The sequence below is a fragment of the Sylvia atricapilla genome, chromosome 10, assembly GCF_009819655.1.
Source record: "Sylvia atricapilla isolate bSylAtr1 chromosome 10, bSylAtr1.pri, whole genome shotgun sequence".
Classification (NCBI taxonomy): Eukaryota; Metazoa; Chordata; class Aves; order Passeriformes; family Sylviidae; genus Sylvia; species Sylvia atricapilla.
Window position 1 is genome coordinate 17008067 of NC_089149.1, and position 105419 is coordinate 17113485.

General features: G+C 48.9%; 6 protein-coding genes across 8 annotated transcripts; 4 read left to right on the forward strand and 2 right to left on the reverse strand.

Moving 5' to 3' along the window:
- The first annotated feature begins 7971 nt into the window (after nucleotides 1–7971).
- On the forward strand, nucleotides 7972–10981 carry NRROS (negative regulator of reactive oxygen species). The gene is made up of 3 exons (XM_066326138.1): nucleotides 7972–8097; nucleotides 8530–8653; nucleotides 8888–10981. Exons 2-3 carry the CDS (start codon nucleotides 8546–8548, stop codon nucleotides 10844–10846), a joined length of 2067 nt encoding a protein of 688 aa, XP_066182235.1. The 5' UTR covers nucleotides 7972–8097; nucleotides 8530–8545; the 3' UTR covers nucleotides 10847–10981.
- A 3702-nt stretch (nucleotides 10982–14683) lies between these two features.
- Nucleotides 14684–17230, reverse strand: CEP19 (centrosomal protein 19). Its single transcript, XM_066326142.1, has 3 exons — nucleotides 17063–17230; nucleotides 15554–15718; nucleotides 14684–15272 (listed from the first exon to the last, which is right to left on the reverse strand). The coding sequence occupies exons 1-3, from the start codon at nucleotides 17199–17201 to the stop codon at nucleotides 14911–14913; spliced, it is 666 nt and encodes a 221-aa protein (XP_066182239.1). The 5' UTR covers nucleotides 17202–17230; the 3' UTR covers nucleotides 14684–14910.
- Nucleotides 17231–17334: 104 nt separating this feature from the next.
- Nucleotides 17335–22629, forward strand: PIGX (phosphatidylinositol glycan anchor biosynthesis class X). 3 transcript variants are annotated; one of them, XM_066326141.1, is made up of 6 exons: nucleotides 17335–17444; nucleotides 18037–18100; nucleotides 18528–18660; nucleotides 19442–19633; nucleotides 20918–21018; nucleotides 22045–22197. In XM_066326141.1, the coding sequence occupies exons 1-6, from the start codon at nucleotides 17378–17380 to the stop codon at nucleotides 22064–22066; spliced, it is 579 nt and encodes a 192-aa protein (XP_066182238.1). In that variant the 5' UTR covers nucleotides 17335–17377; the 3' UTR covers nucleotides 22067–22197. The 3 variants fall into 3 exon arrangements, with proteins under 3 accessions (XP_066182238.1, XP_066182236.1, XP_066182237.1); XM_066326139.1 differs by having other exon boundaries at nucleotides 17336–17444; nucleotides 19442–19655; nucleotides 22045–22629; XM_066326140.1 differs by having other exon boundaries at nucleotides 17350–17706; nucleotides 19442–19655; nucleotides 22045–22629.
- Nucleotides 22630–26361: 3732 nt separating this feature from the next.
- PAK2 (p21 (RAC1) activated kinase 2) lies at nucleotides 26362–68777 on the forward strand. Its single transcript, XM_066326150.1, has 15 exons — nucleotides 26362–26548; nucleotides 47028–47238; nucleotides 52355–52455; nucleotides 52936–53086; nucleotides 53655–53686; nucleotides 54060–54167; nucleotides 55383–55515; nucleotides 55954–56017; nucleotides 56459–56507; nucleotides 58389–58501; nucleotides 58650–58767; nucleotides 60739–60838; nucleotides 63342–63538; nucleotides 64206–64343; nucleotides 65271–68777. The coding sequence occupies exons 2-15, from the start codon at nucleotides 47052–47054 to the stop codon at nucleotides 65355–65357; spliced, it is 1578 nt and encodes a 525-aa protein (XP_066182247.1). The 5' UTR covers nucleotides 26362–26548; nucleotides 47028–47051; the 3' UTR covers nucleotides 65358–68777.
- Nucleotides 68778–73631: 4854 nt separating this feature from the next.
- Nucleotides 73632–76576, forward strand: LOC136365577 (aquaporin-12B-like). Its single transcript, XM_066326152.1, has 3 exons — nucleotides 73632–74256; nucleotides 74688–74804; nucleotides 75656–76576. The coding sequence occupies exons 1-3, from the start codon at nucleotides 73815–73817 to the stop codon at nucleotides 75835–75837; spliced, it is 741 nt and encodes a 246-aa protein (XP_066182249.1). The 5' UTR covers nucleotides 73632–73814; the 3' UTR covers nucleotides 75838–76576.
- A 1990-nt stretch (nucleotides 76577–78566) lies between these two features.
- Nucleotides 78567–80963, reverse strand: LOC136365753 (galactose-3-O-sulfotransferase 2-like). Its single transcript, XM_066326455.1, has 3 exons — nucleotides 80532–80963; nucleotides 80064–80432; nucleotides 78567–79435 (listed from the first exon to the last, which is right to left on the reverse strand). The coding sequence occupies exons 1-3, from the start codon at nucleotides 80961–80963 to the stop codon at nucleotides 78578–78580; spliced, it is 1659 nt and encodes a 552-aa protein (XP_066182552.1). The 3' UTR covers nucleotides 78567–78577.
- Between the last annotated feature and the right edge of the window lie 24456 nt (nucleotides 80964–105419).

Here is a 105419-nt window from a genome sequence, read left to right on the forward strand (position 1 = left end):
TGCTTTTCTTCCCCTCAGGCATTTATGATGAGGAAATAGTGATATCAGCAAAAGATTATTTTAAAAAAATCAAAGTAATTGAAAAGGGATTTTGAAATAAAATTCACTGTACGTTACAAGTGTTGTTCATTGTTCTGCAATTTTACCAAGTCAGCAATTGAATGGATTTTCCCTTCATGCTTGCACTGGCAGGTGTGGTGTGAGCTACCTGCAGTGGTTTCATGTCTGCTTTATTTATTTTGTCTTTTTAATCTGGAGCTTCCCTTGCTTAGGAGAACTCATCCATATCCCATCACTTTTAAATAGCAATCTAAGAGAGTAAACTCTGCCAGCTCCAATATGTGGCTTTATAAAGTCCTGGACAAACCTGCTAGTAGCGAAATGGATGTTGGCCAAAATGCTTTTTTATCATATTCAAATCCTGCAGGGGTAAACATTTTTCATGGAATCCCAGATTGGTTTCGTCCGGAAAGGACTCATCCAGTTCCACTCCCTGTCATGGACGGGGATACCTTCCACTAGACCAGCTTGTACAGCCTTTGCCAGGCCCAAATCACCTTTTGGGTTTTTTGATGGCTTTTTGTTTGTTTTTTCTGTGCTCAGGTGACAGAGGCCACTTTCCTCACACCAGATCCCATCTGACATTGGGCACCTGAGCCCTTCCACAGGGCCTTGTGCAAGAGCAGAGCTGGAGGCTGGGATTTTGCTTTGGAAGCAGCCAAGAGGTTTTATCTCAGCTTCAGCATAAGGTTCTATCTATACCTGGGAAAATCATTGACATGAGCAGAGTTGGATCAGAGTTGGAACATTAGTGGGCCTCAGGAGAGTGTGCAGGATGGAAACCAGCTGGTTTTATGTGCCCTTCTCACCCCACATTGCTGTGCAGCTCTGGGACATGACTGTACTGGCAGTGTGAGCTGTGCTTCCTGGCAGGAAGGTGGAGAGAAGGAGGGGAGATCTGAGTATTGATCTGTGTGTGTGGCTGAACCTCCCTCCCCCCTCCTGCACTCCTGTGCTGATTCAGGCTCCAGGCTGAGAGGTGGAACTGCTTTCAGTCTCTCCCAGGTACAGCTGTAGGGATGGCATTTCAGATACAGCAGTAATGTCACCTGTGTCACAGCGGTGTCATGTGTTAGAGTTTGTTTTAAAGCCCCACAGAATCATATGCTGCCAGCTCTCCTGTTTTCTTACCCAAGACCAAGAGATACGTCGTAAGTGCATGAGTGTGCTCCAACTCCAAACTCAAAACCCCACAGAGAGGCTTTGTCCCTCAGGGACCATGCTAGAAAGCAGAGATGCTGTGCCTCATGGCTGAAAACCTGGCAAAAGAAGACTTTGTAGTGTGGATTTGCTTCCAGAAGATGTGCCTGCCAGACCAGGCTGTGGTGCAGAGAGGAAGATGGGTGGGACACGCTGAGCTCTGCAAGGAGTTGTGAGTTTCACTTCCCTTTGCATTTCTGACTGAATTACTCACTTCTCTGAAACAGAACAGCAGCAGGGAGGGCGTTTGTGGGGCTGCAGATGGGAGTATTTTTTTTTTTTTTTTTGTCACAATTTGCATTCCCGAATGATGTCACAGCAGTGACTTGTCCAAACCTCCTCCTTCTGGTGACTTACAGCCTCCAGCCTTGAGCGTTTTAGGCTAAAAATTGACAGGGAGGAGGTTTAGATTTGATTTTAGGAAGAAATTCTTCCCTCCTGGCACAAGTTGCCCAAAGAAGCTGTGGCTGCCCCATCCCTGGATATGCTCCATGCCAGGTTGGACAGAGCTTGGAGCAACCCAGGATAGTGGAAGGTGTCCCTACCCATGGCAGGGGTGGAACAAGATGGGTTTTAATATCCCTTCCCACCCAAACCATTCCTGATTCTATGATAAAAACTTTGGTTAATGTGCTGGAGTAGCTGGGTCAGGGGTTTATTGCTTTCAATGGTTTATTTTATTGTACAGTACAAAAAAGGTCAATTTATCCATGTTTGTCAATCCTGTGGGAAAAGCTTGGGCAGCTCCTTCAGGTCTAACTGCAATCAAAGCCTAAACTAGATGAAAGCGATCTGGTTGTGGGGCTTTCCAGCCCTTGAGGAGAAGCACAGCATGGTTTGGGTTGGAAGGAAGGTTAAAGCCCATCCAGTCCTACCGCCTGCCATGGGTAGGGACAACACCTTCCACTAGCCCAAGCTGCTCCAAGCCTCATCCAGCCTGGTCTGGAACACTTCCAGGGATGGGGCAGCCACAACCACGCTTGGCAAAACATCAGAGATCTTTCCTTACTTCGGACACTGGCTTCTCATGCAGATGCCATTCTCTAGAGCATCTGGACTGTCTCGGATCATGAGGGGAGTGGATGCACTTGCTTTCCAGCTGCTCAGAAATATGAGGTTCTGCTGCTTCAGCGTTCAATGCCTCCTGCTGCACACTGTGCTTCGGAGACCAAGTGATCCAGATGTTCTCCCAGGAGAAGGTCTGCTCTGGCCCATGGTGCTGGATCCCGAGGAACCCTCAATCCCCGGCCTGGGAACGGCAGGATGGCTGCCAGCGGTGCCAGAGCCCGGCTGCGGGGTGGAAGCGGTGGGGAAATGAGATCCCTCCTGCAGCTTTCCCTCTGCACTCGCTTCCTCCTCATTCACAGGCCGAGGAGGAAGAGCAGCAACCGCGGGTGGAGCTGCCCGGGCTGGCCCTGCCTGCGGGAGGGACACTGGAGGAGCCTCACCCCAGCATGGGGTCTGGGAAGGGGCTGTGGCTGAGCCGCTGACCGGCCCTTCCCTTCCCTTCCCTTCCCTTCCCTTCCCTTCCCTTCCCTTCCCTTCCCTTCCCTTCCCTTCCCTTCCCTTCCCTTCCCTTCCCTTCCCTTCCCTTCCCTTCCCTTCCCTTCCCTTCCCTTCCCTTCCCTTCCCTTCCCTTCCCTTCCCTTCCCTTCCCTTCCCTTCCCTTCCCTTCCCTGCCCTGCCCTGCCCTGCCCTGCCCTGCCCTGCCCTGCCCTGCCCTGCCCTGCCCTGCCCTGCCCTGCCCTGCCCTGCCCTGCCCTGCCCTGCCCTGCCCTGCCCTGCCCTGCCCTGCCCTGCCCTGCCCTGCCCTGCCCTGCCCTTCCCTGCCCTGCCCTGCCCTGCCCTGCCTTGCCCTGCCCTGCCCTGCCCTGCCCTGCCCTGCCCTTCCCTTCCCTTCCCTTCCCTTCCCTGCCCTGCCCTGCCCTGCCCTGCCCTGCCCTGCCCTGCCCTGCCCTGCCCTGCCCTGCCCTTCCCTGCCCTTCCCTGCCCTTCCCTTCCCTTCCCTGCCCTGCCCTGCCCTGCCCTGCCCTGCCCACCCTGTGCTCTCAGAAACGTGGGTTTGCTTCCCACTTAACCCTGTTCCTGCCTTTCTTCTGAGTCCCATAGAGGAAATGGGCATCTTTTGGTGACGGAGGGGTCAAAGGTGAGATCCTCTATGAAGCTCTTGCTGTGGTGCTCCTGATTGGTGTTTAGATCCTCGATCAAATGTCCTCCAAGCCCAAAGACATAATTTTCCCAATTGTTTTTGCTGCAGTTCCTCTGGATCCCTGTAGGCTTGTTGCATGTTGTCAGTCTGGGGATTATTGCCTCCCTCCTCCTCCCTGACCTCCCCCAGTCCCAGCTCGTCTGGTGTTGGCAGCCAGCGCGATGCTCCAAGGGTAGGTGAGCAAACCCAGGGCTCTGCTCAGAACGATCCAGAACTAATCCTGGCTTCAAAGAAGTCTTCTTTGAATCCTGCTTTCCATCAGAAAACTTGGCAAGAGCTAGGAGATTCCTGACAGTTGGAAATATATTGAAGAAATTCTTCCCTGGAAGGGTGGTGAGGCCCTGGCACAAGTTGCCCAGAGAAGTTGGCGGCTGCCCCAGCCCTGGAAGTGTCCAAGACCAGATTGGATGAGGCTTGGAGCAACCTGGGCTAGTGGAAGGTGTCCCTGCCCATGCCAGGGGGTGGAACAGAGTTGTCCCAGAGGAGAGTGCTGGGGCTCCAGGGGCTCCCAGACACACAAGTCCCTGCAAAACCAGCGCCTGGAGCTTTACTGACAGATGCGAGAGCTGGCACATGCCTTTCCTTGGACCCAGGTAAAGCAGCAGGGAAGTGGTTTGGCCACAGCTTGGGGGGGGAAATATGGTTTTGAGGCTGATTATAAATCCTTGGGGTTTGTGCCTTGGTTTCCCCTGCAGGAACTGCCCTGAGGGGAGCTTTGCTTCCTGTAGAGCTCCAGCCCTGCTGCAGCGCTGGGGCCCTCTGAGCCCATGCTCTGTACAGCAGGGCACCATCCTGGGATGGGACACATCCCTAGCAACCCCGTGGGGTTAAACTGGGTGAGTTCCCATTGGGAAATTCAGCCTGATGAAACTCCAGAGCTCAAGTTTAAACTTCAGGCATTGAGCAGTCCATTTTAGCTTTACCTTCTTGCCCATGGAACAAATTCTTTTTTCTTTTTTGCATTCATAGTTCCTCTTAAATTAAAGGCAACTACTGCTGCTGGCAGCTCCTGAGATACAGGAGACCTCAGGCTTCTCTTGTTTTATCCAGAGCAGGTGATTAAATAAAATAAATTACATTAATGACGCTTTGCACCATCATCCCTTGCAGAACCATTTCTTTAATTCTCACCAGTTTTCCATTCCAGTGGGAGTCAAGGAAGCCCATGGAGAAATATTTCTCTTTCTCTTTTCCCCCACTCACCAGGTCCTGCTGCTGTGTGAACTGTGAGTGACCCTTCTGATGCTTCCACTTGGGAATAAATCACATTTCCTGCAGGAAAACACACGTTCAGTGATGGGGGTGCTTTTTCCTGTTGCAGTTTCCCCTTTCCCAAGGGTCCTGTGCTGGGTGCCTTCCAGGAGAAACTGGGAACCTGCCCTCTCACCACAACTTTGCTCTTGGGTTATGTTTGACAACTTGTAAATTGTTAAGGGAAAAAGATTGTTTGGATGGAGGAGGAGGAGGTGGGAGAGCAAAGAAGCTCACTGGGTGTAAAACCATTAGGGGATTCCCAGTCCTCTCCTACAGATGCAGGAATTGCAGCTGCATGTTTGGACATGGCTCCAAGCAGCTGAATCTCCTTCAGTTTAGCCCACCTGTGCCATTGAGCTGCACTGGAGTTTCCCGAAGAGCTGATCAGAGGAGCAGCTCCTGGCTCCTGCTCTGATACTAAAAATTAAATTACCCCCTCTTAAAGCACACATCAAATCTTTATTGAGAGGACTGGGTGGGGGTGTGAGGGGAGAAAAAGGAAGGGACCAAGCAGCAGCTTCAGGACTTCTTCAGAGCCGTACAGCTGCAGGATGTGGGGAAAGTGTGAAGAGCAGCAGCACTGTTGCGGATGCCCCGGTTTGGAGCTGCAGGGTCAGCCCTGGGGTGGGGCTGCTTTCCAGGGACAGTGGGGTGGGGGAAACCTGGATGGGCCCTGCAGGGGCTCTGCCGGCCCAGAGTGCTGCTGGGGTGAGGAGCTACACTGCCCTGTCTTTGGGGATGGGTTGGGGGACAAAGCAGGGAATGAAGCAGGTTGTTTCCTCTCCCAGTTCCTGCTGGTTTGACCCCTAAGGCATCACCCTGATGGTGGCACCACAAAGGGAATCTCATCAGAAGGTCTCCCAGGAGCCTCCCAATCCAGAGAGTGGAGTGTGGTCATAGCTGAGGATGCCCAAGTTTTAGAGCTTTGCCAGCTGCCATGTCTCCAAGCACTAGGTGAGGGGTTTGAGAGTGGGCTCAGGGAGGGGTTTGGGATGAGGATTTTGTGGTCATCAGTTGATAGCCTTTTGTATGCCCTTGAACAATGCCATGGGAATTTTGCCCCTTTGTGAGCTTCTGCCACTCCTGTTCACTTCTCTCTTCTCCTTCTTGATTTTTATACATCAAACTTCCTTGAAAATGGAGGAAATGAAACAGGGCTTTTGTGTGAGTGACATGGGAGAGATCAGCCTCCTCCCAAAGAAGAAATTAAGTTTAGGGGGAAGGCAAGAAAAATATTTCCCTGGGCATTTTTGCTGATTTCAGGAGTTTGGGGGCCACGTGGTCTGGCAGGGAGGAGAGACCCTGGCCAGGATGTCCCTTGGATGGGGTCTTGGTGTGCTGCAGTGGCACATTTCATCTCCTGACTCTGCAAATATCCCATTGGCACCATGGAACTCATGGCATGTGGAGTATGGACCTGCTGATCCCAGACAGAGTCCTGCTGCAGGGCTGGATCCTCTCTCCACAGTTTTGAACCCTTACCCAGCTAGGTAGATCCAGGCAAATCCTCCCCTGAGGCTGGATTTGCTGGGGACTTGGGGGTGTGTGAGGACTCTGGGAAGGGGGAGACATCGGGTGGGGAAATGGAGAGCGGAGGTAGATGGGAGTGAGGAGGAAGGGGACCTCCTTGCACATATTGCCTTAGAAATGTGAATTTTAGTTTCCTGGCAGCTGCAGGAAAAGCCATTTCTGCTGACTTTCACACAGGGACTAACACTCAGGAGGTCCCTGTATCCAGCCGGTTCTGACCTGTGCCTGGGTGCTGGGTTTGCTGCGATGCTGAGCAGCTCCAGGACACCCAGAGGTCAGGGAGCAGGGGGATAGGAGCATCCTGAATCTCACTTAGACAATATGAGGGACAGGCACTGGCATCCCAGAGTTGCTGGGGGCTTAATACCTGGGACATGTCCAGCCTTGGCTTGGGATGCAACAGGAAATAACAGCACCTTCTTCCCCCACGGGATGCACATCCCTTGGCTCCTGTTGAACCCCTGAGCTGGGCATTGGAGGCAAGAGGGGTCTGGAGGGACAAAAAGGGAATAGGTACCATGCAGGGGTGGCATTTCCCTGTCCTGCAGGAGTGGTGGCATGGCTGTGCAGGGCAGAACCACCCCCAGTCACCATCTCTGTGGCCTGAAACCCCGAGCAGGGGTTCTGCTGCTGGAGCTGTGTAGAGGAGTCACCATGCAAGGCTTGTCCCCAGTGCTGGCTTGTCCCCAGGAGCTGCATGACCCCCTATAGCCCTCGCTGCCTGCCTGGGCCCTGTGGTTCCTCCTTGCCGGGGAGCTGTGTGTGAGTGCATGACCCGGGCTGGGAGTGCTGAGATCAGTAAGCGAGAGCTGGGCCGCTCCATGTGACTGCAGTTTCCGTTGGCTCCTTCCGCAAAGGCTATATCGGTGCTCTGAGAGAGGGCGGGTGGCACACGGACCCGTGGGTGGCACACAGACCCCGTGGGTGGCACACAGACCCCGCAGATCACCCCCACCCCTGGCCCCAGGAGCCCCCTGAGCGCGGCTGAGGGGCCGCAGGATGGACTGTGCCAAAGCCCACGCGCTGCTCCATGCGGTGAGTAACTGCCCCCCGATACCTGTGCTGGGGGAAAAACACCAGGGGGGTTCCCTGTGCCGACCTGGGCACCTGTGGAGGCTGTGTGTTACTAATGCCCGTGCTCGGAGAGCTGTGGCTGTGTGGGCCCATGCCGGGGCTGGTGTGAAGTGTGGGGAGCTCTCAGAGCTCTTGGATGTGGGCTCTGGTGTAGGGCTGCAGGCAAGGGTTTCCTGCTGTGGCTGCTGCCTCCTCTCCTGGCTGGGCAGGTGTCATCCCTGCAGCTCCAGGGAGCACTGGGAGGATGGAGGTGCTTCTGGTGTTGGAAGAAGCCAAGAAAGACTGAGCTGGGTGAAGGAAAGTGAGAGTTTCTGCAGAGGGGTTCAAGAGCCAGAACCAAAACTGGTGTTCTTTGGGTGCAGCAGGACCAAGGTCCAGGACAGCAGGATCCCTCTCCTGCCACCGTGCCTGGGTATGAGTTGCTGCTGGACTCCAAGGACTTGAGAGGGCAAAAGGTGCTGCGTGTCAGTTGCAGCCTGGGGAAAGCGGACTACCTCTCATATCCCCTAGAGTGATAAATCCTGCTTTGATAAGGCACCAGCTCAACACTTCGGCTATCCTAAAGAAGGAAACAGCCCAGGACATGCCCTGCTCCCTCTGTGCTGCGAGGCTCTGGCTACCTGGGCTGCCAAAAATAACCCCGTTTCTCCTTCATGCAGTGGCAGCTGTGAAAGTGCCGTGTGGCAAACACTCACCGAGCCCTTGCTGCTCATTTGCCTGAGTTTCAGCTTTTCCCCAGATGCAAATGCCGTCAGCTCCGGTCCCACCAGGTCAGTAATGGGGCAGCTCATGCTGGAGAACATCCACTTCCCTGGAAGGGCCCCCAGCAGGGATGGGCACTGGGGGCATCCCTTGGTGGCGGATGGGTTGGTGTCCCCTGGGGGAGTGTTTGGTGCCAAGAGGGGGCACACAAGCCCTGCTGGGAGACACCCTGATGGAAGGATGCAGCTCAGTGGCCTTCACGAGCAGCTGTGCAGCACAGACCGTGCCTTCCCCCTTGCTCTGCCCTGGGTGGGACTGAGCTGCCACCCCCGCCCCTGCTCCTCCCTTGCCTTCCAGGCTCAAATTGGGGAAGCCCCATGAGGGCTTCTGCTGGGGTGGGTGCTCAGTGCTCCTTCTTCCATGGTGGCCAGGGTCACCTGGGCCTTCTGGGATGACGTTTGCAGCTTCTGACCTCCTCACCTCTGCTTCCCTCTCCACAGGAGTGCCGCCACTGAGATGCAGGCCCCGCTCCCTGGTCTCTCTCTGCTTCTTCTCCTCCTGGCAGTGGTACGGGGAAGAGGGATGGACACAGCCCAGGCAACATCTCCTGGGGGCTGTGAGCTTGTAAGTCCTCTATTGTGAACCCTCACCCCTCTGAGTGCTTGGTCCTGCCTGGCAAAGCTCAGCCAACGCAGTATTTCCAGACCTTTTCCATCCCAACTACTGGCTTGAAGCAGACTGCTGTGCCAAGGCTGTAACCAAAGAGCTGCCTTCTCCCCCCTTACTCTGCTCCTCAGACTTCTCCCTCTTCATTTCCTGCCTCCTATGGTGGTGTTGCATATTCTCCTCTTTCTTCAGGTGCAGAGCATCATGGACTGCACAGGGAGATGGCTGAGTTCCATCCCAGGAAACCTTCGAGGAGATACCGAGGAGCTGTTTCTTGATGACAACACTATCCGGGTACTGAGCAATGTATCTCTGCTCCTGTATCCCCAGCTCTGGCATCTCAGCTTGACCAGGAACTCGCTGGAGCTCATTGAGCCCGGTGCCTTCCTCAGCAGTCAAGGCCTTGAGGTGCTTTCCTTGACAGACAACCTGCTCTTCACCAACTACTCGCTGACAGCCACTGCTCTTTCTGCTCTGCCAGCCCTGAGGATGCTGGATCTGGCTGGAAACCAGCTCAGGGAGGACATGGTATCAGTTTTAGTCTCGAACCTCTCTTCTCTGGAGTTCCTGTCTGTGGCCAGGAACATCATCATGAGGTTGGACTCATCCATCTTCACAAACCTGACACAGCTGCTGGAGCTGAACCTGGAGAAGAATTACATTTTCGAAATTGACAATGCTTTCGAAGGACTGCAGAGGCTGCAGAGGCTCAACATAGCTTACAACTACCTCCCATGTCTGGTGGGGTTTGACCTGACTCAGCTCAGGGTGCTCAATGTCAGCAACAACATCATTGAGTGGTTTCTGACCCTGCAAAATGATGACCTCTTTGAGCTGGAGGTGCTGGACCTGTCCCACAACCACCTTCTCTTCTTCCCTGTGCTGCCCCGGCAGAGCAAGCTGCACTCCTTGCTGCTGCAGGACAACAGGATGAGTTTCTACCAGCAGCTCCCCAACGGCACCTCCCTGGCCAACATTACCATGCAGTTCCTGATCATTGATGGCAACTCCACCAACATTACCACGGTCAGGCTCTGGGACGAGCTCTGCAACAGCAACCTCTCCTCCCTGCGCCTCCTGGACATGAGCCAGAACGAGGTCTGGGGCCTGCCAGACGATTTCCTAGCCCAGATGCCCTCCCTCACCCACCTAAAGCTCAACCAGAACTGCCTGGAAGCATTTCACCTGTCGGAGGAGGACCCCTTGGCCATGCTAACAGAGCTGGACCTCAGCCAGAACCAGCTGGTGGAGTTGGGGGTGAAGGTGGGCCGTGGGGACATCCTGCCCAACCTGCGGCTCTTCAACCTCAGCACCAACAGGCTGCAGGCTCTTCCTCCCGGAGTTTTCACCCACACCAGGAAGATCACTACCTTGGACCTCAGCCGCAACCGGGTTGACCTCTGTCCCCAGCCAGATGAGGCTAAGAGTCTGCCCTGTGTGGACATCAGGGGTGTGGAGACCTTGACCCATCTCTCCTTGGCCGGCTGCGGTCTGCAGGGGCTGAGCAGCCGCCCCTTCCAGGGGACATCACTGAGGCACCTGGACCTCTCTGACAACCGCCAAGTGCTGTCCGGGGACCTGGGGTGGCTGCAGGACCTCGTCCTGACACTGCAGGTGCTGTCCCTGAGGAACACCAGCCTCTCTTCCACCGCCGTGGACTTCTCTGCCCTGAGCAGCCTCGTGCGCTTGGACCTTTCCGGGAACTCCTTGGCTGCGTTCCCCCCGTCGCTGGGCACCCTGAGGCTGCGCAGCCTGGACCTGCGGGACAACTGCCTCCCGGCGCTGCCGCTGGACGTAGTGCAGGTGCCGCTGGGGAGGAGCCTGCGGGAGCTCTACCTCAGCCGAAACCCCTACAACTGCTGCACGCTGGGCTGGTGGGACGCCCTGCAGCTGGCGGAGGGGCTGCGCGTCCCCGACGGGCGGGAGGTGACCTGCAGCCACGGCTCCCGCGCGCTGAGCCCCGGCGCGCTGCCCGAGCCCGTCCTGCAGAGCTGCAGATGGCAGACGGCCGACCTGGCACTGCTCTACCTGGTGCTGGCTCTGCCCACCTGCCTGACGCTCCTGGTGGCCTTCGTTGTCGTCTTCCTCATGCTCAAGGAGAAGCTGCTGAAAATGGTGAAAACCCGGTGTGGGGTGTCCAGCCCTTACTAATGGCTGAGGAAGGGCTCAGGAATAGTCAATAATAGTGGGTGATCAGGAGTACAGGCGATAACCCCTCCGAGGTGGTCAGGATGGAAACCTGATGGATGCAGGACAGGAGGTGCTGGGAGAGCTGCCATTTCTGCCGTCGTGGTACCCAAAGGGTGCAAGCTGTGTCTGGTGGTGCAGCACTGGGAATCCTCAAGGAATATGTATGTCTTCAGCAGAAACCTTCAGCTGGTGTTGGTGAGAGCTGAGTGGATATGACATCAAACATTCCTTGGCTGAAAGGACAGGTTGCCCAGAAAATCTGTGGATGCTCCATCTCTGGAAGTGTTCAAGGCCAGGTTGGAGTGGGCTAGGAGCAGTCTGATCTAGAGGAAGATATCCCTGCCCATGGCAAGGTTGTTGTAACCACATGGATTTTTAAGGTCCCTTCCAACCCAGACCATTCTGGGATTCTGTGACCTTTTTCTCCAGCACTGCTTTCCCCCCACTCCCTTCTGGCAGCTCCTTTTATTTATTCCCACCTGTAGCAAATTCAAAATGTTCTCCAGATCTGCAACCAGCCTCCACAAAGTGCCCCAGGCTGGAGCAAACATCAGTCTAGGTGCTGTGGAGAAGGGTCTCTGTAGCCACAACTTTCCACACTGCTTGATGGCACTGCCAATCTCACAGGCAACCCTGATCATGCACCATGTGCGTGTGCTGATAAAGACAGGCATTGTCAGCAGGGCTGAAAGACACATTTTGGGGTGTCGTTTCTTCACTAAATTGCAGTCTGGGTTAGAAAATTCCATTAAAAACAGCCCAAGTTGCAACAATGGGAAATACTGATTGAAAAGCAGGAGAGTAAATTATATCCCTCAGTGATATTTTATCATGGATTTATATTTCTCCAGTGACTGGTGGATTAAACATACAAAGGAAACAAGAGAAATCCTTCCTCCTTGTTGTGCAAGCCCTGCTCCCGAGTGCAGTCACTCCAGCAGGGCCGGGGGATTTCCTCCACCCAGCTCCACTCACAGCATACTCTGGCTCTGCCACAGCAGCAAGCACTACCTGGGGAAGTGCTGCTCTGCTCCTCGGGGGTCACTGTGGGGAAAGGAGAAGTGATGGTGGTTAGTGCTAACCCAAGAGCCCTTCTGAGAACCGGAGTGGCTTTGTTCCTGTGCCGCTGTTGGGATTTTTCTAGTGAAACATGTTTAATGGGAACAGGGCATAGGGAAGTGTAGAGCAGTGTTAGAGTGGAAATTCTGGGGGCTTGTCCCTGCCTGGGTGTGGGCGGGCTCAGTCGGTGGTGTGGGGTGTGCCAGGGGCTCAAGCCCAGTGGAGCTGTCCTGGGAGGTGATGGAGGGAGATGCCCGAGGCTGGCCTGTAGCTGGGAGGATGCTGGGGTAGTGCAGGGAGGGGGAGCCAAGGCTGGCAGCAGGGCAAACCCCTCCCAGGCACAGGCATGGCACTGGGGTCATGGGGGAGACTGGTGTGGTTGGTGGCTGTGCAGGGCTGGAAAATGGATGGGTCAGACCCTGCTAGACCAGCCAGCAGCTCCACTGGGGCTGAGTGCTCTGGAAACCCAGCTGTCAGATCTGGCACGGAAATGACCGCTTTCTCTCCCAGTTTTAGACTGAAATAGCCAAAACCAAAGCAGGCCCAACCAGGGGAATCCCTCAGCCTCTTTTAACCCTTCTTTTGCCCGTAAGCTGCACCCCGGGGGACAGCAGTGACCTATAAATATGTTCTGGTGCCTCCCCACTGGCAGGGTGAGTGGGTGCCCCTGTGAGCTGCCCTCTCCCTGGGGCTTGGCTCAGAGGGGGATGTGTGTCCTCCCCCACCTCCACAGCTAATGCTGCTGCTCCATCTGGCATGGGGTGCTGGCTGCAGCCATGGGAGAAAACATAGGGAGGAACCTGGGCACCTGGCACTGCCCAGGGCACGCATAAAAAGGAGAGGGATTTAATTGTACAGAGCTGATGGGGATACTCAACATTGCCTCATCACGGTGCCTGGAAAGCTGTGGCTCACCTGGAGCTGTGATATGAGTGGGCTGTTGGGGCAGCAAGAGGAGATTCCACTTTCTGAGTGGTGGGTGTCCTTACAAAGCTGCTCTCAGTGTCTTTGCAAGGCCATGGTGGTCAGGGAAGGTCCTTGGTGACAGGAGAACCCAAGGGTCCCACCCAGTTTCAGTAACAGCCAAAAGGCCATCCCAGACAGCAAAAGAGCAGTCACCTTCATGTTGGGAAAACCATGGAATGAATGTTCTTTGTTCGCAGCACAACTCTAGAAAAAGAGGGTGGCTGGAAGAAGTCAGCATGGACTGCCAAGGCTGTTATGCCTGCTCAACCTGCTTTCCTCTCAGGATGGATCTCTAGGCAAGGGGAGAGTGGTGGATTCTGTCTGCCTGGACACAGTGTCCCACAACGTTCTTCACACATGTGCAGATGTCACGGTCTGGATGGTGGGAGTCAGGCAGGTCAGGATCAGTGGAGTGAAGCGCAGAAGGCTGTGGTTGGTAGCATGTGCTCTACCAGGAGGCTGCTGAGGGGACTGTTTTGGGATCTGTCTCATTCCATGTCTATATGCACGATCTAAAGCTGGCTGTGAAATGCCCTGTCAAGTTCACAGAGGATCCCAAACTGGGAAGATCAGCACAGCTCCAGGCTGAAGGTCTGGGGTGGGCTGGAGGAACGGGCCAGCAGGAACCTCAAGATCCAGGCACTCAATTGGCCTCATGCAGCCATCACTGGAGAGGAGGCCATGCCCAGGGCTGGCCATGTCCTCTGAGCTCAGCCAGGGTGAAGCTGGGGGCAGGCTGGGAGTGGAGGAGAGTTTCCCTGGGGCCCTCTGCTTCCCAAGCAGGAGATTCTTCTGTGTTGTTATGTTGCAATTCTTGAGGCAAGGCCTGTGCCAGACCCCTCCACAACCTTTCTGGTCCTGGGAGAGCTGAGTCAGCCTTTATATTTTTTTAAATTTGGCAAGTGAGGCCTCAGCTTTCATTTCTCTCCTGACTGAAGACCCCCCTGGCCAAGCGTGAGCTCCCTCATCCTCTCTAGTGAAGGCAAAGCACTGTGGTTTAACTGACACTTGATGCATGTTTTTCACAGCAGTGATTCTCATTTTGGGGTGTAGGAGGAGAGCTCTTCCAGCAGCTCCTCCAGCCACTCCTCTTAGTTATGTCAGGCAGCAGTTTGTTGAGGCCCCTCAATTTGGGATGAAGACCCATCTCACCCACAGCCCTCACAGCTGCCAGGGTTCAGGAAGCCAAAATGCAGGAAGTTTTTGGAGTTGTAAACTTCCCCAAAGAATCCTAATCTTAGTCCTCCAGTTCTTACACAAGAGCAGGACTGATCTAGTGGAGACCAGCCAAGGTAGACAGCTGGATTAAAACCTTCAGTGAGATGAGTCTGTCTTACTCCAGAACCACCCCCAGCCTTTGACCTTCTACCATTCTGGTTTTTTGGATACTTTAAGCACATCTCCCAGAACTGAGCACTTATGAAGAAGCATCATCCAGGAGTGTAAGGATCCAACCATCCCATTTGAAACCACTGTATTTGCAAAAGTACTTTCAAGACTAATTAATTTTCAAGATATTCCTTCTCTTACATTTAAGGACTTATTTTTGTGTAAGCTAAACCTGGAGATTTAAGCATTGCTAGGGAAATGTGAGAGAAATATTCTTAATGCAGAGTAGATTTATCCAGAATGACTAATACATATTTAACTTCCCAGCGGGCAATAATAATCACCCTATTTGTACAGTCCAGCTATAACAGTGTCTTCAGGACATGAATTTAATGCTTCATTTTCAGCCAAAGCTGACTGAAATGTAAAAAATGGAAAGATTAATTAATTTAAAATTCTTTTATGTAGGAAAAGACTAAAACCAGCCAACAATTTCAGCTACCCAGTTTCCATTTAAACAAGTCTGGTTTCTTATACAAAGCTCACTTAAGCCTGAGATTGCTGTGGCACCTTGGGCTCTCCTGGGCCAACGCGGGGCAGAACATGTGTGATGACATTGTTCTCTCTTGCTGGCTTGCTGAGATTTGTCTCTGAACTGCCCATCTTTGGAATCAGACTTCTTCATCCGACTCTATGTCCCAAGTACAGGACTCCAGCTGCTCATCTAGTGGGAACTCCACCTCAATGTTGTAAATGAAGTCAGGGTCATCCTTCTTCTTCCTGTTCTTTTCAAAGAGCTCATCCATAATGCTCTTCCTTTTGGCCAGCTCCTTGTCATCCAGTTTGTTCATGTCCTCCTCTGGGTCAATGGTCTCTTCCTGCCGAAACTTTTCCAAGCTTTCAGCCAGGCTCTGTCCTTCCAAATGACCTCTCAGCAAACTGTAGAGCTTCTGGAGCTGGCGCTGTGAGACCCCTTCCAGGTAGGCCTTGTGCCGAGGGTTGTTCTTCAGCTGCTCGGCAGCCCTGCTGCAGTCTGGGGAGAGGCAACACAGGGGTGCAACACCTGCAGCTGCAACAAGCCTCTTCCCACAGACACATCTCCTCCCAAACCCTCCCCAGGGCTCTCTCCAGATGCTCCAGGCTCAGAGAACCACTGCTCATGTTGAGATGTAGCCTTGGGCTCCTCGGAGAGACAGCCTTAGCCCAGCACAGCCCCTCCCTGCATGCTGCTAGGATGGTTACCAACAATGCTGCTACCAGTGGGTTCCTCTCCATGTGTCTGGAGGGGACCAGACTGGAATGAGTGTCCCTCACCTGAGAACTTGGAGAAATTCCTGACAGGCATGATGCGCTGGCGAGTCTTGTCTTGGCTGTTGTCTCTGTAGATGAGGATGATGGAGGGGGGCTGGAAGCAGATCCCGCACTTCTGTGCAATCAAAGTCATCATGGGGCTGTCTGCAGCTCCATCAGCAAAGCTCCCTGAAAAACAGGGAAAAAGGAAAGTAAGTGGGAGAGTCTCCCAGTGCTGATCTTTTTGTCAGGAGTAGAGTTCAGCAAAATCACAGAATCCCAGAGTGCTTTGGGTCAGAAAGGGCCTTAAAGCCCAAGGAAATGATTTATGAAATTAAATTAGAGGGGACTTAAAAATCCCAGCCTGCTGCATCTCTTGTTTCCCAGCTCAGTGGACAGCACTGAGTGCAGGTGGTACTTTTATTTTGGTTTTAAATGAATGAAAATATGTCAAACGTGAAGGTGATCTCCAACTGCCCTACAGACTGCAGTAAGGCAAAGTAACATATTTTGTCCCCCCAAAAAATCAATGTATTTCTCCACATCAAGAAAAATCACATTAATGTTGAAAAGCTACTTTGAGGCAGAATTGGAAACACTTCCTCCATTGTAAAAAATCACATAGGAAAGAGCTCAAACATGCAGTAATGTCCTTAATAATGAAAATTTTCAATGCCAGGTTGGATGGGATATGGAGGAACGTGGTGTAGTGGCAGATGTCCCTGCCCATGGCAGAGGATGGAACAAGAGCAACTTTAAGGTCCCTCCAACCCAAACCATTCTGGGATTCTGTGAAGATGAGGAACACAAACGGGAGCAGATCTTTGGATCTGCAGGAAAGAGCGTTTGGATCTTTTGGTAACCCGGGCTGAGCCCTTCGCTGCCGGCGTGACTCGCGGCTTCCAGCGCTTCGGCAGCACAGCCGGGTGTGGTTTAGGGCCGTGACAGCACCCGGTGCCGTTCAGAGCCGCTTTTCTACCGCAGGAGTGGCCCAGGGGGTGCGGCCGAGGCCCGAACTCTGAGCACGAAGGGCAGCGAGGGAGGGCCGGGTTGGTTCCTCCTGCCTCTCCTAGAATGGGCCAGGCTGGAAGGGACCGCAGTGGGCAGCTGGTGCCAGCTCCCTGCTCCAGCAGGGCCATCCCAGGGCACATGGCTCAGATTGTGTCCAGATGGCTCTGCAATATCCCCACTGAGGGAGACTCCACAGCCTCTCTGGGATCTGTTCAGGGCTCGGTCATTGCCCAGGAAAGCTCTTCCTCATGTCCAGGTGGAACTTGCTGGGGTCAGTTCCTGCCCATGGCTCTGGGGCCATTGCTGGGCCCCCGGGCAGAGCCTGGGCCCTGCTCAGAGCCCTCCCTGCACACAGGGACACCAGGGCTGAGCCCCTCTCAGCTGGGGCTCCTCTGGAGGCTGAACAGCCCCAGCTCCCTCAGCCTTTCCTGGGCAGGGAAATGCTCCAGGCCCTTCAGCATCTCCGCAGCCTCGTTCCAGGAGCTCCCTTGTCTCCCTTACACTCTCGGCCTGTCCCCTCACCTCGGGCGGCGCAGCAAGCCGCCTCCTCTTCCTGTTTTTCCTCTTCTTCTTCCTCTTCTTCCTCTTCTTCCGCTTCGTCCTCCTCCTCCTCCTGTTGCTCCTCCCCCGGGCCGGTCCCGCCTCCCTGGGCGGTTGCCATGGCTCCGCCGGCGCAGCCGAGTTCCAGCGGTAAAGGCCCCCTCCGCCGAAGGCCCCCTCAGGCTGCCCTCATTAATGCCTGAGGGACACCGGGCCGCGGAGAATGGCGAGGGCGGGCCCCGCGCGGTCAGGCGGCGCTGAGGGCAGCCCGCACGGGGCCGCACGGAGCGGGCCGCCATGGCGGGGGGGCGGCCAGAGCCGGTGTGGATCGGGGCCGGGCTGGGCGCGCTGCTCTGCGCCCTCCGTGAGTGCCTGCGGGGAACCGCGCCGGGAAAGGATTACGGCCCCTCTACTCCGGAGCCAGGCTGGGAGAGCTGGCGGTGTTCTACCTGGAGAAGGATTCAGGGAGACCCTAGAGCCTCTCCCAGTTACTAAAGGGGCTCCAAGAGGGCTGGACAGGGACGTTGTACAAGGGATGGAGAGACAGGACAAGGGGAAATGGCTGCACACTGCCAGAGAGCAGGATTAGATGGCATATTGGCACGGAATTCTTCCCTATGAGGATGGTGAGACTCTGGCACAGGTTGCCCAGAGAAGCTGTGTCTCTAGAATTGGAGCACCTTGGTCTTGGGGAAGATGTCCCTGCCCAAAGCAGAGGGTTGGAACAAGATGGGCTTTAAGGTCTTTTTCAACCCAAAACATCTTATCACTTTACATTTGGGAAGTATGGCTCAGCCAATGAAAGAAACCTCTTCTGTTCTTTGATCACAGTCAAATACTACTTCCTTTCTGGGAGAGGATTTGCAGATGAGGCGTCCATGGGTTGTAAAACTTCACTTGTTGAAGTTGCCGGCCCCTGTGATCACTGTTACACTGTTGGCTCTGTGTCACCTTAGATGTGCAGGCAGCCTGTCGGGACACCACTGTCACACAGGAGCTCCTGAAAGAGGGGTTTCACAGGTGAGTCCTCACCCTGCCCTCCATCAGCATAATGTGCCATGGGATTTTCTGTTGGAAGAAGCTTCTCTTCTTTTCACGTGCAGTTGTATCAACTCCCTGGGCCCTGATTCCTGGCCATATGTCAGGAATCTATTAACAGGATCAAAGGATTAACAAGCTGTAGTGGAGGGAAAATAGGAGGCCCCTTTCTAAAGCTTTTGTGGAGACTATTGATGATTCTGAGACATTAACAAAGAAGTGAAACTTCTTTGTTTTCGCCATGGATGTGGAGTTTACATAAAGAAGGCTGAGCAGGGAAGTGTGATCAGAATTAATTGCACACAGTGTGAGAGCTGCCTCTTGTCTCATCTGAGAAATGTCTCTCGGGGGTCTTGTGATGATTTTTGAAGTGTGGGTGTAAATGTTTTGCTCCTGTTGCTGTGTGAAGGGATCTGCTGGTGAAGGTAGAGCTCGGGGAGGATGCAGGAGGATGTGCAGTTGCAGCTCAAGTGCGTTTGCCGCCGGGAATCTACGTGGATCCATACGAGCTGGCAACGCTGCAGCAGCACAATCTAACAAAGGTAATGGCCCCAGTGCCAGGAGAGCTGGCAGTGGGTCAGGTAAGGACTCAGGGCATTGTAATGTCTGGTCATTATCTGGCTCGTGGAACCAAGGTGATTAATCCTTGGAAGGAGTGCCAAACAATATAATCTTCCTGGTGTCTCCTTGTAACTCGGCTCACTCAGCAATCCTCGGCCCTGTGCTGCTGATGTTCTCACACACAGGTGATGTACCAAGAGGCTGCTGCTCCTCTCTTAGCCCCTGCTGAGCAGCTGTGGTAAAAGGGCCTTGGGTTCAGAAGGTGGAAGGGAGACCCCCAAAGAGGTGCTGGTGAGCTCTAAGTCATGTGCTGTGTGTTTGGACTGAGCAGCTTCCCAGTTTTGTTCTCATCCCAGCTTTCTGTGCTGCTTTTCAGTCTTTGTTTCATGTTTTGCTTCACGTTGGAGAGATGTGCAAAGGCTGAGGCTGTTACCTGCTTAGGTGCTTGATTTGTCTAGAAATGAATGCAAAGGCTGTGGGCAGCTCCTGCCTTTGGCATGCCTGGGGTGCAGGTCTGGCCTTGCTGGCACACATCATTGAGCTGACACCTCACAAGTTTGGCTCTAGGCACAGTGACAGTGTGAGCTTTTCACACGTAGGAGTCACTGATTGAACACAGTCTTGAAAAGGTATTTTGGAACAGCTTAAGGCTGAAATTCCCAGCTTGATCATCCTGACCACAAAATCAAGCTCAGTGTTAGAGTGAGGGAAATGGCTTTCAATTTGCATCCCAACCACACCTGTATCTCTCCCTCCTTGCAGGCAGTGTTATTTCCTGATGTCATTGATGTGGAGGCTCCCGAGTACTTGGCCAGGGATCTCCTCCTGCTGCTGTTCCTGGAGCCGGATGCGCGCTGTTCCCGCTGTTTCCGCGCCGCCGTGCCCGTGCACGCGCGGTACCACCGGCCGGCCCAGGGGACAGAGGAAGCCTTGGTTGTGCTGGAGAGCCCAGAGGTGCTGCTCTGCTGCTGCCACAGTGAGATTCTCATTGATGCTCTTGGGCGATTCCCAGCTTGGAATCTGGTTGTGTCTGGGATGGAGCTCTCGGTAGCTGCGTGAACATAAGCAGCAGCTGTGGCCCTGATAAAGACCTCGTTGTCTTCCTCACTGAGTGCTGCTGCCTGGCCAAAGGCAGGGGGGTTGTCAGAGACTGCTCTGTGTTGTGCTGCTGCCATTGTAGCATCCCTGTGCTGCTTGGGCTCTTCCAGATGGAAGACGTGGCAGTTGTCATGATCTGTGTTTGTCACGATCCCAGCAGGGCCTGGCAGTTGTCACAGTCTGTGTTTCTCACAATTCCAGCAGGGCCTGGTTTGCCAAAGGCCCCCTGCTCTGACTGCTTTTCCCTTGGCAGTTGGAGCTGTGCAGGGTGTGTTTAGTAGCCACTCTCACCTATTTAGAGTAATCAGAGTATTCAGATGGCTTCTAACACGCTGTTGCTGCAGTCCCTTTATATAAAGGAAGAATGTAGAAAACTATGCCTGAAGTTTGGAATGGTTGGAGTCTCAAACTGATGAAACAAGAACCTGTTATCCACTACAATTAATATTTCAAGTTATGTGAATAATGAAATCCTGTGTTTTTGTTACAAATATTGTGTTCCTTTACAAAATCATTCCTGCCAAGTCAAGCACAGTAATGATTTTCAGTTCCTTTTTCTTTCCTTGTGCATCATTTGAGCAGTGATTTTCTGGGATAAGCATAGGGATATGCAGGACTACCTGGTCACTTAAAAAGGGGTGTTAAATCTTCCTGGGTTCCTGCCACATTTACTAGTTTTGAGCAGGAAAACATTTATTATTAGTGATTAATGGGAAAGGATTTAAAGTATTGAGAGATCTTTTATGTGTTGAGAGGAGGCTAAGAAGAGAAATTGTTTTCTCTTACTTGTTTTGGGGACTTAGTTATTTTGGGGAAAATTCTAACTACATGGCTAGAGTTGAGGGGTCTGCAGGTTAACCAGGAATTCTTTGCCCTGTAAAGAACAGAAGGGCCAAGATACCACACAGGTGAGATGCTTTCTTGGTATCTGCTGTATCAGAAGGGGAAGAGTTGTAAAGTTCACAGCAAGGACTGCCCAGTGTCATGTTGACCATGCAGAGGTGTTTCACTACTTATCTCCCAGGGAATGGATTCTGATGAGCTCTTGTGGGGGAAAGGATCCCTTATTTGGAAAAAAAACTTGCAGGCCAGATTGCTTGTCCTGCCTGGCTCCTGGTGATGCAGGAATGCCTTCCCTAGGTCACCTGTCTGCAGAGTGCTGGAAACCTGCTGAAGTGGATGCTCCCTGCTCATCTGACAACACCAGTCCCTGTCAGTGGCACAGCACAAAACACAGTCCTGTGAGTTCTCTCTCTGTTTCTTTTTAACAACTGCTGTGTTTTTTCTGGTTAACACCTTTCATAGCACAGGAATTAAACATTAAAAAACTACCTGAGTGGTTCCCCCTTTGTCAGGCTCCTTTCTTCATTTCTAACTGGCTTTTAGTGGGAGTCGTCCTGCCCTTCTGGTGTGTTTACAGTGACTCTGTGCTCTTCTGGCCCTTTAGCATGGCTGCTCTCCTGACCTTTTTTTCCCCTTACTAGTTTACTTGGAATCATAGGATATAATTGGCACTAGTCAAATTAAGAAAAGTCTTTATAATGTTGGTGCTTCAGAAGAGTAACAAGGTGGATGATGATTTAACTAAAGTAATGGTAAAACTGTAAAGATTTAAGGAGTAGCATCCTAAAAAAAGGTCACTTTTATTTGCTTAGTTGTTGCCTGGTTGAGTAAGTGTTTAGGAAAAGGTGAAGTTTCTTATTGTGTTCAAAACCAAGGAATGTTGGATCTTTAGTGTGGCCAACAACTATTCTTGATATTCAAAATTGCCACAGTAGTGTAGAGATTCAAAAATTAGACTAATTTCTATAATAAAATAATCTGTTGTTGTAACCCATGTGCCTTCCTATATTTAAGGTACCTGCAGACTGCTGGGATATTTGTAGCTCTTGTCCATAAACATTTTGCAGCTTCTTTATCCATGAAAAACCAAATGGTTGTTCACTTTGGAGAAATCTGTCTCATTAGTGATCTGAGCTCACCTTGGGAGCTGCTTTCCCTGCAGCATTCCATACATTCCTTCAGTGGCTGGGTAGGAGCAGAGATACAGGGATACAGATGGCAGCAGATCCATTTCCTGAGCTGTGCAGTGTGGCAGTGGCTGTGAATTAAAGAGGATGTCCCATCCTGGTTCCAATACTGAATCTCAGAAGAAGCTTTAGCCATGGGCTATTTAAATCAGGGTCTGGTTCCTAATCCTCTTGGTTGCAGTAAAAAAGAACCAGCTGGTCAAATGCATGTTATGTGTTTTTTTTTTTCCTTTGTAGGCATACAAGGAATCGATGCTGAGGGTTCCTGTGGGGCTCAGGGAGCACAATTCCCTGGTGTGTGCCCTAACCCTGCTCACCACAGTGCTCTGCTCTGGTGTGATCCTTGCTGCTGCCTGCAAGTACGGACACTTCCCACAGTGACCTGAGGAAACATGGAATGTCTGACCTCCATCCAGCAAAACTAACTGGATATTACACTGGATTCCTGAATGGATCCTACTCTACTGCTATTTATACCTTAGGGGGTGCAAGGGTTCCATAATGGATTATAGTTCCTTTGGCTCATAATGCCTGCAAATGCCTTCCACAGCCCAGAAGACTTTTGGGGTGTGTTGTCAATAGCCAAAGCAGATGGAGAATAGGAAAAAAAACCTCAAAAAGCTGAAAGCACTGCTGTGGGCAATAAGGCAACAGTCAGGAATGGATTTGGGGCTCCTATTCCCTCCTCCTGGCCCAGAGCCTGCTTCCTATACAGTGCTGCCTCTTGCAGAGGTGTTTGTGTTTCTTGACTCAGGGATTGGTTATTAAGGGTATGAAAAACATTATTAAGTCATTAAAATTTCTGAATTTTGAGCTTGTCACGGAGGTAGGTTATGTATGAATTTGTGAAGAGATTCTGTGCCTGCCTGGGACACGTCAGTGATCTCTCCCATCCTAATAACTGTGAGGGATTGGCTGCTCTTGGCCAAATTAGAATCACAGAGTCATTAAGGTTGGAAAAGCCCTCTAAGATCATTGAGTCCAACCATTCCCCCAGTGCTGCCAAAGCCACTCCTAATCCATGTCCCCAAGTGCCTCATCCATATGTCTGTGAAATCCCTCCAGGGATGGGAACTCCACTACTGCCCTGGGCAGCTGTGCCAGGGCTGGACAACCTTCCCAAGAGGAACCTTTCCCAATATCCAGCCTGAACCTCCTCTGACACAGTTCGAGGCGGTTTCCTCTTGTCCTGTCCCTTGTCTCCTGCGAGAAGACCCCATCCCTCACCTGGCTCCACCTCCTGTCAAGGAGTTGTGGAGAAGAGAGAAAGTTCCTCTCGGCCTCCTTTTCTCCAGGCTGAACAATTGGTCAGAATTGAAAGAGCCTAGAAAATTTGAAGAAATTTCACCTTATTTCATGAGTGGAAAGAGACCCTTGGAAGATGAAAGTGAGGGACAGGATAGTGACTAGAAGCAAATATTTAGAAGATCTACATTCAGTCTCCAGGACAGTTGATAAATAGAAGGAAATGGAGAGGAAATTACCTAATGGAAAAGCCGAGAGCCTCTGGAGTAGTAGAGCTCGGGTGCTGCCTCTAAATGTCAGTAGGTGGCACTGGGAGCCCACGGCAACCACCGTGTGGCAAAACCAGATTTTATTCCCGATAAACCTCGAGTAAATTAGTCAAAGCAAGTAATCTGGGTGAGTGTGTGTGTGAGGGAGTGAATGAAGTTCTTTTGAAGGGCTCGGTGTGCAGCCTTTCATCGATGTCTGGCTGTAGCCTCAGGGTCCCTTGGGCATCTTTCTGCTGGAATTCAACAAAGGAAATTCCTTGTGACTACTTCCGCAGCAGGTTGGAAACAACCAGAGAGACATTTGGGATGTTCAACCCTGTCAGCACTGGGACCAGCACTGTTATCACTTGTCTCCAAGTGGGATGTTTAATTCCCAGAGCTGAGTTTGTTCCTGTGCTCAGCCTTACGTAGGTAACTCCATGTTGTAGCCTGACCCTTGGAATGGCAACATTCCAGATTGCCAGAGCTGAGGGACAGGACTTCATTGCCTGTTTTTTAACACCAGCTGAAAATCACAAGTTGAATCCCTCAGCTAAATCCATCTCCCTGACAAAACCTAGGGAAAGGGAATGGGAATGTCCTCTGGGCGAACGAGAAAAAAATGTTGCAGGTGGAAAAAATATAGAAGTGAAGTATATATATCGATTTTGCCATCAATCACCTTTTCAACTGAACCTAAGTAATTGATTCTGATTAATGTAAAATATGAGAGGAATGGCAGAGCTTCACAAGGGGTGGTTTTTGTTGTGGAAAATATCTGCTGTTTTTAAATCCACGGCACTTGTATTATAAATATAGCAGACACATTTTTCCTTGCTAGCTGTAAATAAGTCTGATAACCATAGCAGTGTTAATTACAGAGGAATTTGCCAGTTAATCTCTCTCTGAGAGCAGAAACTGCTGTCACTATGCCAGCACACAATTTAGCAGGTGTGCCATGCAGGAGGATTCAAGTGCTAGCCCCAGAGGGATCGCAGTTATCAGAGGAAGAGCTGTAAGGCCTGTGCAAAAATTCTGGCAGTTTTGGAGGCAGGAACGAGGTATTCAGGAGTACTTGGCAAGAAAACACTGCCATAAGGGTTGGACAGAAACATCCCCATCCTTAATATATGTAAGGACTGAATCAGAGCAAGGAAAGAAAAGGGGATGGGGTGTTAAAGGCTGTGTTGGGAATTTAGGCTTTCTGAATCACAGAGAAATGGGTATAACAAAAAAAACCACCCCACCCCCAAAAAACCCCGAAAAAACAACAAAAAAAACCCCCAAAACAACCCAAGAAACCCTTCCTAGTTTAATTAAAAAGCTGTTCCTTGGAGGGAGACAGAAGGGTGTGAGGGGAGTCAGGATTCTGCAAATGGAGCTGGAGCTGAAAGGGTTGGGAATATGAGGCTGAGACAGCACAGAGTATGGAGAGTAAAGCCGAGGGAAGGATGAAGCCACAGACCTGCTGTGGCTTCTGCAGGGGTGCTGCAGAGGTGAATTAGCAGTGGCTGAGCTGGTCCAGAAAGGTAAAGTAGCAAACATGGAAAGAGACGTGAAAGGATGGCTGTGCCTGCAGGGGATTGGAGTGGAGCCACCTCAGCAGCACGGCAGGGTCACTTGGGAATGCTGTTCCTGGAAAATATCTGCAAGGACGAGTGTTGTGTGGCTCTGCAGAGGTTCTATGGAGAGTGAGGGAGCAGACAGCCAATAGGTATTGGCTGGAACCCACAAGCTGGAAATTCAGATGTGCCTGGACCTGCATGGAGGATTGAGGTGCCAGTGGATTCGTTCACCCAAGAGCTGGGCAAGAGGAGCTGCCTGGTGTGTGTCCTGCTCCTTCCTAAAGGAAAACTGGATGTTGATTCAAACCTGGATGGACAGAGGAGCTGAGATCCAGCCCCCAGGCCAAGTGGAAGCTCGGAGAAATCCCAGGAGATACAAAACGAGCCTCTTGCAGTGCGAAAGGAAGAGAGAGCCGAGCACAGAGGAGGAACACAAACAGGATGCCCAGAGAAGCTGTGGCTGCTCCATCCCTGGAAATGTCCAAAGCCAGGTTGGATGGGGCTTGGAGCAACCTGGGCTGGTGGAAGCTGTCTCTGCCCATGGCAGGGAATGGGATGAGCTTTAAGGTCCTTTCCAACCCAGGACATCCTGTGATTCCATGAAGCCCCATGGTGTTCTAATACCTCCACACTCCGGGGGAAGGGTGGGGTTCACCTCCTTGAGCCAGGACAGACCTAGAGGAGACACTCAGACACAGCAAGAAACCCTGTGTGGGGCCAGACTGGCTTTCCTCACAAAACAAAGCACTGAGGAAATAAATTCTAATTTAAGCACTACAAGACAGAAGCAAGGGTGGAGGAGAGACAGTTTAAATGGATGCTTGATTTGATGCTGGATTTTTTGGAGTGGTGGACTTTGGCTCCTGCAGCTGGTTGTTGTCCACGGCCAGAGAAAGATAAGAGAACCAGCCTAGAAAAAGAGAAATGTTATACATATAATATATATTTTTATATATAACATATATAATAAAACGACATAAATGCATATTATATAATAAATGCTATTTATAATATATTTTATGTATTCTATAATAAATGCTACAACATTTATTATATGTCATATATTATGCATAGCATCCATTATCCAAAAATATATATTATGTTATATATAATATTGTTATTATATACAATGTATACATTAGATGTATTTTATATACCATATATATTATTATACCACACATAATATATATAACGTTTATTGTAAAACATGTATTATAAATATTATTTTTGTATATAATATACATATAATTAATTTTTAATGCTGTCAGGCTCTTTTATTTTTCTCTGACTCTGGTCCAGATAAACAGAATATATTTGATACATTAAAATTTATAATTAAGAAAATAACCATACATACTACATGTAGTTTATATGCATAAAAGACATTCCCCATCAGCAAGGAGCGGACTACAACTCCCGTCAGGCCCCGCGGTGACGCGGTTTCCGGCGCACGGCGGGCGGTGCCCCCGCGGCAATGCTCCGCCCCGCCCCCGCCCCCGCGGGCTGTGGCCACGCGCGGCGGTTCCGCTTCCCCTCCGGCCCCGCCGCCGCCCCGCCGGCTCCCGGTCGCGCCGCCGCCGCCGCCCCGCTCAGCCCCGCTCAGCCCCGCTCCGCCCCGCTCCGCCCCGCTCCGCTCCGTCCGGCCCTCGTCCGTCCGCCGAGGCGGCGGCGCCGCCCCACCCGGTGAGTCCGCTCGCACCTGCCGGCCGCGCTCCCCGCTCTTTGTGCGGCCCCGACCGTGCCGGGCCTGCGGCGGGGGCGCCCGGGGCGCGGATCGCCCGTCGCTCCTTCCCTCGCTCTCAGCCCGCTCACTCCGGCCCGGCCCCGCGTCCTGCGGGCCCCGCCGCTCGGCCCCGCTTCCTGCGGGCCCCGCCTCGGCCCCCGGCCTCCACAGCGCCGCGCCGGGCGCTGCGGGCCCCGGGCAGCGGGGCCAGCGCCGGGCACATCGCGGGGCGCGGCCGGGATGGCCGCTCTTGGGAGGTACTGCGGGGAGCTCCGGGCCCAGGGCTGTCAGAGCCCCGCTGGCCCCGGGTGTGCGAGGGCCCGCGCCTTTCCTTCCCCGTGAAAAGGGCTGCTCCATGGTCCCCGCACCGTCTGCCCTCACAGCTCTCTGGGATTCTGTCCCGTTTCCGTGGCTGGTTTTGGTGTTTGTCCCGTCAATGCCAAGCAGGATGGGTTAGAATCACAGAAATGCGGGATGGTTGATGTTGGAAGGGACCTTAAAGTCCACCCAGTCCCACCCCCTGCCGTGGGCAGGGACAACTTCCACTATCCCAGATTTCTCCAAGCCCCATCCAACCTGGCCTGGGACACTTCAGGGATGGAGCAGCCACAGCTTCTCTGGGCAAACTGTGCCATGGCCTCACCACCCTCACAGAGAGCAATTTCTTGCTAATATCTGATGTAAATATATTCTTAGTAGGTTAATGACAGTGGGGAGTGAGGAGAGAAAAGTTGGATCCAGCCTGGTTCATGTGGCAAGTGCCCAAAGGCTGATTTAGGAGCAGAGAGTTCATCAGCTGCTTTCGAGGAGCGAGGCTGTGCTTTGCTGTAGCCAAAATAAACCAGTTCACGAGCGTCCCTATGGCCAGTGATGTCTGGATATGTAACATAAACACCGCTTTGGGAGTTGTGCAGTAATAGCAGTGTTAGGTGCAATTCAAACATGGTATACTGAGAAGTTTTTTATTACTTCTGTCTTTCTCTGGTTTTGCCTATTTTTTGGTGTTGGGTTGTTTTTGGTTTTTTTTTTTTCTCTTAATACTTCAAAAAGCACTGGCCACTCTAGAGGGTCTGGGATTTTTCTTTGAATTAGGGTGTCCTCATTACAAGAGTCCTGGGGTGGTATATCTCCCTAAAAAAACAGAGATTAGCTACTTTGTGCTTCAGTTTGTTCATTTTAGAGACAGAAGTAATTAAACTTACAGGGATATTGTGGAAGGAGGTTAAAACATATGTTACCAGGGAACTGCTGGTCACTACATATTGAAATAGAAGGAAAGTAGAAATACAAAAATGCAAAGTCGTTGTTTTATGAGTTTTTGAGCAGAATCTTTGAGATAGTATGAGCACTTTAAACAAAATGCTCTGGGTAATGTATTTTAGAGGCAGGAAAAACCTCACTGTAGAGTTCACTGGTTGGATATTGCAGTTCTGGAGGCCAGGACAGAAATGCTTGAGGGAGAATAGCTTGGATTTTCTGTTGCATATGCAATTTGGCTCAAATTTGTACAGAGGTGGTGGTTAAAACAAAAATCTCAGACTGTTAACTGTGGAATATTGGCTCTGTCTGTGTATTTTGCACTTTTTATCACCATGCAGCATCTGAGTGCATCTGAGGCTTGTGCTCTGCTGGGCAGCTGCTTGTCAGAGGCTGATTTACTGGGATGAAATTTGCACTGGGATACAGCTTGGACCTTTGGCCAGCAGTGGGATTTTATTCCCGGAGGCACCTGCTCGTGCTCCCTCTCTGGGCTGGATGCTGGGGTAGGTGGGTGGATGCTTCAACCACATTGGGCACCTTTTAAAATTAATGCAGTTTTAAAATCCCAGGTGTGCTTGCATTGTTGTTGGTCAGCGTTTGGGTTGTGTTAAAAGGGGGAAATTATTCAAGTACGTGTGGTTTCAAGATAACTTCAGAATTAAGAGCATTGGTTGATGCTGCAGGTTTTGTTCTTGTGACAAGAAAAGCTGTAGGGACCCCAGACTACGTGTGTGTGTTATTAGTAAGATACTTCTGCTTCAGAGCCCTCACATCTGTCTTGGTTTGGTTTTGTTTGGGTTTTCCCCCCTTTTATCTGTTTCGTGCACGGGGAGGTTTCTGGGCTCTGAGGTTTGTGTGCCAGTATTTTCTCGTTCCTCACAGCACACACAGTTACTGACATGTCTGTGAAGCAGCTCTTTGTTCTGCGAACAACCCCGAGTCACAGAGGCTGCTCCGGACGGCCCGGGAGCAGCAGCAGCACAGCTCCCAGTCCTGGCTCCCAGCACCGGGACACAGCTTTGGGAGGGAGCTGAGCCTCCAGGGCAGCCATGGGGAGATGGAAGCGGGGACATGAGCCAGGCACCACGGATTACATTCATTCTGATTGCTCCTGGCAGCCGGAAAAAGGCAGAAGCAAGGGGTTTGTGGAGCTTTCTCTTCTTCTGGAAACGTGATCAAAGCAAAGGCGCTCCTTCAGTCTCGGATTGATTCAGAAGGCTGTACCATGCTCCATTTTCAGTTTCCATGCAGGCAGCTCCTAAACCAGAACGAAATGGTTGTGTCTGGCCCCTTGGAGGGCAGGGTGTCCTCTCGGGGAGGTTTCTGTGGCAGTGCCAGGGGCTGAACCTTTGCAGGTACCTTGGACGTTGCCACTGCCCGGGTTGCCGCTTGCCTTGCCGGAGATAAGCAGTCAGCTGGGTGCCAGGCCGAGCTGCCAAGCTGGCTCCAAGGAGGAATAAAGTCCAGTTAATGCCGGGCTGGATTGGTTCTGCCTCTTGGCAGGGGTAGTTTCACCAGGACGGCGTCATGGAGGAGGCAGCATCTTCTGCCAGCTCTCAGCAGTAGGTGGGGAAGAGTCCAGAGCTCTCACCTGGGGGCAAAGGACAAGAAGTCCTTGGGCAGGGCACTGGTTCATTTTAGCAAGGAAACGCTGCAGCGTTCCCTGGAGGCCTCAGGATTCTTATCGTGCTGTGCTTTCCTGTGTCTTGAGCTTGATAAGCTCTTTTTGAAAGCTCTTATTTGCATTTAAATGCAGGTGGTAAGAGGTAGTAGGTCTTCTCTGGTGGAAGAAATCTCCTAGTGACCCACCAGGTATGAAGTGCAAATGGAGCGCAATGGTTTAGTTCAAGCCTTACTTCACTGTTCAAGATTCGTGAGAGCTCAGAGCATCGTTTAACTTAAAGCTGTTAAAGTGGTTTCCTTTCAAGGGAAAATACACACTTTAGTGTTTGTATTTTGTCTGATGTAGTGGGCAGTGTCTGTCACTGAGAGCTGGAAATGCTGGTTTTGGTCCTAGTTCTCTACCTGACTTGCCGGTTTTTTAAGGGGATCATTCTTAATGTTTTCTCAGCTTCTTTCTATTTTCTCAGCTGGAAATGGGGATTAAGCAGGCTTTGAAAATGTCTCACCTGGCAGGCAGGGATGTAAGTGCTAAGAAGATGACTTAAAACTGAGTTTCAGGTTTTCTGTTGAGATTAATTTAGATTAGACACACCGTGAATTCATAGTAGGAATTCCTCATGCTCTCTAAAGGTTACTGTACATTGAAATGCTCCAAAAATTGGTGAGGCAATTCTTTGCCTTCGGGGAAAACAAGTGGATTTTGAAATTCTCAGATGGATATATCTAATTTCTGTTTGTGAATTTAAAAATGCTTTTAAAAATCTTCGCTTCAGCTGCTAATGATGTATTGATGCTTAAAATTTTTAGAATGAATACATTTTACCAGAGAAATAGAGTATTTTGAATACTCAGGGAAATACAGAGGGCTTTGTATAATGGATAGGTCATTGTTTCCCAAAAGATCTGAGCCCAGCACTGGAGTTGGTGTAGCCCAAACCTGAGTGATATTTGACTCTTAGGTCAAGGCTGTTCTCTCAGCTAATTAGCAGAAGTTGTTTTATATCTTGAAAGGAGTAACTTTGATAAGACAGGTTTAATTATTTTTAGTTCTGTAGTTTGATTTAACAGCAGAGCATCTGTAGGAAGGAGCATATTGGGGCAGTTGTGTGTGTGATTTAAGTGCTGTTCAGTGTAAAGTGAGGGATTTAACATCATGTGAATCAGAGCCAGGGCAGCTGGCAGGTGTAGTAAGGAATGGAAATACACTGAAAAGTTTTTCCAGTTCAACTTCTACTTTTTTTTCCCCCTGAAGTTTTCTGCTTCCTGTTTAGGTGCTGGATGTTTGACTCGGTGTGTACCCACTGTCACCTTTCCCACAGCTTCTTTAATGAGTAAAATTAGAGTTATCGGTAGTGTGGGGTTTCTTTTATAAAGGGGGTGTTTTCTGCTCTACGTTGCATTAGTTTTTCATTTATAGTCATTTAAGAGCTGCTTTAGTTAGCAGAGGTGTCTCCTGGACAAGAGCAAGAAAAAGCTGCTTCTGGAGGGTGCTTTTTAAAGTCATCTTTGAGTATTTAACCCATTTCCTTTTGAAAAGGTCTTCAGTAAAGTGAGAACCTGGAAGAATGACAGTATCTTTCCCCTAAGCCTGTCTACAGCAAAAAGCTGTTTAAAGGGATCTGGGGATCTGGGCTCCAGGCAGGACCTGGCTGGGCAGATTCTTGTGGAAATAGCTCATTGGCAGAGGCTTCAGCTTGTGAATGATCTGCTTTACAGTGAAAAATAACCAGTTATTTAGTAAGTGATGTTCACGTTTGAAAGTGAATAGCTTTTACAACTCAAAACCATTACTCAAAAGGTGAACTTGGTATTTTATGCTTATGTTAAATAAGCTGACTGCTTGAGATTTTACCAGGACATTAAATCCACCTGCTGGCATTAATTTTGACAAAAATACGTGACGGTGAAGTTGTTAGTTGAGGCCACCTGGGCAAGTGGCACCAGCCACAGTTTGGTTTTTGCCCTCCCCCGACCCCAAACCAGTTATTCCAGTCATCCCAAAGTCCCTCTGTGCATCAGTGCATGTGGGGATTCACATCAGGGAATTGACTGCTGGAAAAGGAATCCCTGATGTTAAACTTGGCTTGGGAATGTTGCTGAGTGATCTGACACTAATGGTTTGTAACAACCTTGGAGCGTGTCTGGCTTTCTGCTCCTCCTGCCTTTTTCCCATGTTTGCTGAGCTTTTGGGAATGCTGCTTCAGATCATGCACAGAAATGAACAAGATCTCACAAAATACTGCCATCGTTTTCTGTGGCGTAGCAAATAGGTCTCTAATGTCGTTAAATGGTTTTTTTGGCTTTGTAACAGCCTTTTATTTTCGATGTGTGAAATGCTAGCTGTCACTACTATAACAATAAATTATGTGAAATCTTTGATTTGTCAGAGCTGGGGCATTACCACCAAGTCTGAAATATTTTCTGCTTTTACGCCAGAGTGGAAAAACCAAAGAGAAGAGTGAAGTCTGGGATTTTCAAAGCTGTTTAGCAACAAGAACAGTTAATTTTAATCTGATGCCAACGTGCTAAGGCTCTTTGATACTAGTGCCCAAGCTCAGGAAGTAATTCTTTGTGGCAAAGAGAGCCTTGACTGCTGCAGCCAGGAAGTTCAGGCAAGTACCTCCTCCAGATTTTTGGGATGAGGCTATTTCGCAGTAACCCAAGTATGTGTTGGCTGAGAACTCATTGCTTTTGTGATTGCTGCTTTTTCTTTTCAGCCCTTTTGGGCCTATTTACAGGGATTTTATATATATATATATATATATATATATATATATATATATATATATATATATATATTTAGAGGAAATAGGTGTCGAGATTTTGATTATTTTCCCAGGTAGCTGCTGGAAATGAAAAACAAAAATTCTAGATAGTTCAGCAGACCTGGTTTGGGTGGTTTCTTTGCAAGCACGACCGTGTGTTTTAATGTGTGGTTGTGATGTATTTTATTTCCTTGTTCATTAGTAATTATTCCATTGTAAAATATTTTACTTCTGAGAGGCATAATTCTCATTCTCCTTGGCTTGTTGTGTGCATGCTGGAAAGTCTTTTTGCAGCACGAGGAAATGTACTCAGTCTTGCTAAACCTGGATGGAGTTTCACTGTGGAAGAAGTTAAGACTTCTGCTGAACCTATACACTCACATCAATCTGACTAGAGCTTGGAGCATCTCATATAATAAAATTCTAGTGTCTTAAAAAAATCAGAAGAGTTAGGGAATAAACTGAAAGAATGAAGGATAAATGAAAATACTGAGAGTAAATGATTTTTAATTTGGTTTAATTTATGGTAGTGATGACAGTTACATCTGCAAAACGAAATTTTTACAAACATCATCAAGATTTAAAGGACTTTTTTTAAAATTCCCTCATTGCTGTGAAGAGATACCTGTCATACACATGAATAGCATTGAATTTTATCTTGTTACTCTTTGGGCAGAGCTCCTTGGAGATCTTTCTTGCTCTGGGATTGAAGATCTTTGGCTGTAAGTCTTTGGCAGTACCTTTTTGCCCTCTCGTGCTTGGCTGAGAGAGTGATGGTGGATGCACTTTACTTCCTCAGCACTTCCAAAGCCCCGGGACCAGAGCATGACGCCAGCTTTCTAAATTCAAACACATCTGGACTGGGGAAGTCTTTGTTTCGAGGATCTTGGTCAAGATTTGAAGTAGATGTGACTTTCATTCCACTCTGCTCTGCTTAGCAAGACTGATCACGTATCCTGTGCTATCCTGTAGCAGCTTTTGCTGCCCAACCCTGAAAGGTTTTGTCAAATAACTCATCAATCCCTTTATTGTGGGTCTTTATTGTGGGTCTTTATTGTCCCTTTCTCTTGGTCACGTTTTTAATTTCCTAGATGAGATGAGGATGCCATCAGTGCCTTATTTTGGTTTCTCACTCGCTGTTTCTGCTCTCACACATATCTGGTTGTAGAATCTCAGGATGGTTTGGGTTGGAAGGGACCTTAAAGCCCATCCAGTCCCACCCTCTGCCAGGTGCAGGGACACCTCCCGCTGTCCCAGGTTACTCCCAGCCCTGTCCAGCCTGGCCTTAGACACTTCCAGGGATGAGGCAGCTGCTCAACAGTGGATGATGGGCCCCTGGTGGCAAGGGGCTGCTCAGACTGATAATTCTGTGGGTTCTGTCTTTGCTGCCAAATTTATTAGAGATCTTTATTTCTGTTTTACTCTATTGAAACGGCTTACTGAAATTTGCTTCCTGTTCTCTTAACAATTGAAAGGACCTGAGAAAATTTTCCTTTAGATGACAAACTCTTGGAAAGCTGACCACTTCTAAAGGTATGCCCTTCTTCCATAGTTACAATAAAATTTATGAAGAGAATAATTGCTTTTTTTTTAAATTAAAAAATATATGCCCTTGGATTTTCATAAACACAAAAAGTGTAAGCCTTCTGTGCTCACTTGTTGCAGCAAAAATGCTTTATGCTCTTGTTTCTATGTTCACTCTTGCTGGTAGCAGCTACTGGTGTTGTGAATTAAAAGACGAAGATTTGGAAGGCATCAAATTGTTGTGCTGGGTGATGTGGATTGCCCAGTGTGGTGACTGCAGTGTCATTGAGATGGATACCAGCTTAGTGGGAGAACTCTGTTAAATGGGTTTTGGAGCTGGGATGTGGCCCAGGATTTGCTTGGGCTGCTGTTTGTATTCTTCTAGCTGAAGGAATGGATTATTAATGCTGGCTCCCCTCACCCTTCTGTGATGAGGGCTCCGTGAGGCTGGAGGCCAAAGCAGCACTGTAATTTGTCTTCAGTTCTTGTGCTGATGGCAAACAGTCTGATGTTTTTCCATAAGGTACATCATACATCCCTTGCAGTGGAATTCAGACCCCTCAGATAAGTGCTGTCTCTCTTATTTCTATTAAAAGAAATAGTTTTAATTTTAAGTTGGGGTGGTGTCTGTGTGTGAGGATATCATGGGCAGACACCTCCATGTGTCATTGAGGTTGTGTCTGACATCCAGAGGGATGTCAGACTTTGGTCCTAGAGGTCTGTTTTATGTGAGTTCAGTCTCACCCTCACAGACATCTTCATCTGCTTTATAATTGCACCGCTATTACTGGGGCAAGATAATAAGGTAGAACAAGAGAGAACTGCATCCTTTTGGTGTGTAAATGCCTGAACCTCCTGAACATGCGTTTTCTGGAGCTTTACTCCTGTCCTATTTCACTGAAATCTTTTAATTCTGCCTATAGGAATGCCATTCCTTGTTTAATGAGCAGGCACAGTTATGTCTGCTTATGTGTTAAACTCAGGATTTGTACAATATAAGTAGATTTTTTTCAAGTGTTTTGCAGCTTTCTAAGTGCAATATTATGTTTTGTCAGCTGCTTCAATATTATTTTAACTTGACAGCTTCCTTTGGAAGCTCTTCAGATTCCCAGGGTGCTGGTTATCCTGTCTGGTTGTAGTTTTCACAGGCCTTCTGTCTATTCAATTGGTAACTGTGTTCTTCATTTTTTATATTTATTTTTTAAAAAATATTTCGTTCTTGAGCTGTAAAATCAATTTTTGTGGCTGTGGTGCTGCTGCATTCTATATAAACAGCCATGGATAGTAACTCCCTGAAAGTGTACTAATATGGGTGGGATGTATTAAATCACTTTGAAAATTCAATTAATTTAACCACTCAAAACTGGCATTTAAAGCATTGTACATTTATTTAAATATCTATGTTTAGGGCATTTTTATGATACATTAGATTTGCAAATTGTAAGCAGTGTATGGGGTAGTCATATTAACACAAACGTTCAGTCTTTTCATGTTTTTTCCCTACTTACTGGCTCCTATACTTGTCCTGTAGGCTTGGCAAAAATCAGTTTCCACATCAGTACAAGAATTATTTATATATTTTGTATTATGATACAGTTTCCTGCTTTTTTTGCTGTTTAATATATTTTGATTTGTATCCTGTGTACCAGTTCTAGTTGGTTTGGATTAATTTTCTTTGTCACTTTAGATAAAAACCTGTTTATGGGCAAGAAGAGTGAGAGAGGTAGTTTTACTAGGAACGACTCAAAAAAGAAAAATTGGAAAGTTAGTTTTTAAAAACTCATTCTGGCAGCCAGTATTTTACGTGGAAATTGTTATTTCCACGTGTCCAAATGAGTGCTCTGACTCCCTGAAAGGCATACAAGATCATTACTCCAATTTTCAGGGAATTTGCTGCATTAAGCTGTAAGTGAATGTGTTAGTTGTATGTATGCAAGTAATTTTAAATCAGAAAATCTGTGAGAGCACACAAGGAAAACTCTGGCAGTGTCACAACAGGAGTACTGGAGTATGAACTGCAGCAAGTGATTTCCAGAGCACCTCTGCCTTGCTCATTTTTCCCCTTTTTAAAGGAAAACATTATTACAGTATTTTGTCTTTCTGTTGAGGAATCCAGGTCTAATGTTCAGCATTGTGTCTGAGTATTCAGGATAATTTGAGTTTGTGGCAGCTGAGCTTTGTGCTCTTGGTACTGTTTATTTTGGCTTGCAATAATGGGGAAGGGGTTGCCTGGGGTGCTCTGCCCTGGCTGCAGAATTGGTTGTATACCTCATCTAGGTACTTCACCTCTCTTAACCGACCTAAATATGCCAGGAAAAAAAAACAAAACAAGGGTTGTGTCCTTGTATAAAATCTGTAAAACTTCAAACCTCATCAGTGTAAGGAAGATGTGACTGTCTTGAAACACTTGTGTAGATGCTGTGGCAGAAGTGTGAGCGAGGTTTCACCGCTGAGCTCTGCAAGTATTTTACTAAGATCTGGTTTCATCCTGAGCTGCTGTTGGCAGGGAAATATTGGAGTGACCCTTCCTGAATGTGTTGCATTTTCATTTAATTAGAAGATCCCACTGGGGAGGAATTTTGCATCCTGCTCTGGAGTCCTCAGCAGAAGAAACATGGACCTGCTAAAGTAAGTCCAGAGGAGACTGTGGAGATGCTCCGAGAGCTGGAGTTTCTCTGCCATGAACGCAGGCTGATAGAGCTGGGGGTCTCCAGCCTGGAGAAGAGAAGGCTCCAGGGAATACCTTCCAGTGTCTAAAGGGGGATTAATAAAAACAGGGAGAGACTTTTTTTTTTTACACAGGCAGATTGCAGTAATACAGCGGGAAATAGTTTTAGAATGAAAGGGGGGAGATTTAGATGCGATGTTGGGAAGAAACTCTTCCCTCTGAGGGTGGTGAGGCCCTGGCACAGCTGCCCAGAGAAGCTGTGGCTGCCCCATCCCTGGAAGTGTCCAAGGCCAGGTTGGACAGGACTGGGAGCATCCTGAGGTGGTGGAAGGTGTCCATGCCCATGGTGTGGGGGTGGAATGAGGCGGGCTTTATGGTCCCTTCCACAAACAGCTTTCCCAGCTATCAGCAGTGAACCTCCTGGTGCAGAAGCAGGATGCTGCAGGGAGCCCGATTCCTGGAGAAGTTTCCATGTGTGAAGAAGTCAGTGTAGTCTGTTGTGACACAAATGCAATAGAGCTCTCCCAGGAGAAATGATCTCTAGTTTCTGTGTAGTGTGGCTGGAATATGCTTGGGAAATAAGCTGTGTCCACCAAAGCCATCTCTTGGGCGTGGGGGGTTGTTATTTCCGTGCTCAAGTGGTTTTGGTATTTACAGCTCCTGCATTTAATTCTTGAAGCCTTTGCTCTCTGCTGGATTTGTGTCCAGTGTGGGTATGAGAAAGGAGGCATCTTGAGCTTGTGTCCTGTAGGGGTTTCAGTAAGCTGGTGAACCTTTTCCAGGGGCTCTGACTATCCAGTCAGCTGCTTGTGTCCTCTGGGACTTTCCCCCTGGGGCGTTTTGTGGCAGGTTGGCACTCCTGTAGGAAGAAATGAAGGGTTTGGCCCCAGGATTGCTCAGCTGAGCTGAAATTCCCACTATCCAATGGTTACTGCGGCTGGAGCAAGCCCTGGGCAGCCACTAGAGAGAAACAAAGAGCTCTATTCTGAGTGCCTGTGTAAAAGAGCTTATCTGGAGGGAGACATTTCATCTTTCCTCTTTGTCTTCTCCCTTATTATTCCTTTTTCCCTTAGCTGACACTTACCAGCTCTACCAGTGTGATGAGGGAGTGCCAGATCCCTTAACCTTGGATTCTTTCTGGTTTTGCCATCCTCATACATACTTTGTGTTACCTCTTCTTTTTCCAGTTACCTCTAAATCTGGATGGGGAAGCCATAGCCTTGTCTTACCATTGCCAAATAATATTTCTGGCAGTTAAAAAAAAAGTTTTAAAAAGCACTTTCATTCTATGTTGGAGTTACTGGTGACCCTTCTGCACTTTGCCAGCAGCCTGAGGTTTTTAGAGCTCTGTTGCATGGTGAATCTCCAGGTTAGAGAGCTGGGAATGCTGTTATTAACACAGAAATGCACCAAGCTGTACAGGTGCCTCATGCAGGGCAGCCTTTAGTCAAATAGCTTTTGCTCTGGAATGTGTGGTTCCTCCCTGGCCATAAATGTCAGCTTTAATTAAGAGAGAATCTCAACAATGAGATGCAGACCTTTTTTTTTTTTTTTCTTTTTTTTTTTTTTTTTAAGTTTTCTTGTAAACTTTCCATACTTGCCCTTTTCCCTATTCTCCTTTGATCTTTAGAAAACCTCAGCTATAAAAATAAAGGCTGAAAAGTGTCTGCTAGGTGGTGAAATATGAGTAAGCACGAACACCCCGACTCATGGATTTGCATGTGCTGTTCCTGCTGCCGGGGCTGCCTTGTCTGCCTTTAGTTGACTCAGGATTTTCAGTAGGCAGAAGAAAGATAATTTCCTTGTTCAGCTCTGAACAGGCTGGTTCAGACACCTTGGAGCACGTATTATCATTATGCATCTTTACACAATGGTTCCTTGAAGGAAAACTCTGGCTGCAGGCTGGATAAAATGGAGCATGCCCTGAATTTGGTGGATAGGTGGCAACTCCTCAGCCCTGCGGCAGAGGGTGGGAATGGATCCCTTGGATGCCTCTGGATTTCATTCCTCCTCTACCACGCTCCTTAGACCTCTGTGTTCCTGCAAGGGCTGCCTCGGAGAAAGGTGGGAATGGACATTTCTGTCCATCAGCTCATCCCTCTGGCTTGTTTCTGTGTGCTGCTGTCATCAGCTGCCTTCCAAAATGAGTTTTCTTGCCGCATTCAGGGGAAATGGGAAATCAAGGCAGTTGGGAAGTCACTTCTGCAGCCCATCTGGTACTGTCACCTGTGGTGGTTGAGGTCTTTCAGAGGCAAAAAAAGGTTCCTGGTTTGCTGGTGGTAAAATGCCATCACAGTTCAGCAGAGCCACATTTATTTCACGAAGCAGAAGTGATGACTTGGGTGGGTGTTGAGTGCTCTGCAGGGTTCAAGGGACAATGTGAAGATGAATCACAGCTTACAGGTGGCCCCAGTATTCAGTGAGCCAAATATTGTTAATTTGCTTAAATCTGCTATTACTAATGGGCTTTTATCAGGACTCTTGGCAGTAGTCTGGGCCTACTCAGATTTTTGATGTTTATTTTTTTCAGTCATGATTCTCCTCAAAAGACTGAGATCTCTTTTGATTTCAAAAATGACATTTTGCAGCCTGCTTGCTCATTTTCAATGCAAGACTTTGCACATCTGCTCAGAGCCTTATGGAGTCAATCATTGCTCCAGGTTGTAATGGATTTTGGCAATGGGTTTGAAGAATATTTTCCCCTAGGAAGCCTTAGGAATCCTTTGAAATACCCCTCAGTAGGGTATTTGTCTTGCGTAACTTAGTTCGTGGTAAGCACATCTATTACAGTTTTGGCTATTCCTTCCTTTGTGCTGAAGATAATTTCCTCTCTGCTTTTTAAATTTCTTCCACTCAACCGTGATTTTATCTTCTTTTTTTCTCTCAAATCTCTTTATCACTTGGCCATTAAACAGCAGTTATGTGTGCTATGTTTCTCTTCTATTTGTGTGACACAGCAAAAATCGTAAGGAAATTAATGGGTTGGAAAAAGACAAATTGGAAAGAATTTAGCTGGGTATGTTCTGTGTGTCATCCAGTCGGATTTTGCCAAATCAGGCAGAGATTTTCCTACACCCTTGTTAAGAGTAGGAATATTATGTGTTTCCTGTGCCACCTGTAGCAGTAAAGGAAAGGTGGCAAGGAGGGACCTGACCTGTTTATAAACTTCATGGCAATTGGTTTGGTTACTGTGTCCCTTTGTAAACCTTAATGACAAATTGGTTTGTCTCAGGTATTTTTTATTTCTCTTTTTTTTTGGGGGGGGAGTGTTTGTCAGCTGTTCTCTCAACTGCATCATCTGAAGGGTGAGTGTCTTGCCTGTTTGTGGTTGTGTATCAGAGGATCTGAGCTTGTTCGGGGTATTTTAGGATAGCGTAGGTTCCTCTGCGCTCCCTGTAAAGAAAAGCTAAATAAAAATAACTTGTTTTTCCTCGGTGTGTGGTTTGGCATTGACCAAATCGTCTTTTCTGAGACCCCCTAAATCTGGAAGGAGAGGTTCCAGCATGTCCCTGGTACCTGCTTTTCCAGAGGAGGGGTGACTCTGAGCGCTGTGTTGCTTTGGAGCATCTGCAAGTATTTCCACTAACTGTAGGTGAACAGATGATCCCACTGGCTCTTCCTGGCCACTATCAGAATTTCTCTTGTCCATGCTTTTGTATGAGTCCTCTCTTGGCAGGCAGAAGATCTGGGACTACGTTTGCCAAGTCTGCAAGAAAGCAATTCTTTGTCTGCCTCTGCTGGGTTTTTTTTGCACAGTTTTCTCAGTTGAAATGATAAGTATTTTCAGTCTCTGAAGGTAGTCTCATTCTGTTCCAGGAAACTCCTTTTTGGATCTGATTAAATAAATCTCGTGGATCCAAATGCTTCAAGTTGGAAAGCTAGACATCCCAAAAGGCTTGTTTTGTTTTTCATGGAGAAGACAGTCTGAGATGTGCTGGCTTTGTGAATTTTTCTGCTGCAGTGAAATAATTTCAAGCTGTTGAGCTGCTGAACTAAGAGGCTGTTAGTGATGGGGCAGGAAGCTGTGGCTAGGTAGCACCATCTGAATAAAAACTTGTCAGAAAGCTGCTTTCTGCTAATCCCTGAGAGGAAGTGAGCTATAATCAGCACTAAGTGAGCTAATCACAGGAAATCTATTGCTCAACAGGAGCCTTTGAAAAAAAGGAGGGGGGCAGGGAGAAAAGAAGAATACCCTTGGAGGCTTTTCGTTCTGTTTTTGGACTCAAAAGTCTGTTTGATCTAAGAAAATTGAATATCTGATGAAGTCAGCAGCCCTCCAATCTCCACTTTGAAACAGCACCTCTTTTCCAGAGTAATGAAGCATCAAGTCTCATCTCTTCCAGTATGGTGATTTTTCAGGTATTGATCGGCTGTGTTTAAGCAAACTACCAAAACCACTGTAGGCCTGGGGCAGTGGGAATGTGTCACCCGGTATTTTCAGCAAAGATTTTTATAATACAGAGTAAGAGTGGGACATGACTATCTTAAATCTGCCTTGTCACACCAGTCTTTCCTTGGAGAATCACACACTAACTCTTGTATTGTTCTTGCTGGCTCTGTGCCCTTTTCACGTGACACCATCTGCCTTGGAGATTTGTTTCCCGGACTCTCCGTTGCTCTTTTCCTCTGCTCTGTTTGTGGTTGTCTCACATGCAGTGACAAGTGTTGCCAGTGGCCCCATAAGGCCCTCCTGGAAGTGGTGAAGCTGCTGCCTGGAGATGCTGCAGTGGTAACTCACTCTTCTCAAACCTAGTGTACTCTGCAGGGACACTCACCAGCAGCCCTTCCTTTTTTTTTGGCCCATTCTCTTTTCTTCAGTTCCTTCTGTCAGACCACAGACAATTTCGCTGTGTTGCCTTCAAGCTGTGTGCATGGCCTGAGTGTTTTGTAATTCAGGTGTTGTCCCAAAAGTGTCCTGCAGCTGTAGTGGCACATCAAAAGCAAAGTGGTTGTTTCTGAATGCTTTGGTAGCCCCAAATTTGTTATTCCTCCTTTTTGGTCAGCTCTGTCAAATGTACTTAAATGTGATATTTGTGCTGCTCCTTCTGTGTTATGCTGCTGATAGTATAAATGAGCTGAGGAATATTTACCCGCAGTGAAGAGCTGAGTTCAGCTGGCAGCTCTCTGAGGCTCCTGTGACAGATTTATTTGATGTATTTCACTGATTCAGCACTGGCTCCTCAGATATCAGTGTAAAGCACTGTATTGTGTGCCAGGAGCAGGAATTTAGGGACATTTTATCAAGCAGCTCTAACCTGGATGTGTTTTATTTTGGTTTCTTTTTCCAAGCAGTAGCCAATGTAGTTTTGCATTGCATCCCAGGCAGTGAAATACAGGTGCAGCCTAGACTGCTCAAATACATGAATTTGAACATCTTAAGAAGACAAATTCAGATCATCATGATGTGAGAACTTGGTACTCCAGCTGTTTGGTTTGGCACATGGTACCATCTTCCTACCCCTGCTCAGGGCTTTGTAAGGCTCATGTGTGTGTGGACTGTAATCTGGATTTAAAACTGAATCTGCTCAAATCCAAGTGCTCCAGGGAAAATGTGAGTGTGCACTATAGCAGAATGATTGGCTTCTATTTTATTTCCTTTCATCCTTTTATTCCTTTTTTTTTTTCTTTTTATTTCCTTTCCTTGTCTGCAGGCGAATTTGAGAAGAAAAATGTTTGTCCTTTTGTAGAATCAGGGGAGCAGAGCAGCAGCACAGAGCCTCGGCTGCGATGGGAGTGCGTGTCAGGCTCCATCCCTGTCACGAGGGAGCTGGGGCCGGCACAAGAGCCGTGCTTAGGAAGTCCTTCAGGAAGCAGCCCAGCTTTATGCTCACACGAGGGGAACTGGGGAGGACAAACAACAAAAAAGGGCAAGTCAAAGCCAGAGCATTCTGACTGATGTGCTGCAGCGGTGTGCATTTGTCAGCTTTCTGAAAGCACTGCCCAATCCTCACTTCAGCTATTACTCGCTGGCAGGGTTACGTTTCTCTGGGTATTTTCCCACCAGGGGCAGACACAGGAACGGCTGTCTCTCCTGTGATCTGGCCATGACTGTGGGTTTTTGGGCCCTTCCCATCCCCAAAAGAGGAAAGATAGTGAGCAGCAGGATGTAGATTGTAAAAATGAAACTTGGCGCATGTGAAAGTGGTGGGCAGGTCCCTTCAGGGCCTGGGAGGGACAGGAGGTGGGTTAAACTACACGAGGAGCTCACTGTGTGTGTCTGGGCCAAGGTGGAAAGGTTCATGGTGCTGAGTGAACTGTTGGACTCAGTGATCTGACAGATCATTTCGAAGCCAAATGATTTGATGGAAGAGGGGAGTTGCAGGTGTGAGGAACCTGGTTCCAGGTCTCCAAGCATTGGTGGTGGACATTTAGGACACCCAGACCCTTCTCGACACTTGCTGCTGCCTCTGCTACTTAGGTTGTTTTTTGGCTACTTAGGATGGAAAGAGAGCACTTAATTTTCACTGCCCCAGTGCAGGGCAAGAAACCTTTGTCAAAAGGAAGAAGGAGTGTCCTGTACTGGGGATGAGGACTGAGAATCAGAGCCCTGTGGTCGCCAGCACTGGCACCTGTGAGTATGTTTTGTGGGTTACGCAGCAGAACTGTGGGGAGAAAAGCTTTTAGCTCTTTTTGTGTCTTTTTGGGAGTGTAATGGGCTGCAGTTGTGTCCTGTGGTGGGACTGAACCGTGTGAAGGCAAATGTTATTTGCAGCTTCTCAGCTGTCTCTGTGGTTCAATCCATTGCTTTGTTGTTCTTGTATTAAATGTAGTGTGAGCAGTGATTGTGAATACATTATTATTATTGCTATTTCCTTCACTGGCAAAGGTGAAAGTGAATCCCTTTTCCATGTACTACCTTTAGCATACTTTGTGAGGCTGCTCAAACTCAGGTTAACTACTTTAATAAACGTCTTTCAGCGAAGCTAAGAAACCCACCATCACTTGTGTTGTCTGTGTCAGAGAAAGATGAACATGACATCCCCTTTGCTGGGTTACAGGCTTCTGGCAGACACTGGAAAAAAGTTCCCCATGTCTTTGCAATTACCTGCACAAGGAATGAATCAGCAGGGCAGGCACGTGGGTGACGGTTCTGGAGTGATTCCGTCTGGTTGCTGGGATCTGAACAGGCTCCTTTTCCTCTTTAAGAGCTGAGAGAGCAGAGACAGAGCTTTGGGGGGGTATTTGAACTCTTCTTTTAATTTTTTTTTCCCCCTTCTTTTAAATCCCTGCTCCAGTCATTGTCTATAATGTCAAACCTCTGTAGTCGTTTCCAAATACTTCCTGATGCTGTGGAAACTTTCCTTGCATGATGAAGGCAGGGTAGGGATAAAGGAGAAAGGAACTGCTTTCTTCTTCAGCTGAGTGCAGGATAGAGAGATCTATTTGGATTTGAACCTGGAGAGAATGACTGATTTTTCACTTCCATTGATGACTGAAGATTCGAAACTGTGCTTCGTGACGTACTTGGCATGAGTGGGTCTGTTGTCATTTATTTAAATGATGAATTCAAAGCTGCTGTGCTTTGAAATGGGCCTTTGTGCAAACTAGGTTTGAATTCAGCACTTCATTTTATCAATGATCTTTGAAACAGCCACTCAGAAATTCTACCATGTCTTGTTAAATAAATCACAGTTTAAATTTTTCCTTAAAGCTGAGGTTTTCCTAGACCACAAATTTAATGAGCTGGGAGGATTTTCATGCTGATGTCAGTCTTCGAGGTGAAAAGCTGATGCCTGAGCTCCTCTGTCACTCCTTTTTGCTCCACCAGGGCCACAGGTTGTTTTCCTGCTGTGGAGCTTCTGGGTTGTATTTGGAATGAGGTCAAGGATCTCTGTGAACACGTGGAACAGTCAACAGCTGATCAGAGCTGCAGCTCTGGGGGTTCTGCTCAGATGCCCTACACCAGCATCTCTTGTACACCAGTTCCCTGAAACGTTCATTTTCTCCTGAAATAGATTTGGATTTCCATATCCTTCCTTCCATCTTGGTACTTCAGAGTCTCTTCTCTTGAGCACACGAGATACTAAGGAATAACTTGTTTTGGATCAAGACTGAGTACGTGATGAGTTGCTTATGTCACTGAAAAGGATTTTTACACTGAAAAGAGTTTTTACTAGAGTGAGAAATTTATTTTAAAATTACATCAGCAGAAGTGCAGTTGGTTGGTGGTTTTGTTGTTGTTGTTTTGGGTGGTTTTTTGGGTGGTTTTTTGGTCTTTTTTTAAGTGTAGCCTGAGTACCACATGACAATGTTGTTAATTTAGTGACTGACCTCTCCAAGGGAGTGTGTGGGGAATTACTGTGTGTTTGCAGGGCCAAGTATGTTCTTGCCCAGTTTCAGATGCAGGTGAGTTGTTTATCCTTTCATCCTGCTCTTATCAGACAGCTCAGAAAAACTGCACAGATGGAGGAAGTAATAGGGTTTGCTTTAAAAAAATATAAAAGGCCACTCATGTTATTTTCTATGCCCAGTGTACCATTTTGCCATTCATGATGCACTTATTTACCTGCTATGGTTTATTTGGCTGATTGCATTTGTTGCAAAGAAGATATTTTTTGTTTTAACTGCCCCCATTTGGGTACCTAAAGATCATATATCCATCTCTTTTCTGAGGTTTGATTAATAGAAGGGACATAGATTATGGTCCCCTGCACTCCAAACCTGACTTCAAATATATATTATAGTGTATATATAAATATATACATATAGGAATATATACATATATACACAATTTTGATTTGGTGGATCTATTGTATATATATATGTTCATAAAGCAAATACCTTATTTGATTTTTACATCTCAAATGGATGGCATGTCCTTGCTGCAGTGTCTTGTAAGGGAAGCATTTGGAATTAAAATCCCTGTGGGTTGGTGGCTTAGGCCTGCTGTTGGGTTGCAGGATACTTAATTTTTGTCACCCGTACTACATGTGGACAACATACATACATACACATGGAAAACAAGACAATCTTGCAGGTAACTTGCAACATCTGAAAGAGCAACTATTAAGTGAATTTGGAGTGTTGGAAATCACTGCCTGATTCACAACTGCATCCCTGCAGCCATGTTCAGGTGACAGGTCCGTTTGTAATTCCATCATCAGAGAAGGGCTCCAAGGCAGGGCTGTGTAGGTGGGTGCTGCACAGCTTGCTGTGCTCTTCCCCCTGGCCTCCAAGTCATGGTGCACATATCCAGTTTCTACTGCTCTGCCAGTGCCTTGTGCTGCTTGTGCCTCTGATATTTTACAGAAAGTACGTTCTTTTATGGTCATTTATGGGGATAATTAATGTTAATCTCTTTGAGCTTCACAACATAAACCAGAGTGTTGCTCTAGTCCAGGCTGCTGGCTTGACTTGCATCCCTCTGTTGGGATTTGGCAGCATTCACCCACCCTGTGAAATGCCAGGGGATGACAGCCCATGTTGTTTTAGTTCTGCTGCTGGGCAGGATGCAGGTGTTGTATTGTTGGGAGCACAGTAATTGAGAGGGGATGGCACTGCCTTGTCGTAGCTCTTGTGAATGACACCCATCACGTGAGTCATGCCTTGAGATGTGATGCAAAGCTGGTGGGCATCAGGAGCCCATTCATTTCCCAATGAAATTCCCATTTCACTCTCAAGGGAAATGTTGTGAGAGGAGAAGGAGGTCAACACAAAGATGTGTTGGTTCCTGTTCCGAAGAGATAGTTTGTTATTTGAGTGAACAGAGGAATTGAGGATACGTTTGTTACTTCTCACTGAGAAGTATTTTCTGTACTTTGTGCTCTTTATTCTGTGGCAGAGAGGCTGCCTGTTTCCTGGCAATCAGAAAAAAATCTCCAAAATACTACAGGGACGGAGGAAGTGCTAGCAGAGATCTTTTTGAATGGGTAATGTGTCACGTAGATGTTTTATTGTGCTGTGGTTGTAGCCCTAGCAGCTGTTTGTGCGTGTTTTTCACTCATGTTTTTGTTGAGGATTCAAAGAGGATTGTGGTGATACTATATGTTATTTTCTGCAAGTGGAGAAAGTTTGGCACCAAGTGGGGAGGCAGTACAAGCCTCATTCAGGAGTGGAGTGCATCCTGTGGATCTTGGTGCTGAGCTCTTTCATGTAGGCTGTGTGATTTGGGTAGAGATGTTTTGAGCGTTGCTTAATGTGGGTAGTGTGCTGAATTATGGCTTACAAACATAAGCTGTTCCTTTGTCCCCACGGTCTTGTCTGATAAATGACAAGAAGGAAAGCATCTAAGGCTTTTAAAGCTGTTTGGTACTAGAGCATGAAGCTTTTTAGACTAGAGCTATCCCCAAAGGATGTTGTACTTAGGCCCTTCGTGTGAGCAGAGAACCAGATCTGGGAATTGTTCATTCGGTCTGGATTACTTTTATCACTGGAAATGTTTGTCGCTCCCTGCCACAAATGCTGCTGCTGGCACAAATGAATGGGTGGCCCAGAAGTGGGAATGAGGAAGGGATTTGCTTCCTTTGGTGGAGGCGTCAGTGTCTGCGTTCCTCAGAGTTGAATTCATGCGTCCCTCTCCTCTGCCAGCAGAAGGAATGCTACGTTCATGTACTCCATGCTCTTTTCCTGTGTTCAAATCCCATTTTTTTCCTCTTCCAGGGCTTTCCCTAGCTATTGAGAACCATGTCTGACAACGGAGAACTGGAAGACAAGCCCCCTGCCCCTCCCGTCCGAATGAGCAGCACTATCTTTAGTGCAGGGGTCAAAGACCAGTTGGCAACCAACAACAGCTTTAAACCCCTGCCCTCTGTCCCAGAAGAGAGGAAACCCAGGCATAAAATCATCTCCATCTTCTATAGCAATGAAAAAGGTAAGATGCCTCCTTTTCCCGCTCCTGTATGTATTCCTTTATTCTCCTTGTAAGTTTTGGTAGTGCTTTAGATGTCAGAGTCCAGCTTGTCTAAGTGTAGAGGTTTGGAAAACCACCCCCTATTTGCTGCCCAGCTTGAAGTAATGCATTTCCAAACATCCCAAATCGATGTCTGGCATTCCTGGGGATCATGTTACTTGGATGCAGATTTCTGGTTCCCAACCAGCACCCAGCTGGTTTGGAAGTTACTTCATGCTGATGATCATTTATGTGGCACCTTGAGGAGAAAAAAAGTCAGTAAAGAAATAGGGGTTAAAGGTGCAGTTGCATGAAGGAAAATTCAGAGAAGTTCTATATTTTTGTCTGTGGAACAGGATTAGGATTGATTACTAGTGGAGATAAACCTGGATTGCTTTAAAGAAGATTATTTCTGAGGAAAAAAAGCTATAATGGATACTTGACCATATTTCTGTGTTTTTTGTCCTCTTCTGTATGGGGAGTGCATGTACAGCAGTGGAGCCCTTTATCCTGGCTCTCCAGAACGTGTATCCATCTACAACAAAACAGATAGAAACACCTTCTGACATCTGAGATGGTAAAACTGCACAGGGACTTAAGCCTGACCTGAATCTTCAAAGCTTCCTGAAAATCTGCTGGTTAACATTACTTTTAATATGCACCTTGGAGAGGACCCTCCTGCTCGTGATGCTTTCTGTGCTCTTGGCTCCCCATGCCTTGCTGCTGGTGTGCTGGGCAGGACTGGTTCAGTCATGCTGACACAGGTCTAGTTGTTTGAAGAGGTTCTGCTCCTCTGGTTGATTATTCTCTTGGCTGAGTGTTTTCCCCAGGGCTGGTTTTCACTCTCTCTCAGCTGTATGAGCAGCTCTGCAGCCGTGCCTCTCCGTGGAGATCAAATCCAGAGAGACAGGTTGCCCTCTGTTCCCAAGATCTGGCTTTCTGCTCTCAACAGTAGGTGGGTTTCCTTTTTTGGAGGATGGAAGGATAGTTACTTCACAGGGTCATTTATTGTGAAACAGCCTGTCTGTGGCTGAGCTATAGCAGTAGCAGTGGTGCTCTTTCTGGTGACATGAGTGAGCCCCAAAGAGCAAAGTCTGTAAGCAGAACATGAAAAGCTACTACAGGTTGGTGGTGGCACACCAAGAGAGACTCCAGCCCTCTGAGAGTGCTGAGTTTGGGTGCTGAAGGTGGCAGGTCTGGGTGCAGGTAGCTCAATGTAGTGCTCTGTGTCTGGAGCAGGTTCTGCCTTGGCCCTTCAGTCCTGCAGAAATGGGTATTTTACCATGTTGTTGGTCCCACAGGGAAATACCTAGGATTTGTCACGGTGAGTTCTGCAGGGAAGTCTTGTGGAAGGATCAAATCCGTCCATCTTCAGGCAAGGTGAACGGTTTAGGAGCTGGGATGTCTTTATGCTGTTGCATTGGTGGTTGATCAGAGCATTTGAGCCCTTTTACAGACAGGATGAAAGAGAATGTAATGAGGTAGGACATAATCCCAAGTGAAGGAAGGTTTTCTTTGCTCTGTAGTAGTAACAAATGAATTATGAATGCAAGTGGGTGCAAGTATAGCTGGAGAGCTTTGTGACATTCCATGACATCTTTTTTTCTCCCTGGACATTTTCTCTTTTCATTTTGATGGTGGATGTGTTCATTGCTGGAATGGGGGGTGGTTGAAGAATTATCTGAAGTTGCATTGGCCCATCTCAAGTTGCTTTGGAGTCCTTTGATGACTATTCAGACCACTCTAGATACTGACAAGTACCAAATTTAGGGAAATTAAACCGCATAGTTATTTAGCATCTACCTACTGATACTTTGTGTTGTGAACTGAAAACAGGAGAAAGAATTTCTGCTGGGAAAACGACATTTTAGAGGAAATGAGTGTCAGTTTGTGTTTTCTAGATGTTAAAAAGTAATTCAAGTAGTGTCCTCCGAAAAAAGCAGGCTTTCCTGCATGGCAAGATATTAGGAAAAATGGAAATTGAATTACCCAACTTACAGAAACTCTCTGAAAGTTGTATATTTTTTTAATTTGAAAGAAACTTGTCTATTGCATGACCTGCAGCAAGGCTAAGGTAAATATCCAAAGAAGGGATTTTGGCCCTCAAGTCTGCAAAACTGGCTGTTGAATGTAAGCAGAACAGAAGTGGGCACAGTGTCTTTCTGGCACTCACACAATAGTCAGATGTTAGTTGTTTTGTTCATTAGCAAGGCTGGGACGCACCCTCCCCAGAAATGCCCATTTCAATCCTTCTTTTCTTTAAATTCAGCTGCTGGGAAGCTTTGCAGAAATACTAACTTCCTGCTCAGATTTTAAAAATACATTGGGACTAGATGCAAAATAATCTGTCAACCTGGGGCAGAAATTTTGTCGTGGGAAAAATGTCTCTAGGCAGCACATAAGTTAACAAATCACTACAAAAATGTTCGATTTTCCTTTTCAGAAAATGAAAAAATCCTTGCCATTATCCAGGAATGTTGTTTGGCTTTGTCTGCACATCTCTGTCCATATGATTTTGCAAGGTCCCTCCTGGCCAGTCTCATCTGCTCCTGGATCCTCTCTTGGGAGGTTCTTGTGCTTTGGGGGACTTGCAGATGAAGAGGTTTAGCAATTACACAGTTTCTGTCCCAAGTCTGAGCTAGTTCTGTGCTGAAATAATCATAAGGGTTTGAAGGGATTATTTAATCACCAGTCATGGAAGGTTTTTCCCCCCTGGTTCCATTGTTTAGGATAAATGAAGTGATAGTCATCTTCTTACTAGAGTACTTTATTGCCGTGAATTTTCTTGGCCTGACTTCTGAAGTCGAAGGAACCTCTGTGTGGTTTTGGAAAGCTTTAAAATAGTCCCCTAAAACCAGAAATGTTTGTCTTTGAGCAGAAGGTATTGGAGGAGGTGCTGAGGGCATCACCCAGATCCTGCATGTCACGTGCTTGGGGGCACATTTCAGTGTGGTTTCAGCTGGAGCTCAGCAACTCCAGGTGCACATCTGGAGTCAGCTGCCTGCTACCTCCAGCTGTTGGGAAACAGCTGTGTTTCTTGCCTTGTGTGTGGAATTTGGCTGGTGGGAAGAGAGGGCAGCCTGAGGATGGGTTTGCCCTGGGAAGTACAGAGGTTGGCACCTTGCTGAGTGCCTGTTGCTTCACCTGGGGCAAAGAGTCTGGTTGTATTTGAGGCACCTTTTTAAATCAGACAGAGCCTTTCTCCAGCTCACCAAATCCTTCCAAAGGACCTGTGTGTCTTCCCCTCTTGGGAACAGGCGGACTATGCTTCTGTCTCTGCAGTGCTAAGGGCCAAATTCTTGTTCCCATGCCCAATAATAAAATGGTAAAACATCCATTTCTGCAGGATTGAAGGGCCAAGGCAGAACCTGCTCCAGACACAGAGCACTACACTGAGCTGCCTGCACCCAGACCTGCCACCTTCAGCACCCAAATTCAGCACTCTCAGAGGGCTGCAGTCTCTCGGTGTGCTGCCAGCAACCTGTACTAGCTTCTTGTGTTCTGCTTACAGACTTTGCTCTTTGGGGCTCACCCATGTCACTAGAAAGAACAACCATGTGCAGTTTGAAAGGAGCATTGCGCTGCACTGAAGGGATTCCCGTTTCAATCCTGACCCAGGGGCTGGGAAGCTGTGCGGCCTCACCGTGGTCTTGTTCTCAAAGTGAGGATGTCCTGCCAGCACATGACTCACCGGGCTTGCCTCTGGCTGGGGCTGTTTGTTTGAAGTGCTGCTCTGCTGTTCCTGTGGGCAGAGCAATGGGTTTTAGTCTCCTGCCTTGCCTACTCATGGGATCTGTGTATTTTTGGAAGGAGTGGGTTTATTTACCCAGCACATGCTGGAGGGCTTGAGCACCAGCTCCTGTTTGCTGCACGTCAAGTGCTCCCCAAACAGGAGCCTTCCTGAGGAGTACAACTTTTTTATATATATATATATGTATATAATATATATATATATATGTTCCCCCTTGCTTCCACATAAAAAACGGCAAGAAATAAGGCAGAAATATACTTTCCTTGGTTTTCACAGCAGCGAGTTTCCCCTGGGCTGCGACTGAACGCTGTTAATGAAACGTCTGACAGCCTTTTGCTTTTTGGCTCTGCCCCGTGCAGCCATATTAAAGATATCCTGTTTATAACAGCCGTGTCTTTCCACGGCATTGTTCAGCTGCAGGCAGCCCACATGGCTTTTCGTTCGGGAGTATTGTCCTCGCTCCCCGTCCTTCCCTTCCCGCCAGCCTGGGGGGATTTCAGACGGATTCCTGCCTCTGAGCAGCACCATCTTTGCTTGCTGTGTAGTAATGAAGAGAGTACTGGTTTACCTGCTTTTTCTGGACTGTAACTTTTAAGGTGAATTTAAAAACAAAGCAGAAAAAAACCACCCAACCCGAACCACCCCCTAAAAACTCCCAAAACAAATAAACAAAAATCCAAAGCCTCGAGTGTTAGAAAATCTCTTATGAACTCAATTGAATCTAGGTTGGATTGTGCATGTGGTCCTTCTAGTTATTTATTCCTGCTTCTGGTACTTATTATGCTCTCCCTCACCTTTTAATTTAAATTAGGCAATTGCTCTGAGGCTATAAACTCTTATCTTCATTACAGGAAGTCCTAGTTTGCATTAATTACCTTGAATTGAAGCAGTGAGGCAACTGAGTTAAGTGTCTTTAGGGTGAAGTTGAGGTTGAACTGAAGTTGTCTTTATTGCTGTTCTTAATCTATATTAAAATGTCTTTTTTTGCATTGTAAACATTTAATATGTTTAGATTTCATGTGCTCAACAGAGCACTCTGGTGCTCTTAATCTCTTTTTCTTCTTGCTGCCATAGTATAAATTATTTGAATGGAACAATGTTCTTGGAATCACAGAATCCCAGCATGGTTTGGGTTGGAAAGGAACTTGAAGCCCATCCAGTTCCGCTCTGCCATGGGCAGGGACACCTTCCTCTATCCCAGGTGGCTCCCAGCCCTGTCCAACCTGGTCTTGGACACTTCCAGGGATGGGACAGCCACGGCTTCTGTGGACAACCAGTGCCAGGCCTCACCACCCTCACAGGGAAGACTTTCTTTCTAACATTGAGATCTTTGAATGTCTTTTTCAGGAAGCAAGAAGAAGGAAAAGGAAAGGCCAGAAATCTCCCCGCCGTCAGATTTTGAGCATACCATCCATGTTGGCTTTGATGCTGTTACTGGAGAGTTCACTGTGAGTATTCCTGCCTTGGAGCAGCTCAGGAAACACCGTAGGTCAGTGCTGCAGTGAAGCCAAGGCAGAGTTTTAGAATAAAGCATGAGTTAGTCTTTGTTTCTACTGAAGAACTATTTTTTCCTGCGTGTTTGTACAGCACACTGTGACCTGTTTGTGCTTCTGCAATGCCAGTGTCACATCTGATGCTTTGTGTCACCCAGGAGAGCCCTCCCTGACAAACCCTCTTCAGTTTGCTTTCTTTAGTGGGTAACACTGGGTGGGTTGAGTGTTTTTATGTTCCCACTCCTCACATCTGGCCCAGCATACCTGGAGGAGTTGTGTCCTGTGATCTGTGTTTTCGCCTTTGGCTCCCCATCCTACTTTCTCATGTGCTTAAGGCTGTGCATGTTATGCTTTTTATAGAGGGAAGAAATTTGTTTTGCTTTTCAAAAAACCTTAAACTACAAAAAGGATCCTTAAAATCCCCTATTTTTTCAGGGAATGCCAGAACAATGGGCTCGGTTACTTCAGACCTCAAATATCACCAAGCTAGAACAGAAGAAAAACCCCCAGGCGGTACTAGATGTGCTGAAATTCTATGACTCAAAAGACACAGCAAAACAGAAATATCTGAGTTTTTCTGCTCCAGGTGAGAGCCAACTGTGCAAGACACTGGAGTTGGGTATTGGGAGCACAGACTTCCTCTGTCAGAATGATAAATCAAGCTCAAGTGCTAAAATCAAGGTGCATTTCAGTGAGGCACAAATGTACAAAGATTGATTTTAAACTGACTGGAAACTGGCGTTGTCCAGTTAATTTCCTGTTTTAAGTGGAGAGGGGAAGAAAAGGAGCTGGATCATTCAGAATAGCAGCCAAAATGAGCTTGAATGTGCTGTGTTTATCAAGCTGGGGCTCTGGGATGAACTGGTTTTGTGCTGGAGGCCTTGCTCCTCACAGCTGTCTCTGAACTTGATGTCACCAGCTGGTGACATCAGTGATGCAGAATAATTTGTGACTTCTAGATGGAGGCCTGTGTTGGAAAGCTGAGAAAAGGACTGTCCCACAACGTGCTGTTTTACCTACTTTTCTTCCAAATTCTTTCTGAAAGTAGCTTAGTAATAAGGCTTTGTAATATTCTTATCCTGTACTTGACAAAGTTCACTTTTTTTTACTTTTTTTCTGATGATTTTATTTATTCTGCTATTTGTTCTGTTTAGAAAAAGATGGTTTTCCTTCAGGAACACCAATGGTGAGTGTGTTTACTATTATTTGGATATTCTGTGGTGCATACAAGATCAGGTCTTCTGGACTTGTTATATCCTGAATCTTGAAGTATTAAACTGTATAAAGATTAAAAGTATAAAAATCAGGAATTTTTGTGTGTGTGTGTGGAATAGAAGCATAAATTTGGGTGGTTAATTGCATATTTCACTGCAGCAACAGTGTTTGAATCTCATAATAAAATTAATAACTAAAGGATAGACTGAGTGGTTTAAGCTATTTTCTTTTGACATGGTAAGAATTATTATCTTTTAATGTGAAGAAAAAAAACATGAAGTCTTTAATACTGTGGGAGAGGCAATTTGTTTATCTGCCTTTTTTAAACTTTGGTAAAAATGTAGACCAACGCCAAAGGTTCAGAACCATCAACAGCTGTGGCAGATGACGATGAGGATGATGAAGAGGCTCCTCCTCCTGTGATTGCTCCCCGGCCAGATCACACAAAATCGGTGAGCAGCTGTCAAACTGACAGACCTGCATTTCTCTGCTTTTTAGGGAAGTGCTTTATTTGGGCAAGAAGCTGCTGTAAGTTTTTAGAGAAAAGTTCTGGTTTTTGAATTTGCTAAGAAAATTCCTAATTTCTGAGTATCAGTTCGATTAGAAGTCCTGTAGTTAATAGAATCGTAGGATCACTTAGGTTGGAAAAGACCACTCAGATAACAAATTTGTTGGTTTCTTTGTCAGCTTGTTTTGAACACATCCAGTTACACTTATCTTTGTGAGGAAAAGGAGGATTCTTATTCCTAAATAAAAAGAATAAGAATTCCTGTAGGCCGTTTGTGTAACTTTGCACAACACGATGATACAGGTGTAATGCATTTGCTTTCTTGTATCTGATTGGGTTGAAATGTGGTATCCCCTCCAAGTACAGCACCTGAACCCCATCCAATGCAGATTTTAGATTAGAAAGCTTATTTCACTCACAAAATCATCAGTACTGCAGGAACAGTGAAATGCTTGAGAAGCTGTTCATTAAGTTTTAGGGTAGCCCTCATCTACACCCCTTGGTAATGGTGTCCCAGAGATCCCACTTACCCCAGCTCCTTCTTTTGGCTGTGGAAGCTGTACATTTTGCCTCTCTCTTGCCCACTTTTTCCAGGAGTGCAAATGTGAATTATGTTTATTTGTCTAGGGGTTTTGCTTCATAATTTCCCACTCCTGGGATTTAGACATACAAAAGGTGAGCGGTCCACAGCTGGATATTTCTGGAGTAGCTGTGTATATCTGTGAACAGCTCAGGCAGGAATTAAATAAACCTCCAAGAAATTAAATCCCTTAAAAAAACCCTTAAATTGGGGACAACTGGGAAATACTTGAGACTCTTATCCTTCTTTTCATGGTAATCAAGCATCTTTTTCCTTTAGATTTCAGTAGAAATTGATATTAAATATTCGTTTCTGCTCTGTTAACTAGTATGGGTTATAAAGAATAAGCAGATAAAAAACCTGAGAAACCCACTGTGGAATCTCCTAGCATCCTCTCTCTTCAGGAAGTGCCTGGATCTCTTTCACAGGTCATGATCTTGTTTTTATGGAGCTTTAATATGTGTCAGTCTAATTTCTGCCTCATACCTGTTACAAAATGTTGCTGGGGGATCTTTGCAGAGCTGTGGTGGGTTTCAGCTGATGGCAGAGCAGTGCTCAGGTCTCTGGTCTCCCTTGCAGATTTACACCCGCTCTGTCATTGACCCCATCCCTGCCCCGGCTGGTGACACGTGTGCTGACAGCGCCTCCAAAGCAGGGGATAAGCAGAAAAAGAAAACCAAGATGTCAGATGAAGACATCATGGAAAAACTACGTAGGTGCCATCATTTCAGATCAACAATAGGGCTGGGGAGAGGAATGTGACAATTTTGCCCTCACCCTTGCTTTGTGTGTAGTGCTTGGGTAGCTTTGTGTCCAGCAGCAGCTGAGAGTGCTACTCTAGCTCAGGTGGTTTGTAATGCTGGAACAGATTTGGGGTTGTGTCATACATGCACATCACAGTGTCACAACTGACCTTCAGTCAAACCATAGTAACAAAAATAGTTTCTGCTGTTGCTTGTTCCGCAAACATCTTGATGATGATTTTTTCACTGTGTTCCCCTGCAGCTTTGGCTGTTGGTGCATCAGCTTTGCCACTTGAGCAGACTCACTCTTGGGCCTGTCTTGGCCAGGCCAGCCCTGCTGTTGGGGGGCAGTGGGATTGGACTGACTTTTTGATTGGTTTTGGGGTTTTTTTGGTTTTTTTTTTTAGGCACTATTGTAAGCATAGGAGATCCCAAGAAAAAATACACCAGATATGAAAAAATCGGGCAAGGGTAAGTATTGATCCCAACTTTTATTCCCCGTGGGCCAGTGTCAGCAGCAGGGTGCTGTTCTCTGCCTCACACCACTTAACAGTGCAGGCAGAGATGTTGGCTGCATTCAGCAGTGAAAAATCACAGAATCCCACCCTAGTTAAGGTGGGAAGAGACCTTAGAGCCTATCCCTTGAAGTCCCACTCCCTGCCATGGGCAGGGACACCTTCCATTATCCCAGGCTGCTCCAGACCCTGTCCAGCCTGACCTTGAACACTTCCAGGGATGAGGCAGCTATGACCTCTCCTGGCAGCAAACAGTAAAGTAAATAAACAGTGAAGGCATCACACAGTGGTGGAAATTTTGAATTGAAAACTGAAACAATTTTGTGTTTGTGACTTGGCTGTGTGTTTGTTATGCAGGAAGATGCAACTTGCTATAACATTTTTTTTCTCTTTACAGGGCTTCAGGTACAGTTTTCACGGCTATTGATGTGGCAACAGGGCAAGAGGTAAGATTCCTGTGTTCATTTTATGTTTAAATGTTCTTCTCTAGGTGGCAAGAATGATTTGAGTGATTTCCTTCAGTGGCTCCCATCACTGCTATCACCTCTCAAATCTGTTTGTCATAGTCAGTTTTAGGAGTGTGCCTTGTTGTATAGTAATCAGATGATGAAAGCTAAAAGCAGAGATCTGTCTTTCCTGTGAAACGCAGAGGGAGTGAGATGTTCCAGAAGTGAGTTTGGAAAATAGTTTATCCTTGAAGAACTGCAGGCATTGTTATCTTACGTTTTCAGAAATAAGATTTTGTTTAGTCTTGCACACTTGGCTGTGTCTGTCTCTAGGGAAGCAGCTTGTCTCACGTGATGCCCTGGTGCAGTCAGAATGTCTTCTCCATATCCTACTCTTTGCTGTTATCCCTTGGTTTCTCCAGTGAAATTGGGGGCATCAGCAATACTGTGCATGCTTTTCATCCAGTGGCCATATCTTGGGGACAACCAGTGGGCTTGTGGGACTCAGATTTTAGGAATTATTTGTCTCTGTTTAACTTCAGATTTCCTTAATTTTCTTCTAATATATTTAAGTTCTTTCCTAAATTTTCCTTTAAATATCCACAAGTAGGTATTCTTTAGGTCACTGATAAGTAGATGCCCTTTCAGCAGTAAGCACAATCAGTAGTCCTGCAGTGAATCACTACATCTTGATTAAACATCAGCCGTGCCATCATCTCAGGGTCTCTCAGTTTGCTCTCTACACACTGCAGTATTTCATGTCCTCTTACTGATTGCAGAGTGAATTTTGGGGTCCAGGGCCTTTTTTGACCTGCTCTGCACTTTGCCAGGCAGTTGATGGTTTGCAGCCTTCATGCAGTACTCAGGTTTCCTCTGCCCAAGGACAGAGTTTGGTTTGTTCATCAGTAAAAGGAACACTCCTCTTAGAGCTACACAGTGACGGGACAGGAGGGAACAGACAAAAACTGCCCTAAAGGAAATTCAAGTTAGATATTAGAATTTTTTCCCTCTCAGGCAGGATGAGTAGGCATGGCACAGGAGCTCAAGAGGGGTTGTGGAATTTCTGTTCATTGAGCTCTCCACTCCATACTCACAAAACCCTCAGCAACCTGCTCCACCTCCAGCCATCGTTATTTTGTCACTCTGTGCTACAGAATGATGAGAATTTCTTCCATTAATGTCCTTGGCAAGATAATAACAATAATTTCTACAGGATTATGTTGGTTCTTGTGCTTGGTTTTGGAGTTAATCCAGGTTGTCTTGCAACCAAACAGCCTCCTCAGAGTGTTTGAGTTAACAGAGCTGGGATGATTCTTCTCCCTTGTAAACTGTAGTACCAGTCCTTGTTAGCTTATTTCCTCTGTGAGGTGGGCCTTTATCTTCCCTTTTCTCTCTTGGATAGTTAATTGAGTTCATGGCTTTGAGACAACTGCCTTCTGCCTCCCAGCATTTTTTATACCCAAACACCAGTGTGGTCAGAATAAAGAACAATGAATTGCCTCTACTTGCATTGGAAGGCTCACATTTTCTCTCTTGAGTTGCTACAGGACTCTCTTCTGCTTCAGGCCTGTTGATAAGGAATTGAGTGAATATCTTTCTATCTCCTGAATGCCCTTTGCTGTATGGTTTGGCCTCTCTTACTCTTTGTGGATCCTGTCAGCTGCAAGAGGATGTTTGCCATGTTGGCCATGGGTGCAAGTTGTGTGCTGATCAAGCTAAATTCTTTTAAGTTGTATGCTGATAAACAACTTGCCAGCCACAAACTGTTCTAAACCCCTTTAATCCTGTTACAGGATTCCTTCTGCCATTTCACTGAATTAAGAGTGACTGAAAGGTTTGGGTACTGACTTTGAGATTGCTGTTTTATTTTGTCCTATTCAGGTAGCTATTAAACAGATCAATTTGCAGAAACAGCCTAAGAAGGAGCTGATAATTAATGAAATCTTGGTAATGAAGGAGCTAAAGAATCCCAACATAGTCAACTTCCTGGACAGGTAAATGCAGCCAGCTGGCTGATTCCTCATCCCAAGGGTTATCCCTTGCACAGACCTGCTCTTCCTCTACCTAAGGGTCTTGGAAGCAGATGAGGCTGTCTGTACTGTCACATGGCACAGGGACATACTTTTGGTTTTCTCTTTGTAGTTACCTTGTAGGGGATGAATTGTTTGTGGTGATGGAGTATCTGGCTGGAGGCTCTCTAACAGATGTGGTCACAGAGACGTGCATGGATGAAGCACAGATTGCTGCTGTCTGCAGGGAGGTGAGTGAGGAGGGGCTGGGTTGAGGAATGAAGGTGCTCCCTTATTCCCTAATTCTTGTGGCATGCTCAGGTTAGCATTAATTGCCACAATTGCTGCTGAAGCCATTGGGTAAAGAATGAATGGGACCATGAGCAGAAATCAATATTAAAATTGTAGAAAATAACAAAATTAGGTTAACTCAGAAAACGGGGGCTTTGCAAGTTGTAACACGAAAGAGCTGCGGTGGTTTTTGAGAATGTTTGGTGATGGAGCAAATAAAGTCTGCGGGTTTGGTACCTGGAGTGCCTCATCCTGCTGACAGTGTTAACAGAAAGATAGGAATAATGTGGACTATTATTAATAGATTAATATGAATAAAGTTCAGGGAGGAGCAATAGAGAAGTTAAGCAGCTGGAAGGAAACAGCTTTTTTAACTTGGACTAACAGAGAACGTTCGTTCAGAGGCATTAAGAAAAAAAAATCTGCATATTCACATATGGGTAATGTAGACAGAAGAAAAAAGAAAAATAAGAACTCCTGAAAGCTTTGAAGTGTTTTCCAGAAGGAAGAAGGGGACTGGTGTTTGCTCATAGTTTGGAATTGGATTTGCTGAAACAGGAGTATGTTAAGAAACATATACTAAAAGATGAACGGAATGCAGACTATCCCTTTCCCACTTTAGTAATTTCCAGTTTAGTCATAGTATGTGACATCTGTACTTCTGTGCCAGTTAAGCTTTCTTCATGGATTTCTCAGGAAAATAATGTTTCAGAAGGTTGTAGCTGGAATAACTTCGAGGTTTCAGTAAAATTTCCAGTGCAAGTGTTAAAAGCAGCCAATACCACAGCTTATCAGTGGTTTCTGCCCTGAGCAAGTGCCAGCATCCAACTGCAGCTTGATTTTATCATGGCAGAAGGAGAATTCTGTAATCTGCTGTGCAGGAGAAACGGAGGGTTTTAAAAAGCCCATCTGACTCCATCAGCATGACGAGTGTTTTTGTGACTCACCCCAAGGGAGGGGAGGGAAAGCAAACTTGCACAGTAACGTGTATGGACAGGGAATGGTTTCCAGAGAAACCAGAGCTGGAAGCAGAGAACCAAAAGTAACTATTTACTGTAACAGTAATGAGCTTCTCTGAGGAAGAAATCAAATGCTGAACTACTGTACTTCATCAAAACTCTGCTGCCCAGTATTTTACATACATTTAGTTTTGCAAATCAGTATCACTTTGCTAAAGCAAACTAAGATTAAAAAAAAACAAAACAAAACAAACAAAAAACAAAAACAAAACAAAACACAAACAAATAACAAAAAACCCCCAAACAAACAAACAAACAAAAAAACCCAAAAAAACCCAACAACCAAAAAAACACCAAACACCACCAACTCAGTGGGGACATCTGTGCCAAGCTGCAAATGGCAAATGTTCTGCTTAGATGGAAAGAGAAAAATCTGGCTTTTGTTCTTTTGCCTTTTAGACTCAAATAACAAAAGTAAATTTCATTATGGTTTTGGGCAGAAACTTAATGTGAAAGGTTTTCATCTGAAAACAATGCAAACCAGTATTAGTGCCTCTCAGAATGAAGATGTTTTACAGCCTTCACTGTAGAAGTTGTGTGGATGTTGGACATGAAGCCTCACCAATCCTTCTTGGTGACACCTCAGCCTGAAAAGCTCTCACTTAATCCTTTATTGTTCTACTGCAGAATCTGTGGGGTGTACCAAAATTAACATCAGGGATTTCCAAGAGCATCTTGGGTGATGAGGAGTTTAAAGGATGCATTTGTTAAGATAGGGAAACTCCACAGTAAAATGATTTTTGACCTCCTGAAATCTGGAGTGTATTTTTGTAGCCCAAGAGCTTCCTCTGCTGGTTATTTTCAATAATACCTTTTTATTCTTGCACTCAGAGCTGGCTGAGGGTGTGCACATGGCTTTTTGCAGCAGTTTTGTTTCTAGATGCTGAATGTTTTTTTTTCTCTCCTATCCAGTGCTTGCAAGCGCTTGAGTTCCTCCATGCCAACCAGGTCATCCACAGGGACATAAAGAGTGACAATGTGCTGTTAGGAATGGATGGATCAGTTAAATTAAGTGAGTAGCAGACAATTGTTTTCATGTTCTGTTTTCGCTTTTCCAGGAATCTCTGGCTTGGAGTGCGTAAATCAGTAAAAGGAGAATGAGCAGGGAAATTTGTGGTGTTTTTTATTGACTATGAGTAATAGAAATCAATTTTGTTATCAAATATATGTCAGACAGCAGGTGCTGATACTCTCAGGGCCCTCAAGACTGGGGCTGTTAATGTGTTGGCCCAGAAGGATGTTGAAGCAAACCTGTGGCCCCATGAATACGTTGGTAAATGGGAAGTAATTTGCATAGGCAGTGAAGCAAAATGGGAATGATTGCAAGAGCAAAGTTGCAGCAAACTGCAGTGGCTTTGTTAGGATGCCAGGACTTGATATTAATGCTTTGCCCCATTCATGAAAAGGCCACTAGCAAGAAAATTGAGCATTACTGATCATTTATTGCAGTCAAGTCTTAACCCTGTACCTTTTCTCAGACTGGAAGTGCAACACTTTTATTAATATAATCATGACAAAACAAGCTACTTGCTTTTCAGGTAATAGTTATGCATGTACGGGCTTGTATAGTAAATCCTTTTCTGGTGTGTGTAAATAAAAATGATGTGAAAGCAATGGTAGCTGTCAGGACTGTTGAGAATTAGGTGCATTATCTGCCTTTCTCGTATGTAGGAATGTACAAAACATATAACATTCAAAGAGTTAAGGCAAAAAGGTGTGAAGCCAAATATGTTTTTAGTAGGAATTTGAAGTGCCATGAAAATGTCTTAGCAATATTCCTGTTCTACGTGGTTTGCAGTCTCATTTTATTTATGAGATGGGAGTGTGGAGAAAGATGATAAGAAGCCTGGTTTGCCTACTAGCATTGCTGGATGCACTGCTCACTTGCACAGGGAATTCTTTTTTAAGGATGTGATGTGTCTGTGCACAAACTGGATTCAGAGGCTGAAGAGAAGTGGACAATTACAGCAGAGGATGTGGCTGAGAAGAGTTAGCTGGAGAAAGATCAAAATTGCAAAAGAGGTGTGGAAAAGGATCAAAATTGCGAAGCAAAGTCGCCAGAGGACAGAGTTAGCAGCTGAGTCAAAATCATCATGCCAGCAGATCGGGGGAGGATGAGGAGGAAGGAGACACAGGAGAAGACAGGAGTCAGCTGCAAAAATTCCCTGTATGAAGGGGAGGTGGTGTAATCAGTGCTGAACAAGCTCTTCTGGGGCTGTGTGATTGTATTGCTTTAGCAAAAGCTTAGGGTGGGAGAAGCTGCACCTATTTTTTTGAACTCTTGCCTTTCTCTGAGGGAGTCTGGTGACAGGACAGGTGTCACCACTGCAGCTACACATGCTCCTGGTGGGTGAAACTGGATTCTTGCCTGTCTTCTTCCTCTGTGTTGGTGGCTGGTGCTGGAGGCCTGGCTGGGAGGTCAGGAGAACACACTGCAGCTGCTTCCCTGGGCTGGTCATGGAAATAGGCTGTGCTGGGAAGTGACTGCGACACCTTGATAAGGCCAAAAAGTGCAGGAGGAACTTGGTGATGACTCCTTTAGGTTTGGTTTTGGGTTTTTTTTTAAGCAGCATCTTGACTGTCAGGGTGGGGTAGTTCTGTGTTAAATGGTCTTGGTACAACTTGGCACTTCCGTGACTTGGCTCTCTCCTTAGCATTGCTTGGCATAACACTTTCCAAAATTGCCCTGGAATTTAAATTTCTCTCTCTTCTCTCCCTCCCTCTCTCTCTTTCTCTAACTTAGTGTCAATGATAAAGTAATATCTGTCTCCTGCCTTAACTGTGTTCTTATTGATGCTTTACATGCCTGGGAAGTGGGAGTGCTGCAGCTGGATAAAGTAACATGATGGGACATGCATTGCTGCTGCACCTGAAGGCTATAGGAATAGGTGACTTTTCTTGTTTTCTTGAGTGTGGTTGTTCTCTTTGGTAGTTACCTTGTGGAAAGGTTTGTTTGTCCAGGTTCCTGCTGCTGAGTGGGGTAGCACTGCACTTCCCTGGAGCCTTGTTTCCATGTCTGTCGGCTGTAGTACCTGTATAGATGGCCAAAGTGCTGTGAAATGTTGACCTCAGTAGCTGCACAAGTACAATCTGTTTATCAGGGCAGAAGCCATGGATTGTGGATGGATTTCTTCTAATTTAGGCTGCATAACACACCACATGCAGAACACTCTGTTTGTGTTCTGCCTGGTTGCTGATTTTGGCTGTTAGTATTCTAGAACTCTTGAAGGAAGGACTGGGCAAAACACCATTCTTCTACAGGGTAATTCTTGTTTCCAGAGGATAAAAGCCTTGTCTTCACTCCATGGAATTCTGCCCTCCTTAACCACCTTCAGGTTTTGCATTTTCATTGCACGTTGGCTTCTTTAATATGGAGAGTGTAGTGGGGGAGGAAAGAAGAAACTGCCCCCAAACCCCTCTCAATGAAATGTATGTGTAGCAATAGAGAAGTCTTCTAGGAAAGCCACTCCTTGGGATGCACCAGTTTGACCTCTTCAACTTGTGTTGTCCTGCAGCCGACTTTGGATTCTGTGCCCAGATCACCCCCGAGCAGAGCAAGCGCAGCACCATGGTGGGGACTCCGTACTGGATGGCTCCTGAGGTGGTCACACGGAAAGCCTACGGCCCCAAAGTGGACATCTGGTCCCTGGGCATCATGGCCATTGAGATGGTGGAAGGAGAGCCCCCGTACCTCAACGAGAACCCCCTGAGGGTAAGAAGCCCTGGTGTTGCTGGAGCTGGGTGTTCACTGCTGTCAATAACTGTTAATTGCACCTGCATTAAAAAGAAAATGAAGTTTAAAAAGCCAACAAGACCAGCAGTACAAGAAAATTCTTCCATAGGAAGAGAGCTGCCTTGAATTTGCAGTCTGCCTTATCCTGACTCCCTGTCCCTGAAAGTCTAGGTTGGACAGGGCTGGGAATAACCTGGTCTAGTTGAAGGTGTCCCTGCTCAAGGTGGGGGGTGGAACAAGATGGGTTTAAGGTCCATTTCAGCCTAAACCAGTCTGAGATTCTGTGATGGTACTTAGAAGACTTGCCTGCCTGTAACTGAAACGCAGCTCTTTCACCTCAGGTCTCTGTGATAATTTAGGGAAAGTAAACCCAAGATATTGTAAGCATTGCTGTGTCACAAACTGATATTAGCCATTTTCTTTGCTGAGGTCAGTATCTGTTGCCAAAAGATCATGAGCATTATTTTGCTACTAGCAAGAATAGGTCATGACTGCCTACACATGTGGCATTTTTACAGTTCTAATCTGAGAAGTTGAGGAGAAGTAGGCTGCAGAGCCCTCTCATCTGAGTGTTTGCCACGAGGCAGGTGAGTTTGGAGTCCTTTAAAGCCTTGGTTTTGGTTATACCTTACTCTTCATTTTACAGGCTTTGTATTTGATAGCAACTAATGGCACACCAGAACTCCAGAACCCCGAGAAACTGTCCCCAATATTCCGGGATTTCTTGAACCGATGTTTGGAGATGGATGTAGAGAAAAGAGGATCTGCCAAAGAATTGCTACAGGTGAGACTCAGCTTCTTCTCACAGTGCAAGGTCCAGATTCAGGTCAGCCTGTGATGAACCACACCATAGAGTAGCAACTTCCTTTTTGTGTGTGTGTGTGTGTTTTCCCCTGGGAACTGTAGTGAGAACATTTGGTAGGAAAGATTTATAATACACTCCAGAGTTATTCCATCATAGTCTGTGATTTCACTTTGTCACTGCCAAAGCATCCAGCAGTTTAGGAACTCCCTTCAGAAGGTGGCTGCTGATAGCATTTGCATTGCTTTTCATACTTCCACTTGTAAATGTCCCCTTCATGGTCCTGATAAAGTAATCTGCTGGTCTGACATCAGTGTTCAAGCCTTGAAAAGAAAAGTTTCCTTTCTCTCCCTAGAGTTCTGCCCTACAAGCTGAGCAGCTGGAGCAGTGTCCTTGCCATTGTGCCACCATTCCTCCTTTTAGTTTTGATTTTAAATACTTTCTGTGCACTGGAAAAAAGCTGATTTGTTAAATGAGATCTGCTTGTAGGCAGCATTGTGTATAGGAGTGAGAGAATCACTGATGCCATTCCTGGGGAGAGCAAGGGCTAGGTCTCAGGCAGATGGTGTAGAGGCTTTCTCAGTAAAGCCAGCTGCTGCTTCTTGTCTTTCTCTGATTATTTGTTGTTTAGATCTTTGTTTTACTCTTTGCCAGTGCAGCTTCAATACACACCTTTTGCAAAAACAGTGAGATATTCCAGAAGAAACTCCATTGGGCAAGGCAGTGTGGTCTCAGCCAGCTTTTTTAGTTTTGTCCTTGTAACCACCCAGAGAAACACGTGAAACAAGTCAGCAGTTAAAATGCAAAGTCATTGCTGCCTAGCTCCATGGAAACATGAATCCTGCTGGAAATCAAACCTTTGAAAGTGTGTCTTTCAACTGATACCTTGTGTTTCTTTCTTCCTGGCAGCATCCCTTCTTGAAACTGGCCAAACCTTTGTCCAGCTTGACGCCACTGATCCTGGCAGCCAAAGACGCAATGAAGAGTAACCGCTAACGTCCTGCCACAGCCTTCTTCCTTTTTTGTTTGTTTGTACTTTACAAATCTTTATAATATATGAAATTGTTACACTTTGGGGGGGAGGGAAGGGGGTTTTGTGGGGGTGGGAAATGTCTGCAAAAGGGAAGAAACTCTCATCCAGAAGACACCCAAAATACATGGTGGCAACTCTAGAGATCCCTGTCTGGGGTCCAGAAGGAATTGAGGGCTGAATTACTGGTCTTTGTGGGGGTTTTTTTAATTCTGATTTTTGTTTCCCAGACAGCCCAGAAATACCACTTGCTGTGCCCGGGGCTTTAAAGGGTTTTAATGACTTCGCTGTAACAGCTCCCGTTGTACCCTCTGGGTACTTTCAATACTTGAATGACAGATTCAAGCTTTCAGAGAGCAGTACTAATTTTAACTGCTGATCTCTTTGCCTCTCTTCTTCTTCCCCTCTACCTGCAATTCCTGTGGGAAGCTCGCAATGTCCAGATTCACGGCAGGTGTAGTGAATGTGAAGGTACATCTTGCCCCTCGTTTCTTTTTTGGATTAGCTGTCGCTGTACTGTAGAATCAACAACTTGGTTACTTAAGGAATCATAATGTATGGAGATGGTTTTCACTTTTTAAGATGAATAAGGAGAGAGAGAGGGGGGGAAGAGAGCTATTCAGCTGTTTCTCATGCCTGTGCTCTGTGGACATTTTTTTACATCAATGATGTGGCCTCTTTGTAGAACCGTAATGATCGGTCAAGTCTTTGGATGTGGGTTGTAGATGTGTAGGTTGGGGTCAGATACTTTATTTATGATCAAATGATCAGTTCTAGTCAGGGCAAGAAAAAATTCCAGCTGTCTTCCTGTCTGCTCTTTTTTCCTTGTTAGACTTGCTGGCCAGAAGCTTGAGGGATAATGTGCTTGGTGCAGTGGGTGGTTCACAAACATGTATCTGTGCTCTGACTTGGGCTTTGGAAGTTATGCTGGTGCCTTTGACTTTTTTTATTTTACATTTCCCCTCTTTGTATCAAATACATTTTTGTATATGTTGTAATTTCTCCCTTCCTCCCCCCCGCCAAGCAAATAATGCATCAACCTATGGAATTGTCAGAGTTTAAAGTATTAGAGCTATTTTTTTTTCCAGTTTTGTATGTGCTCCATTTGTACTAATGAAACCAGAAGAACAAATAACCAGATCTGAGGACACTGATGATACAGGATTTTGGAAACATGATCTAAACAGATGATGATCAACACCTGGAGATGCCAAAGTTGTAAGATGAAGCAGAGGGGAAGCAGTGCTGTCAGACCATCATGGGGCCTGTGGGGCTGGCTAGTGTAACTCTGATCTTTGTCACCAAGGACGTTGTGCTAGCCAGGATGGCTGCAGTCAACCCTTCAATGCAACAAAAAGTGCCTCCTTCTGAAGGACAGTGACAGCCCGAGCAGTGGAGTTCTTGGGGTGTTGCCAGGGGTGAGTTTAGCAGAGCCAGTGCCCCTTCTAATGCTTCAGTCTATGCATTTCAACCTTCCCAAGTGTTGAAGGAAGAGCCAAGTAGTACCAATGTGCCAAATGATTCTGTGAAAGAACAACCATGACTTTAGTGGGATTGTATTGCATTCCCCGTGGGACAGGGCCTGGAACAGACAGCTGTGGTTGGGTGTGGACAGAGGACCCTGAATAAAAATTTTTGCACACTTTTCCAAACGTTGCTGGCAGAGGATAGAAGCATTTTCAGAGAATTTCAGTGTCTATATAGAGAGAATGACATTTTGGGGACTGGTAGGCAAAGTTTGGGGGGATGGTGGAAGGGAGTGGGGCTGGGGTCTCACGGCTCCTGGGGGTCTTGTGGGGCCAGCAGGATGCCTTGTTGGGCAGGTTCAGCTTGTGTTCTGCTCCTGTGTGGTAGTTAAAATCTGTCTTGGGTTAATTATCTTAATTGCTCCTCCCAGAGATAAATCTCTCTTACTGTAAACTGTGAGAACAGTTAGGGCTTTAAATTTTAAATTCAGGAAGTGTCTCATGCCAGGTAAGGAAATCCAAGTTCATTTGCCTCGAAAAAAGTTTATTATGGGCCATGGACACTGTAATCACCCTGGTTTGAGTGTGTCCCAGCTCCCTGGTCAAATGGAGCAGTGAGGAGGCTTGGCTGAGGAAAAAACCTGTTGTACCAGTGGTTCCCTCTTTGTCCATTGCTGGCAATGGACTTGGTGAAACTCTTTGTGCCAGAGTTAAACTGGGAGCTTTTCTTTCTTTCCTTTTTTTTTTCTGTTTTGTTGGATTTTTTAAATGGCACAATCTAGATAAATTTAGCTTTTTAAATAGAAAACAAGAAATCATAAGTAATTTTAACTTATTAGTTCCCTTTTATTGGTGAATGAGAACGGTTTAAATCATATGTTGCAAAATTTGTCCAATTTAGCCTGCTTAGGAGACGACTTCTGAAGATTCAGCCATCCTAATGCACAAAACCTTGCCCAATCCCAAGTTCCCAAATTGTGTGTGTGACCTGGGATGGTGTTCAGCTCAGAGGCTGGGAAGTGCCAACACGTTCCTGGCCCCATGCAGCAGCTGTTCTGTGGTGAGGTTTCCATGGGGATCACAGGTGGGGCCGGCAGGAGAGGAGAGCCAAGGGAAGGTTTTTGTGCTGTGCTTTTGTGTCTGGAGGGTCAGGCATCGCTTTTCTGAGGGTGTCTGCAAGGTGAGAAGCTCCAGGGCTTGGGTTTTCCCTGGCAGGAGCAGAGTGGAGCCCTTGAGTGGGTGCTGGGCTCTGCTGTGGTTCTGGGGCAGGTGGAGACCAGCCAGAGCTGGAGGAAATGATGGGAAGGGATGAGGTTCATCCAGATGTGGGGGTTCCTGTGCATCCCTCTTGGGTGCCCACTCAAGATTCTGAGTGGGGATCAGATCCCTGGGATGTGACCCCTGTGGAGTGTCAGTTGGGCAGCTTGTGGCTGAGGTGCGAGCGTGCAGGGAGTGTGAGGTTCCTGAGTTGTTATCAAAGAACAAACCAGAGTTCTTACTGAAAACAACCATGGGATTGAGCACTTTGCCCTGCCTTAGGTGTTAATGAGACTAATTGGAACCTTCCCCCCTGGCTCTCTGTGCAGGGAGGTGCAAAAGTTTGGCTACAGCAGATGGGTCCTGCTGTCAGAGGGGCTGGGGAGGGAGCAAAAACGTGATTAAGAGAGCCTCTCCAGCTGGAATTGAGTCAATAAATCTCTCTGTCCTGTTTTTCCCTCTGTTCCTTATGCTGTTGATGGGAATGGAAGTAGGTGCAAGCTTTCTTTTTATTTTTTTAACTGTCTTCAGATGTTAATGTTGCCTTTTGTGTAATTTAATCCCATTATGTTATTTAATTGTTACTGCAATATTAACTACTGTATTTGTTGACTTCGTTTAATAACTGTTCTTTCAGGGCTAGAAATAAACTTTTAAAAAACCTTTGGGGTTTTTTCCTCCCTTTTCCCTGTCATGAGTTTATACCTTTGAAGACAAGAGTATCTGGATGAGTTCATGTGTTGGTGGTTTACTGAGATTAACAGAATCTATTTATAACTAAGACTCTTATGAATGCTTAAATTATGGTGGGTGTAATTTTATGCTATACCAGCCTGTGTCTTCTAAAGTTTTATTACTCATTGGTGTCAGTACCAGCCTCAGGATCACCACAAGCTTTCCTTGCTGCTGTGAGCTGCTGGTGGATGGCAGTGCCTCCCAGAAAAACTCTGGATTGCTGATGGGAGGAGAGCAGCTCTGAAACACCCTTTTCACTCACTGTGGAAGAGATCCCTCACCCTCTATGCAAAGGGAGCAAAGCAAAAGCCAGTCTGGCCCATCCCAAAAGCTGCATCTTCCCCCTTGTGCATCTTAGTGCTGGGGTGGGACTGATGGGCCCAGTAACCTGTGGGGACGCTTCAGGAGCTGTTCCAAACAGCTGCACCATGGATACCATCCAGTGTCCTGCTTACAAACATGGCACTGGATCCATGGGAATTGAGCTGTCCTGCTGCCTGCTGGGTTTGCTCCATCTCCACTGATCAGCGTTGGACCATGGGAGTTAGGGCACTGGGTGCACACAGCTCTTCGAGGACTTGAGATGACATCCATGGTGCCTCTTGGCCTCCAAGGCTGCAGAGAAACACTTTTGTTTTCCACTGGACCTACAAAAAGGGCTGTGGGATGTTGGCCTGCCAGTCCAGCCAAGGACAAGGAGGGATTTGCTTTGGGATTGAGTCTGGATCAGTTGGCTCCGGATTAAGTTCCTGCCTCAGTGGTGAAGGGCGAGGAGTTGGTATATCCTGTATTTCCTGTGTGTTACTGGGAAAGGGGCTCTTCCCCTTTCTTGCATGGTATACAAGCTTTGCTCATACACTGACAAAGGGAAATGAAGAAACCACTCATCTCCAGCAGCTGCTTCACCCAGACATGAGAATGTTGTTTTGCTCAAGAGCCTGTCCCTTCAGGGTTATCAGTTTGTTGTAGCATCTCAGTCTTTCTATATGATTGACACTTCGTGCATTTAAACTGGTGTTCTCTAACACTGCATTGAAGTGATTGGGCATTTAATTTCTGGGGGAAAAGCAGACAGGAGGAGAAGGGGCTTAGTGGAACTCAGGACTGCTGGGATTTTTGGGATCCTGAAGGGAGAGGAGAGCTTTGGCTGATTTTGGCTTGCACAGCTGAAAATTGCAGATCCTTGGTAAATCCTTGTAAGTCTTGTGTGAACTTGCTCATCCCTTGCACATACCTGCCTGAGACTAAACCCAAGAGCAGCCCAATTTTTTGAGATCAGCTTATTCAAGTTTGGGCATTTAAAGCATAGTTCTTGAAGGCAGTAAATTTGGGGGCAGCAGTTTCTGCCTTTCAGGGCTGCTCTTTGGCTGCAGTGAGTTACTGCAAAGCTGAGCACAACTGTTTGGACTGCAGCAGGAGCACGCTGGTTAAAACCAGGGTGGGGGAAAAGTGAGGATCCTCATTAGCAGCATTTTCATGGTAGTGCCTGAAGAGCATAGTTGGGTTTCAGTGCAGTTCCCTTGGCTCCTGTGCTGGAGCACAGTGCTGTCCATAGATCCTTGCACCCAGGGGTTTGTACAGCTGCTTTCCCCCCCTTTTTTAATTTAAATTGCATTTTGTTCTCAAGATTATTTTTAATAAAAACAGCTGTCCTCAGTCATGTGAGGAAGCAACATGAAAGTTTGCTTAGCTCAGCCAAATTTGCTTAGCTTAGCTCTGATTGTTGCTCTCCACATGTGTGGAGGAAGCAGGTTCTTCTAACGGGTGTTTTCCCTGCTTTGAATCCAGCCCAAGGAAGGATTTCTTTTCCTTGAGGGTGAGAATTACCACCACATGAGAATGATGGCATTCTGTGACTTCTCTACCTGCAACCTGTTGGGAAGGAGAGGGGTAGCACCAACACAGCTCATCATGCTTTTTCCAACAAGGCAAAGGAACATCCTGCAGCACATCATCACTTAAAATCCTGGAATCAGTAAGGCTGGAAAAGACCTTTAAGATTATCAAGTCAAATCCATCAAGATTTCAAATCCCTGTTGACCTGAGTGTTGAAACAGCCCATAGAGCCTGATGGTTTGGATTTTTAAATGGGATTTTTCCCAGTGGGAACTTAGGGGTTGCTCATTCTCTTTCAGGCACTTAACAGTCCCCCAGACTTCTGCTTTGGAGCTGTGTTGAGTCAGTGCAGAGGGGAAAAGCAGACAGGCTGTGTCAAGGCACGGGTATGTCTCAATGCACAGGCTCCAGATCCTTGTGTTTTCTGGAGGGCTCTTGAACAGTCAATCCAGCTTGGTACAACTGTGGATCAAGTGTGAGGACACTGATGGGACTCAGGGCAGCTCCTCAGAATGGTCTGGATACCATGTACAGGACTGACCTTTCTCAGGACTGATGTCTTCCGGAATGCCACGAAGTTTCTAGAACCAAGGATGACCCATCTTTGTTGCTTTTTTTTCCTGTCAGTGAATGTAGTTCTAAGTTCTAAGGATTTGGGTCTTTTCAAAAAGCACAATTAACTCTTGGATCCCCTGGAGCCCTTTTCCCTGCTTGACCATGAAGGCAAAAGTGCCCCAGGTTCCTGCTCCTTGTCACAGCAGCTGGGAACACCTGGCTGCTTCTGGAAAGCTCTAAGCCACCCTCTGCCCAGGGAAACTTCCCTTAGATAACCTTATTACTCTCTTTTTCTGTAGCTGTTGCCTCTTTGAGGGTGAAAATAGCCAGGGAGCCAGGGTGTGGCTCTTCTCAGCTCTTGCGACCCTTCATTGTTTTTGGGGATTGTTTATTTTGCTGAACTCTGCAAGTGCAAGCTTGTTCCTGTTCTGTGGCTAAACCCCTCCGCTTAAATATCTGCATTTTAAGCCCTGAAAGCAAGCTTGGTTTAGAAAGACAGATATTCCAGCTCCAGAAAAGGGGTTTTTGGTGGGAATACTGCAATTTTTTAGATGGTTTTGTTTCTAGAAGAGCAGCCGTGCAAAGCTGTGTGGAGTCTGCTGTCAGCACTAACACAAGTGAGGGAGTGAGCCCCTGGCCTTGTTTAATTCCGTAGTTATCCTTGGAATCAAAAGCTCCCAGCTCCTCTCTCTCCATTGCCTAGGTTAAATGTCCCACAACTGCAGGATGTGCCATGGGCAGGATTACAAGCAATGGGTAGAAAATAGTTTTTAAACCTTGGAATGTTTATTTCCTAAGGTCCAACTCTTACAGTGATTGAGAAGAAGAGGAAAATCCATTTCTGGGGAAAGGAAAATATGTTGGAATTTGTTTCCCAGTTTCACCAGTCTGTGTCCTGTAATCTGGTGGTTTTCTTTGAGAGACTGGATTTGGGGTGGGTCATCATGAGGTTTTGTTTCTAAAGAGAAAACTCTACTGGTTTCTCTACTGAGAAGCACAGGAGGAGGGGAAGTGGAAAGAATTGAGTTGGATTGTGATGTAAATTATTTAATGGTTGGTTCTGCAGTGGTGAGTAGCTTTGACCAGCACTTTGTTGATGCCGGAGGTCGATTTTCTTGAGGACAAAATTACTAATTTGTAAGACTCTTAAAGAATATTTCATCTTGTCTTACTCAAGCAAAGTCATTTGTTTATTTGAGGTGAAAGATGGGTGCTTGCCCTGTCATCTGGAGGGTGAATTGGGGTAAAAAGTGTTAAACTGGGGGAAGTTCTGAGGCAGGCTGACCAAAAGCAGGGCAGTTTTGGGGCGGAGGAGAGGAGGGCTTGGATGATGGGTGGCTGGCAGCATGGTCCCTCTCCCTGCCCAGACTGTCCATGGTTTCCAAAGCCAGGGCTGTGAGCAGTGATCCCAGAGACCCTTCCCAAAACCACTGCTGGGTGGGCACTTGGGGGTAGAAAGGAGTGGGGAAGGAAGATGACAGGAGGGAGGGTGGTGCAGGGGGAGATGCTGAGCTGTGGCCTTCACAAGCATCCCCACAATGTCTTGTTTCTTCTCTGCTGTCAAAGGCTGTTGAGGGAGAGGCTCCAGTGCATTTGAAGCATCTGCTTCTGCTTTTCAAGGCTTAGGTTGCACTGCTAGAGCCACCTTGAGTATTGAAGAGACTCATCCCTGCTCAAGTGTGCTTCTAACCTGGGTTTCCTGGTAATTTCTTTTATAAATGACACAGGGGGAATAAAATAGCCCAAATCAAAGCTGTTGGCTCTTTGTGTGTGATGGGGCAGGGACAGGAGCTGGGTTACCTGCCAGTACTCCCTACCCTGAGGCCGCTGGACAGCCTGTGGGGATGGCAGCTGAGGCCTCTTCTGCTGCAGGTCAGGGAAATGACCCAGAAGACACGTCATGTATTGTTTACCATGCAATCCCAGAATGGTTTGGGTTGGAAGGGGCCTTAAACCCATTTCCTTCCCATCCACCATGGGCAGGGATGCCTTCCACTATCCCAGGTTGCTCCAAACCCCATCCAACCTGGCCTTGGACACATCCAGGGATGGGGCAGCCACAGGCATTGGAGCCAAGCAGAAAGCAAAGGAAGTTTTTTGTTCCTTCTGGAAGAGCTGTCAGCTCTGGGGAGCTCCTGTGGCCTCTCAGGTGTGAATGCTGGGACTGAGGGCTCAGTGCCTCGTGGGGGTAACACCAGGATTTACTGGGACAAACAACTTGGTGCCTGCTCCAGCTGCTGTGACTGGCAGCTCCGTGTGGCACTGGCATTGCCCTGTGGCGGCCACATGTGTGACCTTTCCCAGGCCTGTTGGGCTGTGCCACGTTTGCTTTTGCTTGCCTTTATAAAGAGGAGGTGCAGGAGCTTCCTCTGCTCCTTCCCAGACTCTGCCCCCAGCACAGCCTTTACTATAGATGGCTTGAATGTCTCCATTGCTTTTTTCCTCCTGGTTGTTGGGGTGTGCCAGGTGCTCCAGTGGCTTTCCAAGAGGCTTCTGTCCCCTGGAACACATGGCTGCCTTGCCAGGGAATTTGCTGCCTCATTCCAGTTGTGCGTGAGCTGCCTCGAGCTGAGGATGCTGATGGAGATTGGGCCCTGGGGTGGTGGCTTTGGCCTGGACGTGGTCCTGACCCTGCTCTTCCTCCTCTCTGCTGTCCATGGCGCCTCTTTTGACGGAGCATCTGCCAACCCGACCGTGTCTCTCCAGGAGTTCCTGCTCCTGGAGTCCAGCCTGGCACTGACTGTGGCCAAGCTGCTGGCCCAGGGTGTGGGTGCAGGGACAGGCTGGGCTCTCACCCGTCTCTACTGGTCCTGGGAGCTGACACAGCTCCACTTCTTCCAGAACTTGATTGCACCCGAGTGCAGCTCCTCCATCCACACCTCCCTGCCCCAGGCTGCCTTTGTGGAAGGCTCCTGCTCCTTCCTCTTCCACCTTGTCCTCCTCAGGATGCGACAGAGTCACCCCCTGTACCGGGTCCCTGCGCTGGCAGCGACTGTCACCTTCCTGACCTACACAGGTGAGCAGCACTGGAGTCTCTTTCTGAGTCATTTGGAAAAGTACCTCATTTGTGGGGAAGGAACAGCCTCCCAGTTTTTCATCTTCCAGGACTGAAGAAGTAGGGATTAACAAGGTAATGACTACTAAGCTGTTTATTTTCTATTCTTTTGGGGAATATTCATTTTGGGATGAAGATGGCAGTTTGAGGTACCTGGGCTGGAGGTGAATGTCAGCTCACAGCCGTAGGTCAAGAATGGGATCACTTCCTTGGAACATCCCCTACTGCAATCCCTTGGTCCTGCACTGAGCTTTTCTGCTTCCCATAAAGTTCAGGGCAAACAAGGGTGGGATTTCCCCAGTCCTAGAAGGCAGGCAGAAGGGGTCACAGCCCTTTGCCAGTGTTCCAAAGGATGCAGTGGGACTGCCGGCCACATTTCTCTTCCCACACAGCTGGACCGTTCACAGGGGCCTTCTTCAACCCTGCCCTGGCCACAGCCACCACCTTCCAGTGCTTGGGGAGCAGCTTCTGGGACTACATCCAAGTTTACTGGCTGGGGCCCCTCGCAGGTGAGATCTTCCCAGGGGGCAGGAGCTGGCATGGGGGCAAGGCAGAAGCGCTCTGTGTAACATGGACTCTCCTGGCAAAGGGCTGAACTTGATGCTGCCAGTGGCAAGTGTCATTTTTCATCCTGCCTCATTGTCTCTGGGGGCCATCTCTTTGCTATCCAATTTTTTAAAATCCAACTTCTGCGTGGTACAAGGTACAGAAACTCTCGGAAGCCAAAGCCTCGGGGAGGTTTAGTGATGATGTTTCAGGGCAATGGCAGGCTGAGCTGTGTTTTAAGGTTGTCCTCAGCTCCAGGGTGGCCATGGGGAGCTGGATGTGGGCTGAGTGGAGACAAGTCCCTGACCAGAGGGTGGAGCCAGGTGGGAGCTGGGCTCCGCTCCCAGATAACAATGATGGGATAAGAGGGAACAGCCTCAAGTTGCCCCAGGGGGAAGTTTAGGTTGGATTTTGGGAAAATCTTTTCCCTGAAGGGTGGTCAGGCACGCTCTGCTGAAGCCATGTGGATGTGGCACTCAGGTCATGATCAGTGGTGACCTCAGCAGCACTGAGGGAATGGTTGGACTCCATGGGCTCAGAGGACTTTTCCAACCTCAATGATTCTCTGCCAGAAAACCACTGGGGTAGTTTATGGCCCTTCTGGGTAAAAAGAAGCCTTATTATGTTAAGGATAGAGTGGTTAAATTCTCCTTAAAGCTTAAGGTCCCCACCTCTTCGTGGGGATGCCAGTGGTGCTGAGCTGCCTTTTGGTCATGGGGAAGGTTGTGACAAGGATCCCAAACTGCTGCTGAGCTGTGGGGAGGGTGGAGATGCTCGACACCGCACTTGGAAGGGGTCTGTGCTCTCATTCCAGGGATGCTCGCTGCCCTCCTGCTGTTCCAGGGCAACATCCCACGCCTCTTCCAGAAAAACCTCCTCTACAGCCAGAAGAGCAAATACAAGGTGCCCAAGGCAAAGGTGACAGCACAGGTGGAGGGTGACAAGCCACAGAGGACGAGGAAAGAGGGGAAGAGCAACTCGGAGCCCCGTGCCTGAGCCCAGGGGTCCTGGCAGCACTTTTCCTGGGAAAGGGTTTCCCTGTGTGGAGGATTTTGCTGCTGGTTCAGTCCTTAAAGCATCACAAAGGAATCAATCCTTGCAGGATGCCTGAACCCCTGAGCTCCTTTGGGAATTGCTTTGAAAGCCTCTCTGGAGAGCCCGAAATGTTTCAAGCCCACACTGCTGCCTCGGAGAGAAAACACTGAACACTTTTGCATGAATTGCTGGTTGTCTTGTACTGCCAGGAATCTTAATGGAAGTTGGGACCATTCCATGGGCAGGCTTGAGCAACTTGGGGTTATTGCATCGTGCAATGACTGAAATAACCACACTGGGTCTCTTGCAGCCATAAAAACAAAGTATAAGCCAGTAATTGCCTTGGACACTTGGAAGGGGGAGGAAATGGGCCTTGATCGTCCAAGTTTTTAATGGATACTGGTTAAAAATTGGTGGATTTTGAGTTTAACTTGACCTGAAGTCCTTGAATTGCATAGGCTGAACCTGGCAAGTCTTCCTCTCAAGGAGAGGAATTAAAAATGCGCCAAGGCAAGAGAGTTCACTGGCCATGGGAGACCCTGCTCCTCTGGGGATGTGCTTAGCCTGGGTTTTGGTGCTGTAAAGCATCAAGAAATGGTGCTCAAAGGGTCTGTGGTTAGAAAAAAAAAAAGATACCGAGACTGCTGCTGTGGTTGAGCAAGTGCATCCCTGGACTCTGCTCCATGTCTAGTGAAATACTCCTAACTCTAAATTTTTTTGTGGAAAAAAACCCTAATAAAAATAAATGCTGTGCTTGGCATTTGGGTGAGTGATGCTATTCCTGGGAGCCGTGCTGGGAGACATCTCTGAACAGGAGAGTCACTGTGATGCCCAAAATCACCTCTGCCCTTCCTGCTCTGGAAAGGTGGGGGGACTGTGGGGGGATTCACCTGCTGGGAAATGGGGATCCCCCCAGGCTGTGCTGGGGTCAGGGCATGCCATGGGAGCTGCACTCTGGATGTTCCTCAGGGAACAGCACAGGGAGATTGTAATGCTCTGGCTGTTCCAGTGTCTCTGCCCTGGACCAGAGCTCCTGACAGGAATGACCTGCTCTTATTTCCAGAGGTGCAAATAGAGAATAAGCAAGTGCCACCCAATTAAAACCTGGAGTGGAGGTGTCAGATGCAGGTTTGGTACCCAGTTTGGTCTAGCCCTGCTCCTCCCTCCACTCTGCTGTGTCCATGGGGAGACAACCCCAGGGTGCTGCATGGCCTCTGGGCTGCCCATCCCAGTTGATTTCCTCTGGGATTGCCCTCTGAGGGGACCTGCAGGCCCCCCAGGAGCCCCAGACCTCTGAAACCATGAGCCCACCCCACATCCTGACAGGACAAAGGAGGGAAGGGACCAACACAGCTATACGTGGATGTGCCTCAGAGATGAAACTTTATGGAACACACAGCACCCCAAAGCCATGGAGCAAAATCCCCAAACGGTGCCCTCTCCTTGTGCCTGGAGGGATGCTTGGAACTGCCCTGGAAAGGGCATTGGGAGAACAATCTGGCTTTTTTCCTGGTTAAACTGAGCAGGAGACCTTTGGGTGGAAACTGAAACCTTTGAAACTCTTGGTGGCTGCCCCAGGGAGAGCCTGGGATGCCCAGATCCCCCTGGGGAATTTTTTCAGAACCTCTTTTGGTTTGGAAATCATGCTGAAAAGCCAGAGATGGAGCCTCTATTTATCCCAGCTTATATGCTGTTTCTGCTGTTGACTCAAGGAGAAGTTCGAGATGAGCAAAGTCAGACTGAATAGCCCTCCACAAGCCATTCCTGCAGGATCTTGCCTTGAGCAGAGGCTATTCCTGTGGCAGCCCCCCGCAGTGGGTTGGGATATCTGGCTGCAGAGAGGCTCATAAGATGTCTCCCTGTCACACAGGGATGGAACTTGAGTCTGGCACTGCAGAGTAGGATGCTGATCCTATAAACGCAGCATTCAAAGGCAACCTGGAACCACAATGTCAGTGCAAAATAATGATGGGGTTCCCTTTTCTCTCTCTCTCTTGTTGTGATTGTGGTTGGTTGGTTGGTTGATTTGGTTTGTTTCTTCCCGGTTTTTGCTTGGTTTTGTTTGGTTTGTTTTGGTGGGTATTTTTGGATTTTGTTTTGGTGTGCGTTTTTGTGGGTTTTTTTTTCCCTTTCAGGCAGGACATATTCAAATGTTTGGAGTCTGCTTCTGGGGCTTTTGGGGAGGTCGTCTACTGAGCACACTGATTTAATTAAGGAGAATTTAAGGAGTGACAGTAACTTTTGTTATTTTTAATTAAGAGGCTGCTTTTCCAGCAGGGTAACGTTAATGGAGCAGGGGGGGAGCTGCAGCTGCACAGACAGAAAGACTCTTTCCCAAGCTGTAAATCAAACTCCACAGCTCTGACTTACAGTTTGGCCCTCTTCTGTCACAGTCTCTGGTGCAGGGCTGAGGATCTGCGCTGCTCCCCGCTGCTGGAGCCCAGTGTTGTGCTGAGGCTTCATCTGCAGACGGGGGGGAGGGATTTCTCTCTGGAAAAGTCCTGTCCAGCCCTTGGGAGCCCCGCTGCAGCCCGTCGTGCCCCGGCAGAGCTTGTGCCAGCGGTGCAGGACAGCGGTGCCCGGGGCAGATCCCGCAGCCCCGTCTGTGTCCCGGGCAGGGCCAGCCCCGGCCGGGAGGGCTGAGCCGCGGTCGGGGAGATGGAGAAGGATGGAGAAGGATGCCCGGAGGGGCCAGCGGGGCTCAGTTTCGGGCGGTCTCCAGCCGGTGCCTCGGGGCTCGCTCCTGCCGGGAGGCAGCGGGCTCGGGAGTCTCGGCGGGCGGCGGGGGGAATTGCTTCTTGTAGAGGAGGCTGCTGTACTGCAGCTCCGGCGTCACCAGCCGCCGGCAGGTCCGCTCCAGCTCCTGCTCCAAGCCCTGCTTGAGGTTATAGCCCAGGATCCTGGCGCCGCCGTGCTGCAGCGGCCGCAGCGAGGAGTCCTTGATGTCCTTGGGGCGCACGCTGCCCGCGCCCTGCAGACAGGTCCGCGCCAGCTCCGCCCGCCGCGCCCGCAGCGCCCGCAGCTCCCGCCGCATGCGCTCCCGGCCCACGGCCCGCTCGATCCTCTGCCAGAAGGTCCTGTTAAAGTGCGTGTAGATTTCCCAGTCCAGCCTGTTCCAGGCCTTGAGCTTCTCCACGGCCCAGTCCGGCAGGGTGGACTTGGTGCTGCTGTCCCTGGTGTTGAGCGGGAAGGAGACGACGCTGTCCAGGTCCCAGCACAGCAGCTCCTTCAGCAGCACCATGGACTCGTCGAAGTACTCGGAGATGAGCACGAAGTCGAAGGAGGCCTCGATGGCGTTCAGCATGAGCTGCACCCGCTCGGGGGACGCGTCTCCGTCGGGGTTGAAGCCGAAATCGAAGGTGATGAGGTTCCTGGCGTAGTGGCGGTCGCCGCTGGCGGGGTTATAGTAGCGGTAGGGCTGGCTGAGGAACTCCTCCAGGCTGCGGACCCGCGAGAAGGCCGACGCTCCCTTGTAGTACACGAAGGAGGATTCCATCAGCTGCACGGGGTTCCTCAGGATGGAGAAGTACACAGCGGAGCTGGGCACTACCTTCTGCACCTGCCGAGGAGGAAAAGGAGGTTTGCTTTAAAGGAGGGACCCACTCACCCACAGTGAGCAGAGGCACCTGCTGGAGGTGGGGGGTTCTGAGGAGGATTCCAGGGTGCAGCTCAGCAAAGGAGCTGTGGGGAGCTCCAGAAGAGTCACACGGGGAGAGCAGTGAGCAGAGCTCCCCACCATGGGCTACCACAGCTGCATGGCTGGCCTGGGATGGAGATACTGCATGTCTCCTTCTCTTTCACCATGTCCACCTTCCCTCAGGTGGCATCCAGAGGAGTGGATGCTGGGCACAACTGACCCGAGCTGTTCTCCTCTTGCAGCTGGTCCCCTCTGAGCCTGTCCAGGGAGCAGGACATATCCCAGGGCTCACCAGACATAAAAGACATGAGAGCTGCTGACTGCTACAGATGCTGTCTCCCACTTTGCCCTGGCTCACAGCACAGGGCACCTGCTCACAGAAGCTCTCGGGAGATGCCAACAACACGCCAGGTACCCGTGGGCAATCCTGGCTCTCTTTAGTTCATCTCTGCAGAGTTTATGTGCTCGCCAGGTGTCCCTCCTTGTGCCCCACGAGCCCCCCTGCCCCTTGCCCGCCCGTCCCTCCCGAGGGGCGCGGCTCTGCCCCTACCTCCGGCTGCAGGAATCGCATGTGGTGGCAGAGGATGTTGAAGCGTCGGGGGCTCTGCGGGGAGAAGCCCTGCACGAACCTGGCCAGGAAGTGGTGTGGGTAGTAGAGCTGGAAACCCCCGCCCTGGGGGAAGGCGAAGGTGAGGTTGTGCGTCTCCCCGAAGCGGAACAGGATGTTCATGACCGTGCTGCTGGCGCTCTTGTGGACTTTCAGGAAAACAATGTCAGTCTTGGGCTTGCACGTCTTCCCTTGAGGGGTGGCCCCTCTGGCCTGCTGACCTTCTACAGCTGTTAACTCCTTGACCTCAAAGGCTTCTGTCCAGCTTGGGAAAAATCCTGCCTCCAGATGTGTTTTGTAAGAATCCTCTGCCTGCAGAGTTTGAGCGGAGTTTGGGATGGGCTGTATAAATGAGGTGCCCCACTCAGGGTGGGGAAAACCCACAGCCTGAGGCTGAGTCTGGCTCTGTACCTCCACCTGCACTATTCCAGGTGGGGACTGGGGATTTGGTGCAGGTATAATTCCCCTCTGCTCCTGTGTGCTCAGCCTGTTTGCAAAGATGATGAACTTGCTGGTGACAGCTTCTGCCAGAACTGCAGCATCCGTCCCAGGAAGGCTTGGAGAAGGACTTTCTCTGGCTGCTTTTTCCAGGCCAGGAAGCTGGGGTTTCAGCTGGGGGGCTGACAGATGGGCTGTCACCTTCTCGCTGCTGTGCTCAGGCTGCTGCATCCAGTGCTCCTCTTGGCGGTTTTCCAGAGGGAACTCCTGTCTGAAGTACAGATGCATTCTGAAAACGTCCTTAGTTGAGGCAGGGGCTGGCTCAGTTTCCCTCTGTCCTTGAGGGGAATCATCCTCCCACAGCAGGTCGGGGCTGGGGAGGGCAGAGCCCAGCCCGTGGACCATGGTTTGCTGCAGGTCACGTTCCAGCTCACGCTGGCAGCTCCTGTGATGGGGAGAGCAAAACACTCAGCTGCTGGAGATGGGAGGACACTGCAGATGCAGCTCCTCTGCAGCTCAATGAACCCCCTGACGCCCCAAAGTCACCCTAAAACATGTCTCCCTCTTTTCTTGGGGTAAGTGGCATTGTTGATGGGTGTAGGGGCTTCACTGCTGCCCTGGAGGATAGGAGTGGATGCAAGAACTTGGGCTTGATCATCTTGAAGGTATTCTACAACCTTTATGATTTTATGAAGAAGAGGACAGGTCAGCAGTGATGTGGCAGTGTCTCTGTCTTGCTGGAGCATGACAGGGTGGTGGAAGGAGCAGAGCAAGAGGAGGCAAGGAGAGAGAAGAGCTGGTGGTCTGGAGAAGCTGGAGGAATGATTGCAAATACCCCCAGACTGGGAGGACTGGGCTCAAGGGCTGAAAGGTTTTTGTGGAGAGCCAGGACAAAGCCCAAAGTAGCCTTATCTGACCCCAGGGTGGGCTCAGCTCTGGCCAGGGCATAGGGGTGAGATGTGGGACCCCCAGAGGGTCCTCTCTCACCTGGATTTTCCTCCCTGTCTAAGGAAGACTCTACTGGGTGGTTTTCAGGAGGGCAGTTCTAAGCCCACCTCAGTGGCTAGCAGGAGGCTGGAGGACGAGGTGCAGGTTTATAATCCTGCTCAGGACTTACCCAGGAGGCTGCAGCTTCTCCACAACCTGAAGTGTGACCAGAAGGAGGATGAGGAGGCTGAAGGAGATCCAGAGCTGACTTGGCTGGCACCTGTAGATTGCGCTCAGCTTCCTGTAAGGAAACAGATATTTGAGACCATAAATGGGGAGAAAAAGCCAGGAATAGTGATGTGTGTGAGGCAGGTGGGAAAGACGCCTTGAGACTGCTTTATTTTTTATCTTTATTTAAGGTATAGTCACGTTTTCAGGGGCCAAAATGATGCAGAGGCAGCGATAACTGAGGAACCTCTGAGGCTGTGCCTCAGCAGTGCAGCCTCATGGAAATTTCCAGATGGGCCACAGATATTGTGCTGAAAAGCAAACAGTGATAACCACTGAGTCCCTTGGCTGCTCAGGGACGCCTACCTGGAGCAGCCTGAGCTCCCCCAGGCAGCAGGAACAGGGCACTGCCTGTATATGTTCCCTGCCCTTCCTGGCCAAGAAGGATTAGGATCTTGTCTTTATCAACATGGACAATAAAACTCTTTCCCCCTGATCTCCCCACTGTCTGCTGTTGGACTGCTATCTGCACAGGCTCCAGCTGTGGCTGCAGATGTGATGCCACCGTGGGGGCCCCAGCAGTGCCTGGATTTTAGTCTGATTTTAGCCATGTCTGCAACAGCAGTGTGATTTCTTCAGGCCATTAGAATTGTGCTGTCATGGTTTGGGTTGTGTATGGTGATGTCAAGGCCACGGAGATGCTGCCACAGGGCTCTTTCTGTTTGAAAGGCTTGCTGCAAACTCTGGTGGAGCTGGATTGTAGCTTTAATCTTCAGTGGAATGGCTGAGGGGCTGAATTTTCTGGAACAAAGGATTTGTTTGTATTTTATTTTTTCACAGAAAGGTTGTCCAGTCCCGGCAGATGTGACTCTTGGAATCATGGGTTAGTGATGGCCTTGGCAGTGTTGGGGGAAAGATTGGACTCGATTATCTTAGAGGGCTTTTGCAGCCTGAATGATTCCATTATTCTGCTGTTTTTTCCCCAGGGAGCTCGTTGTTGCATAACAGGAGATGATTTGTACCAAGGATCTGGTTAAACCCTCTGGGCTCTGCTGTGGGGGAAGTCCAGTGTGCCAGCCCCAGGGAGGGAGGCCCACAGGTAGCAAGGTTCTAAATGGGAGGAATTAATGAAAGCAGAAATTTGGGCAGAGCCTGCTTGGAAACTGCATTCCAACAGCCAGCCTGGGTTCGTTGGCATTTCTGCTTTGCTGCAGTGGTCAGCTTTGGACCAAGACTGGGACTGGGACTGCACAGACCTGCTTGTCCCAGAACTTCTTCATCTCTGTGGTGCTTTATCTCCTGCTCTGGGCAGTCCTGTGGCACTTGGGAGCAGAACTTTCTTGGTGAGGCAGCAGTGACACAAACGTGGGCTGTCCAAAGGGGTCACATGCATCCCACTGGTACAGGTCAGGAATTCAGGTTTGCTAATGAGAAACTGGATTTGTTCCAAGAAAACCATCAGCTGCCATGATTAAGTAGTAGTTTGATAATGACAGCTCTGCTTGCAATGATTGGACACTCATGGACCCTGTTCTGCCCTGCTCCCAGTAATGTCCCTTCACTGAGCTGAAACTCTCAGTTCCTCCCAGGAAGATTTTAGTGTCTAAAGTACTCAGGATTGGAAAGGCTGGGAGGTCCTGGGCTGTGGCAGTGCTACTGAGGATTCAGAAGGTGTCATTACATGTAATTACTGCCCATCAGCATCCCAGCATCCCCCATCCCAATGGCATCCTGGAGGTATCCATGCTCTTTGCCACTTGAGGAGCAGACTGCCAAGTTTGGAGGAAACAAGAGGTGGCAAATGCACGTGTGGGTCACTGCCTGGCCGTGCCAGTAGGACAAGGAGACACTTGTGAGGTCAGAGATCAACAGATGTGACAAATAATGGAGCAGAAAAATGCCAAATGCTTAAACAGAGCTTAAAATACCAAGAGGTGTTAAAGAGGGAGGGTTGAAGCAGAGATCCAAGGCTGCCCCAGGGCTGGTGTGAGGAAAGGTTTGCTGAAATAACTCCATGTAAAAGAGCAGAGAGACCACAGAGGGAGAAGGCAGTGAGGGAGGAGCTGCTCCAGAATGAAGTGATTCCTCTGGATCTTGTTGGAGACTCGATCCAGCTCTCCCATCACTCCAGGCAAGGCTGATCATAATTTTGTCTGGCTGACCATGGTAAGGCAAGCAGCAAGAATGGAATGAAGAACTGCACTGTGATATTAAGTGATACACACAAATTCTTGGGGGCATCAGCAGGAACACACAGATGAAGGCAGAACGGTGGAACACTTCCCCCCAAGCAGAGCTGGGGCAGCACTCTCTGCCACTCCCAGATCTGTATTTGGTGCAGGTATAATTCTGGGCTTGCTTCCACAGAGGTTCTAAACTTTTAACCTGTGAGAATCTGTGAAAGATCCAGGTCCTTTGGCTCTTTTGAGGTGGCTGTTGTGTTGGTGGAACACCCTGAGAACACACAACACGGGTTGGGCTGACGTGTGTTGGGGCTGGCCAGGCCAAAGGAGCCTCTCCTTCCCTCCTCCATGGACATCGAGGAGGGTGTGCTGAGAAAGTGGCAGGGCTCAGAACTGCACTGAAGATTGCCAAGAAGTTGCACTGAAGGCAGCAAAACATCCATTAAATGGCACATGGTGCTTGAGCAGCTCTGGTCTTGGAGGCTGGAGCAGGTTGGCAAGATGTAAGTGAACAAAAAAACCTTCAAAAGGTTCAGCTGCCCTCTGTGGATAACCCCTCCACAATCTCCTCTCCATTTACACTGGGATGGGATCAGGGATGTGTCTTGGGGCAAAGTTAAACACCTGAGACCAGACCACCAGGGAGGTGTCCAGGACTGCATTTGCAGGGTGGACTGGGCTGCAAGAGCCCAACTCCTGCAGGGTCTTTGGAGATACCTCCATCTGCAGGCAGGCTACAGCTGAGGAGCCCCCCCAGACGAGAGCCTGTGTGCTGTCACCTCCAGAAGTGGCACACAGGGTGCAGAGCTGGATGCAGCACCCCAAGGATGCCTTTGGCAGCAAGGGCTCAGTGGGAGAGCCAGAGCAGCTGGCCCAAGGAAAATAATCCAAACCTGAACTGGTGGGCAAATCTTTGCAAGGGATGGTGCTTCTGCTGTCTCAGTGCCAACCCCAGCAGGGGAGAGGGTGCCACTTGTTCTCAGCAGGACAGCAGATTTCCCCTCTGTTATTTCCCCTGCTGCTCCAAGCAGAGCTTCCCTCTGACCCGTGCCCCTTCCCTGTCCAACACAGAAACAAAAGCCCCAGCCAGGATGGGTCTGTGGCTGGAAGTTTCCAGGCCCTCAGGGTCCCAGCCAGCTGTGGGTGCTGTGAGAGGTGCTGAGGCTGAGCTTATCAGGCAGGTGAGTGGCAGGAAAAGATTTGACTAGTTTGCTGTGCCCAGATATTCTCCATGCAGCGGGTGAAATTGCACAAGGAATTAATGTACACAATATGTACACCAGCCCCAGCCTGCTCCCTCTGACCAGTCACTGGAGCCATTTTTTTGGCACTAAATGAGAAACTGGGCAAAATGGTCAGCAGGATGCTCAGGTAGCACAGCAAAGGCACAATGGCACTGCCTGCCTGTGTTGGTGCCTACCCTACACCTGACACTAAGCCCTCTCAGCCTACAGTTCTCCCCCAGCCAAAGAACTCTGCAGTCAAGGAAGTTCCTTGCCCTTCTCTCATCCCTCCTGTCTAAACCAGAGGCTGCGGAAGAGGGCATCTCACCCTAGGGGTTACCATGTGAAAAACTTGTACAGAGACAAATTTCTCCTCCTCTGGTGATCCTTCATTTGGGATGCTTCAGGAGGGACCAGCACCCCATTGCCCTGCCAAGGTCTGTGCCATTCTCCTTCCTTGGTGGCAATGGACTCACAAAAGATGCTGTTTTCCAGCTGCTCTTGGAGCCACACCAGGAGGGAAAATCCCCATCGCTCTAGACTGCCCTGCACCGATGTGCAGCAGGAACATCTGCCCTACCCATTCCCATCACCACTTAAACTGTTTCCCAACACAGAGGGATCTGCAAGGACATCACCTCTGGGTAGGATGGAAAGAGAATTTTACTTAAATAAATACATAAAAATATTCCACTTACGTGACCAAGTACCTTCTGAACCTCAGCATGGTGAGCTGGAGCCTTGGCTGGGGAGCGGGTGGTTATCATCCGCCCGGGAGACTGGAAAGCAAACACCTGGAGCCTGGATTGTGTGCTGTGGCCAGGGGCCCCTCCCTGGGGGGGGCACTGGGACAGAGATCTCGTCAGACCTTCCCACCAGTGCCCTGTGCCTGCCCCAGGGAGTGCCCAGCCTCTAGGAGGGTGAGTGGCACCTTCACCCCTGCCACGTCACACAGAGCGCTGGGCAGCCTGTCCACCCATGCCAGTGTCCCTGCCTCACTCCTTGGTTTCGCCCATGGCTGTTGGTGTTCCACTTTGACCCTTCCTTTTCCTTTCTCATGTCCTGATTTTGCCTCTGACAAACATGAGGGCAGACATGGTTGTGATTGCTGAGCTCTTGATAATCCCAATGTCTCCAGGTTGGTGCTGCTGAGACCCTGTGATGGCTGGGTCACTCCTGCGTGACAGGGACCTTGTTCTCTCCAATGCACCATGGCTCCCTTGATGCTGGGCTGGGGGTGTGGCAGTCCCCAGCTCCCTCTTTTGCTGGCTTGAGGGGCACAGGGGGGCCAATCTGGGGATGGCACATAAAAGACATCTATGAGTAAAGTTGTGTCTGGAGCAGTGAATGTGATGGGGGGGGTAAAGTCATCAAGCCCTCGTGCTGAGACTGTGCTGGTGCCGGGATGACCAGCACCAGGACAGCCCTGCCAGGATGTCAGCTGGCTTCCAGTACCAGTGGGAAAGTGGTCACTGGGTCTGCTTCTTGCTGGCTGGTGAACAATGTACCACAGCTCAAAGGACAGGGAGGCTGCCCTCCCCCATGGAGGTCCTTTGGCCACATCCTTCCCCTTCAAGGCTCATCCCAGCACCCTGCACAGCATCAGCCATGCCCTTTGTGTCACTGGAGGCCCAGGCAGTTTGGCAAGGACCATGTGCTTCTCCTGTTTGGGCACAGACTCCCAGGGTGGTGTGGAGGAGAGACCCTGGCCATGTGTGCTTTTCCTTGACCCGTGCCCACGGGGCTCAGGAAGTACATAAAGGGTGGATGATTCACTTCCAGCCCAGACCTTGACTCTCTGGAGGGACAGAAGGGCCCAGCTTTTCTGTTGCCAGCAGGGAGGCAGTTGTTCCCCTCACCCTGGCACAGGCAGGCACTGCCTCTCCCCGTCCACCTCATCAAAACCACAAGTTTGCTGTGGGGCTCTCATGTTCTCCACCCATCCTGGGCTCCAGCTCTCTGCCCGGGCTGGCAGTTTCCCTGGGAGTCTGGGGCTGCCTGACAGCCCACAAGAGCTTGCAGGGATCCAATCCTTTCTGGTGCAGGGGCTGAGGGTCAGGGCTTCTCCCCTCCGTGCATAAGCCTGCTTGGGGTGGGTGGCTGAGGGCTCTGTGAGCATCCCCCATGCAGAATCTCCAGGGAATATCTATGGGGCCCTTTTGCTTGAGAGCATCCAGAGGCTCATCAACATAAGGGTGCCCAGACAGGCTTGATCCTGCTCCTCTTTGTTTCCTCCTGATGGCCACTGGTGGGATTTGCCACTGCTCAGCTCACTTGTTTGCTTAAGGACAAACCTATCAGTCTATGGTGACCTCATGGAGGTCTAGTTTCCATATGTAATCCTGCTCAAGACATCCTCTATTCCTGTCTGCAGCCTCTTCTTGTGCATATCTTGAGGCACCTGTGGAGGAAAAATTCAAAAGGCAAAGTTGTCTGTCTCTGCAGGAATGTGGTGATAGGAAGCAGGGTGTGTACTCTCCACTGCCTGTGTGCTTCCTGTGCCAGAGGCTGCATCTGAGGGACCTCAGCAGCTCTCTTGGGATCCTTCTACTACCTCACAGCTGCATCCTACAGAGGCTGTGCTGGACTGTGACCTGGGCAGGACCAGTGTGGGGATGTCATTCCTCTGAGACTACACCTGCTGGTCTCTTCCCTCTCACAGATGCTGGAGTAGGGGTCAGGACAGGGGCAGGTAAATGCACCTTCTGCAGTTGTGTCTCTTGAGAGGCAAAAGTGCCCTTGTTAGGAGGGACTGGGCACCTCCTTAGGTGGCTGCTTATCCACTGCTGAGCTCAGCAAAAGGCAGCTGAGGGCCCCAAAGACTCCAGTCCCTTCCTGTCCCCTGTCCTCGTGCAAGACGATGAGCAAGGACATGGCCTCAGGACCCTCAGCACCTTGCCACTCATGCAATGGCTTTCCTGCTTGGCCTGTCCATGGCCCAGAGGAGCTGCTGGTGGGTTTTTCCCAGGACTGCTGGAAAAGCTGCACGTGGAGAGGAGCCATCTCTGGTGCATTTTTACCCAGGGTGGAGGTGGAGAGCAGCACAAGGGAAGGTGCCTCTCTGGTGAAGAGGAAAGGAGACCTGGGAGGGTGATTGCTCGTCCAGTGAGGTGGAGAGCAGACCTGTCACCCAGATTCCCAACCCTGGGGTAGACCAGTTGCCAGAGCAATGGGTGATATGAGTGAGGGAGAGCCCTGGGCTTTGCTACGGCTTGAGCCTCACTGTGACTTCAGCCAGCCATCTGCCTCCCTTCATCCTCACCTTATTCCTTTTCCTGCTGGATGTGGAGCAGGAAAGCACAAGAACAACCCAGCCGAGAGCTGTGTGTGGGTTTTTGTTTGGGCTTGCTGATGGCAGATAATGTTTGCCATCAACAACACTCCCTGCTGAGCCTCGAGGTGTGAACAGCCGCCTGCACGTGGGTGGCACAACAGGGCTCCTGGCAAAGGTGACAGCCAGCAAGGACCTTCCAGGCAGGAGCAGGGGAGCTTTGTTCTCCTGAGAGAGCTTCTTTGTTCTTCTGAGAGGAGATGGCAGGAAAGTGCTGCAGAAGTGAGGAGCAGGAGAAAAGCCCCTGTTGCTCTCTAGGACAATTCCTTAGCTAAGGAGGAGTCTGACATCCTCGTGTGTGTTGGCAAAGGGAGGCAGCTGCAGCCAGGGAGGGTCTTTGTTAGGTGCAAAGTCTGGGATCCTGGGGAAGATGAAACTGCTGCAGGGCTTTGCCAGCTGGGGCAATAGCTGGGAATTTCCTGTGTCTGGAGTGGCTTACAGAGGTTTCCTTAGCGGAGGATGGAGAGTGATGGAGCTTCTGCTGGAAATGGCTCCTTTCTTCTGAAGTCAAAGCAGAACATCTGCAAAATAAACAAAAATCTCAGAAAGAAGGAGTCAATGCTGCTTAAGAGAATGGATTAGCTGGAGCAGGTAAACTGGAGCAATACAGAAAAGTCATAATTCAGGGTTAAAATTATCCTGGAGAGGTCTTGGAGTCAAAGTGCTACTCAGGAGCTCATGTTAAAGGGGCCTGGAAGATCTCTGGGCAGTGCTATGATGGTGGGGCAGACGCCAAAGAGCCCTGGCTGGTACAAGGGGATGAGGAGCCATTCCACAGGGCTGTACCAGGGTGGCACTGGCTGCATCCACAGTGGGAGTTCAGGTGCCTGAGCCTAGACTCTCCTGGCTCCACACTTGTCCCTTTGCCTCCTGCAGGAAGCCAGAGTCTGAGGACCTGGAAGGAGGCTGTTGCCACTGGGATAAGACAGGGAATGAATGCCTGATGTGGGACTGGGTTCAGTTCCTTCCTAGGGATGACTACAAGGACCCTGCTCACATTGCTTAGGTTTTTTTCCCCCTGTATTTAATTATTTAATTTTTCTCTTTATGTTTATGTTGTGTTTGTGTGTTTGCATGTACACTTTGCTTAAACAAGGGTTTATTTCCATAGTTTCCTGCCAACACGTGGTCACTTTGTCATTTGTACATTGGCAGCCTGGAGCTTGCTGGATCTTAAAGGGGGATGAAAAGACATGAGGACTGTGTTTGCCTTCCCAGCAGGAGTCAGATGGTAGTCCCAGATGTAGGGACAGATTGGGGAAACTGAGTTCTGGGACACTCCAGTTTCCTGGGTCAGCAGTTATTCCCACAAAACTCCCAATGGAGAGAATCTTGAGAGAGGGACAAGCTGTCCCCTCTCTGCCAGCAAACCCTTTGTGCAGCTTTTCTGTTTGCTTTTCAGACCAGTTTCCAGGCAGACCTGTTCCTGGACTGAGTCATGATAATTTCTGGATGACTCTCTCTGGGGTATCCAGTGCTCAGCCTTATCAGCAACGTGCAAGTTTGCTCTCCGAGTTGTTCTCCAATCCATCAGCCCCTGGGCCTCCCCTTCTGCACTGGGCAGCCAAGCTCCATCAGTACTCACCTAAATTGATCTTTAGTTAATTTTACAACTAGCAGAGAGAGCGAGGCATGCCCATTAACTCCATCTGCTCTCCTGGACACTGAGCCTGCCCCGCAGTGGCCATACTCATCAACACTAGCTCTCTGAAAGGGTGCTCAGAGAAAAAAATGCATCCAGCTGGGAATGTGGGAGCAAAGCGTGGTGGGAGCTGAGTGCCGGACTGGTGCTGTGTGGGATCTCACTGTCCTGGGGACCTTGTCCTGGAGGCAAGGCAGAGCCTGTGCCAGCACTGGGCAGAGCTTCTCTTGGCTGGGAAGGAGCAGCTGGATAAATGTGGCTTCAGGCAAGGAGTGCATTGTTGCTCTGGCTGTATGGTTTTGGCTGCAGTTGGGACTTTGGCCCTAATCGTACTTTTATTTGTTCTTTAATCTCAGTCACCTTATCAGAAGCCTTTGAACAACCAAACACATCTCTGCTCATCTGGAGAACAGATTGCTCTTTCTTTTGGTTGGTTTTGTTTGTTTGCCAGAGACCACCAGGAGATTAAGTAATCCCTCACAAACCTGGGTTTTGCCTTGAAGCCTCTGGAGGCTGCAGCACTTGCAGCACTTGGGTGCTGAAAGACATCTGTATTTTAGAGTGACTGACATTTGACCAGATCCCTCAGGGCCTTGTAGGATCCAGGATCTGAACCATTCCTGAGACTATCCATGTCTCGGGAATGACACAAAGATGTCTCATCAAAGACATCAGGTTAGATGTTATTGAGGGAACTTGCTGGTCTGTCTGCAGAAGAAGAAATGAAAGTGGGCATCCCAACCACTGGGTGCCATGGGCTCTCCTCAGCAGAGGTGGAATGAGCCTCCCCTTGTCATTATATTTTGTCCAGTTTTGGGCTGTTCAGAACAAGAGAGACCTGAAGCACCCAAAATGGGTCCAATAGAGGATGACAAAAATGCTGAAGGGCCTGGAGCATCTCCCTGCCCAGGAAAGGCTGAGGGAGCTGGGGCTGTTCAGCCTCCAGAGGAGCCCCAGCGGAGAGGGGCTCAGCCCTGGTGTCCCTGTGTGCAGGGAGGGCTCTGAGCAGGGCCCAGGCTCTGCCCGGGGGCCCAGCAATGGCCCCAGAGCCACGGGCAGGAACTGACCCCAGCAAGTTCCACCTGGACATGAGGAAGAGCTTTCCTGGGCCTGAGCCCTGGGCAGTGCCAGGGGCTGTGGAGTCTCCCTCAGTGGGGATATTGCAGAGCCATCTGGACACAATCTGAGCCATGTGCCCTGGGATGGCCCTGCTGGAGCAGGGAGCTGGCACCAGGTGCCCACGGTGGTCCCTTCCAGCCTGGCCCCTTCTGTGGGTGAATTTCATGCAGCTTAGTTTGCTCCCATTGCCTCCTGTCGTGTCATAGGGCACTGTTGAGAACAGCCTGATTTCCTGCCTTCATTTCCTCCCATCAGATGTTTATACACATCTACAAAGTCCCTGGGATGAGCATCTCCAGCTCTCTCAGTCGTTCCTCACATGAAGGATGCTTCAGACCCTCACCACCTTCATGGCCTTGCACTGGACTGGCCCCAGTCTCTCCTGTACTGGGGAGCCCAGAGCTGGACCCAGCAGTGCAGGTGTATCCTCACAAGTACTGAACAGAGTGGGAAAGGAGGCTGCTGGAGCCAGGGAAGCTGTTTCTCCTAGAGATGGTCAAGGACGTCTTTAGGACTCTCCATAGCCAGTGGGAGCCGTGTGCTGTGTCTGACCCCAAGGAGTGGGAAGTGGGAAGTGCTGGGTCCAGCCCCAGCTTTGCCTCATCTAGTGCTTAGTGCTCACAGCAAAATAGTGGAAATGGTTTTCAGGCAAAGCCTGGAGAGAAAAGCTGTATTGATCGAGGGAAACTGGGTGGGGCAGGTGTTTACAGAGCAAATGCCTTTTGAAACATATCAGCAGGCAAACAGGGCGGGGACATCACGGGCTGATGCCACCTCCTATTTATGGAAAGCATGACAAGATGTCTAGATAAATGCCATGCCTCATCTGGTGGAAAAAACAATAAAGCAGTGAAATCTAGGAGAGATTTTACGGTTTCTAGGAAAGTTGAGCATCTCATGTGTGTACTGAACAGTTGCTCCCATCACTGCAAGACAGATGGTGAGGGGCTGGAGTGTGTCCAGGGAAGGGGAATGGAGCTGCAGAAGGGTCTGGAGCATCAGGAGCATCTGAGGGAGCTGGGAAAGGGGCTCAGCCTGGAGAAAAGGACGCTCAGAGGAGACCTCTCTCTCCACAGCTCCATGACAGGAGGGTGCAGCCAAGTGGGTGTCAGGCTCTGCTCTCAAGGAAGAAGGGACAGGATGAGAGGAAACAGGTTAAAGTTGTGCCAGGGGAGGTTCAGGTTGGATATCTTGGAAAACTTCTTCACAGAAAAGGTCATCTGTCATTGGTACAGCCTGGCCAAGGCAGTGGTGGAGTTCCCATCCCTGGAGGGGTTTAAAAGTTGTGTGAATGTGGCACCTGGGGATATGGGTTAGTGGTGAACTGGACAGTGCTGGGGGAGTGGATGGACTCCATCCTAGAGGGGTTTTGCAACCTTAATGATTGCTTGATGCTACGTGTGGGCTACCCTGGCCTAATCTCACACTGAGGGGTGCTCCTGGGCTATGGAGGGAAGCTGAGGGTCCTCACCTGAAGAGGATTGCCAATATGGGCTGCTCCACAGGGTCTCCAAGGGGAGCATCCCTTGCACACCTGCCCTGCTGACTGAGATGGCTTTGCAGGGTCATGCCACAAACAGTTTGCTCTCCTCTTTCTCAGTCCCATCTCTGCACAAGTGAGCTCCTGTTCAGTCAGAGGAAGGACACTGGAGCCTCCTCCTCACATACCAAAAGCCTTTGAACTCCCATGAGGCTGTGTCAGATCTCCTGGGAGTTTGTCCATGGAGTCCCATCAATAAGTGGAGTAGTGCTAGTGTCCACAAAGGACTTGGAGATGGAAGAGCACCCACCAAGGAAAGGGAAAAAACAGTGCCTGGAAAACTACAGTCCAGAGATCTGGGAGTCTTGGGTGGGATGGAAGACCTGCGTACACCAAAGGAAAGATGGGAAATATTGCGACAAATCCAGCAGGGCATGAGCAATTCAGGATGTTCCTGGAATGTGTTGATGAAAATGTCCTTCTCCAAGGAATAGAGAGGTGCTGTGCTGGATTTTGTTCTCACCAACAAGGAGGAGCTGATTGGGAATGTGAAGCTCCAGGGCAGCCTGGGTGCCATGACCATTCAAAATCCTTAGGGCAGCAAGGAGGGCACCAAGCAAACTCCCAGCCCTGGGCTTCAGGAGAGCAGATTTTGGTCTCCTCAGGAAACTGCTTGTTAAAGACCCATGGGATAATGCCCTAGAGGTAAGAGGGGCCTAAGGAAGCTGGTTGATATTCAAGGATCATCTCCTCCAAGCTCAGAAGCGATGAATCCCAAAAAAAGAGGAATCCCAGAATACCAGAATATCAGAATAGTTGGGGTGGGAAGGGACCTTAAAGCTCATCTTGTTTCACCCCCTGACATGGACAGGGACACCTTCCACAGGACCAGCTTGCTCCCAGGCAAAAAATCCAGGAGGTCTCTTGTTGATGAACAAGGAGGTGCTGGAGAATTTCAAACACAAAAAGGAAGTCTAAAGAAGGTGGAAGCATAGACAAATAGCTTGGGAGTAATACAGAGAAATTGTTCAAGCAGGCAGAGATCAGGTTAGGAAAGGTAAAGCACTGATAGAATTCATTCTGACCGGCGATATCGAAGGCAACAAGAAAAGCTTCTACAGGTAAGCTGGAGATAAAAGTAAGATTAGACAAATTGTGGGCCGTCTCTGGAAGGAAATGGGAGAGCTGGTTTCCTGGGACACACAGAACCTGATGTACTCAATGACTTTTTCACCTCAGTTTTCACTGACAAGTGCTGCAGCCACAGCACTTGGGTCATGGGAGGCAATGGCAAGGCCTGGGAGAATGAAGATCCACCTAGTGTAGAAGAAGGTCAGGTCTGAGGCCATCTTAGGAACCTGAAGGTGCACATGGAGCCTGTAAACACCAACATTCCAATGAGGATCCAGTACAGATTCAGCCTTTTGATCCATCCTGGCTGACTCCTGGCTCTCAAGGGATGTGTGAGAGCCGATGGAACCTGGCGATACAGACATAGCACCAGTGTTGGCCTGTCTTGGATTGCAATGCAAGATGTAACTAAAAGTACATATTCTATCAACTATCTGTTGAAACCAGTCGGGGAAGTGTTGTTTTCTCTTCTATGACCCATTCCTCATGGCTCTGGGGGAAGGGGTGGGTGTCTTCTGTTAGTGGGCAGCTGTTAAACCAGGTGGGGCAGTGTTCTTATCTCTTCCAGGACCCATCCTCCCTCCAGGGGTATCTGCTGTTCATGGGCCATCCAGGCTCACTGCAGGGCTGAGACAATTACATCATCCCACTGGGAGAGGCTCCACCCAGGGGGAGGAGCCCAGCATTCCTACCTGGATCAAACCTGGGATTCAGAACAGCAGCACAGCCTGTTTGCACTGGATTCCCAGAGGAAGACCAGACCCATCTCACCACCACTGGACCCTTCTACAGGATCATCTCTGCTCCAACAGAACCACATCTGTCACACCAGGAGGACTTGATTGGACTGCTCCCAACACCCTGACCAACAGGGTGTCAGGTTGTATTCTGACTCTGTTGGTGCTTTTTTTTGTTTTGTTTTGTTTTGTTTGTACTACTACATTTTTAATTTTTAATATTCCTAGTAAAGAACTGTTATTCCTATTCCCATATCTTTGTCTGAAAGCCCCTTAATTTCAAAACTATAATAATTTGGAGGGAGGGGGTTTACATTCTCCATTCCAAGGGAAGCTCTGGCTTTCCCTGGCAGACACCTGTCTTTCCAAACCAAGACAGGGCCCAAGGCAGGGGTTCTGCTAAAAACCCTGCCAGGGCTGGATCTGTCACTGGGAACCAGAAAACTGCTCACAGACCTCCTGCCTCCTGCTCATATGAAGAGGCAGAAAAGGCAGAAAGGGCCACTTTAATTCCTGCCATGGCCTAGAGCCTCCAACAGGAGGGTGCTGCTCAGGGAGAGCTGCTGGGAAGTTCCAAAGAGCCACCTCCTGCTTGCCAGGGTTTTCCCACCTACACCTCCATGAGTTTTCCATCTGTCTCCAGGGCAGGAGGCACCGTGAGGCTGTGGTCACCCTGAGAAGCCTCAGCTGCCCTGGCTGGGGCAGACACAGCCCCCAACACTCTTGATGCCAATGTTTGAGGGCTGTTCCTGGGAAACAAGGTCTGCCAAGGCAGCAGGGAGGGGTGGGCAGAAGCTCAGCCCCAATGCCAGGAGTTCTGCAGCCACCTGGGTCATGGAAGGGGGTGGAGCAGGGTGGCAGTGAGGGTCTGGCACCCTTTGGGATGCACAGTCACCACAGAGCTCCTGGGGGTGCCCTGGAGTGGGGAAGGGCTCTGGGCTTCTTCAGAGGAGACCCATGAATATGAGGCACATCCCAGTTGGGGCTCTCTTGTCCTGGGGAGCCTAGCGCTGGACACAACATTCCAGGGATGGCCTCCTCAGTGTTGATCCCCTCCTTGATCTGCTGCCAATCTCCTCTTCAGTGCATCAGCCACATAATCCTTGCACACAGCAGCCTTCATAGGAGGAATTAGAAACATCAGGAGTAGCTCTACCCCAGGCTATGGGAGGCAGCCCTGGGATGAGGATGCTGGAGACCAGGATGAACTCAGGATGAGAGCAGAGGACACACTGCCTCTGTCCAGGGACACTGAGTGCTGTCCTGGCAGCATGGCATGGCCTCTGCTTGTCCCCAGGTGTGGCCACATTCCAGCCAGGCAGGGCCTGGCTCCCAGCAGGTCTCTGCTGCCCTGGCTCAGCCAAGGAGGACAGAGCCAGTCACAAGTGGGGTCTCCGGAAGAGGAACTTGCTTCCAGGGGTCCCACATCCCTGATGGGTTTGGAGGCATCACCCCTTAGTGCTGGCAGTGGGGCCAGTGGGAGTGCTCAGAGAACCCAACATGAATTTACTGGTCCCAGTCCCAAGGGCAGGAGGGGTCCTGGTGCAGCCCAGCAAGGGAAAGGCAGCTCCAAAGGCTTTAGCAGCAGCTGTCCCTGGACGTTGCTGGCCCTCAAAGCCCCCACAGCTTTCCCTGTACCTTTGGCTGGCAGAGGCACCACGGGCCCTTTGGGCCAGCACACGCAGGAAAGCCCAGGGCACAACCAGGAGCCTCATCAGCACTTTCCCCTCTCTTTACTGGGCTCCACAGTTCATCTCCCAGGCACAAGGAGGTTCAAGGCAAACGGGGATCTCTCTGAATCATCATCCCCCTGCCCTGCACACCCAGACACAGTGCTGTCAGCACCGCCCTCGGCTCCTGCCTGGCAGCAGCAGAACACAGCCCCTGCCCAGACAGAAGGTGGGAGAGCAGCCCTCACAAGAGCCTGGCAGTCATTCCCTTTGTTCCTCCCACCTGAGCCTCTTCTGGCAGCAGCCAGGGACACTCTGCACGAGAAGTCACCTGCAAGTGCTGCCCTTGGAGCGTGCTGGCAGCAGGCAGGGCTGGCAGCCAGCAAAGCCCAGGCAGCGGCAGGAGCAGGGCTCCCACTGCTGCAGCTCCTCGAGTTCAGCTGGAGCAGCTTGGGCTGGGCTCTGCCAGCCTTCCATGCAGAGGGAGCTTTTTGCCCCAGCCCACAGCAGCCCAGGCAGTCCTCCTGCCTGGCAGCAGGCCACAGGCAGCTTTCCTCAGCCCAGACTCTCACAGTCCCTGCACAGGGGCTGAGGGTGCTGCATGGCCAGCCCTGGGCAGGAACCAGAGCAGGCAGCTCCATCCCCTGTCCCACCCCAGCTCCCTTACACAGCTCGGGCTGCAGTCTGAGCCCCCAGGACACCCCACAAACACAAGGGCTTGCTCTCTCTCCTAGGGATGGCAGGGGACAAAAGGCCAAACTCTTGCCAGAACACTCAGCTCCTTCCTTAGAGAGCAGCCTTACTTCCATCCCAAGATCTTCTAACACCTGAACATCTCTGGGAACAGATGACTCCTTTCAAGCCCAGCAAGAGCCTGAGGCAGTGCCCATGACCACAGCATACACTTCTAGGTAAGGAAGGAATTAAAACTCCGGACTGTTATGGCTTATGTCTGCAGGGGTCATCAAAGCAGTGTGGAAATCCAACTATCTGCCCAGGGAACAGGCAGAAGAAAGTACTTCCTGCTCAGAGTTACTTTTTGTAGGAAAAACACCCCTGAGATTTATGTTTTCTAACCTCAGTTGCAATGGAGGAATTTTGACATATTTGAAGGACAAGAAGATTAATCTTTGCACCATGGAAACCTGCAAAGAGGATCAAGTTCACAGACAGCCTAAATTTACACCTTTGCTTTTTGAGGTCTTTTGTGGCCTGCCTCCTTCACCACCACCATCTTCATCCCAGGAGGGAAGGAATTTTAAGTCAACTCCTCACAGGAAGTCCTTCAGGTGTGGGTTGTGCTGGTCCCACCAGCATTGTGGTCTGGTCCCTGGAGCTCCCACAGGTGAGTATGTGACACTCTCAACTATGAATGTAGAGCTGATGCTCTGCTCCTACAACTGCTCCATTGCACACATAATGAACCCAAATGTTAAGGGTGGCCAGTCCTCCTTTGTCCAGCAGCACTGGACTTGAAGCTGTCCTACAAAGGGAGTGGTTCCTTTGTTGACCTGCTGAGCGATCGATCTATTTATTTATCTATTTAATTATTTATTAACTTTTGAGGGTTTTTCATGTGATGGTGATGCTTTAGGGGTGTTCATGGCTCAAGATGTCAATGGGCAGCGCTTGCTCAGGCAGGAGCTGCAGGTCAGGCTGCTGCTGAGGCTCCCAAGCTCCCTGCTTGGTTCTCCTGGCATTGAGGCAGTCGATAAACCACATTCCCGTCCCTTCTTGCCTCCAGGACACAGAAGGTATCCGGGGCTTGGACATTGGTCAAGTCACTCTCATCTTTTCCAGGACCAACTGAGCCCCACTGTACAGCACTGCCACTGTTGATTAAACCATTAGCCATATGGTTAATTAATGATCTATAAACCATTGTTTACGGTTGATTACCATATCCAGCTCCAGTATTGATCTCACTGGGGTGTCAGTGCCCTGTGAGACACTGTGGGTTAGCTGAGGAGTGACGAGGTGAGCCTCAGGGGGAGCCTGGCCCCCATGGCCACAGCGAGCTCCTGTGGGTGCCTGAGCTGAGGTGGGAGTGCACAGTGCTCCACTGTGATCCTGTCATGGCTGGAGAGAGGTTGTGGCACTGCTGTGGGGCTGCAGAGCCAGCTCTGGCCATTGTGTTTGAGCAAGGGCTGTGCAAACAGCGCTACGTGCCGGGCCAAGGCTGCTGCTGCCATTTCTTGTTGGCAGCAGAAGGTCGGAGGTTCAGAGGGACAGGTTTGGGTCCAGAGTCTATGTGTGAGGAGAGCTGTGACTCATCAGAGGCATGACAGGTGCTGGGGACTGAGAGGGGTGGCCTCAGGAGCAGAGTGGGTACACCATGGAGTGCTCTGGGGCACGAGGGGAAGAGCTGATTGAGGTGTATGTTGTGAGGAAGAGGAGCACAGTCTGCTCATTTCCTTCCTGTGTGTTTGCCCACACACCCCCTGCCCCTCCACCAGGTCTGTGGCTGCCTTCCTTCCTTCCTCCTGCCCTGTCTCCTCTGATGTCCCTTCTCATCTGGCTCTTTGGCCTGGAGAGATCTCTTTCCATGTGGTCTGAGGGCACATTTGTCCCACAGGAACCAAACAGAGTCCTACAGAAATCCAAGGAGCAGAAGAAGGTGGGGATGGAGTCCCTGATATGCTGTGGGTTTGTGAGGGGGATGGAGTGCACTGGGGCTGTGTGTGAAGGTACATCCCCCACCTCTCACCCCACAGTTGCATAAGTGGTCCAAATACCAGTTCTTTGCAGATATTCAAACATCCCCTTCTCTGAAAATGCTGTTGAGGCTGCAGCAGCAAGGCTGGGGTAGGAGTGTTTGCTGAGCAAGCAGCTGCTGATTGCACAGATGGGACTCATTAGGCACCAGGTGGGTTGAACTTTGTTCCAGGAATCACCTCTTAAATCTTGTGCTCCCCTCACCTCTGCTACCTTGGCTTTGGATTCTTTTCTCTGCCATGGGCCACAGGAATGATCTTCCTCTGGGCCATTTATCACGGAATCACAGAATGGTTTGTGTTGGAAGAGACCTTAAAGCTCATCCCGTTCACCCCCTGCCATAGGCAGGAGCACCTTGCACTATCCCACCGTGCTCCAAGCCCCATCTTGGACACTTCCAGGGATGGGGCAGCCACAGCTTCTCTGGGATAAGTTTTATTTCTATCTTTGCTGCCTCATGGTTCTTGCTCACAGTTATCTTTAGCATCTTCTGTGATACCTTGACACAGGGCAGCTGGCAGGACTGCTCAGAGGGACTTCTGTCCCACCAGACATGGAATTGGGTAGAGCTGATGCATTTTTGATGCCTCTTCCTGGGATGCTGTAAGGAGGTGAGAGCTGATATTTAGGAAAACAACTAATTCCCTGCAAACCCAGGCTGGGGGCGTGCAGATGGCACAAAATGCAGATCAAAGCAAGAGATGTGTGCAGGCATGGGGGGCCACTTTAACCACTACTGGCACTGGCCATGAGACATCTTTCCCCTGTCAGATCCATGCTGAAGATGCTCAGCTGGGGAGAAGGGAAGAATGGAATAGAAACTGTTGCAAACAATTAGCTGGGAAACCACATCCCAAAAAGAACTGTCTCTTCTTCCTGTAAGTTGATCTCATCTTTGAAAAGGCAGCTTCTGAGTAAAAAGAATGCTGGTCCAGGTTAGGAAAAAGTGAGGAGATGAGGAACTGAGCCCCAGGAGGGAGATACTGGAGCACCTCAGGCTGCTTGGCACTGAAAGGGAAAAAACGAGGAAGCCATAGACACACAAGTGGTTTAAAGTGTCTTAGGATGAATGACAGCTATGAAGGCAGGTCACAAGGAGGCAAGGAGCTCTCTGGGTGTCTGTGTAGCTGCAGTGGTTTCCACCAGCCTCGGAGAGTCTGCAGAACATCTCTGAGGGGTTGGTCTGTGTGTTCCCGTGTGTGGTAGCTCCAGGGAGTGTTAGGCATGGTGCATCTCCAGAACTGCCCCTGCACCCCAGGGAATGGATATCACTGTTCAGAGAACTTCAGACCACTGTCCTGCTGGTGGCGCAGGAGGTGTCTCTTTCCAGGTGTTCCTCAGCCAGTCTGGAAGAAATATTTTCTTTTGAACAACCAACACCAGGAGATAGTGCATAAAGCCATTCCCCACCTTCACATTGCTCCTTAAGGTTAGCTAATCTTACAGATCACCTTCTAGATGTCCCCTGCCATCCCTTTAGCCATCAAAATCTCTGAGTAGGAGGTGCATGAACATGAGAGTTTGACAGCTGTGAACTGACTAAGGGATGAGTTAAAGAAAAAAGAAAGAAAAGGTGCTAGTTCCTCAAACTGAGAACCCAAACTGGGAATCCTGCAGTGTGACAGAGCTCAAAAAGCAGCCCTGGGTCCAGCTCTATTTGCTGTCCCTGGGGCTGTTGAGTCTTGTGTCTGAGAGCTGGAGTTCCCTTCTTGGCTCAGCCAAGAGGATTGCAGATGTAGGAAAATGACTTGAGCAGACCCAGCACTCGACTAACATCCTTCAGGAGATGATGATGTCCAAGGGTTGGGATACTGTTCCCTGGCTTGTCCTCTCAAGCCAAGACCCTGAGTGCTGCCAGGAGCTTGAACAGGAGCTGGCCACAGTCCCAAACTCCAGGTGCCCCAGCTGGGGGCAATGTCCCTGCCACAGGACTCTGGCCACAGCACATCCTCTGTGTTTCCCCAGTGCCCTTTCTGCTTACACCTCTTTTATTTTTGTTTGGTCACCTGTGACTGGGAGAAACTGTACCATGGCTGCTGGACAACTGAGCAGCTTGTACTCTGGCATTTGTGAGCACAGCAGACGTAACCCTAAACTGCTCCAGGTGCCCATGGCTCTCCTTTAAACCAGGATAGCTCGACTTGCAGTTAATCCTTTAATTCAACTTGGTTTGCTGAAGGTAAGAATAACCTCTGAGGCACCACCTGTGCCCTTAAACATGACATACTCCATGCTACCTCTACTGTAATAACCCTCTGAAGGTGTCAACACCCTGGAATGAGAGAGGCAGCTCAGATTTATCTTTTAGAAGCTAAGCCAGTGCAACCTGCTCCTTTCTTTTGTCTTCTCTAATTTAGAAAGTCCTCTGTCACAGCCAGAGCCTGCAAGAATTGCTAATGGAAATATTATGCTAATGAGAAATTAGGCTCATTTGGTGTAAAGCTCTCCCCTAGGAAGCTGTTTGCTTCTGTGCTCTGAAAAATCTGTACTGGCATCCCTCATGGTAGACAAGGAAGGAGACACAGGTTGGTGGCTCCAACTTTCCTGGAGCCTGCTGTCATTACATAAGTCTGATGACCTTGACTAAAGGCCCAGTCTTTTCCTGGGGATTTCCCACCTCAGAGAATGTGGAAAAGGAACAAAAATCTCGTTTGTAACAGGATCCTGCTGTTTGTTCATGTTATGTCCCCATGGCATGTTTATGAGGATGGTGCTGATGTCAGCACGGGGCTGTGGGACTCCTGTGAGAGCCAGGACTCAGTAAAAACATTTGTTGGAAAAATCCTACTGCTGCATACAAGAAACCACTGCCCCGTATAAAGTGGGATGGAAATGGATTGAGGTATGGGATCAAAGCCCTACAAAGAGTTGGGGTCTTGTTTCCCATTCCTTGGTCTAACCAGGGGAGAGCTTTGTGTTCTTGCCTGTGTGCCAGGGTACCGCAAGGGCTGATTGCTCCCAAAGGAATGAGGACCCCAGCGTGATCCTTGTTCCCCATGGTATCCAAACAAAGTGATCAGGATGGGCCCTGGATAACAGCTAGACTCAGCCCAGAGTCCAGATCTCCTGGGATCTGTTGGGGACAAGGAAGGTCTTGAGGCTGGGATCAGATCTGGGGACAGTAGCAGGGTTGGAGACATCCTGGGAACCAGGTAGGTCCAAGGTCTGGGTGAGGAGTGTGTCCGTGGGTTGGGGTCAGGACCAAGAGGGCCATGGCCAGGCAGGGGCAGAGCTGTGGTGGAGCTGGGGACCAGTGCTTCTCCAGCATTGCTCAGGCAGGGAATGCTCAGCTGAGCACGAACAGGCTCCTGAAGATTTTAGCAGAGGTCCCCAGTGAGGCTGGAAATGAGAGAGGATGGGATTGTAGGAGCAGGTGATGCCTTTTGGTAAGGGATCTCTCTTGCACGGCTGACCCGTATTTCTCCAAGGCTTGTTCCCTCTCTCTACCCTCAGCATGTGACCCTGGCACCCTCTGGCTGTGGTGTCTGTCCAGGTTCCACCTGGCAGAGGTGTGGCAGGACCTGCTACCTGCAGTGGATGACGGGAGGAGGATGTTGGTGGTCAGAAGTGTGCAGGTGGAAGGGCAGAACCTCCGGTGAAGGGGGGAACAACAGATGTCAGATCAGGTCCTGCAAGGCTGTGGACCCCCAGTCCCTGGCAGTGAACAGACTCCCCAAAAGGAGTTCATTTTCCTTTCCCACTGCAATTAAAAGGGAACTGCAGTGGAATGAATTTCTCCCTATACCTTGCCTAGAACATAATGATTTTTACAGATCAATTATCATTGTACAGCAACAATGGTTGTTGTTGCCCAGAGAGATTCTGGACTCCCTATCCCTGGAAGTGTGCAAGGCCAGGTTGGACAGGGCTTGGAGCAACCTGGGATACTGGAAGCAGTCCCTGCCAATGGCAGGAGGTCTGGATTAGATGAGCTTTCAGGTCCCTTCCAACCCCATCCATTCTGGGATTTTATGATTACACCTACAGAGTGCAGCCACATCCCTACACCTTATGCAACTTTTAACAAAGCAGCCAAAGCAAGATTTTTTCTGGTTCCTTCCTTGTTCTTGCAACAGTTTTCAGGAGCTGTTAAAGCCACGTCACACTGTAGATGGGCTTTGCCATCAAGTTCCCCAGTGCCACAGCACTCACATGAGCAGAGTGTGGGGGCAAGGACCCCGTGGATTATCTTGGGGGGCTCTGGGAAGGTGCTGCTGCATCTCGATGTCCCCCCCAGCCCAGAGTTCCCTCACTGAGACCAGCCCCAGTCAGACCTGTCCCCTGAAGCCCCCTTATCTCTGCCTGTGTTCTCTGCTCCTTTATCCCTGCAGCTGGAAATGCAATGAGGATTAAAATGCCACGGGAGTCTAAAAGCCCTCAGGAGGGGGTTTGAAATCAGCTCAGCTGGGTCTTTTGCTCCCCTCTCTCTTCTCCTCCCAGAGCTCTTAACAGTCCCAAGACTTTTTTATTATTTTCCACATTGCAAAACAGTAATTACTGGAAAGGACAGAGTTGTTTGAGAGCCAGGGTCCAGCAGTGCCTCAAGGCTGTGCCAGCTCCGGGCGGCCCAGGAGTGAGGATGGGAGGAGCCATTCCCCTTGGATTTTATCCTGATGAGAATATCTTGACCAGCAAGCAGGAAAAAAATTCCTCTGTCACTTAGGAGAGGAGGCACCAAAAGGTCAAGCCTGCCCGTGGGCTCCTTAGCAATCCCTGGACAGGGCAGGGGTTTCACTGGTGGTGTGGTGGTCACCAGTGCTGGCAGGGAGGAGATGCCCTCCCAGGTCCTGGGGCCAGTATTTGCTCACTGGTGTCACACTCAGCTCTTGACCTCTGAAGGGTGAGATGTTTGCATGGCTTGTGACAGATCTGCCTTTGAAAATCTCAAGAGCAGAAGGGAAATTAATTTAACTAGAGTTCAAAAGGTCTCCAATAAAGACTAACCCTTGCTGTTATTCTAAAGTGTTATTTCCATTAATTCCCTTTTAATGCTGCTTTAAAATTACAGAGTGGAAGGGAATGTTGGCCAACAGATTTTTTGGTGGTTTCAAAACAACCACTATTAATCAGCAGGGAATTACATTGGATGTAAGAGTGTTTAAATGGGAAGGTGGCTTCAACCAGGGCACAGGTAGCAGCATGTAGTTGTGGTGACAGATTAAAAATTAGCCATTGTGAAGCCTCCTGCATGAACAGGGGCTTGGAATTAATGATTACCATAAATTAACTAACTGAAAGGGGTTGAACAGCAAGTGGTAGAGTTCAGCTTGACCCACTGGTGAGCTGACCCTTCGTTTCCCACTCATTTAATGCCCAAATCTCATTTCTGGCCAGAGCAATGCTTGGGTGGGTGGCTGTGCCAGCCCAGCTGCGCTGCCTGGGGACTGTGGAGGATGAGAAGAAGTTCAGCCCCTGCTCTCTGGGTGAGATCTAGCAGATAGATCTGGATGTGTGCATGGTATCACTTAAGAGCCACAGCTCTTATTTCCCCCAGGAAATAAGCCACTTTTTCTCCTGCTCTCAGCCAGCCACATCTCTGGGATGGTCCAGCATCTCCTTGTGGGGACATGTCCCTGTGGAAACTGTCTGGCATGACCCAGGGAGCTGGACACAGCCACTTTGTGGACAGAAGAGTTGTGCAACTGCCTGGTGCATGCCCTGGCGTGGGACCTGGGGTCCTGCAGGAGAGGAGCAGAGGGTGCTGTGGCCACACAGGGCAGCTGGCACTCCTGCCATTTCTTTCCCAGATAGCAGTGTTTACCCATTTGTTCCCACAGATCCTCGGAAAATATATAGGAGGCAGTACTGAGTGTCTGACCAGGCTCCAGCCACTCTCTTTGCAAGAGTGTCTTCAGCAGGAATTCACCACCTTCCCTTCCAAAATCCTTTCAGGAATATCACAGCTCCTGGTGTTGCAGAGTTGTTGGTAATCCTGTTAACCTTTGGGTTAATGAAGCAGAGATCCTTCATTAGGAGGAATGACACTAAATGCATGTCTGAGAGGGTGAGTTTTTCATGGATCTCTGGCTGGTGGAGCATGAGTGAGCAGAAGCCACTGCTCACTTCAGCAAGGGGGCTGGGGAGTTAATGGGGACCTGCTTGGGAAAGGAGGTCAAGAAAACCTTGTTTCCTCAGTGCTGCTGGGCCAGCTGGTGTTTGCTGGAGCGGGAGATGTTCATGCTGAGGATGTGAGGCAATGGCAAAGTCCTGCAGAGCTGCCATGCAAGGCACAGAGGGTCGAGCTGCTGGCACCTGGCTGTTGAGCTGCCATTAGTTTCAACCTAAAAATGCAAATCTGTAATGGTATGACCTGGTAAGCAGCTCTGGACAAGAGGCTTCAGTCTGCAGCTGGGCTTAGCACTCCAAGCTGGGGAGAGCGGCTTAAACTCGACAGAGAGCTCTTTGTTTGCAGTGTGTGGTTTAGAAATTAGGCAATACTTAGAAGCAATACTTAAAAGCAAATATTGGTTCAAAC

What these genes read in the sequence shown, in the direction of transcription:
- PIGX (XM_066326139.1), top strand. Translation starts at nt 17,378, where the DNA reads ATGGCGGGGGGGCGGCCAGAGCCGGTGTGGATCGGGGCCGGGCTGGGC. An exon ending in CTGAAAGAGGGGTTTCACAG is followed by an intron (nt 18,101 to 18,527) that starts GTGAGTCCTCAC and finishes TGCTGTGTGAAG; the next exon opens with GGATCTGCTGGTGAAGGTAG. An exon ending in AGCAGCACAATCTAACAAAG is followed by an intron (nt 18,661 to 19,441) that starts GTAATGGCCCCA and finishes CCCTCCTTGCAG; the next exon opens with GCAGTGTTATTTCCTGATGT.
- NRROS (XM_066326138.1), top strand. Translation starts at nt 8,546, where the DNA reads ATGCAGGCCCCGCTCCCTGGTCTCTCTCTGCTTCTTCTCCTCCTGGCA. An exon ending in CTCCTGGGGGCTGTGAGCTT is followed by an intron (nt 8,654 to 8,887) that starts GTAAGTCCTCTA and finishes CTCTTTCTTCAG; the next exon opens with GTGCAGAGCATCATGGACTG.
- LOC136365577 (XM_066326152.1), top strand. Translation starts at nt 73,815, where the DNA reads ATGCTGATGGAGATTGGGCCCTGGGGTGGTGGCTTTGGCCTGGACGTG. An exon ending in CACCTTCCTGACCTACACAG is followed by an intron (nt 74,257 to 74,687) that starts GTGAGCAGCACT and finishes CTTCCCACACAG; the next exon opens with CTGGACCGTTCACAGGGGCC. An exon ending in CTGGCTGGGGCCCCTCGCAG is followed by an intron (nt 74,805 to 75,655) that starts GTGAGATCTTCC and finishes CTCTCATTCCAG; the next exon opens with GGATGCTCGCTGCCCTCCTG.
- PAK2 (XM_066326150.1), top strand. Translation starts at nt 47,052, where the DNA reads ATGTCTGACAACGGAGAACTGGAAGACAAGCCCCCTGCCCCTCCCGTC. An exon ending in ATGTGGCAACAGGGCAAGAG is followed by an intron (nt 56,508 to 58,388) that starts GTAAGATTCCTG and finishes TGTCCTATTCAG; the next exon opens with GTAGCTATTAAACAGATCAA. An exon ending in ATAGTCAACTTCCTGGACAG is followed by an intron (nt 58,502 to 58,649) that starts GTAAATGCAGCC and finishes TTCTCTTTGTAG; the next exon opens with TTACCTTGTAGGGGATGAAT.
- CEP19 (XM_066326142.1), bottom strand. Translation starts at nt 17,201, where the DNA reads ATGGCAACCGCCCAGGGAGGCGGGACCGGCCCGGGGGAGGAGCAACAG. An exon ending in GGCTTGCTGCGCCGCCCGAG is followed by an intron (nt 15,719 to 17,062) that starts GTGAGGGGACAG and finishes CCTGTTTTTCAG; the next exon opens with GGAGCTTTGCTGATGGAGCT. An exon ending in GAATTTCTCCAAGTTCTCAG is followed by an intron (nt 15,273 to 15,553) that starts GTGAGGGACACT and finishes GCCTCTCCCCAG; the next exon opens with ACTGCAGCAGGGCTGCCGAG.
- LOC136365753 (XM_066326455.1), bottom strand. Translation starts at nt 80,963, where the DNA reads ATGGTCCACGGGCTGGGCTCTGCCCTCCCCAGCCCCGACCTGCTGTGG. An exon ending in CTGGAATAGTGCAGGTGGAG is followed by an intron (nt 80,433 to 80,531) that starts GTACAGAGCCAG and finishes CAAACTCTGCAG; the next exon opens with GCAGAGGATTCTTACAAAAC. An exon ending in TGCGATTCCTGCAGCCGGAG is followed by an intron (nt 79,436 to 80,063) that starts GTAGGGGCAGAG and finishes CCTCCTCGGCAG; the next exon opens with GTGCAGAAGGTAGTGCCCAG.